At 39.3% G+C, this 144,179-nt stretch overlaps 1 protein-coding gene across 18 annotated transcripts; it reads left to right on the forward strand.

The window, feature by feature from the left end:
• Positions 1-43,456: 43,456 nt before the first annotated feature.
• CTR1 (Protein kinase superfamily protein) lies at positions 43,457-89,924 on the forward strand. 18 transcript variants are annotated; one of them, XM_026800540.3, is made up of 18 exons: positions 43,457-44,298; positions 57,372-57,670; positions 57,765-57,909; positions 58,051-58,154; positions 59,290-59,498; positions 62,395-62,844; positions 63,161-63,201; positions 73,189-73,257; positions 86,063-86,163; positions 86,288-86,491; positions 86,566-86,664; positions 87,570-87,638; positions 87,740-87,871; positions 88,286-88,380; positions 88,473-88,657; positions 89,014-89,107; positions 89,361-89,593; positions 89,686-89,924. In XM_026800540.3, exons 1-10 carry the CDS (start codon positions 43,747-43,749, stop codon positions 86,400-86,402), a joined length of 2,085 nt encoding a protein of 694 aa, XP_026656341.1. In that variant the 5' UTR covers positions 43,457-43,746; the 3' UTR covers positions 86,403-86,491; positions 86,566-86,664; positions 87,570-87,638; positions 87,740-87,871; positions 88,286-88,380; positions 88,473-88,657; positions 89,014-89,107; positions 89,361-89,593; positions 89,686-89,924. The 18 variants fall into 18 exon arrangements, with proteins under 18 accessions (XP_026656341.1, XP_088562936.1, XP_008775042.1 ...); XM_088706810.1 differs by having other exon boundaries at positions 86,288-86,372; positions 89,014-89,117; XM_008776820.4 differs by having other exon boundaries at positions 86,288-86,372.
• Positions 89,925-144,179: the final 54,255 nt, after the last annotated feature.

Here is a 144,179-nt window from a genome sequence, read left to right on the forward strand (position 1 = left end):
CCCATTCATACAGAGCCAGTACACGATGACCCTCGACCACCTCGTAGATCTAATAGGGTCTTCCATCCTCCCGATAGATACTTAGGTATATCAGAAGAGGATACCGAGGAAATGTTCCTAGTGGGAGATAGGGATCATACACAAGATCCCAAAACCTACGATGAGGCGATATCAGATATCGATTCCGAGAAATGGCTGGAAGCCATGAAGTCAGAGTTAGACTCCATGCATTCCAACCAAGTCTGGACCTTAGTAGACCCACCAGAAGGTATTGTACCTATTGGATGCAAATGGATCTACAAAAGGAAGATAGGTTCGGATGGAGAGGTAGAGACCTATGTGGCAAGGCTTGTGGCGAAAGGGTATAGTCAGCGCGAGGGCATTGACTATCAGGAGACCTTTTCACCTGTAGCCATGCTGAAATCCATCCGAACATTACTTGCCATTGCAGCATTTCATGATTATGAAATCTAGCAGATGGATGTAAAAACAGCTTTCCTGAATAGATATCTTGATGAAGACATCTATATGGAACAGCCTTTGAGTTTCACTTCCAGTGATGGAGATCCCAAGGTCTGCAAGCTGCAAAGGTCCATTTATGGACTAAAGCAAGCATCTCGGAGTTGGAACACTCGTTTCGATGACGCAATCAAAACGTTTGATTTCATCAAAAATGAAGAGGAACCGTGTGTTTACAAAAAGGTTAGTGGGAGCGCTGTCGTATTTCTCGTACTGTACGTGGACGACATCCTCCTGATAGGGAATGATATTCCCATGCTAACCTCGGTCAAGGTCTGGTTGTCAAAAGAGTTCTCCATGAAAGACCTTGGGGAAGCATTCTATATTTTGGGAATAAAGGTCTATAGAGATAGATCTAAAAGGATGCTTGGCCTATCACAGAAGATGTACATAGAGGAAATGCTGAAAAGGTTCAGCATGGAAAACTCAAAAGGGGTCTCTTACCCCTAAGGCATGGAATTAATCTCTCCAAGAAAATGTGCCCCAACACATCTGAAGAGATTCAACGCATGAGCAAGATCCCCTATGCATCAGCAATAGGGAGCCTCATGTATGCCATGCTATGTACATGACTTGATATAGTAAATGCTGTGAATGTCACAAGCATATGTCAATCAGATCCAGGCAAGAAGCACTGGATAGCTGTGAAGAACAGTCTTAAGTACTTGAGAAGAACTAAGGACATGTTCTTGGTCTTTGGAAGAAGATCAGAGTTGAAGGTAGAAGGATGCACACATATTGATGATAGAAAGTCTACATCAGAATATGTGCAATGGTGGTTCAGTAAATTGGAAGAGTTCCAAACAACCGATCATAATAGATTCTACCTTAGAAGCTGAATGTTAAGCCGTCTCTAAGGGTGCAGTGGAAATCTTTTGGTTTAAAAGGTTCATTGCATAGTTAGGTGTAATGTCATCAGATGTCATAACACTCTACTGCGATAACAAAGGTACCATAGCACTAGCTAAGGAGCCAAGGTCTCACCAGAAATCGAAGCACATAGAACGGCAGTTTAACCTAATAAGCGACTACCTCGAAAGAAAATAAGTAGAGGATCAGAGAGTAGACTCCACAGAAAATGTGGCGGACCCATTCACTAAGCAGCTAAGTCGGCAGAAAACTAAAACGCATCTTGAGAAGATGGGGCTTAGGTTTATGGCTGATTGGCTTTAGTGCAAGTGGGAGATTGTTAGATGTATGCCCTAGAAGCCAATCTGGCTGACACATTGTTAATTCTAGGGACATAATTTTGTACTTGACTATTTATTATTGAATAAATAAAAGGCATCTTTTCATTCATATTGTTTATGTGTCTATGAATCGTCCAAGAAATTAATAAGATGATGATGCATATTCTCAAGAGTTGAGAATTTGAGCCATGTATCATTGGTGATTAATTTCTAAATACTCCTGATCAATGGATCATCACGAGGACGGTGATTGATCCGATCAGTGCACAGATCACTTTCCTTCTGGATGGACGAGACTTGAGTCCACGGTGTAGGGACACTGAAGTGATAGTGCAGGTGCTTGTTACAGAACAAGGCTACTGAGCGTGACCAAGACAAGAAGTCACTTGGATGTCTATCCACTCGTCAGTGACTTGCTTGATGTTGCAGTAGTATGACTGGTCCTTTGACCTGCGGTGCTTCAGCTACTCACAGTGAGGTTATTGTAGTTTGACTACACGTATACATGGTCTCTAGTCATATGGGTCCTTGTAGTGTAGATTGGCTGTATTAAGTTCACTGTAGGAGTAGGGTATGCACTTACATGGAATCTATCGACCTTGATAGAAGAGGAGTGATCCTATGTGATTTGTTAGACTGAGTTCTAAGACCTTGGTCAGGGCAGTAATATAAAATAGAGAAAGAGTTTTCCACTAACGAACTCGAGTCGAATAAATCTTGACATATGACAGACGAAGGGGTTTGACGAGTTATCCATGACCTCCGTCCTGTAGGGATCCACGATAGTAGGACTGTATCATATGATAACTGCACCTAGAGGTTCATCATTCTATTCTACTGGGTAGCCACTACATGCTGCTAGGTGTCACTGGTGGATGGTGGGACTCACAGGGATTATCTCGATGATCGATAAACCCTAATGAGTAGAGTTGGAATCGTTCCAATCCATTGAAAGGAGTTTTCAATGATATTGTGATAGAGATCATAATATATCTCACTATCAGTCAGAGTAGAACCTATGGGGTCACACACACGAGAAGTATTGACCGATCCGATGGTTGAATCGTGATTAGGAATCACAAGTAATCAATTCGATTGATATTCAGTTGAAGAAGGAACAAAGGGAATTGATTAATTGGACTTGAAACAAGAGTCCTACTTCGAGTAGGATTCCTAGAGTCCTAATTGGATTAGGACTGGGAATCCTAGTTGGAGTAGGACTGGGATTCCTACTTGAAATAGGATTCCTACAATCCTAATTAGATTAGGAGTTTTGAATTAAAATTGGATTCCTACTTGGAATAGGATTCCTAGAAGACCTAATTGGATTAGGACTTTGAATTCAAATAAGAGTCCTAATTGGATTAGGACTAAAATTAAATATGTCCTAATTTGGATTAGAGTTTCTTAAGTCACAATTAATTATTAATCTAATGAATCAATAAGACTCCTAATTGGATTAGGATTGAAGAGTTCAATTGAGTCAAAATTGATTTAAGTTCTAATTGGATTAGGACTTACCTAGATTGGATCCAAACTGGTTCACCCTTGGGCTAAGCCTAATTGGATTAGGGCTAAACCACATTAGGGGCTCCCAATCCTCATTAGATGAGGATTAGGTTAACCAAGTAAGAGGGGCATGAGCCCCTCTCATCTACTTGGTGCGGCATGAAAGAGGGGGCCGGCGCCCCCCTCTTAGGAAACTAGTCTAGGGCTCCTAAGTTGTAGGAGCCCTAGATGCCTTTTAAAGGGAGAAAGGGGGCCGACGCCCTAGCAATTGGAATCCCTCTCCTTTCCAGCCGTGGCCTCCTCTTTTCCCTTTTGGTTTTCAGTCGCCATCAGCAAGGGAAGAAAACTCTTGGCGTCTCCCTCCTCTTGGGTTTCTTCCTTGGCTCCAACGCATGAAAAGAGAAGAATGCTGTCAAGGGCTTTGATCTTCTTCCTCTTCTTCATCCTTCTTCTTCCTCCTCTCAAGTACATTCAAGAGTTGAAAGAAAGAGAGGAGATCAGCCATCAAAAGTTATCTCTGCAAGGGAGCTAGCACCCCGGTGAGATAGAGAGCTTGGATCGGTTCCTGCTTCGTGTCGATAACAATAGAGGCCATGCACTTGAACGGCTTCAAGTGAACCTTCATCCTAAACCACGAACTTCAGTTTGCGGTGATCATCTACCCGCACAAGGTGAAGATCTGATCTTCTAATGTTTTTAAAAGTTTTTAATCCTTATCTATCTACGAACGGCTTTTGAACAACGTTCATGCGATGAACGGTTGATCCCGCGCATGCCTCTTCCGCTGCCATCAGATTTTTTTTGAATTTCAGCGGCATGAGCGGGGCTTTCTAACAGATACCATTGTTTTTTCTCTTTATTAGCTGCAAGACACCCCTGCAATAAAGATCAAGAAAGAGCTTTAGGTACCCAAACTATGTTGGGTCATTTAGGGTTAGTACTTGATGTTCCTTTTGGAACCCAAACTTTCTTGAATTTGATCTTATGATTATTACTCAATTTGTTTTGACTGGACTTTCTATAGTTATATTCATATGCTTTATGTCCTAATTTATTGCAGCAATGACAAGTAATATTTTCATTTTTAGCTTTTACAAAAATGTTCTTTAAGTATTTTTGTTTTCTATTTGTTTTATATCCTAATCCAGCCTTATCATATACAGCTTTTTGACTATTAAGAATCATATTTAATTTGGTAGAACTAAGTGTAAACTTATCTACTAAGGATTTATATTTTTCAGCATCTTCTTTTAACTTGACATTTTCAGCAATTAGATTCTTGGTTTCATTTGTAAGTTTCCTACTTAATGTTTCATAGATATGAGATAGTTTTAACTTATCTTTGACAAGAGACTGTTTTTCTTCTTTTAAAACTTTATTTTTATTGATTAGTTTTCTATGTTCTTCCATGAGTTCTAAGAATGCATCATGTAATTCATCAACAGTAAAATCACATTCAAGTTCAGAATCTACCTCATCGTCATTGGCCATATGACACATTTGGGCCGTCTCTTGATGATCTTCCTCTTCTGAACTTGACTCCTCACTTTCACTCCATTCAGCCATGAAGTTCTTCTTTTTCAGTTTTCTTGCCATCCATTTCAATTCTAGGCAATCTATCTTATAATGCCCGGGTTTGTTACACTCATGACAAATAGGAGTTTCTTTTTCCTTTTCTTTGTCCTTACCCTTTTCTTTGCTTGAGCTGCCTTTGAAGAAGAGTTTCTTTTTATGAAATCTATTCTTACCTCTCATAAACTTTCTGAATTTTCTTCCAAGCATAGCCATTCCTTCTTCATCAAATTCATCATCATCATCTGAATCTTCTGACTCAGTTTGTTGTTTAGGGGTGGTAGACTTTAGGGCAATGGGCTTTCTTCTCTTGACCTCATCTTCTGAATTTTGCCTCATGGTCAACTCATGGGTCATGAGTGATCCTAGAAGTTCCTCTAATTGCAGTATGTTGAGGTTCTTAGCTTCCTGAATTGCAGTTACCTTGGCCTCCCAAACTCTTAGTAGAGACCTGAGAATTTTTCGCACCAATTCAGAGTTAGTATAAGACTTTCCTAAACTCTTAAGCCCATTTATAATTTCAGTAAAACGAGTAAACATATCAGTTATGGACTCAGTGGATTCCATTTTAAACAATTCATACTTGTGTACTAATATGTTTATTTTTGACTCCTTAACTTGATTAGTCCCTTCATGAGTGACCTCAAGTTTGTCCCAAATTTCTTTTACAGAGATGCAAATAGATATTCTATTAAATTCACTTACATCTAATGAACAGTAAAGTACATTAATTGCTTTTGCATTTAACTGTGCTAATCTTCTATCACTTTCATTCCAATCCATTTCTGATTTGGGTATGATAGTGCCCTCTATATTAAGTGTGGGTGTGTGAGGTCCTCTAGTAATAATGTACCATAATTCATAGTCTAAAGCTTGAATGAATATTCTCATCCTAGCTTTCCAGTATGTGTAGTTTGTGCCATTAAATAGAGGAGGTTTATTTGTGGATTGCCCCTCACTCATAGAACATCCCACTTGGGTTGTCATGATCTTTAACTCTTGATTGTGAGATCAATAAGTACTATTGGAGCACCTTGCTCTGATACCACTTGTTTCCCAAGGTGACAAGCCAAGAGGGGGGGTGAATTGGTTTCTCTCAATTTTAACTATCTTACTTATGTTAATTGATGAGTTAGTGGAATTACACAAATCACAATACAAATAACAAGAAGTATAGTGGTTCGGTGCTCCCCTAAGCACCTACGTCTACTCCCCAAGCAACCCCTTGGGAATTCACTATAATTCCGCGGATTACAGTTGGATTGTTTTCCGGGCTCACAATCCAAAAACCTTTATACTTTGGTTTTTCGGGTTCACCAAAAATCTATGTTGGTTTTACGGGCTCACCAACGAACCTTTACAATTGGTTTTACGGGTTCACCAATCAACCTATTCCGTTGGTTTTGCAGGCTAACCAACTAACCTTTACAAGGAGTTTAATAAACAAAGTAAGAAGATTTAAGCTCCTAGATGAGCAAATATAACAATATAATCTACAAAGAAGAGTTTAGAGAATAGTTATCGCTTGATGTGACTTCTCTCTTCTTTGTCAAGGATGCTTCACTCTTCAAGGATGGATGGAGCTCTTAACGACTCTTGGAATCTGCTCAACCACTTTCTTTTGACTCTTGAATGAAGCACTTGGATGAAGAAGATTAGGGCACTTTGTCTTTCTTGTGTACTCTTTGATATTCTTGCAAAAGTGTTATCTCTCTGATGAATAGTGCCACTTTAAATAGTTTCCTTCATCCATTGGACAAGCCCCAATGGTTAGAATTCAAAAACTAGCCGTTACTCACTGTTGGAAGGACAAAAAGTACTTCTGCAGAACTAGCCGTTATGCTTCTGCCCGTGTTTGGGTCGGCTCAACCTGTCCTTGGGTCGACCCAACTTTCACTTGGGTCGACTCAACCTTTCCTTGGGTTGACCCTCTCGGAACCACAGAAACTTGCAATTCAGCCTTCCTTCACTTGGGTCGACTCAACATTTCTTTGGGTCGACTCAAGGTTCAGTTGGGTCGACTCAACTTCTTCTTGGGTCGACCCTCTCAGGGTTTCCATGTTAGATGTATGCCCTAGAAGCCAATTTGGCTGACACATTTTGATTCTAGGGACATAATTTTGTACTTGACTGTTTATTATTGAATAAATAAAAGGCATCTTTTTCATTCATATTATTTATGTGTCTATGAATCGTCCAAGAAATTAATAAGATGATGATACATATTCTCAAGAGTTGAGAATTTGAGCCATGTATCATTGGTGATTAATTTCTAAATGCTCCTGATCAATGGATCATCACGAGGACGGTGATCGTTCCGATCAGTGCACAGATCACTTTCCTTATGGATGGACGAGACTTGAGTCCACAGTGTAGGGACACTGAAGTGATAGTGCAGGTGCTTGTTAGAGAACAAGGGTACTGAGCGTGACCAAGACAAGAAGTCACTTAGATGTCTATCCACTCGTCAGTGACTTGCTTGATGTTGCAGTAGTGTGACTGGTCCTTTGACCTGCGGTGCTTCGGCTACTCACAGTGAGGTTATTATAGTTTGACTACACACATACATGGTCTCTAGCCATATGGGTCCATGCAGTGTAGATTGGCTGCAGTAGGTTCACTGTAGGAGTAGGGTATGCACCTATAAGGAATCTATCGACCTTGATAGAAGAGGAGTGATCCTATGTGATTTGTTAGACTGAGTTCTAAGACCTTGGCCAGGGCAGTAATATAAAGTGGAAAAAGAGTTTTCCACTATCGAACTCGAGTCGAATAAATCTTGACATATGACAGACGATGGGGTTTGACGAGTTGTCCATGACCTCCGTCCTGTAGGGATCCACGATAGTAGGACTGTATCACATGTTAACTGCACCTAGAGGTTCATCATTCCATTCTGCTGGGTAGCCACTACATGCTGCTAGGTGTCACTGGTGGATGGTGGGACTCATAGGGATTATCTTGATGATCGATAAACCCTAATGAGTTGAGTTGGAATCGTTCCAACCCATTGAAAGGAGTTTTCAATGATATTATGATAGAGATCATAATATATCTCACTACCAGTCAGAGTAGAACCTATGGGGTCACACACACTAGAAGTATTGACCGATCCAATGGTTGAAAAGTGATTATGAATCACAAGTAATCAATTCGATTGATAAGAAGCTGAAGAAGGAACAAAGGGAATTAATTAATTGGACTTAAACACAAATCCTACGATTTAAAGATTGATTTTGATGATCACAAAACCTTGAAGTATAAATACTAATGTTTGTGTTGCAAGGAAAAAGATATTTATTTTGCAAGGAACATAGCAAGTTGGAAGAACACAAGAAGGCCTCCAAAGCACTCAAGAAAAGTTGGAAGAAAGCTACAATTTATTGGCCCAAGTCTCAAGTTCAAAGGATTCAATTTAGAAGAGCAAGTTTTAAGAAAAATTCAAAGGAAAGGCACTCGAGTCGACTCCTACAGTTCCGAGTCGACTCCAAGGAGCAACAGACAGACGGACAGAAAGATTCATCTCAGAACCTGTCAACGAGTCGACTCCTGAAGAGCGCGAGTCGACTCCGATGTTCACCGAGTCGACTCCAGGGTAGTATGAGTCGACTCCTAGGAGTCACAGGCAAAAAAGTCAGAGAGCAGTTTTTGGGTCTGAGATTCAAGTCGACTTCAGTGGAACGCGAGTCGACTCCGATAGTTGGCAAGTCGACTCCAAAGAAAGTGAGAGTCGACTCTCAGAGGAACACAAGGAAAAAGACAGAAGACCAATTTACTGACTCTGAGATTCGAGTCGACTCCCGCAATACGCGAGTCGACTCCTAGACACCGCAATCCAAAGACAGAAGACGGTATTTTCGTCTCTGAGAGGCGAGTCGACTCCAAGATAGTTCGAGTCGACTCCAAGGCAGCGCGACCCCAAAAATGCAGAGGATCAGTTTTCGGGCTCTGAGAGCCGAGTCGACTCCAAGAGAATCCGAGTCGACTCGAGGAAGAAAATCAGAAAGTATGTCCTCTGGATTCATGGGATGAGCCGACTCCGAAGATGCCAAGTCAGCTCCAGATGTTGGCGAGTCGACTCCGGGTTAAGTCGAGTCGACTCCCAGTCAAGGCATGCACTTTAATTCAAATTTGGAACAGTGGCCGAGTCGTCTCCAGTAAAGCACGAGCCGACTCCTGCAACAGGCGAGTCGACTCCTGATCGCGCGAGTCGACTCCGATCCCAACGGTAATATTGTCAGGAAGTGCAGACTGTGTCCAACGGCTCTATTTTTGTCTCTAACGGCTATATTCTTGTTTCCACGCCATCTAAAGCTATAAAAACAAGAAGAGAGCTAGGGGAGAACTTATGGAAGTGGGAGAGAACATTTAGGAAAAAGATTCTAAAGAGATTACACGGAAAATCTCCCATAAGCACAAAAGGGCCATTCAAAGGAAAATAGAGAGAAGAAGAGCATCCAAGTGAATCCCAAAGCTTCCTCTCCATCCGTGTGCTGCCTCGGTGATCTTCTACTTTGGACAAAATCAGAAGAGGGTCAAGTAAAGAAGAAGCCGAGTTCCTCCATCTACAAATCTGTTTGAGGGCTTCTTCCCTTTACTTTACTTGTTTATATTTGCTATATTCGCTTATTTGAGAAGCTTGTACTTGATTTAAACTCTTGCTCTAAATATCTTGTAACTTGATTCAATCAAGGAATTGAATCAAGGGGTTAAGGTTTGTTGGTGAGCCAAAGGAAAAAACCAACGTTGTAAGGTTGTGGTTGGTGAGCCTTTGGGAAAACCAACTGGGTTGATTGTGAACCCGGAAAACAATCGTTGTAAGGTTGTGGTTGGTGAGCCTCTGGAAAAACCAACTGGGTTGGATTGTGAGCCGTGAAAACAATCGGGTGGTTCTAGTCGGTGAGCCTGGAAAAACCGACCGAGTTCGTTGTGACCTCGTAAAACAACAAGTTGGGTTGTGAGCTTGTAAAACAACCGGCTGTAATCTGTAGGATTATAGTGAAATTCCCAAGAGGTCTTGGGGAGTGGATGTAGGTGCTGGGGTGCACCGAACCACTATATGTTTGTTGTGTTTGTGATGCTTTTTGTCATTGTCTATCTTGCTCACTTACTTACCTAGATAAATTGCATGCTTAACTCTTATCCGCGCATCCTTTAGTTGCAAGCATATTAAATTTACTTAATCAAGTCTCATTCGATAAATCAACCTATTGCTAAGTTTAAATTCCACTGTGCAACTATACAACTTAGCATAATTAATTGAAAAGTGTTAGAAGTAGCTTAAAAGTTTTATAAGACCCAATTCACCCCCCCCCCCCTCTTGGGTTGTATCTACTGGGCAACAAGTGGTATCAGAGCAGGTGCTCAAATATTATTTGTAGTCTTAACCAACTAGAGCCAAAGATCATGACAACCCCACATAACGTATTACCTGCTGAGGGACTGTCCACAAACAGACCTCCACTGTTTGATGGATCTAACTATATTCAATGGAAAGCTAGAATAAAAATCTTTACTCAATCACAAAACTATGAGCTATGGAATGTCATAACAAATGGCCTACACACACCCACGAAATTAATTGAAAGTATGTTTGATAAAAATTTGGCTGAACTGAATGCTAAGGCTATGAACCTATTATATTGTGCATTAGATAGGAATGAGTTTAATTACATATCTTCTTGCATAACTGCTAAAGATATATGGAACATGCTTGAAGTTAAATATGAATGTCCTAACAAATCTGAAACATCATGTGTAGAAGAAGAGCAGTATCATATTGCAAATTCATGTTTCATGGCACATGAGGTACATGCTGAAACTGAAAGCAATTTTACATTTGATGAACTTCACTATGCCTTTTCTGATTTGTATTTAGAATATAAGAAACTTGTTTGTAAGAACAAGAACTTGAGGAAAGAAAATCAAGAACTAAATCAGAAAAACCAACTTCTCACTGAAAGCCATGATAAACTTAAGAAAAATAATGAATTGCTTTCAGAAGATAACAAAAGATTAACTAAAGAAGTTGACACATTAAAACCCGTTGTTGAAAGATTTACTTCTGAAAAGTTGAATCTAATGATAAATAATCAAAGAGCTGAATTTGATAATATTGGATTGGGATGTCAACCTTGGTACACCCAAAAATCTTTCAAGAATATGTTTGTTAAAACAGTTTCTAATCATTTTAAAATAGATTCTTATAATGCTGATAAACAGGAACAAAGGTTATGCAAAATGTCTTCTGTTCCTAAATCTGTACATTACAAATTTGATAAACCTAAAAGGCAAAAACAGAAAACTGAAGGGTTATCTACCACTCATGTTAAATCCATGTTTGTTAAATTTAATAAGAAGATGCAGAAATACACTTCTTGTAGCCCTAAAATCTGCAAGCCGATGGACAAAATAGCTATTAAGAAAATATGGGTTCCAAAAGGAACAATAATAGCTAACCTGCACGGACCCAAAAGAGCTTGGGTTCCTAAGTTGAAAATCTAAATATTTTCTGCAGGTGTGTCTAGCACTCAAGGCTCCAACAAAAGATGTTAAATTGGACATTGGGTGCTCTAGACATATATTAAAGAATGAAACTTAAAATATACTTAAGAAAAGTGACTAAAATGGAAGAAATAATGAAATTAGTAATTCTTGCATCCTCTCATACTGAAATTATTTTATTAGTTGATTAAAACACATCTTGCAAGTATTAATCATTCTTTTCTTGTGATATAAGTGATATTTCTGATATGAAAAGAAAATATATCCAAATCACTCTATCTTTCTAGATTATGCTTTACTTATAGATGGATAATTTGGTAAATCAATTCTCCTAAGAATAACTCTATGAATTCTCTATATGTTTGACTGAGAGTTTTTATCCATGGCATTATTGTTCATTGATCATAGATATGAAAATGTGTACTTGGTATATCTTTGAATATATGCATTATAAATACTATGATCAAAGAATTCTTTTTGGCATATAAAATTAACTTATGCTAGTATGGACCTAATCTCAAAAGATCTTGTCATTGGTTTACTTAGAATATCTTCTGCAAGGTCAAAGTTTACTATGCATGTTAACTAAGGAAACAAACAAGAATCAATTTCTAAATCTAAAGATGTTGTTTCCATCACTAAGTTTTCACAAGCTTACATTGGATTTGTTTTTGGCAAGTAAAATTAAAGTATTTTCTGCATTTGCTAAATCTTGTGAAAGGGATCAAATGAAAAAGGTTTGCAAACTATGAAAGTAAAAGAAGTATCATGGCATAGTGTTGAAAACCAATTTTGTATTAAGTTGTGCACAGAAAATAATATTGAATACAATTATTTCTGCACCAAAGAACACCATAAGTAAAATAGGGTTAATAGAATCCTTGAAGAAATGAAAAAGGCAATGTTGTACGATAGTCATTTAAAAGCTATCATCATTGCTTGTCATATGTATGGTTTCTATTAGGTCTATTTTTGATGAAAACTCCATTTGATCTTCTGAAAAATAGAAAATGAACTACTGCATATCTTTCATATTTTTTAGTCGTACACGTTATACTTGATATACTCTTATGAAAATAATGCCAAATCTGATAAAGATATTTCTATCCTTGGATATCATTCATCAAGCAATGCATATAGAATATTCAATGAAAAGATTCTAGTTAAAGAAATATCAATTCAGTTTATTCTTTATGAGACTAATGATTCATTATCAAGATACTAAAATCAAATTATATATGGATATGTTTAATCTTTTACATATGACAATCTGAAAACTTGTTAATAATTAGAACCAAATTAAGTTTTCAGAAATGCACTTAATGAAGAAAAATTGGTGACTACTAAAAGATTCAATCAAGAAAAGATGAATTAGATCTTGATGAAATTCTTGCATGATTAGAAGTAAAGATCACCATTATCATTTGCTTGCTTTATGAGCTTTATATTCTGTCAAATGAATGTGTAGAATATACGTCTATGTGGTTATTTCATTTAAAAAAAAATCTATATAAAATAACCACCTTATTTGAAAACACTCATTACCAATATGATAAAGCAATATGTGATTTGGAACAAGCATCAAAAGCATGATAGAATAATTATTTCATCATACACCTAATAGACCAGATTGTGTGATCATTATGTGCCCTTATGCAAGACTTCAATCTAACTCTAATGAATCATAATTTATTGATAACAAATGAATCATAATCTGAATTTTGATAGAAACAATTGTTTAAGGCAATTTGATCAAAACTTAGCTAGCATGCCTTATTGATAATTATCTTAAGCAAATAGAATCTAAGCTAAATTGATGTTGAAAATAAGAAATTAATTTGACCTTGATGAATCTTCCTATTGCTTCACATGCTTGTCCTTGAACAGTCTTGGTTAATGAAACTATCTCTTTAGTTCAAGTGACATATGTTTGCTTATGTTTAGGCAATCTCTTGAGTAAAGTGACTCAACATTCAATTATTATCATATCTTAGGTTGAGTTACCTAGTTAAGAAATATGCTATATGAATGTTTTGTATCTTGAAGAAACTAATAACTTTCTTTCAAGAAAGAAAAGAATTTTGTTAATAATGCAGGATCCTTGAGCAAGAAAATGAGAGATTTCAACTTGAAGGACACCTCCACATAAGATACAACAAACATTCAAATGCAAACAAGAGAGAGGATCTTCTTCAGCCAAAAGTTCACACGTAAGAATCTAGTTTGGCTTGAAGAATATATATAATGAATAGGTAATTTTAGATACCTTTCTCACAAATTAATTGAGCAAAGTCAATAACTTAAATCTTATGATGGCATGATTAAATTCTTTAATTATTAATTTTTGATATCATGTCTATATGTGTATTGACTGACTTATACTTTTAGAAACTGTTTCATGGTTTGCCCAAACTAAATGATTTCTTAGCCTATATCATAACCATGAAATACACAAGTATATGCTTAAAATTTTGGATGTAAAATAACTTGTGAGAAGTTATGAATCCATGAGCATAATGAAAATGTTGTTTGCATGATATACATATATATGATACATAAGATTAATTCTTTATTCTGCTCTTTCATGTAAATTACTTGAGAATAACAAAAAGAGAGAGAGATAAAGAAAAGAAAATGGATATTATTCAAGAGAAGTAAAATCTAAGTAAAGGCAAATACTTCATCTTAAGGAAAAGCAAAACAAGCATAATATATTTGACTTGTGAAAGGGATAAAATCCGTAATGAATTACACTTAAATAGAGGGAGAGTTTAAAGTAAATAGTTTAACCTTTCTATATTGCTCATCATAGGGATGGTGCCAATGGAGAGGCTAGTGGTAGTACCCGGCACTATTTGACCCAACTATTCGGTGTAGGGCATATTAGGGACGGCACAAGAGGGAGGCTAGTGGTAGTACCTCGTGCCCCTTTCCAACTCCACCGGATAGGGAGCAAGTAGAGTATAGAACATAGGAAAGTTAAAAATGAAAGACAAAGTAAATGAAAGTATATAAGAAGAATCAAGTCAAATTTTTAATCACTTGAAAACACACTTTAAGGATGAAATCAGTGCAAAATTATATTTAAATAGGGGGAGTTTATTTGAAAAGAATTGATTTTGATCCTTGATATGCTTGTTCTTATTATTTTAATGCATGACTTAACACATAATATATCTTGCATGTGGCATGATGTCTTGAATTATGGGTTCTCAATATTTTGTAATGCTTCATACTTGGACAATTTGATTGAATGTTTGAAATGCTACATAACATCTTTTGTTTGGTATTATTGAAAAGAAATTTTCAGATTTGTCGTTAACAATCATCGTTAAAACCTGAAAGTTGAATAAATTTGTAAAAAGGAGAAGAGAAGGATATCTCTATTTAGGCAAAATGAATTGAGTTGTTTTTATCCTTCATCTTGATTAACTTTGGTATATAATGTTCTAACTCATACCAAAACTCAACATAAATACAAATACTCTGAATATGCTCTTACATGTTTGAAATATGTGTTTTCAAACGTAATGATTTAAGATGAGCTACAATCTGGAAGATACATATCTCAAATTATGTTTTTGAAAGCCTCAATTGAAAATCCTATATAATTCAGAATCTGATTTTGTATAAAAGCTTGAACTCCATATGATTTCTAAATAAAATCTTAATGAAAGAAAAACAGAATTAATTTTGATGCCTTTGGTTGATTGCTCCGATATGCATCCGAAACATATCATTTCTTATCTTCAAAGTATACTAATATTGGCCTAAATGATGTGGCTTTCAATGATCTTGATTGCAAGTAAATATTTTTAAATATATGATTTTATTTTGATATTAAAAAAAAAATTTATTGGGCTTCATGTATACATTGCTGAAAAACTGTGATTAAGAAATTGAGTTCTATAAATATATATATTTCAATGATCATCTATATGTTTTTCTCTCCTACATTATTAAAGACAGAATAGAGTGAATGATCTTAAAGCAAGAAATATTTCAGCTCACTCGAATGATTCTAAAAGAAAGAAAATGTAAATGCCTTTGAAAGAAACTGAGCTTCAAATGAATCATTTTCTGATTAATATTTCTATACATTTTTCTCTAAGATTAGGAGAAAGCATAACTTGTTCTTAAAGGATTAGAAAGAGTGATTACTATAAATTTTGAATAATTCTAGATCACTCTACATTCTTGATATCATAAAGTTTCAGGTTTATTCACGTTTAACATTAAAATCTGAAATTCAACAAAAGAAAAGAATGATTAAAGAAGTATGCATCATTTGAGGGGGAGCTTTAGATATCTTATCCTAAAGTTACTTCAATTTGAAGCATACCTTGATTTTTATGGATTGATTTTGATGAACCTCCTTATAATGCAATACTTGCTTTAATTATAAGTTTATGCCTTGAGAAGAGTTCTATAAAGGTTGTCTTATCTCATACCTTGAGTCTTATGAAAATAAGCTGAAACTTATGGAAAACATATTTTTGAGATTGACAATTTTATTGAACATTATCTTCAAACTCTAAACTGTTAAATGGAATAATCAATTGAGGGGGAGAAAGAAAATTTCAGAAGGAGAGGTATTATGGAACTTAACCGCAAAAATCTTTATGATACATCTTGAGGATTGTTATTTGGTTAATATTTCTTATGCATACATCATGAACCAAATTGCAAGTCAAACAGTTGATCTTAAGAGCCTCTAACTTAATGAAAAAGGGGGAGAATAACGTGTTGAATTTTTTTTTTAGTATCTCTTAGAAAATCTATTTTGAAATTTACTAATGAGTCCAAATTGGCTTGCTCTTTAGAACTTAAATTGTGTGCCAATTCCTATTTTTATCTATCAAATTGTGCTTATTTTCTAAAGGAATAAAAGAAAGTCTTTAAGAAAGCTCTAAGATATATCAAAAATTGCATGAATCCATATTTTGGTATTTGTGCCCCAATGCTCTTATTATCATTAAAGAACTTTGAAGTCATTAAGAATTAATGATCCAACGTGATGATATGTTTTTCAAGTATATGAGTTTTGATCTTATACTCTGAAAATTAATTAAATTGCTCTCATGTTGATAAAATACTTAATATTTTGGGCAAAAGTTCTTAAATGAACAAGCTTTCATACTTATTATTGAAGAGAGGTTAGATTTCCATTCGTGTTTTCCTTGAATATCATTTGTGGGACTTCTTGAATTAACTTAAGAAAGATTCCACCTACACTTGATTAGAAAACTATCTGTGGTATCAAATTAGAAAACTTCTTGAAATCACATTCGATGTGTTCTGCTCTGAAATTATCTTAATTGTCTCTGATCTATGCTCATTAATCTGATTCTAATATTATTGCCTTGAGTTATATGATTCATATCCTTGCAATAATTTGACATGCACATCAGAGTACAATAAGAAAAAGAAATATTTGAGTATTCTTATCTTTGTGCTTAATGTTTCACTATCTTTTTGATGTTGTCAAAAAGGGGGAGAAATATCTAAGTATATGCTCAATGCTTTCTGTTTTGAATTGAATACAAATCAACTTAAATTGAAATATGTTGATTGTGTTAAGCTAATTAAATCTAAAGCATTATCATGAAGTATGTTCTTAAATATATATGTTTTTACTTCATGCAACTTAGCTATGCATTACTTCTAGAACACAATATATCTTATATTGCATATACTCCAAGTTTTGTCATCATCAAAAAGGGGGAGACTGATGACCCAAAGATTGATTTAAAGATTGATTTTGATGATCACAAAACCTTGAAGTATAAATACTAATGTTTGTGTTGCAAGGAGAAAGATATTTATTTTGCAAGGAACATAGCAAGTTGGAAGAACACAAGAAGGCCTCCAAAGCTCTCAAGAAAAGTTGGAAGAAAGCTACAATTTATTGGCCCAAGTCTCAAGTTCAAAGGATTCAATTTAGAAGAGCAAGTTTTAAGAAAAATTCAAAGGAAAGGCACTCGAGTCGACTCCTACAGTTCCGAGTCGACTCCAAGGAGCAACAGACAGACGGATAGAAAGATTCATCTCAGAACCTGTCAACGAGTCGACTCCTGAAGAGCGCGAGTCGACTCCGATGTTCACCGAGTCGACTCCAGGGTAGTATGAGTCGACTCCTAGGAGTCACAGGCAGAAAAGTCAGAGAGTAGTTTTTGGGTCTGAGATTCGAGTCGACTCCAGTGGAACGCGAGTCGACTCCGATGGTTGGCAAGTCGACTCCAAAGAAAGTGAGAGTCGACTCTCAGAGGAACACAAGGAAAAAGACAGAAGACCAATTTACTGACTCTGAGATTCGAGTCGACTCCCGCAATACGCGAGTCGACTCCTAGACACCGCAACCCAAAGACAGAAGACGGTATTTTCGTCTCTGAGAGGCGAGTCGACTCCAAGACAGTTCGAGTCGACTCCAAGGCAGCGCGACCCCAAAAATGCAGAGGATCAGTTTTCGGGCTCTGAGAGCCGAGTCGACTCCAAGAGAATCCGAGTCGACTCGAGGAAGAAAATCAGAAAGTATGTCCTCTGGATTCATGGGATGAGCCGACTCCGAAGATGCCAAGTCAGCTCCAGATGTTGGCGAGTCGACTCCGGGTTAAGTCGAGTCGACTCCGGGTTAAGTCGAGTCGACTCCCAGTCAAGGCATGCACTTTAATTCAAATTTGGAACAGTGGCCGAGTCGTCTCCAGTAAAGCACGAGCCGACTCCTGCAACAGGCGAGTCGACTCCTGATCGTGCGAGTCGACTCCGATCCCAACGGTAATATTGTCAGAAAGTGCAGACTGTGTCCAACGGCTCTATTTTTGTCTCTAACGGCTATATTCTTGTTTCCACGCCATCTAAAGCTATAAAAACAAGAAGAGAGCTAGGGGAGAACTTATGGAAGTGGGAGAGAACATTTAGGAAAAAGATTCCAAAGAGATTACACGGAAAATCTCCCATAAGCACAAAAGGGCCATTCAAAGGAAAATAGAGAGAAGAAGAGCATCCAAGTGAATCCCAAAGCTTCCTCTCCATCCGTGTGCTGCCTCGGTGATCTTCTACTTTGGGCAAAATCAGAAGAGGGTCAAGTAAAGAAGAAGCCGAGTTCCTCCATCTACAAATCTGTTTGAGGGCTTCTTCCCTTTACTTTACTTGTTTATATTTGCTATATTCGCTTATTTGAGAAGCTTGTACTTGATTTAAACTCTTGCTCTAAATATCTTGTAACTTGATTCAATCAAGGGATTGAATCAAGGGGTTAAGGTTTGTTGGTGAGCCAAAGGGAAAAACCAACGTTGTAAGGTTGTGGTTGGTGAGCCTTTGGGAAAACCAACTGGGTTGATTGTGAACCCGGAAAACAATCGTTGTAAGGTTGTGGTTGGTGAGCCTCTGGGAAAACCAACTGGGTTGGATTGTGAGCCCGTGAAAACAATCGGGTGGTTCTAGTCGGTGAGCCTGGGAAAACCGACCGAGTTCGTTGTGACCTCGTAAAACAACAAGTTGGGTTGTGAGCTTGTAAAACAACCGGCTGTAATCTGTAGGATTATAGTGAAATTCCCAAGAGGTCTTGGGGAGTGGATGTAGGTGCTGGGGTGCACCGAACCACTATATGTTTGTTGTGTTTGTGATGCTTTTTGTCATTGTCTATCTTGCTCACTTACTTACCTAGATAAATTGCATGCTTAACTCTTATCCGCGCATCCTTTAGTTGCAAGCATATTAAATTTACTTAATCAAGTCTCATTCGATAAATCAACCTATTGCTAAGTTTAAATTCCACTGTGCAACTATACAACTTAGCATAATTAATTGAAAAGTGTTAGAAGTAGCTTAAAAGTTTTATAAGACCCAATTCACCCCCCCCCCCCTCTTGGGTTGTATCTACTGGGCAACATACTTCGGGTAGGATTCCTAGAGTCCTAATTGGATTAGGACTGGGAATCCTAGTTGGAGTAGGACTGGGATTCCTACTTAGAATAGGATTCCTAAAATCCTAATGAGATTAGGAGTTTTGAATTAAAATTGGATTCCTACTTGGAGTAGGATTCCCAGAGTCCTAATCGGATTAGGACTCCGAATTTAAATTAGAGTCCTAATTGGATTAGGACTAGAATTAAACAAATCCTAATTGGATTAGAATTCCTTAAGTCCAAATTAATTATTAATCTAATGAATCAACATGACTCCTAATTGGATTAGGATTGAAGAGTTCAATTGAGTCATGGTTCATTCAAGTCCTAATTGGATTAGGACTAGCATAGATTGAACCCAATTTGGCTAATCCTAATTAGATTAGGACTAAACCATGAAAAGGGCACCTAATCCTCTTTGGAAGAGGATTAGGTTAACCAAGTAAGAGGGGCATCAGCCCCTCTCCAATTGGTTAGGGCGACAAGAAGAGAGAAGGGGCCGGCGCTCCAAAGAAAGAAAGTAGTCAAGGGCTCCTAACTTGTAGGAGCCCTTGATGCTTATAAAAGGGGACCTAGGGCCGGCGCCCTAGGGTGTGCTCTCTTCCTCCTTTTGCTGCCGCCACCAGCCCCTCTCCTCCCTTGGTTCAGCCGCAAGCAAGGGAAGAAGCTCTCCAAGTGTTGGCGGCCTCCTCCCCTTCCCTTCCTTCATCCAACGCAAGGAAGAAAAGATGGCTGCGTGGGGATTCTTCTTCTTCCTCTTCTTCATCCTTCTTCTTCCTCCTCTCAAGCACAATCAAGGGTTGATTGAAAGAGAGGCGATCATCCATCAAAAGAAGTCTTTGCAAGGGAGCTAGCACCCCGGGAAGACAAGAAAGCTTTGATCGGTCCTCTGCTTCGTGTGGATACCCGTAGAGGCCGGACGTTTGAACGGCTTCAAACGAACCTTCATCCTAAAACCACGATCATCAGTTTGCGGTGATCATCTTGAAAGAGTAGATGCCCTACAAGCCAATCGCAATATGTATTGCGAAAGGTTTTTTCTTTTGATTTGTCCAAATCATGTACATGACATTTAAATATGAATAAAGGCGTTATGTTTTATCATATGCTGTTGATTATATTTATGATAAACTCCTTAGTTTAGGGCAATGGTTTTAAGACTATGATGAGATCATACTAGTGAGACTTAAAATCCTAAAATCCTAATCTTAAATATTCCCAGTCATTGGTACATTGAGTCGGGGATCAATGATTACCGGAAAGACTGGCATGTCTTATGTATGCTCGATGCAGAGGATGATTGATCTCACAATCATTTGTGTGGAGACACTAATACAAAGATGTGGGTGCTCATTAGAGGAATGAGTTCACTGAATTGACCTACAAAGAGAAATCTTATGAAGTCTTACTTACATGTCAAAAGATGATTCTCTTAGTGGGAGTTGTGCAACTGATCCTATGACCTGAGATCACCATGGTATCTTGTGCACATGAACCCATATTTTGGTTTACACTCATTCATGACAATAAGTTATGTACGAGGTCTTCTGGATATGGTGAATTGTGTACGAAGATTATGAGTAGGTCAACAAGGAATTAATCACTTCTAGTAAGAGAAGATAGCATCCTATTTATTCTAATCATATGATAATTCAGGAAACCTTTGATCAAAGTAGAATGAAAATTAGAAAGAGTTTCTAATGTTTCATTATTTGAATTATCATTAAAAGATTGAGAAAAATATGAATATGAAATTGAGTTTGACATATATTCATACTCATATGCATATTTGGGATGCAGTTTGATTAAAGGATTGAATTGCATGGTAACTTGCCACTGAAGGGTATTTTTGGTATTTCCACCAAATTCCATATTTTCTGGGTAGACATGACACGTTGCTAGACGTCAATCTTGTTTTATAGGTTTGATCAAATTAAAGAGTTAATTCGATCACCAATTAGAAAGGATTCTAATTGTTAAGTTCGGGTTCGCGCAGTTTGGACTTAAATCGATTAGAAGAGTTCTAATCAAGTTGGGTCAACTCGCACTCACACCTATTGCTGGCTAAGTATGGAACCCAATGGGTCACACACAAGAAAACTTATCAAGGGTCTAATTGGATTAGATCATGTTTGCAAGATAAACATCCTAGCAGGTGTTGCAAACCTTAGCTCCTAATTCGAATTGGATTCGAATCTGATTCGAATTGGATTCGAATCGGATTCTTAATTGATCTAATTTGATTAGATCATATTCTAATATGGGTTAGCCAAGAGTTGGCACCTAATTGGCTTGGTTTGAGTCTAATTGGATTAGATTTAATAAATCATTCAATCTAGACCGTTAGATCTTGATCTACCGTTGGATGAAGACATAATGGAGAGTTGGTTTAACCCAATTGGATTGGGTTAGAGGATGGCTACCATAATTGACCATTGGATCTTAATCCCACCATTGGATGAAGACATAATGGGTCAAGTGAATGGCGCCTTGCATTGGAGCCCTTGGATCATCATCATGAAAGATCAAGAGGTGAGGCGTGATGGACATGTGATTAGCATGTGATGTTGACTTGGTCAAAATATGGCACCACATGAAAGGACAAATCATTTGATACACCTCTTCACTTGATCTGCACCTCCTCTTATTTGATATGGCCCTTAGATGATGTCTTTTCATGAAAGGATGTGTGGATGGGATGCATCCCTTGGAGATGCATCCCTACACCTATTATAAATAGGCTAGCACTCCATGGGTTTCATCATTCCAACTCCACCCCACTCCTCTCTTCTTTCTTTCTTACATTAGTTTCTTTCTTTCTAGCATTGCTTCTAGTGTGTCCTAAGCCAAGACAAGGTGGTCTTCTTTAGGACAAAAGGATTAGAAGTGATTTTAGAAGGTTAAAGAAAAATAGAAAGAAAGGAAAACAAGCCATTAGAGTTCTTTAAGAATTCTGCATTAAGGATCAAAGTCTTTGGAGCTTAAGACTTAAATCAAGTTTTCGTGTGGATCAACGTTGGAGGGTGAACACTTGGGCACCTAGTGAAAATTCTGCATATTGGATTAGCGTTAGAGGTATTCTTCTATTTCTGCATTTATATTATATTATTTGATTGCTTTCATTAAGGTGATCTTGGCTTATAAGGGTTTTATGTTAAGGAACTTTATCAAGAAATTTTTAAAATTTCTAACTTCCGCTGCGCATTATAACATGCTAAAATCCTTCAAGTGGTATCAGAGCCATCCTTAATTGGTTCAATCAAATAATTATGTATGATGTATGATTATTAATTTACTACGAGATAGTAATGTCATATGCTTAGAGAAATGCTGAAATGTATGATTAATATATGATATGTTATGTAATAAAATATCATGATATGAAATTTTTCATATGAAAATATGTTGAAGCATGTTAATTAATTGCTTATGATTTATACATGCTATGAGATAGCCATGATGCATAATAGTTTATTTTAGACATGTTAAATGTATGTTACAATTAAAGAATGTGCTAGAGACTAGTAAGCCCTCAATAAAAATTATATTAAGTCATAGTGTTGAAAAACTTTGAACTAACCCATTCTAGAACAATTAATCTAATTGGTGTCTAAGGAAAGCACTAAAGGTGGTTACTTAATTAGGACCTTACTCTCTGAGTAAGGGGAGCCTCCCACCTGCTTACCTGGCCAATTGTTTGATTGCCTATTATGGATAAGCTTAATATTGATATAACACTATTGATAGCCTTCCTTCATGCCTCGATATTATTATGTCAAGATCCATGCTAGTTTGTTGTGCTAACACAAGACTTGCAATGGGGACTGATGTTATACTGTCTTGGTGCATTAAGATGCTTATGGCATATTTTAATATATTGCCTTGTTGTGCAACCACAAGGGCAATATTATTCGAATATGACTATATGGAAATGAAGGGTTTGACTTAACTAAAATATTATTGTTTGTTGTGCTAACACAAGGCAATAAGTATTTTAAGAGGACAAGATAAAGTTGAGAATTGCATGAGATGCAATTGGAAAGAGTTTCCTACCTTTGAACTCATAAGAGTTTGTTGTGTAAACACAAGGCTTTTTATGATGAATTAGGATCTCAACCCTACTAAGAAAAATTATATTTTCACGTTTATCATAGGAGAGGGCTATGATATTCGATAAAAATAGTAGGAGACAAATTAGATTAAAGTCCTTATCTAGTTGCAAACATGTCATCATGATTGGTCTGCTTATATTAGTTTTGTTTTGCATATGTAGAATTATTAAATGGCTTCTTCACTTTCACTAAGAGGCATCTTAGATGCCAACAAGTTGACCGGACCAAACTATGTGGACTGGTTGAGGAATTTAAAGATAGTACTCACTCAGGAGAAAATTTCCTATATACTTGAAACCCCTGATCTTGGAGATCTAGGGGATGATGCTACAGAAGAGGAGGTTGCCACACATAAGATGTGGAAAAATGACAGTGTGACTGTCAAATGTATCATACTTGCCTCTATGAACAATGAATTACAGAGGCAACATGAAGGCATGGATACTCAATCCATACTTCTCAATTTAAAAGAGTTGTATGGAGAACAAAGCAGGACTGCTAGGTATGAGATATCTAAGCAGTTGTTCCGTGCTAGAATGAATGAAGGAACTCCAGTGCAAAACCATGTTCTTATGGTTATAGACTTGATCACCAGATTAAGTCAATTAGGTTTTGCTATGGATAGTGAGCTCAGTCAGGATTTGATCCTGCAATCACTGCCTGATTCATTCTCTCAGTTTGTTGTGAACTTTCACATGAACAAGCTGAACACCTCCCTGCCCGAGCTGTTAAATATGCTCAAAACAGCTGAAGGGCATATTAAGAAGGATAAAGGTCCACTCCTTCTTATAAATAGCACCTCTATGAGGAAATCGAGAAATAAGGGTTCTAAGAAACGATTGAACCCCAAGAGTAGTATCAAAAAGAAAAAAGGAAAGAAAAACTCCGGATCAAGTACCTGTTTTCATTGCGGCAAAGCTGGCCACTGGAAAAGGAATTGCAAGAGTTTTCTTGCAAGTATGAAGACCGATGCAAGAGTTGCATCAAAAGGTATGTTTATGTTACATGCCAACTTGTCATTAAGTTCTTCAAATTCAAATTCATGGGTATTGGATACCGGCTGTGGTTTTCACATTTGCAAATCTTTGCATGGACTACAGAAAATTAAAATTTTGAAGAAAGGTGACTTCGAGCTGTATGGCGCTGGAGGAGAGTCCATCCAGGCTGAAGCTGTTGGAACCTACAACTTGGAATTGCCTTCGGGAAAGCTCCTACAATTAGAAGATTGTTATTATATGCCCAAAATTATTAGAAATGTAATTTCCATTCCTTTGTTGTTAAAGAAAGGTTTTGAAATTAATGGAAAGGGCAATGGTTGCTCTATTTATTTTTCTAATAAGCATCTTTGCAATGGCATTATGGAAAATGGTCTTCTAGTTTTATTACTTAATGACAATGTCTTTCATATTAATAAAAGCAATAAAAGAAAGAGAGAGGAAGTGAATAATACCCTCCTTTGGCATTGCCGACTTGGTCACATAAGTGAATCAAGAATTAACAAGTTATACAAAGAAGAGTTCTTTGATCCTTATGATTATGAATCATTAGGAACTTGTGAATCTTGTCTTATGGGAAAAATGACCAAGTCTCCATTCACTGGACATGGAGAAAGGGCAAGTGAGTTATTAGGACTTATACATACAGATGTATGTGGTCCTATGACAACTCCAGCTAGAGGTGGATACTCTTACTTCATCACATTCACTGATGATTTATCAAGGTTCGGATTTGTGTATCTTATGAAACATAAATACGAAGCCTTTGATAAGTTTAAAAAGTATCAAAGTATGGTTGAAAAACAAACCGAAAAGTGTATTAAAATCCTTCGATCTGATCGAGGAGGTGAATACCTTTCTAGTGAATTTTTAAATCATCTTAAAGAAAAGGGCATTCTCTCTGAATGGACACCTCCGTATACGCCACAACTAAATGGTGTAGCTGAACGGAGGAATCGTACTCTATTAGATATGGTAAGATCCATGATGTGCTTTACAGATCTTCCTATTTCCTTCTGGGGTTATGCCTTAGAAACTGCTACATATGTGCTAAACAGGATACCTTCAAAATCTGTATCTAGTACTCCATATGAGATATGGAGAGGTAGAAAGCCCAATCTTAAATATTTTAAAATATGGGGCTGCCAAGCATATGTCAAAAGAAATTTTGGACATAAGCTAAGTGCTAGATCAGATAAATGTACATTTATAGGCTATTCCAAAGAAAGTATTGGATATCTCTTCTATCACCCTACTGAACAAAAGGTATTTGTTAGTAGGCATGCCACTTTCTTAGAAAAAGAGTTTATCTTAGAAAAGGGCAGTGAAAGAAGAATTGAACTTAATGAAGTTCAAGACCTACAAATAGAAACACAAGAAATTCTTCAACCAAATGTACCCATTGATGAAGTACAACCACAACACACATCTCCTCTCCAAAGGTCAGATAGAGTGCGAAATGCACCTAAGAGGTATGGGTTTATCATTGAGAATGATGAAGCCCACATCATCGAAAATGATGATCCTCTGACCTATTCGGAAGCTATCATGAGTAATGACTCTAACAAATGGTTAGAAGCTATGAAATCCGAAATAGACTCTATGTATACCAACCAAGTATGGACTTTGGTTGATGCACCAGAAGGTGTTAACCCTATAGGTTGCAAATGGGTCTATAAGAAGAAGATTGGAGCAGATGGCCAAGTAGAAACCTACAAGGCTAGATTGGTGGCAAAAGGTTTCAGGCAAAAGCAAGGAATTGACTATGATGAAACTTTTTCACCAGTTGCCATGCTTAAATCTATTCGGATTTTGCTTGCAATAGCTGCATACTATGATTATGAAATTTGGCAGATGGATGTCAAAACCGCCTTCCTTAATGGTTATCTTGAGGAAGAGGTTTACATGACACAGCCAGAAGGATTTGTCTCAAGTGGGAGAGCAAATCAAGTATGCAAGCTTAAGAGATCCATTTATGGATTAAAGCAAGCATCGAGGAGTTGGAACATCCGTTTTGATACAACAGTCAAAGAGTTTGGTTTTATCAAAAATGTGGATGAACCATGTGTGTACAAGAAGACTAGTGGGAGTGCCGTTGTCTTCTTAATATTGTATGTAGATGACATACTAATCATTGGAAATGATATTCCAATGTTACAATCGGTCAAGACTTGGCTATCAAAAAGCTTTTCCATGAAAGACTTGGGAGAAGCATCCTATATACTTGGTATAAAGATCTATAGGGATAGATCTAAAAGGATGCTAGGCTTGTCCCAGTCTAAGTACATAGATCGTGTGCTAAAAAGATTCAGCATGGAAGGAAGTAAAAGAGGTTACTTACCTATGAGTCATGGCATACGTCTCTCTAAGAAGATGTCTCCTAAGACATCTGAAGAGAGGAATAGAATGAATTCTATTCCCTATGCTTCGGCAGTAGGATCAATTATGTATGCTATGCTATGTACTAGGCCTGATGTTGCTTATGCCTTAGGCATAACAAGCAGATTCCAGGCTGATCCAGGAGAAAATCATTGGATAGCTGTGAAAAATATTCTTAAGTACTTAAGAAGGACTAAAGATATTTTTCTAGTTTATGGAGGATCTGAGTTGAAACTAGAAGGATTTTCTGATTCTAGTTTTCAATCAGATCCAGATGATAGCAAGTCCACTTCAGGGTATGTCTTTACCCTAAATGGTGGTGCAGTGAGCTGGAAGAGTTCCAAGCAGCAAACTGTAGCTGACTCAACTACTGAGGCAGAATACATCGCTGTAAGTGAAGCCGCTAAGGAAGCTGTCTGGATGAAGAAGTTCATCGCTGAGTTGGGAGTAGTTCCTGAGATTGCTGGACCAGTTTCAGTTTATTGTGACAACACTGGAGCTGTTGCTCAAGCAAAGGAACCAAGATCTCATCACAAATCCAAGCACATTCTAAGACGCTTCCACCTCGTTCGAGAGATCGTCGAGAGACAAGACATAGTCATTGAACGAGTAGACACAAAGAACAACTTAGCAGACCCGTTCACTAAAGCTCTACCACAACAGCAGTTCGATCGCCACCTCGATTGTATGGGGATAAAATATAAGAGCGATTGGCTTTAGTGCAAGTGGGAGATTGAAAGAGTAGATGCCCTACAAGCCAATCGCAATATGTATTGCGAAAGGTTTTTTCTTTTGATTTGTCCAAATCATGTACATGACATTTAAATATGAATAAAGGCGTTATGTTTTATCATATGCTGTTGATTATATTTATGATAAACTCCTTAGTTTAGGGCAATGGTTTTAAGACTATGATGAGATCATACTAGTGAGACTTAAAATCCTAAAATCCTAATCTTAAATATTTCCAGTCATTGGTACATTGAGTCGGGGATCAATGATTACCGGAAAGACTGGCATGTCTTATGTATGCTCGATGCAGAGGATGATTGATCTCACAATCATTTGTGTGGAGACACTAATACAAAGATGTGGGTGCTCATTAGAGGAATGAGTTCACTGAATTGACCTACAAAGAGAAATCTTATGAAGTCTTACTTACATGTCAAAAGATGATTCTCTTAGTGGGAGTTGTGCAACTGATCCTATGACCTGAGATCACCATGGTATCTTGTGCACATGAACCCATATTTTGATTTACACTCATTCATGACAATAAGTTATGTACGAGGTCTTCTGGATATGGTGAATTGTGTACGAAGATTATGAGTAGGTCAACAAGGAATTAATCACTTCTAGTAAGAGAAGATAGCATCCTATTTATTCTAATCATATGATAATTCAGGAAACCTTTGATCAAAGTAGAATGAAAATTAGAAAGAGTTTCTAATGTTTCATTATTTGAATTATCATTAAAAGATTGAGAAAAATATGAATATGAAATTGAGTTTGACATATATTCATACTCATATGCATATTTGGGATGCAGTTTGATTAAAGGATTGAATTGCATGGTAACTTGCCACTGAAGGGTATTTTTGGTATTTCCACCAAATTCCATATTTTTCGGGTAGACATGACACGTTGCTAGACGTCAATCTTGTTTTATAGGTTTGATCAAATTAAAGAGTTAATTCGATCACCAATTAGAAAGGATTCTAATTGTTAAGTTCGGGTTCGCGCAGTTTGGACTTAAATCGATTAGAAGAGTTCTAATCAAGTTGGGTCAACTCGCACTCACACCTATTGCTGGCTAAGTATGGAACCCAATGGGTCACACACAAGAAAACTTATCAAGGGTCTAATTGGATTAGATCATGTTTGCAAGATAAACATCCTAGCAGGTGTTGCAAACCTTAGCTCCTAATTCGAATTGGATTCGAATCTGATTCGAATTGGATTCGAATCGGATTCTTATTTGATCTAATTTGATTAGATCATATTCTAATATGGGTTAGCCAAGAGTTGGCACCTAATTGGCTTGGTTTGAGTCTAATTGGATTAGATTTAATAAATCATTCAATCTAGACCGTTAGATCTTGATCTACCGTTGGATGAAGACATAATGGAGAGTTGGTTTAACCCAATTGGATTGGGTTAGAGGATGGCTACCATAATTGACCATTGGATCTTAATCCCACCATTGGATGAAGACATAATGGGTCAAGTGAATGGCGCCTTGCATTGGAGCCCTTGGATCATCATCATGAAAGATCAAGAGGTGAGGCGTGATGGACATGTGATTAGCATGTGATGTTGACTTGGTCAAAATATGGCACCACATGAAAGGACATATCATTTGATACACCTCTTCACTTGATCTGCACCTCCTCTTATTTGATATGGCCCTTAGATGATGTCTTTTCATGAAAGGATGTGTGGATGGGATGCATCCCTTGGAGATGCATCCCTACACCTATTATAAATAGGCTAGCACTCCATGGGTTTCATCATTCCAACTCCACCCCACTCCTCTCTTCTTTCTTTCTTACATTAGTTTCTTTCTTTCTAGCATTGCTTCTAGTGTGTCCTAAGCCAAGACAAGGTGGTCTTCTTTAGGACAAAAGGATTAGAAGTGATTTTAGAAGGTTAAAGAAAAATAGAAAGAAAGGAAAGCAAGCCATTAGAGTTCTTTAAGAATTCTGCATTAAGGATCAAAGTCTTTGGAGCTTAAGACTTAAATCAAGTTTTCGTGTGGATCAACGTTGGAGGGTGAACACTTGGGCACCTAGTGGAAATTCTGCATATTGGATTAGCGTTAGAGGTATTCTTCTATTTCTGCATTTATATTATATTATTTGATTGCTTTCATTAAGGTGATCTTGGCTTATAAGGGTTTTATGTTAAGGAACTTTATCAAGAAATTTTTAAAATTTCTAACTTCCGCTGCGCATTATAACATGCTAAAATCCTTCACATCTACCCGCACAAGGTGAAGATCTGATCTTCTAAAGATTTTAAAAGTTTTTAATTCTTGCCTAACTACGAACGGTTCATGAAACAATGTTCATGCGATGAACGTTGATCCCGCACATGCCCCCTTTCTGCTGCCATCTGATTTTTGTTTTGAAATATCAGCGGCATGGGCAGGTTCCCAACAGTGGTATCAGAGCCTAGGCTTCGTAGATTAAGGTAAGAATTAAATATCTAAAGGCATATTAGATCTGAAAATTGAATGATCATGCATGCTGAAAAATTCTGCATGCAGATTTTTCAGGGGTGCTGATTTTTTGCATGCTGATTTTTATGTGATAAAAAGATGATTCTAAATGCATTGTTAATGGGATTACAAAGTTTAGAATCATGCTTAGCATGATCAGCGACCTATGTCATGATACAATTAGTTAATTTTCAGATCTGAAAATTATAATTGTTGCATACGGTGATGATCATAGGATTCAAACCCTTTTGGTATCAAATGTAATGACCTGCGATGTGATCTGCGATGTCATGTAATTTTTCAGATGCTTGCATGCATCTTATTTGATGTTTTGAGATGCCTGCGTGCCTCCTAAAAGGAGATGTAATTTATTTTTATTTTTATTTTACATCTGGTTGTATTTCTGTGATGTGATGTACATCAACGATCAAGTTGAAGCAAAGGCATGAGATGAAAGGTGATCTAAGCGGTTGATGGCGATGGGATCAAGAGTTGATCAAGGATCGAATCAAGGAGGCTTAGAACCAATTCAAGAGTTGAAGACCACTTGATCGATTGATGTGCATGTGCTTGTAATACGACCTAATTAGAATCTATGATCATCACCTATTTAAAGTTTAGCTTTATTTGATGCTGCGATTATAACTGCCTGTGATGTGCCGTTTGCATGTGATGTGAATGCGAGTCGGGTAGATAGGTTTACATGTGATGTAGCAAACCCAATTGAGACCTAAATCAAAACCTCCTCAATCAAGTCGAGAGTGAACCGACATGAGCGAGTCATATTAGATTAATTGATCTAATTGGTGTCTAGGAAAGCATAAAAGGTGGTTACTTAATTAGGACCTTACTCTCTGAGTAAGGGGAGCCTCCCACCTGCTTACCTGGCCAATTGTTCGATTACCTCTTATGAAGGGCTCAAGTTGCAAACACTAAGACCGGATTAACCAATATTAAGTCAATAGGTCTTCCACTGTAGTAGAGCTGCTAAGGCCTTTCTGATGTTGATTTGTCTCGGCTGGACACAGTGGTCAAGTTGCATCGGGGGGCTGGACCTCTCTATAGACATGAGATGTTGTAGGGTAAAGGTGGGGTTGGGCACCAATAACTGTTAGGTGAGGACCCAATGACGACTTTATTCCTACGGTTATACGGTGGGTCTGACTTAACTAAGAAATGGGACCAATAACTGTTAGGTGAGGTCTTCATGGCTTAGAGACCAAGTTGCACTGCAACATGCTTGAGAAGCATTGTACAAGAGTTGTACACTCATCCATCTATGTGTCACCAATAACTGTTAGGTGAGGTGGCATGTAAATCGGTGGGATCGTAGTACCCACTAGAAACCCTAGTCGTGTGGGATTTCCGTTTCCCTACCAGGGAAGTGTGAGGGATTCGAGAAAATAGTGGGAGTTACATTTGTTCTAAAAGACCTTAGAACAGATTAGGATCAAGTACAAAAGTCTAACTAGAATCTTTGGTAACTGCTGAGGGAGCCTTGAAAGGTTCAAGGGGCAATGTCCTTGCTGCTGAGTTGACTTCTGGTTCCAAGAGAAAGTCTACTTGGAAGAAAAAGAAGCCTGCAAAGAAGCAGAAGAAAGACAAGAAGCCAAAGAAGGAAGTTCAAAAGAAAAAGGCTAACGACAAAGGAAAATGTTTCCACTGCAATGTCGAAGGCCACTGGAAGAGAAACTGTCCTTCATACCTCGAGAGCCTGAAGAACAAGAAAGGTGACACACCTTCGGAAGGTATAGACTTGCTCATAATTGAAACTAATCTAACGGTTTCTTCTACTTCTAGTTGGGTTATAGATTCTGGTTCTAGTGCTCATTTGTGCACTACCATGCAGGGTCTAAAAGAAAGTAGAAGGCTGGCGGAAGGTGCGGTAACCCTTCGGGTTGGCAACGGGGCAAAAGTTGCTGCTGTGGCTGTGGGCACCTACCATCTGCGACTACCGTCTGGATTTAGTTTAATACTTAGAGACTGCTATTATGTACCTGTTGCTAGCAGAAATTTGATTTCTGTTTCATGTCTAGCACAGGAAGGTCATGTTTTTACATTTGACAAAGACTGCTGTTCTATTTATTTAAGAAATAAAATAGTTGCACGCGGTTTCATGATTGACAGTCTCTATCATTTACATATGGATGTATCTGTGAATGTTACCGAGCAAGATGTGAGTGCCAAAGGATCCAAAAGATCCAGAGATGAGATAAACCAAAGATATTTGTGACACCTCAGGCTTGGCCATATAGGAGAGGACAGAATGAACAAAATGGATAAAGATGGGCTTTTAGGCTCATTGACTTCCGAGTCATATCCAGTTTGCGAGTCCTGTCTTCAAGGAAAAATGGCAAGACTGCCCTTTGTAGGACATGGGGAAAGGACCACTGAATTACTTGCCCTAGTACATACAGATGTATGTGGCCCATTCGATGTGCTAGCCAGGGGACGTTATTCTTACTTCATTACCTTTACCGATGATTATTCGCGGTATGGGTATGTGTATCTTATGAGACACAAGTCTGAGTCTTTTGAAAAGTTCAAAGAGTTCAAGAATGAAGTAGAAAAACAAACTGGAAAACCTCTTAAGGCTCTTCGATCAGATCGAGGAGGAGAATACCTTAGTGGAGAATTCCGAGACTATCTCAAAGAAAACGGCATAGTCTCACAATGGACACCTCCGGGTACACCTCAACTCAACGGGGTGTCAGAGAGGAGGAATCGGACCCTATTGGATATGGTCAGGTCCATGATGAGCTTCACTGATCTACCTATGTTCCTTTGGGGAGATGCCTTACTCACAGCGATTTATTTATTGAATAGAGTTCCCTCTAAATCCGTTCCTACCACACCGTATGAGATATGGCATGGTAAGAAACCAAGTCTGGGTCATCTCAAGATTTGGGGATGTCCGGCCCACGTCAAGAGACTACAGGCGGACAAGTTAGAGGCTAGGACCATAAGTGCTCGTTTTATAGGATATCCTAAAGAGTCATTAGGATACAATTTTTACGTCTCAAAGGATCACAATGTGTTTGTGAGCCGTCATGCCATCTTCTTGGAAAATCAGTTTATCCTTGATAGAGGCAGTGGGAGGAAAATTGAGCTTGAAGAGAAAGTTTCTGAAAAGCAACGAGTCATGGATCCTATTGAACCCATTCATAAAGAACCAGTACACGATGTCCCTCGACCACCTCGTAGATCTAGTAGGGTCTCCCATCCTCCTGATAGATACTTAGGTATACTAGAAGAGGATACCGAGGAAATGTTCCTAGTGGGAGATAGGGATCACATACAGGATCCCAAAACCTACAACGAGGCGATATCTGATATCGATTCCGAGAAATGGCTGGAAGCTATGAAGTCAGAGTTAGACTCCATGCATTCCAACCAAGTCTGGACCTTAGTAGATCCACCAGAAGGTATTGTACCTATTGGATGCAAATGGATCTACAAAAGGAAGATAGGTTCGGATGGAGAGGTAGAGACCTATAAGGCAAGGCTTGTGGCGAAAGGGTATAGTCAGCGCGAAGGCATTGACTATCAGGAGACCTTTTCACCTGTAGCCATGCTAAAATCCATCCGAACATTGCTTGCCATTGCAGCATTTCATGATTATGAAATCTGGCAGATGGATGTGAAAACTGCTTTCCTGAATGGATATCTTGATGAAGATATCTATATGGAACAGCCTTTGGGTTTCACTTCCAGTGATGGAGATCACAAGGTCTGCAAGCTGCAAAGGTCCATCTATGGACTAAAGCAAGCATCTCGGAGTTGGAACACTCGTTTCGATGACGCAATCAAAACGTTTGATTTCATCAAAAACGAAGAGGAACCGTGTGTTTACAAAAAGGTTAGTGGGAGTGCTGTCGTTTTTCTCGTACTGTACGTAGATGACATTCTCCTGATAGGGAATGATATTCCCATGCTAACCTCGGTCAAGGTCTGGTTGTCAAAAGAATTCTCCATGAAAGACCTTGGGGAAGCATCCTATATTTTGAGAATAAAGGTCTATAGAGATAGATCTAGAAGGATGCTTGGCCTTTCACAGAAGATGTACATAAAGGAGGTGCTGAAGAGGTTCAGCATGGAAAACTCCAAAAGGGGTCTCTTACCCCTTAGGCATGGAATTCATCTCTCCAAGAAGATGTGCGCCAACACATCTGAAGAGATTCAACGCATGAGCAAGATTTCCTATGCATAGGCAATAGGAAGCCTCATGTATGCCATGCTATGTACACGACCTGATATAGTTCTTGCTGTGAGTGTCACAAGCAGATATCAGTCGAATCCAGGTGAAGAACACTGGACAGCTGTGAAGAATATTCTTAAGTGCTTGAGAAGAACTAAAGATTTATTCTTGGTCTTTGGGAGAAGATCAGTGTTGAAGGTAGAAGGATGCACACATATTGATGATAGAAAGTCTACATCAGAATATGTGCGATGATGGTTCAGTAAATTGGAAGAATTCCAAACAACCGATCATTATAAATTCTACCTTAGAAGCTGAATGTTAAGCCATATCTAAGGGTGCATTGGAAACCTTCTGGTAAAAGTTAATTGCAAAGTTAGGTGTAATGTCATTAGATGTCATAACACTTTACTGCGATAACATTGGCACCATAGCACTAGCTATGGAGCCATGGTCTCATCAGAAGTCCAAGCACATAGAGCGGCGCTTCCATTTCTTACGCGACTATGTTGAGAAGAAATATGTAGAGGTGCAGAGAGTAGACTCTGCGGATAACGTGGCAGACCCGTTCACTAAGCAGCTAAGTCAGTAAAAGACTGAAGCCCACCTTGAGAAGATGGGCCTAAGATATATGACCAATTGGCTTTAGTGCAAGTGGGAGATTGTTAGATGTATGCCCTAGAAGCCAATTTGGCTGACACATTGTTGATTCTAGGGACATAATTTTGTACTTGACTGTTTATTATTGAATAAATAAAAGGCATCTTTTTCATTCATATTATTTATGTGTCTATGAATCGTCCAAGAAATTAATAAGATGATGATACATATTCTCAAGAGTTGAGAATTTGAGCCATGTATCATTGGTGATTAATTTCTAAATGCTCCTGATCAATGGATCATCACGAGGACGGTGATCGATCCGATCAGTGCACAGATCACTTTCCTTATGGATGGACGAGACTTGAGTCCACAGTGTAGGGACACTGAAGTGATAGTGCAGGTGCTTGTTAGAGAACAAGGGTACTGAGTGTGACCAAGACAAGAAGTCACTTGGATGTCTATCCACTCGTCAGTGACTTGCTTGATGTTGCAGTAGTGTGACTGGTCCTTTGACCTGCGGTGCTTCGGCTACTCACAGTGAGGTTATTGTAGTTTGACTGCACACATACATGGTCTCTAGCCATATGGGTCCATGCAGTGTAGATTGGCTGCAGTAGGTTCACTATAGGAGTAGGGTATGCACCTATAAGGAATCTATCGACCTTGATAGAAGAGGAGTGATCCTATGTGATTTGTTAGACTGAGTTCTAAGACCTTGGCCAGGGCAGTAATATAAAGTGGAAAAAGAGTTTTCCACTATCGAACTCGAGTCGAATAAATCTTGACATATGACAGACGATGGGGTTTGACGAGTTGTCCATGACCTCCGTCCTGTAGGGATCCACGATAGTAGGACTGTATCACATGTTAACTGCACCTAGAGGTTCATCATTCCATTCTGCTGGGTAGCCACTACATGCTGCTAGGTGTCACTGGTGGATGGTGGGACTCATAGGGATTATCTTGATGATCGATAAACCCTAATGAGTTGAGTTAGAATCGTTCCAACCCATTGAAAGGAGTTTTCAATGATATTATGATAGAGATCATAATATATCTCACTACCAGTCAGAGTAGAACCTATGGGGTCACACACACTAGAAGTATTGACCGATCCGATGGTTGAAAAGTGATTATGAATCACAAGTAATCAATTCGATTGATAAGAAGCTGAAGAAGGAACAAAGGGAATTAATTAATTGGACTTAAACACAAATCCTACTTCGGGTAGGATTCGTAGAGTCCTAATTGGATTAGGACTGGGAATCCTAGTTGGAGTAGGACTGAGATTCCTACTTGGAATAGGATTCCTAAAATCCTAATGAGATTAGGAGTTTTGAATTAAAATTGGATTCCTATTTGGAGTAGGATTCCTAGAGTCCTAATCGGATTAGGACTCCGAATTTAAATTAGAGTCCTAATTGGATTAGGACTAGAATTAAACAAATCCTAATTGGATTAGAATTCCTTAAGTCCAAATTAATTATTAATCTAATGAATCAACATGACTCCTAATTGGATTAGGATTGAAGAGTTCAATTGAGTCATGGTTCATTCAAGTCCTAATTGGATTAGGACTAGCATAGATTGAACCCAATTTGGCTAATCCTAATTAGATTAGGACTAAACCATGAAAAGGGCACCTAATCCTCTTTGGAAGAGGATTAGGTTAACCAAGTAAGAGGGGCATCAGCCCCTCTCCAATTGGTTAGGGCGACAAGAAGAGAGAAGGGGCCGGCGCTCCAAAGAAAGAAAGTAGTCAAGGGCTCCTAACTTGTAGGAGCCCTTGATGCTTATAAAAGGGAACCTAGGGCCGGCGCCCTAGGGTGTGCTCTCTTCCTCCTTTTGCTGCCGCCACCAGCCCCTCTCCTCCCTTGGTTCAGCCGCAAGCAAGGGAAGAAGCTCTCCAAGTGTTGGCGGCCTCCTCCCCTTCCCTTCCTTCATCCAACGCAAGGAAGAAAAAAAGGCTGCGTGGGGATTCTTCTTCTTCCTCTTCTTCATCCTTCTTCTTCCTCCTCTCAAGCACAATCAAGGGTTGATTGAAAGAGAGGAGATCAGCCATCAAAAGAAGTCTTTGCAAGGGAGCTAGCACCTCGGGAAGACAAGAAAGCTTTGATCGGTCCTCTGCTTCGTGTGGATACCCGTAGAGGCCGGATGTTTGAACGGCTTCAAACGAACCTTCATCCTAAAACCATGATCATCAGTTTGCGGTGATCATCTACCCGCACAAGGTGAAGATCTGATCTTCTTGCCTAACTACGAACGGTTCATGAAACAATGTTCATGCGATGAACGTTGATCCCGCACATGCCCCCTTTTCGCTGCCATCTGATTTTTGTTTTGAAATATCAGCGGCATGGGCGGGTTCCCAACATTCCAGAGAATCTTTTCTGTTATCTGTTCTGCCATTACCTTTGGGTCGACCCTCTCAGGGTTTGGGTCGACTCAAGCTTGGGTCGACTCAACTTCATCTTGGGTCGACCCTCTCAGTATTTCTAGAGAACCATTTTTCTGAGTTGTTGAGAAGCTTGAAGTTTGGGTCGACTCATGCTTTCCTTGGGTTGACCCAACTTACTGTTCATCTGTGCCATTTTTGCAGAAGTGTGCCAAATGCTTTCTTGATGTGCCGGGGTCGACCCAATCATCCTTGGGGTCGACTCAATCCACACTTTGCTGCAACTCAAGGTTAGATTCATTCATATAAACAATGAAATGCATATTTATCTTGTTATACAAATATACTGAGAGTAACAGACTTATAAATGAAGTATCGAATTAGCTTATAGCATACTCTCGATTATTGCTTGTTAATCATCAAAATAACACTATCATCCTCAATGAGCTTCATTGACTTCTTATTCAATTATTAATGCTTTATTCACCATAGTTGTATAGGTAGTTAAGTAATATGGTGCCACTTCTTTCCTAATTTTAGCCTTTAGTCCCATTTTAAATTACTCAGTCATGCTCATCCCCAACCTCAGAACTAATTTGGCCAGCTCTATAAATTTAGCTTCGTATTTTGCAACTGTCATACTTCTTTATTTTAAATGAATAAAATTTTTCTCTTTCTGCATCGTCATACTTTGTGGGAAGTACTTGGCATAAAATGCTCCTCGCAATCTTGCCCAAGTGAGTAGCTCTCTATCTTGTTCATATTTTCACTCTAGCATCCGCCACCAGTTAAATGCATCACTTTACAATATGTAGGATACATAAAGGAATATCTTCTTGTCATCACAGCATGTTTGAATAGCAAATGCTTTCTCTATCTCTATGAGCCCATTTTCAACTTCTAAATGTTCTGTAGGCCCCTTGAAAGCTAGTGGAGCCAACTTCTTGAACTCTGCAATGTTACTTCGCTACTCCTGCTACTCCCACATCCTTGCTATTGCTATGTTTGCTGCTGCTGCTGTGTCTCTTATTATTGTTGTATATGCTGCTGTTGGAGCAACAATTGCTGCATCTGCATCATCCCAACTAAGTATCTTGTTGTTCTATCTGAGTATACCTCATAGGATTAATGACTCCCTTCTGCTGAAAAGTACCATCGACTTGCTGGAGAGTGCTTCCAACCTACTAGTTTGATGCCTATCTAGTAGCATCTTTGGTAGCCCTATTCATCTAATGTGGAGGTATCTTAACCTATATCCATCAAATGCCAGCAAAATCCTTATTAAGATTATTAATTAAGTAGAAGAATTATTAAGATAACTTATGTTGAATTTATCAAAAAGTAACACCCCAATGCCCTTAGTGTCTAATCACGTACACTCATCCAATATCTGAGTCTGTGTTATGTCTTATCCACTTATACTCTTATACCATATTAATTGCCGCATCCTTGACCTGAAATTATGAGTTGGGGATAACTGCCGCACACTCATAGAAAACTCTTTTCATAAGCAGACAGGGTATCTTATCATAATATCATAAAACAAATCGTGGAATTAAATAATCTGTTAAATAAGTCTAAAATTTGAATAGATAGAAAAATCCAAACTTTAATGTCTTAAAAAATCCAACAATATTTAAAGTTCTTACATCTGAGTTTAAGAAAATACTACTCTAAAATAAAGATACTAGACCTTGCTTCTAAAAGCTCTCCCTAGAGGCATATTCCCATGCTATCTTAGATCTTAGGATCTATAAAAATAGTAAAATATTAAAAATCAGCTAGAGAGCCCAACAAGAAATAATCACATTAACTAGATAAATCAAGTAATAAGATAATTAATAACTTAATAAAGGTAAGTATATGGAATACAATATGTTCAAGAAACTAGATCTAGATATACAACATCATCAAATTATCATTCGTACGAATCAAATCTTTCTCAAAATCCCATTTTTGTTCATAAATCTAATTTCTTTCAATATATCAAGTTTCTCTCGTCAGCCATAAACTGTGATCATATTTTTTTTTTTGTATAGTAGGATTATTATACTGCGCATCTTCTTGCGGTGTGCTGTGTATCTTCTAGCAGTGAAGTCCTTTGGGATTGGGCATCTTCTTGTGGCATAACCCTTAAGGACTAATAAAGTACCAACTTATAACCCCTACTAGCAAGGTCTTTAACATAGTTAGACTAAAAGTCCAAAACAATCATGCATTTCCATATTCCTATTCAGCAAAAATGTATGTAATCATACAATATCAAAATTAATCGAGCATAATCCATAACAAGATCAATGCTTTTGATTATGCATCATCATAATAATAAAACATATTCAATGATAAAGTATCATTTATGAAATTCATGCATCATGAATAGTATGATTCAAAGTTTATTAATGTAATACTTTATAATTTACTGATAAATCTAGAAAAAATGAAATGTTACTTACCTTGCAAGTGGAATCAACTGACAAATCTAGTTAACCCCAAAAATCTTCCTTAGAGCCTAGTATTCAAAAATTATTTTTTTATTAAAAATTTAGTACTGATTATTTTAAGAATAAAAACTTTAAGTCTTAGCACCCTCATAGTGTTGGACAAATAAGAATGCCTGACATCTCGATCGGTGCAATCAAAGTAATTTTATCTAGTCATATCAAACTAGGATACAAGTGGCTCAACAAAAATTGAGAATGACCAAATCTAGTAATATCGTATAAGGACTAAAGTGGAGGTTGGTATGACGTCCGGTAGCATAGGTCAGGATCCTCTTCACTAGGATCGATCAGGGTCATTAAGGAGAGGCCCTTCTCTAGGATCCAACAAAACCCTAGAGAAATAGTACATAGTGAACCATGTAAAGAAAGAAACAAGATAGAGAAAGTAGGGAAGAGTAAGAAAAGAGAGAGAAAGAAAGAAAATGGAGCCTCTCTCTCCAATAGAGTAAAGGGAAGCTTGAGGGTGGTGACTATCGCCCTAAAGATCAATGGTCGGCTACCATAAATGACGACCGGTGTTGATTGATGGCTAGCAAGGAGTCAAATGCAAAAATCAACCAATGTAGGAGCTTCGGTCCCAAATCCTGAGATCCATGGCACCCCAACAACTAAGACTTCGGCCATGGCCTCGAACTGATGCAACAAATTAGACAAAGGCTCCGATGATGGGTGCTAATTGATGAAGATGGCCGAAAAAGTGAGAAATAGGGTCGGAGGTTCAAATATAGGGAAAACATGGCATCTTCTATTAAAACAAAACTGGAATCCAAGTTTCATAGGCTGAGGAAGAGGTGGAGGGTTAATCGAAATATTCTGGGCTCTTACCTGGCTTCTGGTGGTACTTAGGCTATGCCAGTCACGGAAATCAATCAAAGGCTGACGAACTCTACTCAAGGCCGAGGTATCCAATTAGGGATCAAAGGGGAGGTGGGAGGGGCTTTAAATAAAGCAGAGGGAAGCATCGGAATCCATGTTGGCATCAGATTCCCTCGGATGAATTGGAAAGTAGGATGCTCCAATCGGGAGTCTGCCTCCCTCACTACACATGCACTTTCCCAGCATGTGCCAAGCTTGTGCCGATCCTTTTTTCTTTTCTTTTCTTTCAATTTTGGGCAAATTCATCTATTTGAGCCAGTCAAGTGGACAAGGCCTAGTTTCCCATTATGGTGAAATGGGCTGGGTATTATAGAAATAGTGGAAACACCTTTTGAGGTTTCTACAGATTGCTTGGAGGTAATCCCAGCTTCTAGATGTGAAAGCAGACTCTCCTTTTAAAATGCATGGCCTAAAACAAATGAGGGGCATAGTTGCTAGTGGGTAAGGATGGGGAGGGGTTGCTTGTTTGGTTCAGACATTGTAGTGGGGCTCACTTTAGTATAGTTCTCATGATAGGTTCATGTGGGGAGGAGGAATGGGGTGTCTGCTTGTTTTCTGACTCGAGGTTATGGATGTCTTTTCTTTCTATCAGCGTCAACACAGCTTCTTTGAACTTGTCTCATATTTTTTCATATGTATCCCAATCCATTTTCAAATACTTCAATTTCCAAAGCTAGATACCCCCACTAACTCATCATTATGTTGGAGATATTGCACCATTTGTCACTAGCGATTTATGTCATTTGCCGCATCCAATGACTATAGTCTAAGCTCCTCTAGTGTTTTGTCCTGCCTCGCTAGCACGAGCGACCACATAGCAGATGGCCACATGCCTTGTAGGGTTTGACCTATAGGACATGCAAGGCCTAAGGAAGATTTCAGATAGTATCAATCCAGGTAAACTAGGATGCTTAAAATTTCTTAAAATGATAAATATCCATAATACAAATTTCAACATTATTTTCAAACTCCAACAACGTTGGCTACATAGCATTTAGTAAATAAAAGGGATAACTCCTAGGCCCTAGTTCTTTCGCTCATAGAGAGCATGAAAATCCATTATAAGAGTATTGTAACGTGCTTCACTCTCGATGGCATAAAGTTGTTCGAGAGCAAGGCAAACATCTCATGCATGTGGCAACCTGATGACATGAACTATCATCTGATCGGATATGTTGTTGAGAAGCCATGCCAGAGCGATCTGATTACGAAGAAGCCATGACTTATATGCTGGATTAGAGACTGGCTTCTCTGTTCTTCCATCATCTAAAGTTGTGACAATCGTTGGAGGTAAAGGTGAGGTCGTGCCATCTATAAGATTCCATAGTCGGTTGGCTGTTAAGAGGGGTAAAATACGTGCCTTCCGGATAATAAAATTATTTCGGTTAAGTTGAACAACAATTGAAGGCACAGTGGTAGATATAAACATGTAGTTAGAGAAGGATGCCATAGAGATAGCTAAGGTTGAAGGCTCTAATGCCACGTAGAAAAGAAGAGCATGTGGGAAAGAAATATTATGGGAGTCGTTTCCTACCTCAATCTTATGAGGTGATAAGTATGTATATTTGTAGTTGAGAATATATAAGATATTACAACTAGGACAATACAAAGATAGAAAAAAAAATAACAAGTGGATCCATAGGATAAATCCAAAATTTATACTATTCAAAATTCAAAATTTAAAATTCAAAATTTCTCAAATTATGGATTCTTGATATATGGTTTGATATGGGGCTAAGATAAAAATACCGCAAACAAACGAAATAGATAAAAACCTGGTTGACGATTCTCAATATAGAGTATAAATAGGTGGAAGGCGCTGCAACATACAGTGCACTTCTGCATATAATAGTTGCGCCGAAGTGACTGCGCTATTGCTACAATTGATATGGATCCAACACTTTTTTTTTTCTCCTCTGAATATTCAGCGATTAAGACGGAACGGAAAAAAGGTAGTCATTCTTTTTTACAACTTACCTTCGCCCGTCAGCACATGAGGTACACTTTATTGCAATAACTTTTTCATTTTGGCCGCAGGAGCGGCTCAACCCTTAGGTAACTAAGGCCTAAGACCTGGACCTAAAGACTCTTAGCTATAAATGCATTAAGGCTTCTAAAAGATTCTTAGCTATAAATGCATTGAGGCCTCCAAGTCTAAAGACTCTTAGCTCTATAAATATAACACTGAGCGCCCAAGCTTAAAGACTCTAAGCTATAAATATAGCATTAAGGCCTCCAAGCCTAAAGATTCTTAGTTATAAATGCATTGAGACCTCTACAAGATTCTTAGCCATTGAAGCTTTCAAATAATTTTTAAATATATTTATTATTATTATTATTAGTGAGTTCGGCCTTCCAAATTTATCATGCTGCTCTTGATTTTAGATATGTTTTGCAGCTTTCCTTCGGCGGTCAGGAGGTCAGGTGCACCCTAACATCAATAATTTTTTTAATTTGAGACACTTATTGTATATATATATATATTATATATTATATATATTATATTATTTTAGGACACTTATTATAATTACTATTTTCATTTTTTTTCCAATCTAACTGGTTAGTGTGTCGCTGCCAGAGAATAGGCACCATTGCCTTTTAATTTTCAGCCAATCAAAGCCAGGTACATTCTACGATTAATAATTTTTTTATTTTGGACACTAATTGGATATATAATATTTTTTTAGAAAAATAGGCGCCTTTGCGGCACCCTGACAGGAATGCGGCCGCGAGCAAATCTGACACGCGTGGCTTGCAGATTTTTTATGGATCGCTCTTTACTGAAAAACGATAGATATGGATGAGACATAGCAACAGTTGATCGTGGAAAGTCTCGATCGCACACGTGCACGATCGTCTGTAGCCTTCCGTGTCAAAAAAAAAAAAAAAAAAAAAAAAAAAAAAGAGGCACGATTGCCTGCACGAGTAAACAAAAAGAGAATTAAAAAAAGTGGATGATGGGTCTGATTTCTAGTTTCTTTTGTCGGTGCATGCAAGATTCTGTTTAGCTTCGCGAATATCTCGGGTGCTGCCCCCAAAATATCCAGAGAGGCTGGCTGGCTCGTCCAAACGAGCCCGAATGAGACGGAGAGTTCCAGAGACGAAGAGTTGAAAAGCAAGCAGCGGACTCGGAGCAACGCTCTTGTCGGTGGTCTCCGTCGAAGACATCATCCACCACCGCCGTCGTCAAAAAAAAAAAAAAAAAACTGAAAAATTAGCTCCTCCCTAGGGTTTCGATATTGCCCTTTTCTTCCCTAACCAGTTCCATGGAAATGCCCGGGAGGAGATCCAGCTACTCCCTCCTCAGCCAATTTCCGGACGACCCGCCGCCCCCCAAATTCGAGTCGCCGCCGTCCGACAAGAGCCGCGGCCGATCCCCCTTCGATTGGCCATTACCATCGGACTCCATCGTTGCCGGCGACCACCGCGCTGTGAGGATCGGGCCGTCGGCGTTTCCTTCGGTGGGGCTACAAAGGCAATCCAGCGGAAGCAGCTACGGGGAGAGCTCGCTGTCAGGGGATTATTACCTCCCCACTACGCTCTCATCGATCACGGCCACCATCGACGAGGATGCCTTCAATCGGATCGCGACCGCTGGAGAGGCACGGGCGAAGGAGGGGGCGGAGGTGACCGGGTCGTCATCATCATCCAAAAGCTGGGCGCAGCAGGCCGAGGAGACGTACCAGCTCCAGCTCGCTCTGGCTCTTCGGCTCTGCTCGGAGTCAGCCTGCGCCAGCTATCCGAATTTCTTGGATGCTGGTGATCAGATGGTCCCAGCAGAGCGTGCCTCGGCGGAGTCCATGTCCCATCGTTTCTGGGTAGGCATATAGACATTACTTAATATTATTTCTGAATTAATCTATGAAGATGAGGAATTGTGGGTAGATATATCTAGATAATGGATCCAGTTTTTTGAATTCATTCTGGTAGTGTTTGCACTAAAAATAAGAAATATCGATGGACCAAATAAATCAACCAAAATTCAGTTAATTATTCATGCATGACACAATCAAGGCTCATGGTTGACCACTTGTCACTTGTCTACGGGTCTATGAAATTGACTTTCTAAAGAAAGTTATTTGGATAAAGGAGTACCAAGGGAAGTTATTGCTGAAAAAAACTTCCTCTTTCATGATAAAAGAAAACGAGAAGACTTCTTGAACTCTCTGATATCCTTATGCAAGACTATGATGGATCTACTACAGTGTCTATACTGAATGGGCTATTTCAACCTCTTATCTTAGAACGAGGATTCTTTTATATAGTGGAAGTGTGACCTTCTCTAGAATGCATCTTAGTGTTTTTGTATAAAGATGCTTGAAATTAGATTGAATGAAAGTCGAATGTTCTCTCTCTTTCTAATCTAACTTGCCTGTTTGGTGCTTATCTTGCTTTGTTCAATCATATGTATGAAATGGATCAGTATTGTATAAGTTCAGATTAAATGAAGATTGATTAAATCCCTGTCTTTTTATCTTATTCATGTTTTGGTGCATCTTTTACCTTATTCTTCATTCCAATCTCTTAGAAATATTTGGTCCTCTTACTTAAGGCGTGAAAAGAATATGCGCTCCTTTAATCAATCTAAACCAAAGATGATTATGAGAGGAAATTTAAAATATGCAAACATTTTTTTGGTTTGATTGCTAGGATGATGAGTGATTAATTTATAATGCTAACTATGGCTACACTTCCATAAGTGATTTGGCATCTACGAGTGAATGAAGCTGAGTATGACTATTTAGTAAAAGACTATTAGGATTCAACTGCTAAAACAATAAAAAGTTTCAAATCAGACATGATGTATAATGGCTAGATTATCTCAGATTGCGCAAAATTACTTTTAGACCAACACGATTATTCACCTAATGATTAGTCTCATATAAATGGGAAGATTGGAAATGGTCAGTTTCTTGAGAATACCAGATTTGTGGTCGTTATCAAAATACACCATCTAATCCTAAATTCGGGGTGGCATGGCCATTCAAAATATATGGTTGATTTACCTAAAAATTGACTCTATGAATATAGGACTTGTAGTCCTAAATTTGGAAGGCATGGTTATTCCAAACATATGGTCAGTTCACCCAAATATAAAAATCAAGATGTTTGTTACAATCTTGAACAAAGTATGCTGAACCGATCGGAACCAGTCCGTTTAGCCTGTACCGGACCGGTACCGACAGGCACCGGTCCGGTACAGCCCTTGAAATCGGTTTCGACCCCAGCATCGGTCTGATATAGCCCTTGAAATCGGTTCCAAGCCCGTATTGGTGCGAATCGGGTCGGTTCGCACTGGTACGGGTTACAAAAAAGAATTTTGCCGTGCGCCATGGCCTTTTTGAGCATAGCGTGCAGCCTTCTCCGCTACCATGTGGCCACGCGTTGTCTTCGCTGTGGCCGAAAGTGGCACAGGTCCACGCATTTTTTCGACAACGCGTGGCTGTCCAATCACTTCGAATTTGGCCTCTCCTCCGCTCAGCTATAAAAGCTGAATGAGGAGCACATTTCAGATGCGAGGCAAGGGAAGGAAATGGATTAGCCAAAAAATTGAGGAAGGAAAGGAAATGGTAGGAATTAGCCCAAAAAATATTGAGGAAGGGAAGGGAAGGGTAGGGATTAGCCAAAAAAGACGGAGGAAGGAAAAAAAGGCATCCAGCAGAGGAAGGGAAAGCAGATCGAGCAGGGATCTTGTAGAGGCCGCGTGAAAAATATTGAGGTGAGAGAGCTTCATTTTTTTTAAAAAAAGGCAGATAATATGTATTACAAGTTTGTCATTTTCGCCATATAAGCTGCCGGTTCCGGTGTTGATCCTTCAGATTCGAAGGACATCTACGGTGAGCTACTTGACAACAATAAGAAGTTAGAGAAACGGATTGCCTCCTACAAGAGCAAGTGGCCTACATATGGGCTTACTTTGATATGTGATGGTTGGACCGGTCCAATAAGGCTGAGCATCATCAACTTTCTGACATATTATGATGCGAAGATCTTTTTCCACAAGTTAGTTGATGCTTTGGATAAGGTGCACGATGCCTCATACATCCTTAGACTTATGGAGGAGGTAATTGATCAGGTAGGAGAGGAGAATATCGTGCAGGTTGTCACTGATAATGGTCTGCAATATGAGTTGGCCGGAGAGATCTTGATGGAGCGGCGACTACATATTTTCTGGATTCCATGTGCTGCATATTGTATCGACCTCATGCGGATATTGGAAAGATCTGTAGGGTGCAGTATACGGTGGAGATAGCCTAGCGCATCACCAAGTATATTTATAACCATACATAGGTTCTTTTGCTGATGAGAAAATTTGTAGGAAAAGAGATTCTGAGACTAAGTGTCACACGATTTGCTACGAACTATATTGCACTTGATAGCCTTATTGAGAAGAATGGAGCCCTATGTCGGATGTTTGTTAGTCCGGAGTGGCAACAAAGTAGATATGCCCAGGCTGGCACTGAAGGAAGCAAGATGGAAGACTTGGTTACAAAACAGTTATTTTGACAGCGGGCTACTGCGATAGTCAAGGTTATCAAACCATTATATGAAGTGCTGCGGGCCGTGGATAGCGAGAGATATTCCAGATGGGCTTTCTGTATCACATGATGGAGAAGGCAAAGGCTCAGATTATGGAGGTAGATCCAGCCCATGTCTAGGAGTACATCAACATCATTGAGCTGCGGTATGAAGCCCAAATGGGTAGAAAATTGCATTTAGTAGGTAAGCGATAACATTGATAATTCCTGATGGATGTATTTGTATAATTATTCTAAGACGGTCTTGTCTATGTGTAGTATACTACCTGAATCCTCGGTTCCAGTACGAGAGTCGAATTGGTATGGATGATAAACTTTTAGATGTTTTGCGTAATGTTATTTACAAGATGGAGCTTGATCCAGAAGTCGCTGCATCATGTATAGAAGAGGTAACTATGATTTAGTAGCATGTGTAAGTTATCGGATATTCTATTATTAATATAGTATAGCACGCTTCTTTTTCACAGACCAAATTATTTAGAGAGGGTAGCTACAGCTTTGGACAACAAGCAGCTGTCGTGAGTAAGACAACTATAAATCCAGGTATAATACAAATCAGCAAGATATTTTTACAGCTGAATTGTCTTCAACTATAAGGCCATCATATATGTAATTATCTTCAATATTTTTACAGCTAAATGGTGGATTCATTTTGGCGGATCTGCAAAAAATTTCAAGTAGATAGCTATCCAGATTCTTTTTCAAACGGTGTCCTCGAGTGGCTGTGAGCACAATTGGTCCACCTTCGCCCTCATTTATAGCAAACAGAGGAACCGTTTGACACAAAAGTGCCTCAATGATCTTGTTTATATGTACTATAATCTACGGTTGAGGCTAAAATAGATTCGGAAGGAAGTGAAGCTCAAGTATGCAGATCCCATTTATAAGACTTTCACAGATGATAACGATGATCCTATGCTCGGCTGGCTTGTGGGTCATCAGCAGGAGTCTGAGCTTGACGAGCTAGGATCGCTTCCACGACCAGCCGGCTTCATAGCCAGTGAGGCTAGGGTCGATCTAGAGTAATGGGCTGAGCGCAACATTCCACGCACTTCCACATATGATCAGCCACAGCCAGAGGGGAGCTAGTCACCACATGACTAGTACTACACACCTTCTCGGTAGATGATCGAGAGATGCTCAGACGAGGATGCTCTGATACCTAGTGGACTCGGTCAAGAGGGCGTCAATCCCAAGCAGAGAGGGGCACGAAGTGTAAGAAGGCACCTGGCCAGCAAACGAGAAAAGAAAAGGAAAGAGCCTCAATGGAGAGTGTCGAGAAGGAGACCTGGACCAACAACGATGAAGGTTTTGGTGGTGATGGGCCCCTCCATAGCCATGTTATCAACAACAAGACACCTCTCAAAGCTAGAGCTTCAACGAGAGATCCAAGAGTTCTTATGACCCGATGCACATTCCTCAGGAATTGAGCATACAAGACTACAACACCGCTTGGTTTGAGGGATGGGTTGATCTGCCTCCTTATTATGCTGATGATGCAGATATCGACGAGAAGCATCGCCACTCGACCCGAATTTAGATATCCGAGAGTGCTTTAAATGTATGTAATTGATTGTATCTTAATTTGAAGATATTTTATGTTCTTCATCTCATGATTTGAATCATTTGGAAGTAATAAGATGCATCATCTAGTTTTAAACCTTAAACCTAAACATAGAAACATCAAAAAAAAAGATCCAAAAGGGAAAGAACTTCCCCCCCCAAAAAAAAGACGCCCGAACTAGCCGAACCGGTACGTCGGTACGGTGCCCACTAGTACGTCGGTACGGTCGGTACAGCGGACCTTACTGTCTTGAATTTAGAAGGTATCATTTAAACTTGATCGAAAAGGCCAATTAACAAATGGCAGAAATATTTTAGGAATGTATATTGAATTTGATTGGAAAAAAAATCAATTGAGAATTGTTGTTCCACCAAATTCAAAATAAATACATCAGCCAAGTATGGTCAAATGACCAAGACCAATAAAGGCCAATTAACCAACAATGACAGATCAACTAAGGCCAAGAAAGACTGATCAACCAATAATTGTGGATCGACCAAGGCCAAGATGGGTCAATCAACAAAAAAATAGTTGATTGATTAAGGCCAAAAGGGCCAACCAATCAAAAATATTAAATAGATTGAGATGAAGAAAGGTCAATAAATCTAAAATAGTTAATACATCGAAAAAGAAAAAAAAAACTATTCAGCCAAAACATTTCTTCATGCCAGCCACATGTAATAGCATGAATCATAGCAATCATCCATATACAATCGTTTTTCATGCTATTAGTAATTTAAACTATTCGGCTATTTGGAGCCTATTTACTAAGAATTAAAGGTAGGTGGTTGGTATTCATAGCACATATATTTGGTACTGAATAAAATAGTATATGCTTTTCTAATCAGCCCAGACCATGGTCGATAGATATGAATATAGTTGATTGACCATAAGTAGTGGCCTATCACTTTGCATGACTTACCATATACTTTAGCTGGTTGATAAACATGATCAGTAGATGTTGGTTAGTATTTCTTATAGTTGATCGATCAAGTATTGGCTTATGTTTATCTAGCTTAACAAAACTATTCATTTTCATTGAGCGGTGGGGGCATTTGTTTATACTAAAACTAAAAAATATTGATCAAGCAACAAGATTCAATTAATTATTTATGCATGACACATGGAAGCCTCATGGTTGGTCACTTATCACTTATATATGAGACCATCTTTGTGTAATTTTTCTTTCCTAGAATTAACTTCCTAAAGGAAGTTCTTTGGACAAAGGAGAAGTTAGTCATGCAAGGAACTGCCAACGATCACCAAGAGAGTTACCAAGACAAGAAGCAATCATCCAAGGGAAGTTAATGCTGGAAATATCTTCCTCTTTCGTGTTAAAAGATAAATTGAAGATTTCATTTGGATTCTCTCAAATTCTTACACAAGACTATGACAGATCTACTAGTGTCCATATTGAATAAGCTTTGTCAACTTCTTATCTTAGAACTAGGATTCTTCTTTTGAGTGAAGGTGCAACCTAGTCTAGAGTGCATCTTGATAGTGGTGTATTAAAGATGCTTGTAATCAGAATGAATGAAGGACAAGTGTTCTCCCTCTTTATAATCTAATTTCCCTTTTTGGTTCCCATCTTATGTTGTCTTGCTTTCCTCAATAATATACATTAGATGTATCAATATTGTATGAATTTTCTAATCTAACTTCCCTCTTTGGTGCTCATCTTATATTTCTTGCTTTTCTCAAATATATGTATTAGATGTGTCAATATTGTATAAATTCAGATTGAATAAAGGTTGTTTTGATCCCTTCTATTTATCTTGTTCGTGTTGTTGGTGCATCTTTTACTTTTCTTTTCATTCAAGAACTGAACAATATTAAGTCCTCTTACTTGAGGTGTGAAAAGAATCCGCATACGTCTAAGGGCGACAAATTAGTGAAACAAATTATTTCTCTTTTTAAGTGAAATTGTAGATAGATATATCTGGATAATGGATCCAGTTTTTGATTCCTTTTTAGGGCAACAAATTAATGAGTACAATTTGATCAACTAATGCTACCTAAATGCTGAATTATGCTGAATTCACACTAAAGATTGTAATGGAAATTCCATATTTCTCGATATGCAATATAAGGATGAAGGATAAAGCATTATGAAGTTGGTGTAAACAAACTAGATTAAACCAAAAGAAATTAATAAAACCATGGAATAATTTACAAGTTCTACAGAAAAGAAAGAAATGGCAGCACATGAAGATGAAGAATTAAAGGAACACATATTCAGCATGATTTTTATACCTCAACTTGACATGTAATTATAAAGTTCAAAGCTGATTTGAAGAATGTAGTATACATTGGAGTGCAAATGCAATATTAGGTACAAAAATCATTAGATTTGTTGATGATCAGAATAAGTTTGTTGATGGAGTTTGTTAAGAAACAAGGTCTCTAAGAAAGTATGGTAGTGGTTGTTAAAGAATTGGATTTTTTTTTTTTTAATATTTAGACTATATGGTACTATAACATTTTTGTACAAAGTCAGATGTTCGCCGAGTTGGTACTGGAACTCGTACCGGTCGGCAGGCGGGTCTGTACGGTCCTGGTTCGGTACTGTATTGAGTACCAACACATGGTATACTTGGGGAACCTGCATGCCTAATTTTTTTTAAGCTTTTCAAGTTTGATTAATTGGTAATCAATTTTTATTTAACTTTTTCAATAATTTTAAGTATAATTTGATGTTTTTTAATATTTTTATGATCTCGGTATAAGCTAAATGATACAAAATATAAAATGGATAGTGAGATGTTGCTTGCTACAAGAAGCAATATGAAATATTTTAAAATCAACTAGTGAGATGAAAAATATAATATCATATTATCAATTATATGTTTTAAAGTACAATATATATATTGATATTTAAAATCTCATCGAGTAGCAATGCCTCTCGTAGATATCTGGATCATTAGTATAGTTAGAAAACATATTAGCCCACCCCTCTAACCAAGCAGCATTGTAGTCCTGCATATTCATCTCCTAAGGAACGCGCTCTGGGTTATAAGCATTCTTGGATCTCTTGTTGAAATTCTAGCTCTGAGAGGTGTCCTCTAGCTGATAATACTGATGTGGAGGAGCTCATTTGAATATGCCGGTAGCAAAATTCGATCTGTAAGATGCTCCGAGTTGCGTAGGATAGTAGCCATCGAAAGACGATGCCTCAAATATACCGTATTCATATCTATATCCGTATGGATCGTAGTCTGCCTATGGCTGCGGGTAATAGGATCTAGTATATGACTCAAAATTTGATACGTCTATGGATTTTACTTCACGTCTGAGGTCATCTACAACTGCATCGTATCTTTTTGAATGACCTTGAGGAGTCCATCTTCTATATGCAATCGTATCCTCGTGGGTTATACTAGATTGTGCACTGTAGTCCCTATTCTGTATAGCATGCGTAAACTAGGACTCACTGGTAAATAGAAGACCACCCTCCGGCTGTCTCATAAATGGTGGTCGTATATCATCCACTCCCTAACTAGCAGATCTATGACCACTAGAATTGTCATTGATGCTGCCCGTGGTCTCTAAATCTAAGTAAACTGGTTCCTCCACACTCTCTATAGAGCATGCAGGTGCCTTTTTTTTCTTTTTTGGTACACTGAGCAGCTACCTATTTACCCTTCATGCCTCTCTCTGCCTGGATATGCTAGAAGGATGGATGTTGCCCTTTTGACCGAGTTGATCGAGTAACGTGGTGGCTTCGCCTAAGCAACGTTCGATCATATCTCTGAGAGGATATCTCGGACAAAGAGTCATGTTATGATCGGTTTTTTAGTGATTTCTGTGGCTGTGGCTGATTAGCTGGAAGGATACGTGGAATGTTGCAATCTGCCCATTGTCTTGCATTGATCCTAGTCTCGCTTGCTATGAAATTGGCTAGTCGGATCACTCATCAAGCTCTGATTTCTATTGTTGGCCCACAAGCCATCTGATTATAGGATCATCCTCATTGTCAACGAAAGCATTATGGATCGGATTTGTGTACTTTAGCTCAATTTTCTTTTGAGTGCACTTCAGCCTTAACCTCAGATTGTAGTGAATATATAGAAGATCGTTGAGGCGCTTCTGTGTCAGACGATTCCTCTGTTTGCCGTGGATGAGGGAAAAAGTGGACTAGTTGCGCTCACAGCTACTCGAGGAGACCATCTGGGCAAAGATTTGGATAACTAGCCACTTAAAATTTTTCGTGGACAAACTAAAATGAATCCACGATTCAGCTACAAAAATATTGAAGAAAATTACATATAAGATAGTATTATATTAGTAACATCTAACGCTAAGTAATAGTTATCGTTGATGTGTAATATACCTGAATTCATACTTTTCTTACTTACGACAGCTGCCAAGACTCCAAAGCTATGCCCTCTCTAAATATTTTGATTTGTGAAAAAGAATCCTGCTGTAATATATTAATAATTGAAGAAATCAGTTAACTTACGTATGTCTCTTTTAGACATTGTGCTGCAACTTCTAGAATAGGCTTCATCTTGTAAATCACATTACGCAGAGCGACTAGAAGTTCTTCATCCATATCGATTTTAGGTACGGTGTACTGAAATCTTGGGTTCAGATAGTATGCTGCAGGTAGAGTTCGTAATTGTTTTAGTAAAATTGTACAAGTACAGGAGCAGTCTAAATTTCAATGTTCTTGTTTATCTGCTAGATGCATATTTCTACCTATCTGATAGTCCCATCGTCGCTTAATGATGTCGATGTACTCCTAGACATACGTCGGATCTGCCTTTCTGATTTGAATCTTTGCTCTCTCCATCATGTGATACAAGAAGCCCATTTGGAGGTATCTCTCACTGTCCACGATCCAAAACACTTCGTATAATGGCTTGATAGCTTTCATTATCTTCTCAGTCTATTGTCAAAATGTCTATCTCGTCCCCAAGTCCTCGACAATACTTTCTTCAGTGCCGACTCTTGCAAATCTATTTTTTTGTCACTTGAGACTGACAAACATTTGACGTAGGGTTGTTTTTTCTTTGAAGAAGGCTATCAAGTGCAATGTAGGGTCTTATGTTGTGGCCTATTATCAATGATGACCAGTATAACATTTTTCTCTCCTACTTGATCAATCACCTCCTCCATCAATCCGAGGATGTACATGGCGTTGTGCATCTGATCGGAAGCATTAACCGACTTATGGAAGAAAGTCTTCGTATCGCAGTATATCAAGAAGTTGATCATGCTCTGCCAGGTAGGATCGGTCCAACCATCACACATTATCGTCAGTCCATATGTGGGCCATTTGCTTTTGTATGAGGCAATCTACTTCTCTACCTCCTTATTGTTGTCAAGAAGCTCACCGTAGATGTCCTTCGGTCTTGAAGGATCTACACCGGAACCGGCAACCTGTATGACATAAATGACAGATCTATAATATGTATTGTTTACCGTATTTGTTGGGATGTAGCTAAAGTAAAACTAGGATTCAATAGCTCGCGATATATATTTCTTCTTATCCTTCTTTTGATTGTATCAACCTTTTGCTGCTTTGAATTCTTGTTCGAAAAGACATGCATCTAAATCATTGGTGACAGCTCCTGGTGGAATCTTTCTGGAGGACTTTTTTCTGCTACTAAAAGCTCCCGCGTAGATGTAATACGGACACCCTCTGGTGACGGCCTCTCTAGTTGAGGAAGTCCTCTTGAACTTTAGATCTGCTTTGTTGCTCGTAGAATCGGAGCTTGACTTGTAGTATGAGGGCCCAAATTGAGCCATATGCCTGGCCACTTTATTCTGCTGCCATTAATCATCCGAGTTCGCCTGAATGACAGCCTTGATCTATGCCTTCTTGTCGTCTGGAGCGGACGCATCTTCAGCCTTCTTGGAGTGTTAGGAAGGTGCTTTTGCCGTTTGACGGTCCACCTCTGCCTTCTTCTTGGCAATCCTCTCCTTTGCTGATATGAAATCAGCGAAGTACTTCTTCATTAGCTGCCGAACTTTCTATAGACTTTTTCAATACATAGATATGCCGGTGTAACCATTAGCTAAGTGCTGCTTCAACTTGGTTACCTCTTCTCTTTTGAACTTTGTATTGCATTAGTTGTACTTCCAGCGGTGCCGACTTGAGAGCATTTACCCATGATCTCAATCAATATCATGCTCTGGCTCTTTTTTTCTTAATGATTTCATTCGTGTAGGTTTATCAAGTACGTAGTTTATCAATTATTTAAAAATAGCAAAATTTTGTTACGATTAAGATAATATTTTTTACTTCAGAAAATACCTCTGATTTATCTAATATATACTACTAATTTTTCATATTTTTTATTCATTTATATATTTTTAATATTTTTTAAATTAAGAAATATGTTTAAATATCATAAATTCAAAATATATATTTTTTACTTCAAAAAATACTTCTAAAATATGTATTGCGTATTACTAATTTTTTATAATTTTTTATTAATTATGTATTTTTAATAATTTTTAAATTTAAAAATAATTTTTAAATATAAATATTAAAAAATTAATTTGATTTTAGATTCATGTAGAACTCTATCATGGATGCTATATATATTTTTCTAGGTCCGAGAGCATGCATCAAAAGCTATTTATTTTTTAATTTTTTTAAAATTTAGGTCTAGGCCACTATACTCATGATCCTATTAAAATTTGAATAAGTGGACACCAAATTTAGCTGGAGAGTAGCTTGCATGCTCCTAAATACGCTTCTGATTTTACATTTTTTTGAATTTTATTTTATTTTTTATTTTTTAGTCCAAAAATATTTTAAATTTTAAAAGGTATATATAATTCAAAAATTAAAAATTTTTATGTGATTGTATAGATCATCCATAGATCTACAATATACCATGAAATCACGTGAAAGTCAAAAATTTTGGTATGATCTCTTCTTGTTTTGCAAATTTCAAGATATTTTTGGCGTCCGAAAAGGGAGAAAATGAGAGGAGAGATGAAGTACACCTTATTTAGGATTGAATTCTTCTTTAATCGTGCTGAATCAGCATATTTTTTGCCGTGGGGCAGGGGGTTATTCGGATAGATTGGGAAGGCCCGAGAAACTCTTTAGGCAATTTATATTTAAAATTAAAGGAAGAGAGAGGGGAGGGGGACTATTTCTGAACCGGTCTGACTCGGTGCGAAATAGGCTGGTTTGGACCGAGTCTGTGTGTATCGCGACTGATCCCAACCTGTTCCAGCCGGTTCCGATCGGTTCGGGACCGGTTTCGGCCAATTCGGGGTCGACTTCGAAAAAGTTAGGTGAATCAACCCAGCCCCCCACCGAGTCGGCTCGGTAATGGTTCGACAAACCTTAGTATAAACAATGTTTCATTTGAAAAAAAATAAATGGAAGTTTTGGTCCAAAAATGATATGCCTACAGACTCAACATTGCTCTTACTAACATCATACATATTTAAGGAGCCAAGAGCTAGACAAAGATAGCTCCATACCAAGAAGACAGGCGATATACATTTTGTAGCTCCTTTAATTAATAATAGTAATTTTCATCCAATTTTGAATTTGAAAAGTGCAATTCTTTCACTTCTTTTTCTCTGAAAACTGGTAATCGTAATATACCAAAATCAAGTGAAAGCAACAAGCAAAGGAAAGGAAGCAAAGAACCTTTGATTCATTACTTAGATGATTACTATGTCTTTCCATCTAGAAAGAAGTTATTAAATGAGTGGTATAGTGGGACATATACTTTCTTGGGGAGAACCAAAGTAAAAATTGCAATGACTAGTAAAATCTGAAGCTTCTCAATTTAATGTTTCAAATTAATATAAAATGTTTTAGCAACAATCTGCCGGACCTCACCTGTCAGGTAACTTCTCCTTATCCAGTTTAGTTTCTCCCGTTCTTTACCGCCCACCATACAAATGCAGCAAAGTTTTTTGCGTATGAATACTTCTTTAGTAATGAAAGGATAATTGCAACTCATGAATGATGAATTCTTCAATATAATTTTTGTTAGGAAAAAAGAGTTAATTATGAGATTTTGACACCAAGTGTTTCAATTTACTTAGACATGTTTTAGCTATTTTTATGTGATATTATGATATGACTGCATTGACAAAGAGGCTAGTGTTTAAAAGGAAATAAATGGTATAGTTGGATTAATGGTAACATTCCATCACTTTCGAGCTCACTAAGCATATACAATCTCTATGCACAGCGTTGCCCCTTTTGCCTCTCAATTAAAATTTCCTCCACCCTTCGCTTTTTCCGCAACTTGGATGACCTTCCTTTCTACCCTTTGTAGAGTTCCAAACCTCAAATCTTCTAGGAATTCTTGCACCTTTTTGTATCCTTGTGTAACTACTTATTTGATATTTTTCATTACTTACTCCTTTAGTGCGACTATTGATCTTTTCCAGATATACTCATCCCCAACTATGTACTTGTTTTACTTTTTCCATATTAGCATTCCCCTCCACCTAACACTTATCTTATTTGCTTTCAAGTTTCCACTTCCTTTCAATTCAAAAAGAACAGAGGATATACCTGTTAATTAGCCAGTGTGTCATTTGGTTCCTTGCTAATGGTGTAAACTGGATATTTGTCATAATGGGCATTAGCTAATCCATTTGATGGAATGACAATGTTTCCTTAGCATCGCGTATTACTTTCATTTGTGAAAGTATTTCTTGCATTTGTAGCATTTTGTAGCTCATTTTTTCTATTTATTTTGAAAATTTTTCTTACTTTGTATTCCAGTTTTGCTTGCGTATTTTATTCTGCTTGTACTGTTATCTTACATCATAATTCATTGTTTTTATTCTCTACCAGGTAAATGGCTGTCTGTCGTATCATGATAAGATTCCAGATGGCTTCTACCTGATTCAGGGAATGGATCCATTTGTATGGATTCTATGCACTGATGTGCAAGAAGAGAGTCGGATTCCATCACTTGAATCGCTAAAAACTGTCCACCCCAGTGATTTATCTATTGAGGTGGTTCTCATAGATAGAAAAAGTGATTTGGATCTATGCAAGTTACGGAATTTGATAGCTGACCTTTCATGTAATTGTTCAACCGAAAAAGATATGGCGGAACAGCTTGCAGAGCTTGTATGCATGCAGATGGGGTGAGTTATGCTTAGTAGTCTGCATGTGAATGTGTGGAAATCATAATTTTCCTACCTGTTGCTTCCGTAATTAACTATCCATTTGTCTCACAAGGGGTGCAGCTTTTGACGAGGAAGAGAGTCTGATCCCTCGCTGGAAAGAATTCAGTGAGGTTCTCAAGGCTAGTTCCTGTTCGGTTGTGCTCCCGATAGGAAAGCTATCTGTTGGTCTTTGTCGGCATCGAGCCTTGCTGTTCAAAGTAAAGTGGTGATCTCTTTTTTTCAGATTCAATTTAGGAGAGTTTTGTAGGACATATACCCTTTCCTTTTTTATTCTGTTTGCTACGGATGGTTACTTACTTTGCATACAGTTCTAACCTCTTTTTCATCATGTGTTGAAGATGTTAGCTGACATGATAAATCTTCCATGCCGAGTTGCCAAGGGCTGCGCTTACTGTAGAAGTGATGATGCTTCCTCATGTTTGGTGCGCATTGGTCTTGACAGGTGCATGGTTTTCTTCCTCCATCCAACACATTAGAGAAGAAGGGAAAAAACAATGCCAATTTAATGCTTTGATCAGCATTTAGGGACTATAAAGCAAGTGTGCAGTGTACAGTGACTTGGAATAAGAAAAAGTAGCTGTAACTTCAGGTGCATTGGGCATTTTGTTGAGTGGTGGAATAGACCTGCTCACCTATGCATGCATGCATGCATGCATGCATGTAGCGTAATATACTAAAATGCTTTGTTGACCTAGACTTGCATCCTATAATATTAGGATGGCTAGTGTGGATGGGGTATCACCGAATCAATGCCCATCCATCCCAATTCCGAAGGTTCCGCCAATTGGCTGTTCCCCCTGTTGCTCATAGCATAATCTTTTATCTATTTTTCCAACTTGTTTGCTTCATGGGGGGTTTTAATATGTTAAAGAAATTTAGTCCTAGACAAAATGTGATCAATGACATTACATCCATCTACCACCTGTATGCTATTCAGCCTACCTCAGCATATGTAGCCTTCTTCTAGCTTCAGCCTCTATAGGCTAAACAACAGATTAAGAGCCTCCCTTCCCCTCCCCATTCCCCATCTTCTGCTCTCTTTAAGAGAACAAGTTGGAGATGTATTCTCAAGTCCTCAACATAGAATACCTAAACCAGAGATACTGCAAAATGATGGAATGGTGTCTCTTCCATTAATAATCCACAATGGGCACTGCCACATATGTATACCTATGTTCTTTTTGCCAGTCTTCCTTGAACTGATAAGCTTTCCACGAAGTGAAAGGAATTAGGTCCAAATTAAACAGTATATATGAATTTTTATCTTTGCCGGACACTTCTGTGTATTTGGTTTTCACATTTAGTTCTCTTTTCTTTGGAAACTTTCTTCATGAAACAAAGATTTTGATTTTTGAGGGAGTTAAACATTCGTGTCTATGTTTGTAGGAATCAGAGCAGTCTGTATCATGACATGTCTGTGCATGATTTGCCCTATGTTTACATTGGTAGCTGCATACTTGTCTTAGTTCAAATGTCAAAACCAAGTGCAGAATTTTTTCTAAACTTTGATATACTTTTTTAGCTGATTATTGAAAAGCATAAAACTTCTCTGATTTCACAAATTTCAATTGTGGCAGGGAATATTTGGTTGATTTGATTGGAAAGCCAGGCCAACTCTGTGAGCCTGATTCTTTGCTTAATGGTCCTTATTGTATTTCAATTTCTTCACCAATGCGTCCTCCGAAATTTAAATCAGTTGAAATCTCTGGTAACTTTAGATCTTTGGCCAAGCAATACTTTTCAGATTGTCGATCTCTCAATCTCATCTTCAGCAATGCTTCAGCAGGTGACTCCATCTATGCCTTATTTATTAATCGTTGAACACACCATTATATGATCCTATTTATGCTTGTCATTTTATGTTGGTCAATATGTTAGTCTTTACTTGTTGAAATGTGAAATTCTTTTGAATGTGATTACTAGTATAATTCTTGGCTTTACACGATATAAAATTGATCTTTCCAGAGCAGATCAATTAAAGTTCAATTTTAGAATTGCCGTTGACAACTCTTTAACCTTAAGAACAAATGTTAAATGCAAGGTTTTAAGTGTTGGCCCTGTTAGTCTTGATTCACATTGTTGACCCTTTCCTAATCAGCTTAAGCTTTAGAACTGTAGTGGTAAGTTAACATGATATCATTGCTTAGGTTTGCTAGAGGTCATGAGTTCGAATTCTCGAGTTCAGTTATTTATTTAATTATCCCTGGTTATCTATTAGTCTAATTTTGTCCTGTTTTGACTCAGTTACCCTCCACGTGCGTTGTCCAGGCCACATGTGGAGGGATGGTGTTAAGCCTGATATGCATTATTGACCCTTCCTTATTAGCTTAAGCTTTGGGGTCTAGTGGTAAGTTAACATGCCCATGCTGGTCCATATTGGGCCAATACAGACACCATTACATGATTAGTATGGCACATGAATTTATTTTTACAATTTTTAACCATAATAAAGTTTTTCTTAAAATTTTTATCTTTTTTCACATTTTTTGTTTCAGCATGGCTGCAGCATGTATAATGGCATGGCAAGGTATGGGCCATGCCAGCCAATGACTGACACTCCCATCTGGTACCAATACTTATTTGTTAAATGCATATAATGCTAAGTAATCATGTTCTTTTGTAAGTATTGAATTTACTTTTGGTTTAGGAGTTTGCAGCTGTAAGGACCAAACATTGCTTAATGAGGTTCCTGAATAGCAGACAAAGGCTAGAAACCTAGAACTGTAAAGCAGATTATTTTCTGGCTATCAGGTTATTGCTGATGGGGTTTGATTGGATGTCTAGGGCCTCTAGGCTAACAAATCCTTATATTTTGGTTTAGTATTCGTTTTCTGAATGTTGGCTAATGGAAAAGCTTTAGTATCTGTTCTGTTTGTGCTTTCATTTGCTTTAAAATTAATTGAATCTTTTTCTGTTCTAGAAAAAGCTTGTGTCGTAAAATAAGGAACTTTCTTTTCTTTTGAGATGAATTTAATGTTTGATGGAGATAAATCCTACTTAAATTCATTGTTTTGGAACTACAAGTCCTATTATTTCTGTTATCTCATCTTTTTTATCTTTCTTTTTCTTTTCTTGAATACAAATAGGAACTTCAAATCATTGTTATTTTCTTTAGATGCAGTCCTTAATAATATTCATTTTTCTTGTTTGAAGCCTGATTTGAAATTGGCTACCTGAGTTTCTATACCACATAGGCTGTAATCTCTGAAATTTCAGACTTGGAAGAGGTGTCATGATACAATTTACTTTAGTCCTCATAAGATCTGCTTGAAGCAAGTGATGCCCTTTAAGAAGACAAAGGCTCAACGTGCTAATTCCTATTGTCCCATGATGGAAAATTGTAATAGACTTAAAGAAGCCATGCAAGGGACCAAATTGCCAAATGTCATGTCAATGGTTCGCTGAAGGGATGGATACTACAATCTTTCACATGTATCAAGTCAAAACTCTGACAAATGAAGTCCTCTTTATTACTACGAGAAAATGTCAGGGAAATGTGTTTCAAGTAGTACTTCAAAGTAACATGTTTCTCCAAGATCTGGCCAGATACCTAAACACTTCTTAAGCCTTCTATCTATCATAAAGACCGACCCTTTGAGGCCTCTCTTTTAAAGGGCTGGTGTGGAGTTTAGTGATATGACTTGTATTCTTAGTTCCCTGTCTCCATTAAGTTATTCTGAATACAAATTTTATCAATAGTTTTGTGTATGAGGTAAAGTACTGGATGGTTGTCCTATGTCTACTGCAAAGATACTGTTATGCTCATTTATTGGAAATTAGTCTGGTAACTGTGCCCATCCTTTTGTTTACTGGTTCTCGATATCCTTTTTTGCTTGATAAAAGTTCTGGACATCCATTTTAACGTTGCAAAATTACTGTATTTGTTCACTGTGGATATCTCAAATTGTGCAACTGATTCATTTGGAACTGCTGCCTTGAGGAGGAAGTCCGCAAGTCTGTAGGTGAAGAATTTACCTCAGTGAACTCCAAAATCCAACAAGCATTTGCTTCTTGATGACATTTTTGCATTGGCTATCTCATGTTATGCATATTCTCCTTTCCCATAAATTCTAAAGGCAGCAATTTTCTCTCTTGATTTTTCTAATAAAATTTTTTGCCATCCTTCCTGCAGCTTGTGTTATAAAATCTCCTATTACCTGCCCATTAAGGTTTCATGTTAACAATTCTATATGCTGTTTGTCAGGTTGACTGCGAGAACTGCATTTACTCTCTTTACCTTATCTCATACTTGATAAAGTTTTGTATGATACCTGCAGATTGGGTTTAGGAAGCTATTTGTTTGGAAGCAAGTTGGTTAGTCATAACTACTGTAGTTGATGCAGTTGTTGATAGTTTATTCAATAATAGTTTAATCTGTTTTTACAGATTTTGATTTGACTTTGGTTATATATAGATTAAAGAGTACATTTAAATCTGTTAATTTTCAACATCTGAACATATATTCAAACCTACAAGAAGATTATTTATATTAATTTTTTTAAGAAGTGCACTGTCTGTGCCTCTATGGTGTTGGTAACTTCCTTTGGTTACATCTTATACGAAGTTATTGATTTCGAATGAGGGAACAAATCACACGTTTCAAATTTTAGCAGTACTTCCAATGAGTAAAATGTATATCCAGTACAAAGCTTTAACAAGAATTGCATGTTGCATGGTTACAGGTACCATAGTCGGTCAGGAAGATGCTGTGGAGCCATCTTCCTCTAAGCATTCTGATGAGAAGTATGGAGATGTGAAACCCTTTTCACCAGTAACAAGCAGTAAAATGAAACTCCCTGAGACACAGCCTCATGTCCAAATTACTGCTCGGCCAAATGGCCAAGAAGGGATTTCTCAGTTACAAAAGATGCACAATCTTCACCAGAATGTAAGAGGCTCAGAACCTATGAGACAAGAAGCAGCACAACAAAGACTCATCCCACAAGATGCACGTAGAGATGTTTTACCATTTATTGCCTTCTCTGATTCAAAATCTGAAAAAAGGAAAGATTTCTGGTTCATGGAGGAACATCAGCAAGGGCGAAATAAACCCAGCAGTGATATAACTCTTGCTATGGATGATCTGACCATTCCATGGGGTGATCTCGTTCTAAAGGAGAGGATTGGAGCAGGTAAATGTGTATATATTTTGAGTTTGGATCCTATCCAGTCACTGGAGAGGCCCAGTTCAGTCACCGGCCATGTGCGATACAGGGACTGAGGGTGATGTGGAACTGGACCTCCCCAGTTCAACTGTGAATTGGAGACAGTCTGGATTCATAATTTTTATCTAGCAGTATGTTGGTTCATCAACAAGCCATTTATATAGTTAAGACCTAGATGGTATAGAATCTATAGATAATGTTTGTCTCTCATGCTTGTCATAGAGTTCTGTCCTTGATTTTGTAAGCAGCTCTCCTTGAAAATGCTTAGTGTGTTCATTTTCAGGTTCTTTTGGAACAGTTCATCGTGCTGATTGGCATGGTTCGGTATGTAGCCAACTTCTTTTTCCCCAAGTTCAGAATGTTGTTTTTGCACTTTATATTCTAAAAATATCACCATAATATGTTATTGCTTCAAAAACTGCTATGCAGATTCAAGATGTTCTTTCTTTGCACTTTTATTGACCAAAATGTTTCCAAACATTACAATCAGCAGAAATGATTTGATAAAATGTGTTTTCCATTGGCCATGTGATTTGCATATAAGGTGGCTTAACGAGTTTTCTTACTTTGATGAAAGCATTTGAATGTGGATCAGAAGATTGTGTAACTATTACAATTTTGTTACTCCATGGAACTTTTTTCCTTTTTTCTCATGGGCAAGCTGGATTGCAGCCAGAACTCAGGCAAGTTCAGCTTCGTGAACCTTAATCTTGATCCTCAACCCTTGACATTTTAGGGTTGGCTTTGTGGACTTATTTTATCCAATCCTTCCTATTCTAGGTTATCTCTGATGTTCCTGTAAGCTTTTCCAAATTTTTCCTTACAATTTTCATCCTTGTGCTAGCAATGATACAGTTCATAACAAGATCTGTGGAACCATCCCGAACGCTTGGTTTGGGGCGTTCTGGGCCGTACCAGCGGCGGACCGGGACAGTTCCGCCATTGATATCGAGATGGCTCGCCGGAGGGGAAGAAGGAGAAGAGGAAAAGAGAGAGAGAGCGGGGAAGGGAGGGAGAGGGAGAGGAAGCAAGAGATGCCGACCGGCGGAGGCTGGGGAGACAGAGGCAGGGCTCTGCCGCCGGGCCCTGTTTCGAACGAAATGTTCAAAATAGTAGCCCGGAGGGGGCTCTTTTTATTTTTGCTTTTTTAAGTGAAGTCGGCAATGGGTTTGCCCTCTCCGTGTCTCCCCAGCCTCCACCTCCTCTGTGCGGAGTCGCCCTAGCTTCCGCCGGCCGGCCCCGGCCACCCTCTCTCTTCCCTTCTCTCCCTCTCCCTCCCTCCTCCGCTCTCTTTTCCTCTCTCGTTCTTCCTCTCTCCCACCGTAGAAGATGTGTCGATACAGATCCGGCACGGCACGACGCGGGCCCGTACCGGCTCGTCCCGCCGGGCAACCGGTACGGTGTCTGATATCGGTTCCACTGTCCTTGGTTCATAGTATTATATTTTGTTGTCACTTTTAGATTCAATTATTTTTCCTATTACCATCATACTCCTTTTTTGTTGTTATTAAAGTCTGATGTCCTTAGAGTTAGTGGTGAATGGCCTATGGATATTGAAAGTTGTACCAAAATGTGATTTCTGATATAGATAAAGTAATTAGAGATTTATTAGGAGAACATAAAGCTGTGGGATTTATGTGAAGTATGAATCCAAAAAGTAATGATGTTAATAGTTACAAAACAATGACAACATAGATTGCTTAAAGGATGCATAAATGAAAAGATGGATACTAGATAGTTAACAATAATGATGTGCAGTTGGTGAATAGTAGTGTATTCGGCTTAGTGATTACCGAACCGACCCGAATTGGATGGTCCAGCCCAAGGTATGCCCTAGGTATCGGGTTCCATATAGTTGCCACTCTGTTACTATGTTGGTAGCTTGGTACGGAGGCCAATTCGGTGTATCGGTATGCCCCTCATACTGCATTACTGCTATCGAGCCGGTGCGGTATGGTACGCTCTATACCGTCCGGTTAGGTACAATATGCCTTAGTTCAGTTTGTACCGAACTGAATCGATGCTAAGTCGGAACGGTTTAGTTGGTCGGTTCGGTTCGGTTATGAAACCTTTCCTACACCCCTTATTCGGTTATAAAACCCCTCCCCCACTAGTTCGGTTATAAACTCCCCTCCCCTATGTTGGTGTTCGAGAGCACCTCTCCCCTCTCTCTTTCTCTCTCTCACTTCACTAGGGTTAAGGTTAGGGTTAGGGTTAGGGTTCAGCCCTCCCCCTTCCTCCCCCTCTCTCTTCACTAGGGTTAGGATTTAGTCCTCAGCCCTCAACCTCTCTCCTTCCCTCCCCCTCTCATCTTGACTACTTGTAATTATTTCAATATACCCTCTATGTTCACATTTGTTCATTGATGCCCAGTAAATTACCTATAATGGCACTCAATTGTACGCTGCTTCCAGGCCAAGAAAGACCGAATGTAGATTCTCTCCTTTTTTATATCATTTTGCTAATTGTTTTAGTAAGAAAAAGAGAACTTTATTTTGTTTACCTAGAGTAAATCTCAATTGTTCTCTAAAGTTTTCATTTTTCTCATTTTTATTCCATTACAGATATCATTATATGAAATATCCAGGCCCTTTTGGGCCAGATATTGAACTTGGCTTAGTCCACTTGACCTGCCTAGTAAGTGCACCATAGCCCAAATGGTTCCCCAAAGGAAAATTCTAAACTCAACACATGCGCGACATGTGCTTTGGTTGGGGGGGGATATTTAACTGCACGTGCTTGAGGAGGGATGGACTCTCGAGTCATCTCCTTCAATCCGAGTGGGAGTTTGACATTGAGAAGGTCTCGAGCGCTTGAATTTGCCTCTATTTAAGTCCTTCGGCATCCGTCTGACGACCACCATCGATCACAGGTTCTCAAAGTCAAACATCGTTGGGGTTTCTTCATTTTCTTCTAGATGGCCGCCCACCCCCATCACTATGGTCGCAGCCTAACGTCGCGGGAATCAAAGTTTGATTCCTTAAATCTTCTAATTGATTCTCTTCCCTATATTCTTTAGCCCTAGAATCATGGTTTCTGGCAGGATTAGTCATTGGATTTAGCTGAGAAAGGGGTGCTCTGTTTCCCTTGTATTTTTTGGATTTATGATTTACTTCTTGCTTTTTTCGATCGTCTTTGTTGCTGGCGCTAGACATCGAGGCCTTGTCTGGTCCCTCGTGGTGACTTGTAGCTATCGTCAGTGCCTTAGCCGCCGAATACCACGGATTTCTTGGGTTTTGAGACTGAAATCCTTGTTCGAATGGACCCTTTTTTGGTTGTTTCCTTGCTGCCGACCATCTGCTATGATCAACTGTTGCTCACGGTGGTCAACCGTTGGTCCTCCAGCCAATAGTCACCACATCCCCTTCAAGGTTCGCCGGTACTCGTACCACTTATTATAGTGTGGGTATGCGATACGGTACAGTAAGGTTCAGCATACCGAGTGTTGGTACGGTATAGTTCCACATACTTATTCGGTACCGGTATGGTATGGTACTCGGTATGGTCTGGTACTCGGTATGATACAATACTGACTCGTACGACAAACCTTATTCTTCTTTCTCTGTTGGAGAGAGATTTTGTTCTCTTCTCTCTTTCCCACTACTGTTTTTCTCTCTTCCTCACTATTGTTTTTCTCTACATGGTTTCTCTCTACTCTCTCTGTGGTTTTGTTGGATCCTAGAGAAGGGCCTCTTCTGAATGACTTTGATTGACCTTGGTGAAGAGGTCTTGATCTATGGCTGTCGGGCAGCATATGCTAGCCTCTACCTTGGCCGTTGCCGGACACCATTGGTCACCCTTGCTCTCTATTGAGCCACCCATATGCTAGTCCAACCTTGATCAGAAGAAATTATCTTGATCGGACCAACCCAAGCTGTCGAGCACTGTTGCCGGGCCAGCCCCTGTTCCTCCAAATTTTTCTTATACTTTTCCATCATTATTATGCATTTCCATGAATGTTCTCTAATTGTTAGAATTGAATCTATGTAGGGGTAAAATTGTCTAGACAAAAAGATGTCCAGCGAGGGGATACTATGATATGGTCTCTAAATTAAGAATTTTGAGAATAAGTATTTGGAATTATTTGAATATATTAGTGTAATTGTGAGGTAAGTGATATAACTCTTTTTCTAGATTTATTGGTAAATTATTAATATTTTTTGAGTCGAATTATTCATGATTTATGAATTATTGCATAGGATTTTATTATTAGATATGCTATAGTCTAGAATATTATATGATGCATGGTCAACAAATTTGAGTTTGCTTTATTGATTTTGATGCCACATGGTTTTATGTATTTTTGTTACTTTGAAATATGAAATGTGTTTTCTAAAGAAGTCTTGATTCTAGATGGCTTTGAATTCTCAGCATGTCTGTAGAGAAGATCTCGCCAATAGGGGTTGTATGTTGGCTCTTGATTAATCTTGAAGAATTTACGCCGTAAAAGAGACGGCAAAAGTGGCACGACACAAGGACCCTGCCAATGGTGGTTAGACACTAGCAAAGGACTTAGCCAATGAGGGTTAAACATTGCCATGTATTTTATCTAGAGGGATTATACCGCAAGAAGATGCATGGTATCATGACCCTGCCATCGGAAAAATATGGTCATAGATCATGGTTGATGAGATAAATTTGATGTTTTGAAAAAAAAATTGAATTTATGAATGGAAAGTTGAATTTTGAGAAAGATTGGATTTGCATATATGATGACTTGATAATGCTGCATATCTCGTTTTGGTTTTGAATTGATGTATTTTGCATGTTTATTTTTAGTAAATTTTTATTTATTTTAATGCTTGATTAATCTAATTAAAGTGTTCATTACTTACTGAGCTATCTAGCTCATTACTCGATAACTTATTGTTTTTACAGATCCTGAGAACTAAGATGGCATGGGGATTTTTTTGGGAGTCTTTAGAAGCGGAGCTCTAGTTTTTTATTTTGGATTAGAATTTTATTAAAGTCTACATTAAGACTATTGGATACTATTGGAATTTTGTAATACATTAAGTTTGGATTGTAGTTATTTAAATTTTGGATTTACTTGATTGATTATTTATTTTGTTGTTTGCTTTATGATATCGTGATGAGATGCCTTTCATGCTTGTAGGAAAAATTTTCTATTATTACGTGGCGGCTGTCGTGACCTTAGCTCACAATTTTGGATTAGGGGCATGACAGTTTGTATGGGATTAGAGCATAAGTAGATAAATCGTAAGACAGAGAATCGGATATAGGATGAGTGTAGGCGGGTAGACACTAAGAACATTGGGATGCGAATCTGTGTCGATTGCACTATAAATTATATTAGTGTTTTTTCTATTAAGCTTTTTTGATTATGAATGAAAAGATCCAATATGCATAGGGAGCCACTCAGTGGTGATAGATTCTGTGGAGTCTGTTATGATAAATACCTCCCTCGAGGTGCAAGGACTTAAAAAAAAAGAGCTTGGTGTAAGATCACTAGGATATTTTGGCAAAATTGTTTCATACATTTTTGATATATGAGGATGGAAAGCTAGACAATCTTTGTCAAATTATGACTAGTTGAAGTGACCTAAATTAAGTACAAGAGGATTAGCCATGGAACACTAACGTGTTGTGATTATTTGTTCAAGTGAATTTGGAAGCTCAAATTTGATATGAGGGTTTACTGTGATATCACTTCTAGTTTTGAAGTTAATTATTGGCAATTAGTATCCATTCATAAGAAGTTGTTTGAGGCTTGGGCTAAGAAAAATTGTTATGATATCTGAGTAGAATATTTTTTGAAGTTTAAACTGGTATGTATATCATGTGTGGAACCGGTATGGAAGAAAAATGTATTTGGGGATATTGCAAGTAGGTTTATTTTCTTGTTGAAGTAATTAATTTTATTTTAATATTGTGGAGTATTTTCTCTGGTGGAATTTTTGATAATTTTAATTACCATCTTTGGATATATATTTTTGTCGGAGACTATGATGTGTGTGTGAAATCTAGTACTATATGGAGAATTTGATTTTCAGAGAGGCTTACATGATTATCATGGAAGGTGTTTGATGGATGCTAAAGATCCTGATGAAGGAAACTTTGAGGGAAATAACTGAGTTGATTTTCACTCATCTATATAGAGTTAGGGCTTTCTAACTCGGTGGAGCATCAAGAAAATTCTTCTAATTAATTTTGCTTATAGAAATTGATTTGGAAACATCTAATTGAATTGACAGGAAACTCAAGATTTAACTCATGTTTAGGTTGTAGTAATTGGCTCATATGACTGTTTGCAATGTGGCAATTGGCTCAAGGGTTAATCAAGATGGATGTGCTTAATGTAAATTGGGGATGAGACTCAAATGCTCTTCTTTGGGTTTACCTGGAATTTCAAATTTTGGATCTTATTAGTTTACAATATAGAGTAGTATTTTAATTGAAAGTCATTTAGTGAATCCAAAGAATTTTGGTGGTCTAAATTAGAGTGCGCAACCGAACTGTGGTGATCTGAATTATTTTTTTATGCTAATTAGAAATATTAACTATCTGATTTGAAAAGTTCTATTATAGGTGCCTTTATTTGATTTTTATTGTAAAGGAGGATTTCATTGATAAAGGAAGGGACAATGTTTTTGGTTCTTGGCTGTCTGGATGTCACTGTGCCCATTTCATTAGTAGGTTCTCCTATCTTATGTTGTGCTAAAGCAATTTTTGGTATAAAAAATCTAGGGTTAGTGGATCGTTGGTTCTTGGGTTAGTTGTCCTCGGACCTAGAATGTTTTGGTGTGGATATCTTTTCTCCTAGTTTTGAAACTTATACTCTGCAATCAATATTGTCCTTTTATCTATTTGAAAGAGTTTGTAGCTATCTATCGAGAGATTAGGATAGTGTACCCTAAAGTTTGAAAATCATAGATGCGGAAATTTTGGGGATGAAATTTTTTTAAAGGGGGAGAAAATAATACCCAGGCTTTTTAGGCCCTGATACTGAACTAGGCTTGGTCCACTTGACCGGCCTAGTAGGCACATTATAGCCAAAATAGCCCCCCTCCCCCGCCCCCTAATTAAAAAAAAAATCTAAACACGACACGTCATAGCACGTGCTTTGGGGGCGCGGGGGTATTGAATTGCACGTGCATTGCATGTGCTTAAGGCACGGACTCGTGATGGGAGTTGTCTCCTCCGACTCCGAGTGGGAGTCTAACATTGGGAAGGCTCGAATTCCTGATGGGAGTCGTCTCCTTCTTTGACTTCGAGTGGGAATTTGATATCAGGAAGGGCTTGGGCGCTCGAATCTGCCTCTATTTAAGTCCTCCGGCATCCCTCTGACGACCACCATTGATCACAGGTCTCCAAGTCAAACATCGTCAGGGTTTCTTCTTTTTCTTCCTTATGGCTGACCGCCACCATGAAGCACAACCTAACATTGCTGGAATCAAGGTTTGATCCCTCAATCTTCTAATTAATCCTCTTCCCTATCTTCTCTAGCCCAAGAATCATGGTTTTTGATGGGATTAGTCGCGAGATTTAGCCAAGAAAGGGGTGCTTTGATTCCCTTGTATTTTTTGTATTTTCTGGTTTTCTTCCTTTTTTCAGCTGTCTTCACTGTCGACGCACGTTGCCGAGGCTTTTGTCTGGTCCCTCACAATGGCTTGTAGCCATGGTTGAGCCCCAACCATCGGATGCCATGGATTTCTTAGATTTTGAGACTAAAACCCTTGTTCAGACGAACCTTTTTCGGTTGATTTCCTCGCCGTCGGCTATTTGCTATCACTTGTCACCGCTCCCGATGGCCAACCATCGATCCTCTAGCCAACAGTCACCACCTAGGAGCTTCCCATTTTTTTGTTAGGGAAAGGTTTCGTTCACTTACTGTTTTCTCTCTTTGCCACTCTTGTTTTTCTCTAGATGACTTCTCTCTCTACTTTAGTGTTTTGTTGGATCCCAAAGAAGGGCCTCTTCTTAATGACTTTGATTGACCTTGGTGAAGGGGGTCCTGACCCATGGCTGTTAGGCAGTATGCCGGCCTCCACCTTAGCTTTTGTCTAATACAATTATATTTGGTCACCCCCGATCTCTATTGCCACTTGTATCCTAGTCCGACCTTGATCAGATGAAATTATTTTGATTTGACCAACCCGGGCTGTCGGGCACCGTCGTCGGGCTAACCCCTGTTCCTCCAACTTTTTCTCATATTTTTCTATCATTGTTATGATTTTCCATCAATTTCTCTCTAATTATTAGAATTGAATCTATATAGGGATAAAATTGTTTATACAAAAAGATGTCCATCGAGGGTATACTATGATATGGTTTGTAAATTGAGGATCTTGAGAAGGAATTTTAGAAATTATTTGGATTTATCATTATACTTGTGAGATGAGTAATGTCATCCTTTTTTCTAGATTTATCAGTAAATTATTAATATGTTCCAAGTCGAGTTATTCATGATCTATGAATTGATGCATAGTATTTTATTATTATGTGTGCTATAGTCTTGAATATTATATGATGCATGATCGACAAAATTGAGTTTGCTTGATTGATTTTGATATTGCATGATTTTATGTATTTTTGTCGATCTGAAATATGAAACATATTTTGTAAAAGAGTTTTGATTCGAGATGGTTTGAACTCTTAGCTTGACTATGTAAAGGATACTGCCAATGGGAGTTGTACATTAGCACTTTATTAGTTTTGAAGGGGCGGTTTGCCGCAAAAGTAGCATGACACAATGACTCTGCCTATGAGGGTTAAATGTTGGGATATATTTTATCCTGAAGGATTGTACCGTAAGAAGTTGCACGATATCGTGAACTTGCCATATGGAAAATATGGTCATATCTCATAGCCGATGAGATGAATTTGATGTTTTGAAAGAAAATTGGATTCATGAATGGAAAATTGAATTTTAAAGATTGGATTGTATCTATGATGCCTTGGTAATGTACATATTTGGTTTTGGTTTTAAATTGATGTATTCCGCATGTTTATTTTTAGTAAATTATTATCTATTATATTGCTTGATTAATTTAGTTAAAGTGTTCATTGTTTACTGGGTTGTCTAGTTCATTTCTTGATATCTTACTATTTTTATAGATCCTAAGAGCTAAGATGGCATGGGGATTCTTTTGAGAGAGTGGTTAGAAGCAGAGTTCTGATCTTTTTATTTTAGATTAGAGTTTTATTAAAGTGTAACATAAGACTATTGGATACTATTGGAATTTTGTAATATATTAAGCTTGGATTTTAGTTATTTAAATTTTGGATTTACTTAATTGATTATTTATTTTGCTGCTTGCTTTATGATATCATGATGAGATGCCTTGTATGCTTGTGGGGAGAGTTTCCTATAAGTATGCAATGGTTGCCATGACCTGGCATGTGATTTTGGGTTAGTGAGGTGACATTATGCTTCTCACTTTGCAGTTTTATTAATTCTCAGGAACTCGGTAAATTAACTAGTTTAACCAAATTAAGTTTCCTCCATGATTTTCTTTTCGAACTTTCCCTAGATTCAGTGGTGGGTGTATGATTGACATCTAGCAACCAGAGGGAAAGGTGCAAGGGAGCGAATCACAGTGAGATAGAGACTAGATCTTGTATGAAGCCAGGGGATACAGGAGAGGAAGGAGGAGCCATATATGGATAAAGAGATCAGTGAGATTTGGTTGGAAAGATGGAATCTCTCACTATTTGCCAGTTTTTTCTGGGTTTTTTTGATGGCATTGTAAAACTAATGTAGAGGGCAGTACCTATAACTTTTGGGAGCCAATAAAGTACCCAGGGGAGGGAGGGGGTGGTGGGTGACAGAACACTTATTGGGGATCCACAGGAGATGTCCATTAAGGTATTAAGGGATGTTTCAGGACTGGCGGAGGAGAGGGGGGAGGGGGTGTTTAACCGACCCTCATTCTCATGTGGCTCTGCTGCTATGATTGGGCTTGCTGGGGAAGGCCTATCCTTTGTTCTGTAGCCCCCTAGAAGCTGGCAAGCTGATCTAGTCTAGCGCACAAAAATGTAAAATGGTTCCATGACATAGGGTTGATACATGTTTGTGTCAAACCATTGCCAGTACCACTCCCAAGCCCTAATGGAGTTGGTGGACTGGCATTTAGTTGACATCTAGTTGTTAAGGAAGACTTGTAGCTCTGAACTGCATCCTCATTTGCTTATCCATACTTCCGAATTTAACTGTAGTACCCCTAAAACTAAGAATTAATATTTTTCATCAATACCTGGTCATTTATGGTTTAGGATAATTTTCATTTATAAAGCTGGATATGTGAAATTTGTTTTTTTTATTATCTATAAAATGAATATAAACTGCAGGATGTTGCTGTGAAGATACTCATGGAACAAGATTTCCATCCAGAGCGTTTTAAGGAGTTTCTGAGAGAGGTATGCTCAAGATAATCTTTCTGCAGGTTATTTTAGATACTTCCCCTGGCCTTCTTCTATTAAGCTGGTCAGGTTCAACCTCCTGTGGTCTTTTTGGTTTACCAGGCCCTTGTTAACAAAATATGCATGCATTGAACTTGGAGCAAGTTGATGAACTTAAGTTATTAAGTACATTAGTTGTTTCAAATAATTTAGCTGGTTCCAGCATGTACATAAGCTTTTTGCTGATTAACAGCCTTGGCAGTGTTGTAATTATTGAACTTGTTAATGTTCTGCCTGGCTCGTGTTTATGGCCATCTCTAGTATGGTCATACTGCTGCAGTTCCTTAGCATCTCAATTTCAAAACATTGTGTTTGTTTATTCAAGTTCTTAGGTAAGCAGAGTGCTGTAACTGGCTGAGTTAAGTTTATATTATTCTTTGGATATCCAAGTGTACATCTAATACTTACAGTCAGACTTTTGTTGGTTCTAATTGCTCTTCATACAGAAAATTGTCAATGCAATCTTCTTAATGATTTGTTTTTCTGATATTCAAATATTATTGTATAAACCATATTTTACAGACATTGAAGACTACATGCTAGAAATTCAAATACTACTTAGGATAGACAAGTATGTACCTGGAAGCTGGAGCATGAAATCAATTTATTATAGATATCTCAAACCGTCTGATGTGCCCCTACTAGGGCTTATCAAGTGACTCTAGCAGATTCAGTTTGGGTCAAATATAAGCTCAATCAGGCTGCCACACCAAGTTAATTAAGCAGAAGTTGAAGCTGGTTGCTCGAAATTATTTTTGAAGAGCCTAAGAGAAACCCAATTTGATAAAAGCTTGGCTTGACAAGGCATGGAAATGTATGTCTAATATACTTTTGATAAAGTCATGATATATAAAAACATCGATTGATGGCTTAATTAGAATATAATGCTCCATAAAGTGATGATATAGTTGATCAGTTATTTATTTATTTTTGAATTTATGATTTATGATTAAGGGTCTAATTAGTAGATTATTTGAATTTTGAACTCATAGGATCAGGTTAAACTTTAATACAGCTTAAATCGATCTCAAACCGAGCTTGGTTCGAGCTTAACGTAAGCTTGAGCGGATATTGGCTCTGTTTAAGGTTATGAACCAACCAAAACAGGCGTGTTAGCTCAGCTTGAAATTGAGCTCAACTAGGCTCAGTCAAATAATTAGTGAGCTAATCTTGATCTTAAACTTCACGCTCAAAATAAATTTCAAGCTGATCTTGATCAAACCAAGACCAAATCAAGCTTGGTTCCCCCAACTTCATAAATGTAGATCATGGCTGTATGCACAGTGAACTTCTAGGATGGGGATTAATTTAAACTAGAGCAAAAATTTGTGATTTATCAGAAAAAGGGAAGGCATCATAGGCTCGAGCATATCGATATATGCAAGCATTGTGTTTAACATTGTATTGGGATAACTTAAGTAGAAAGCTTTTACCAAAGTGTCATGACCTGGAACCTAGCTTTGCCAAGTCCCTGGGATGAACATGTTGAATACATGAGAGCATTGCTTTTAACATTGCATTGGGATGAATTAAGCAGAAAGTTTTTACCAGAAGTATCGTTACTTGGAACCTGGCTTTTCCAAGTCCCTAGGGTGACTACAATCTTGATAAATCAATAGCCTGAATTCTATATTTGTTGATGCAGAAGCACAAAATTATCAGTTGAAACCTTGAGGCTAAAGGCCATTTGTTCAAACAAAGTAGAGATAAATCTCATCCATTTTTTTTTTTTTACAACACATAACTTTGAAGTCAAACCAAGATTCACTACATTCCATCATCTCGTAATGCACGAACTAGTGCAGCTAAAGACACATTTCATTTCCTTTAAAAGCCCCTCCACACTTTACTAAAACGACCACTTCTATGATTACAAGCCTTACCTTAAAAGGCTCAAAAGGTTCAAAGTCTTTCTAGTGGCAGCTTCATTATATAAGCTAAGAACACTCCAACAAGCTGCCAGCAGCCTAACATCGATAATAAATAAGTTGGTGAGCTAGACATCTTTGTAGGTAGTCAGGCATAGCAAAGAGTATAGTATTAGTAAAAAAATATGAGTATGGTAGGGGTAAGGGATTCACACTTCTTAAAAGTTAAAACTAAATATTTAGTAAACAAATCATATAAGAGATATCAATTGGGTATATTTACCACTGCCACTTTGTTTGAAAACACCTAAATGCTTTTAACATGATTACATCACTAAGATAAATGCCTTTTTATATAAAATTATTGAAAACATTCATTTGGGGAAACACTGAAATACCCTTAGAAACAGTTGAAGACACTGGGATACACTTAAAGGCACTTGAATACACTGAAACTTTAAAACACTTATTACAATAATTCTTATAATAACCGGTCAGTAAGCAGCTATTATATCTGTTGATCAAGGATTTCACTGAAACCAACTATTATATCCACTGCAGGGGTTTCATTGGTCAATAGTGATCATAGCTAAGAGTTCCCTCAGACCAACTACTATACCCACTGGTCAATGGTTCACTGATACCAACAATTGTACCTGCTGGTAGGATTCACTGAAACCAACTATTTTACCTGTTGTTTGGGGGTCCACCGACTGGTCAGAAGTTTTTATTTCAATAAGGTCACTTTTAGCTTGTAGGCAGTACAATTACTGAGGAACATTTTGAATGACTCTAGTCAAAAGCAATCTCTTTGATACATTATCATGATAACTTAACAGTTGATAAATTCGTATGCCACACAGTCATTCAAAACATATATATTTCAAAATTCACTTGCTACTAAACATTTGGGAAAAGATCAGAAAATCATCAAAACTTTGTTCATTTACAAATAGCATACAATATAATATATAATAATATTAATGTAACTGAACACATCTCAAAAGCCCTCCTTTACTAATACAACCGCTCCTCTGATTACAAGCCTTATCTTAAAGTACACACAAGGATCAAAGTCTTTGTAATTGTAGCTTCAATTATATACACGAACAACACTTCGAGCTTGCTACTAGCCTATTGTCGATCCCTCTTACACTCTGAAATATAATAAATAAGTGGGTGAGCTACATAACTCAGTAAGTAGTCAAACATAGCTAATAATATAGCATTAGAAAAACTAGAAACTAGAAGTGGTCTAGGATTCACACTTGTTAAAACTCAAAAAGTCAAACAATATCATATGAGAGAGATTGGTTAAGTACATTTACCAATGCCATTATGTTTAGAAAATCATCGAATGATTTTGAAATGATACATCACTAAGATGTATACCCCTTATGTAGAATTATTAAGAATACTTCTTTGGAGAAACACTAAAATACACTTAGAAATACTCAAATACACTAGGACATGCTTGAAGACACTTGCTTCATATGATCATTTCAATACCAACTGGTCAGTAACCAACTATTATACTCACTAGTTAGGGATTGACTAAAACCATCATACTTGCTGGTCAGGGGTTCAGTTATCAATAGGCCCAATAGCTAACGCTTCACTGAGACCAAGTATTAAACTTGCTGGTCAAGGGTTCAATGATACCAACAATTAAAATGGATGGTTAGTGGTTCACTGGCTCGCCACAAGTTTTCATTTCAATCCATAGCAAAAGAAACTTTTAAGTTTTCGGTGATATAATGATTAATGAACATTTTGAAAGACTCGAGTCAAAAGCAATCACTTTAATACATTTACATAAATTTTAAATCATGATAGCTCAACACTTGATAAATTTGGATGCAAATAGTCATTAAAAATCATACTTTCAAAATTCACCTACTATAAAACATTAATGAAAAAAATCAGAAAATCATGAAACTTTGATCTTTTACATATAACATATATGGATAATGATACGCCTCATAACCGACCATAGTTAATATAGAAGCCCGACCCATGAGAGCTTGCCACATGGCCGAAATCCTAGGATCAAAGATGACCTAGAGTTCTCGATCGAGCCGCCATTTGCATAGAAGATCATGGAGGAGCCTCTTCCACCGTGATTCAAAATGCCGTAGTTGGAGACTTATGATAGGACCTTGGATCCCCTAGACTACTTGGAGAGCTTCAAAGCTCTTATGATGCTTTTGGGGACCACCAACATAGTATCATGCGCTTGCCTGGACACACTTCAAAAAATGGCTTGGCTTTGGTATATCGGTCTTCGGCCAGGTTCCATCCACTCTGCCGAGCAGCTTGTCTGGCAGTTGCAGCCCACTTCATTTGCTGCTGAAGGCAAAGCAAGGGCTCGGAGTGTTTGTTCACCATGAAGCAGTAAGGGCGATTTCTTCAAAGACTACATTTCAACACGGCGACCTAAGAGCTCCGTAACTTGAATCCCTTGATCGCGATGACTGCTCTGAAGAGTGGATTGAGGCGTGCTTGGTTTCTCCTAGTTATAGATGTACGAGGTCAGGTGGTTTCTTGAGCCTCTGCGGGTACTTCTGGATTCAAAGGCACAAGAAGAGGTACACCCTATGCTGGTCAAGCCGCAGCGGTAAATGCTATTCGTACAGTAGTTGATCAGGGTATGCAACGAGCATTTGGAGAAGTTTTTAAGGGATTTCGTTGTGCTTCTCGCCTGAGTCAAGAAGTACATGAATGTCGAGGAGGCAACGACTAGCAGGATTAAGAGGATGCTAGGTGGGACCGATGCACTCTTGAGCAGTAGATCAACAACCGACCTACAACAAGGGTTATCAACACGATTTCTGACGGACCTATGGCTGAAGGGACTAGCTCGTTGGCTCGGAATTATGCTTGGGCTGCTCAAGCAGGAGACACGACACTAAAAAGCCAAACGACCGGAGACATTCTCGGATGCCGACCTTGGGGGAGTGCAAACTCCCCACAATGATGCTGTTGTAATCTCCCTCAATAGTGAACTATGATGTAAAAAGAATCCTTCTAGATAATGGAAGCTCGATAGATATGATTTTATGATGCTTTTTGTGAATGGATCTACTAGTAGATCAGCTAAAGAGGATCAATTCTCCTCTGATTGGATTCTTGGGAGATCTTGTTTTCGTGGAAGGCACCATCACTCTTCTGGTCAGTGTCATAGATGGTTGAGAGCCTCGGCTGATGGTTGTAATGTTGGACTTTTTGGTTGTAAAGGTCCCTTCGACGTATAATGCCATCCTAGGTTGGCCCAGCTTGAACACGTTGCAAGCTGTGGTGTCGACCTATCACCTCCTGTTGTGGTTCCCAACTGAGTGTGGAGTAGAAGTTTGAGGTGACCAGATACTAACTCGGCAGTGTTGACCACGCTCTGAGGAAAGAATTCAATCGAGATCCTGCCCATTAAAGGCTTTGATGCTCTAGACGAGCAGAAGTAGCAACAAGAAGAATTGACTGAGCTGATTCTCCTCAACGACTGAGATGTGAGTAGAATGGTGCAAATTGGCTCCCTAATGGACAAAGCAACCTAAGCTCGGCTCTTCGACTTCCTTTGAACTCATGGACATCTTCGCTTGGTCGGGCTCGGATATTAGTTCTAATGTTATTGTTTATAGGCTAAATGTGGACTTGATGTACTGACCAGTGCAGTAGAAGAAGAGGAGCTTCGCCTGGAGAGGTAGTAGGCCATTGACGACGAGGTGGACAAGCTCTTGAAAGCTGGATTCATCCATGAAGTCAACTACCCCAATTGGCAAATGAAGGGTTTGCATCAACTATGCCAACCTCAATAAGGCCTACCTAAGGATAGCTTCTCGCTGCCGAGGATTGACTAGCTCGTGGATCAACTTCAAGGTACTAGTTGCTGAGCTTCATGGATGCATTCTTGCGTTACAACCAGATCCAAATGGTCTCCGAGGATGAGGAGAATCTCTTTTATAACTAACAAAGGTCTATACTGTTATAGGATTACACCCTTCGGCCTAAAGAACGCAGGAGCGACATATCAATGGTTGGTCAACAAAATTTTCAAGAAGCAAATTGGCCGCAATATGGAGGTCTATGTCGATGACAAGCTAATGAAGAGCATAGAAGCCGAATAGCATGTGGCCGATTTGGAGGCCTTCACTACCTTGAGGAGATACCACATGAAGCTCAATTTGAGCAAGTGCATGTTTGGGGTCAGGAAGATTCCTAGGGTTTATGGTGACCTGGCATAGAAGAGAGGCCAACTTGGAAAAGATCTGAGCTATGCTAGAGATGTCACCGCCGAAGATGATGAAGGTGCAACACTTGGTGGGTTGGATCGCAGCGCTGAGCAGATTTGTGTCGAGGTCAGCGAATATGTGCCTTCCCTTCTTCAAGGCACTTAGATGAATTTTTAATGGATTGAGGAATGTTAGATTGCCTTTGACCCGCTTATAGAGTATTGGTTCGCCACCTTTCCTCACCAAGCCAAGCTTTAGAGAGATGCTTTACCTTTACCTCGTAGTATCTCCCACAACTCTAATCTCGGTCCTGGTCTAAGAAGGAATCTAGAAGCCGATCTACTATGCAAGCAGAGGCCTTCGAGATGTTGTGGTACTTGAAGTTTGAAAAGATGGCCTACGCTTTTATCATCTTGGCTTGAAGATTGCGACCCTACTTTCAAGTGTACTCCATCTTGGTGCTGACCGACCAACTGATAAGGCAGATTTTGTAGAAGCTAGACATGCCAGGGAGATTGACCAAGTGGGCGGTTGAGCTTGGGGACTTCAATATTCATTATTGACCTCGGCCCGCCATCGAAGCTCAGGCATTAGCGGATTTCCTTGTGGAATGCATTCTTGTTGAGGCAGGGGCCGAGGATAAGCAAGAGGAGGATGACTTGGAGGACTTTTGGATCCTTCACGTTGATGGATCCTCCAGCTCAGGCAGAAGTGGGCCAGGCTAACCTCATAAGCCTGGATGGAATCTTGGCAGAATATGCTCTGGAGCTCAGCTTCAAAGCTTCCAACAATGAAGCGGAGTATGAGGCTCTCATCACCCATCTCAAACTTGCTAGGGAGCTTGAAATTCATCATCGGAGGGCTTTTAGTGAGTCACAGCTTGTTGTTGGCCAAGTTCGAGGAGAGTACAAAGCAAAGGGCCCTACTTAGCAAATTCTCCAAAAGGTGAAGGATGTCTCGGTTTTTAGCAAATTTGATATTCCGTAGATCCCAAGGTCCGAGAATGCTTGGGCTGACTTACTATCAAAGTTAGCCACCTTGGAGTGTGTCGACCTGAAGAAGATGGCCTACTTCGAAGTGCTCGAGAACCTAGAATCAAGGAGTACTTTGAAGTGCTCGAGAAACCTAGCTTCACAGAGGAATCAAGCTTGGTGTTGTAAGTGGATTTCGAATTAGATCCTCTTGTCAACTACCTCTAGGGAAGAAGCTCTCCGAGGACAAAGGAAGCTCGAAGACTCAAGTACCAAGTAACTCGTTACATCCTCCTAGATGGAAAGTTGTACAAAAGATCCTTTTCCTTACCTCTTCTCAGGTGTCTTCGGCCATCTAAGGCGAACTTCGCTCTTCGAGAGATTCATGAGGGGTTTTGTGGCAATCACCTGGGGAAGAGCACTGGCCTACAAAGTATTATGACAAGACTATTGCTGGCCGACCTTACAAAAGGTTGCAGCCGACTTTGTGAAGAGATGTGACTAATACTAGCGATCTGCGAGCATCCAATGACAGCTAGCGGTGTTGCTGAAGTCGATCACCAACCCTTGGCCATTTGCCCAGTGGACGATGGATATCCTCAGGCCCTTTCCGCCAACAATCGGGCAAAGAAGATTTTTGATATTTGCCATTGACTACTTCAGCAAGTCGGTTGAGACCGAGCCCTTAGCTCGGATACCCCTATGTTGACTTCCCTGGATTGCTCTTGAGATTACCCCTTGCATGTCAAGACTCGAGCAATGTCCGGGATTTCATTTGGAAGGCAATCGTATGCAAATTCAGGCTTCGACGATCATCATGCACAACGGCCGGCTATTTGACAATGTCCGCTTTAAGGAGTTATACATCGAGCTTCACATCGACCATCGGTTTACCTTGATTGGTCATTTACAGATCAACGGAGATGCTGAGGTCACTAACAAAACAAATTTGTAAGGCTTGTAGATGAGGTTGGACTGAGCAAAGGGACTCTAGGCGGAAGAACTGCACAATATCTTTTGGGCATACCGAACTACATATCGGATCCTTATAGGAGAGATACCTTTCAGCCTCGCTTTCGGCATGGAAGTAGTGATCCCGATAAAAATCAGCCTACCATCTCTTCGAATGGACACCTTTGACGAGCAGAGGAAACCACACGACCTTTGAGCAAATCCGAACTTGCTTGAATAGACAAGAAAGCGAGCTCAAATACGTATAGCGGCCTACAAGTGAAGAGAAAAGGTCAAAGGGAATCGAGACCTAATACTTAGAAATGCTGAGATGGCACAGTCAGGAGAACAAGGAAAACTTGCTCCAAATTGGGAAGGGCCGTATAAGTGACCAAGCTCGTCTGTCTGGGAACTTATTGCCTGGAGCATCTTCATGGGGTGCTTGTACCTCGGACATGGTATTCTGCTAATCTTCGAGCATATCACCAATAAGATGTACAGTTATATCTTGTAGACCTGACTATTAATGAAAAAAGCATCTTTTCTCCAAATTTTGTCTTAGTGTTTCAGGTCGGGCACCCTACTCTTAAGTGACTCAACATGCCAAACGTCATTGGTCGATGCATCTTGTAAAGACCACCAACCTCCAAGAGAGAGGACAACCTAGAAATGCATGGGACCTTCGACTTATGAGCCCATGAGGCTAGAGAGAAACCTTTGGGTACTCCATGGAGATACCCTAGAATTGGCTAGGACCTCCGTTCTACAAGCGTACATGGCTAGGGAGGTAAACCTCCAGGTACTCTCGTGGAGACGATCCAGAAGCAACTGGGACTATTGTTATACTGGCCAAGAGTTGATAAAAAGACCTCGTAAAAAGCTAGGCTCGGATGGGAGGAAGCACCCTTGGCCTAATCACGATGTTAGCTCTCCAAAAAAACCCAATTGAATAGAAGATCCGATAGACTAAATTCCTAATGCCCACGTCTTCAGTTTAGGAACCGAGACCCTGGGACAAGGAGCTGATCTCCAAGCGATGAGTTGAAGGCCATGATGACCTAGGGAGGAACAAAGTCTGAGCTAACTGCAAATGCTCAGCCTCATGCGTAGTTGCTATGGCTCGCCACCTTGACCAGCAATTATATGATTTTTGATCTCCATAGCTTGGGAGTTAAACCTTCGGGTACTTCCAACCTACATGGTCATGCTAATGAGGATCCAAGTCCTCTACGTTGGCCTGGAAATGGTGGGGAAAATCCCCGACAACCTCCCGAAAAGATCTCTTACCTCGGCCTTAGGGAGAGCCGACTTGAATGACCACCGAGGCAACTGCACCTAAGCCTTCTGAGGCACTCCAGCATAAGCTCGATTGATCAAACATCTGCTAGATGACCTATGCTACTTAGCAAGAGAATAATTATTCATTACAGGCAAATCTGACAAAAATGAAGTACAGACAAAAATACTTTCATTCATAACTTCGATTGCAAGACAAAGTTAGCTCAACAACTAAGCTATTTTACAAAATTGGTACAAGGAGACTAGGCTTAGGAAGACACCTTCCATCTCGTCTAGCGCCTCATCTTCACTGGAAAGTAGCTCAAGGATGGACAAACCCTCGTTGATTACAAAAAGGGTCTACTTTGTTTGTTCTGATGAAGGCTTGTTCACTGAGCTTCACCCCCTGGCTTCGTTCTCGTTGGGGATGAAGTGGATAAGCTTAGGATGGAGCTTCGCTGCTCCTTTCTAGCACTTCCAGAAGCCCTGGAGGAAGGACTTGGTGATCTCCCACTCGAACTCATTCTATGACCTGTATTCCTTCGCTACTCAGAGAGCTCTTCCTTCATCCTCGATGACTTGCCACTTGCCCACCTGCAGCTTCTTTTCGATCTATGAAGCCCGGGCTTAGCTTCCTTTGTCCTATCCTCATCGCCTTAGCTCGGGTTCCATCTCTGACATCCTCTGATCAATGCCCATGGGAACCATTTCGGCCCCAGCCTACTCCGGAGGAGGCCTAACTCGGCCTCAACCTCAGCCACCTTCTTCATGGCCCTTTGTAGAGCTAGTTGAAGAACTTCAATGCGGTGATGAAGCCCTCTTTCTAGCGAAGAATCCAAGGAAGTTTACCTTGAAGCCGAGAAGGAGAAAGGAACAGGAGGGACATTCAGAAGCTCTCCAAGAATGGATGAAGAATGTCTAATGTGGGGGGAATATGCTCCTTTCTATTTATAGGGCTTTGGACAGCCTGGATCGCCTCGTCCGCACAGATCGGCGGACACTTGTCACGACCTCTTTGCTCCAAATGGTTGGCATCCCTTTGAAACTAAAAAAGTCAACCTGAGGTCAAGACTCATCAAAGTTCAAAGTTTTGTCCTCGGAGGGACAACCCTCTTTAAGGCAACACAGAAACTGACAAAAATATGTTAATTCAGCCATTGAGTGATCAGAGTCAAAGTTCGTCTGTCGAGGGACCATCGTTCGAGGAAGGCACCTTGGAATGATCAAAGTGACATAATGTGATGAAGTTCGTCAAACCCACTATCCATGTGGTATCCATTATGAAGATGCTCCAGAAAGGTTAGTGGATGCCTCAAGGCAATAAATGCAGACTCTAGAATCTTCCGAAAAGCTCCCAAAATGTCAACTTCAGCTGGTTGGCCTTGTGGTTCACCCCGACTGGTCAGCTCGGCTATTATGACAACTATTTCCTTCGCTCGAGCCAAGAAAGCTAGCTCGGCCTCGAAAGTAGGAGGCAAGTGTTATGCCTCAGAACTGACCATAGTGGCCGTGACAACCTGATCCATGAGCTCGCCATGTGGCCGGAATAAAAGCGCACGGAGGTATTTAAATTTCGAATTCTCTCTAGCTGGTTTGTTATAGCTTGCCCCAGGATCGCGAATGGTTAATCTGTGGCGGTGAGGTGCACGGCTTAACACATGGGCGAGGTGAACAGGGTAACGCATGGGTGAGGTGCACAGCGTAACGCATGGGCGGGGCGTGTTGGCATAACTTGTAAGCGTGATGCTCAGGCGAGATGCGTGGGTCGTTACCAAACCATTAGCATGTATGCTCGTTTTGCTTAACGATGGGTGCCGACCCTCACCCATATAAACCACATCCGGAGGACCTCCAAATATGTTCTCTTGACTCCATTGTTACCTCGAACTCTGCCACTCCAAACCTCCTCTGTTTTTTTGAGATCACCACTTGATTTAGGCATCAGAGGGTCCCCCACCGGACACAATCCGACAACTTGACTTCTTTTTTCCTATTTCATGTTAGATTCGATGTAGGAGTTGTTGTCCGAGTATAATCACCGCCATCCAACCCTTCTTCCTCAGCTCGGAGACCTACAACAAGCCCCAAGACGACTTTTCCAAATCTAAAAACCCTTGCCAACCTGTCCAGCAACCTTAATGGTTCGGTGCCTAAGGTCGGGCCATATTTCAGTGGCAATAGATAACATATAAAAATTTTCATATAACCAAATGCATTGCTGAAGTTAGAATCGATAAGCTACATAACTTTAGTTGGAAATAGTTAACAAGGTTCACCGTCTCGGTACCAAATCTCGTACTACTGCCACACTAGCATTGTGTCAATATGGTATGGTATAGAGTCTTTTCGACGTATCGAGGGTCAATACACTTCTTGTACTGGATGCCGGTACCGAACTGATATGGTATGGTACACTACATTCTGTACTGCCCGGTTTGGGCTGGTGCAACGAACCCTAGAAATAAAGATTCTGGATAGTTCAGTAGATAGTGAAGAAAAGAAAATAAATCTGAATCCATATAAAATCTGTCAATTTTTTGCCAAAATATAGGTCATCAACTATGTAAGGACACTTACGAGAATATATTCCAAAGCTTCACACTGCAGCTTCTCTTTTTCCTGTAGCTTGCTGCTATTCTCTACTGTATTTCTTTTCCTCACTAGCTACTTGCTACAGTTGGCTGGGGTTTCTATAGTTGCAAAACAGTAGAAGGGGGCACCACCATTCTATTTATAGATGGCTTCTAAGCATGAGGTTTCTAGCTTTCCCAATTTAGTAGCTAGGTGTCAAGTCCAGGTTGAGCTAGTTGGCTGAATATCTAGCATGAGGTTGCTTCTTTACCATGATGTGTAACAAACATGAGATGGCAGCTTAAAGGAAATTAGCACGAGGTGGCTGTTCCTAAGAAAGATGAGGTAGCAGCTCAAGCACAAGATGATACAAGCAGGAGGTGGTAATTTTATGGTATACATAAGATGGTACCTCAGTAAAGAGAGCAGACGTGCCAGCCACTAGACAAGAATGAGGTGGTCATAAGCATGTGGTGGCATTAAGCACAAGGTGGTCATTAATATATTGGGAATTTAGTCCTTAAACCTTTTTAATTCATGCTTAGGGTCTTATCAATCATTAAATTCAAGTCTTTGCTATTAAAATTTCCATATGAAGGATTTGTTTTGATGATCTCATTTACAAATGATCATATAATAGGCACTAATATTTTTGGGTATTACAAGCAGAGTCAAGATTAGTTGGAGTGTTTCAGTTGGTAAGTTGAAGAACTTGGTCTCTAGGTTTATTTCTTGGCTTCTCATATTAAGTGATTTCAGAATAAAATGTCTTGTGCTGCAGGAAGCCACAGAAACAATGATTCTCATTTGGCTTCTATAAGCATTAAATAACACTGACTGAAATTTGTACTTTTGTTCTTTTCTGTTTTGATTTTAATGCTATGACGTTATATGTCAGGTTGCGATAATGAAAAGCCTGCGGCATCCTAATATTGTTCTCTTCATGGGAGCTGTTACTCAGCCTCCAAATCTCTCAATTGTCACTGAATATTTATCTAGGTATTTTTTTAATCTAATCTTCTTATGCTTCATTTCTTTATACTACACTTTTTTTCAGCACTGGAGCAAGTCCATTCTGCCTCTGGAGATTTTTACGTGTAGTTTGCTTCTCTACAAATTGCAGAGGCAGCTTGTATAGGCTTTTACATAAACCTGATGCCAAGGAAATTCTAGATGAGAGGCGTCGATTGAATATGGCATTTGATGTGGTATATCTTTCTATGAATAATATATCTTGATACTGTTTATTTTAAGAAATTTCTAATTTATATAATGTGCAGAATGCTTTGTCCAAAATTTGGACAATTTAAACAGTCATCCAAACTTGGTAACGGCTTACATCTTATGAGATCATAATGAAGTTACTTGATATATGTATATGTAAATAATTTCCTTTTACAGGCAAAGGGAATGAACTATCTTCACAAGCGTAATCCCCCAATTGTTCATCGAGATTTGAAATCTCCAAATCTTCTTGTGGACAAAAAATACACAGTGAAGGTAAGACTTGTAAACTGCTTCCACTTGCGATATTGGAACTGTACTTGCATCTGTTTATTTTTTGCTTTGATTTGTTATGCTTTCTCATAATCATGATGCCTCTGCACCCTTTAAATAACTTCTGGCGATGAAGTTTAAGTATCCAATAATTCTAAATGTAATTTTAAGGAGTAGCCTGATTTTCCTGTCTTAGATGGGCTTTATATCATTTATGAGTGATATAAAGAACTTAACAAATTATTATTCAGGTTTCTATTGTTCAACTGGTTCAGTGAACGGTCTAGTATATATATGAATAACAAGCCTCATCCTGTCAATTTGGGCTCAGAATTAATGATCTTAATTTGCATTTAGTGTTCTTCTAAGGTGATTTTAAGGATTAATTTTGATTCTGGATTAACTATTTCAAGGTCCGTGTTTTACTACATGGAGAAAAAGGGAAAAGGTCTGTGGTTTTAGTTACATCTTTCTTCCCCCCTTCTCTTTTTTTTATAGAGAGAGACGAGGGGACCCATCTAGAGTATAATCACCCAATGTCCAGATTCTTTGAGGCTGCACCACCAAAAAAATCAAACCCAGAACCTTGGGGTGTGACCAGTAGAGCAAGCCCCCGTTCACTTTCCCTTCTATATTATGAAAGCACTTTTAGCTAAGCTGTAGGGTCTTTTAAATTCCCGTATGTCTCCTATATGCTGTTAGCCTTCTATATCTTTGGAATTAGTGTTATCATTTGGTAGCCTTAGGGAAAAATTTGATGGTTTGTGTATCAAAGTAGATTTGCTTCTTGTAGTGTCTTAGAATTTCAGTGCCATTTTTTTATTGAACTTCGTTTATCATCGTTTGCTTGTGTGAGCAAGCTGGGGTTTTTATCAGTTTTAATTAGAAATTAATTTCTGATAATTAAGGTATGCGATTTTGGTTTATCACGATTGAAGGCAAACACATATCTATCCTCTAAATCTCTGGCGGGGACTGTAAGTTATTTCAAACTAATTGTCGTTATATCTTTTTCCTTTATTTTATATGTTTATGCGTTATTGAATTTTAAAGTTACCTATTATTTTATGAATGTTAGCCTGAGTGGATGGCCCCAGAAGTTCTACGTGATGAACCATCGAATGAGAAATCAGACGTTTACAGCTTTGGTGTGATCTTATGGGAGCTTATGACGCTTCAACAACCATGGAGTAATTTAAATCAAGCTCAGGTTATAAATCCAAAGTTGGAGTTCATTAGTTTATGTATAATGTATGATATTTGAGACATATAGGTGATTGATGGCATATAGTTATACATCAGAAAAAATGCTGGTTTATTGGAAAATTATAATTCATAATGGCAATGCCCAGTGCTTTTTCTTGATATGAGATTGCTAATAGCATGCCATTTGGATTGCTAGTGGACTTCTTTGCAAAGTTTATATAAACCTGGACTATCAGTGAGCTGCTTTGAATGACCAGTATGGTAATCAATAATAGTATCACATTTAATCCATTGACTTACTGACAATGGCTCTGATTGTGGTTACTAGGATGCAGCCCATGCAATTTTGTGTTTTTTATATGCAACTTGCAATGTTGAATCATCTTGTCAGTTTAACTGTCTTGGTATCCTCTTGCAGGTGGTGGCTGCTGTTGGTTTCAAGGGCAGAAGGCTTGAGATTCCGAATGATGTAAATCCACAGGTGGCTGCCATAATTGAGTCTTGCTGGGCCAAGTATGTAGGAATTCATTTATTTTAACAGTTCTGCTTCAAAATGTTCCCCTCATTGTGCTTTCCTTAATGTGAGATAACCCATCAATCTGCAGTGATTCATGGAAAAGACCTTCTTTTGCCAGTATCATGGAATGCTTGAAGCCTCTGATTAAGCTTCCGCCAACTCAACCAGTACGTGCTGAAATGTCACGGTTTACCTGAAAGAGCATATGTTGCAAGATTGTGCATTCTGTAATGATATAATTTGGAGGCAGAGTTTGTAGTGCTATCATCTAAGGTGCTGGTCTCTGATCTTGCTGCTTAGTCCTATTCTTTCTAATTATCAATATTCAGTTGATGGCACTAATGTATACTAAAAGTCTAAATATGCTTTAAGTTTAAGTTAAGTTTATAATTCAAATTTTTTTTTATCGTTCAGTATGGTTAAATAAGGAAAAAAAGTACATGAACCTGGAACATCCTTGCGATATAACTTCAGACTTTACTGCTGTAAAATCAATAATAGTTAATTTTTGATGAGCTATGATGACTGTAGGGAATAACACTCTTGATTTGGTAATACTTTTCAATCATGAATCCAAATATGCATGTATTCACAAGTTTACTTCATACTGATGTGCTTCTATGTGGCAGGTACTTCACACTGTATGATGATGATCATCATTCCTCTAGTCTGCTCCATGGGCTGGATATGAAACCAAATGATGAAAAGCTCATATGGCTGAATGTGTGTTATTGTACTGGTTTTGACTCTTGTTAAGGACCAGTTTGCTTTGATTCATAAGACTCAATCTCTATCTGTGGATGCTTAATTAAAAAAATGCATAGTTTGATCTATTAACTTAACAACTGAATATGCAAAGATTTCCTTTTTCAGTTAATAAGTTGGTTTGATGCCATTATCCGAATAGCTATTAAAGCCAATGCTATCATCCCACAATGGTGGTGATATTAATTAAAGGCATGTTAAATTATTTCAGGAAATGCTGGTCAAGACTGAATCAATTGATTAATAGATCCATATCCTTGAAGGCCAAAGTACAAGTTAAATTGCAGCACTCTTAAAATACATTACATCTCAATTTATTGGCAGGATCATCAGCTTGCTGTCGTTTCATGCTAAGATTGAGAAGACAGATTTCCAATGCAATGGGAAGCTACCAATGGTTATTGTGCTGCTGGACTGGTCCCCCACCAATCTTATGTTGATCAAGTAAATTCTAATGTTTATCTATTTGTGGTGCATTCACGTACATTATCTTGTAGTTAAATGCAAGTCATTGTAGAGAATGAGCTTATTTGCAGGAATCTGACTGTTTGAGCTTCAAAGCAGTTAAGGGTATGGGCATGTTTGTACGTTGTCTGCACACCCACCAGTCTTCTTTAATTTATATTTGTAAGCGGTTCCTCATTCAGCTTTATGTGTAATGATAATTTGCTCACTGGTATAGCACATCAGCATTGTAGAACACATTTGTATGGTAAAAACGACTGCATCATGCTAAAATCACTGGACATTTGATGTTCATTGGGCATGATTACTATTTATGGGTGTTAGAGAGTTATTTTTGATGTTTTTATTTTTGAAGTTTCACATTTTATACTAAAATCTTGTTTTTCGTTTCTTGTTTTCATCTCGGCTAAGATCTCAATTTGTATCGGTGTTAAGCACGTCGTGATATGAAAAATCTCAAGTTCTGTTATCTTGGCTTATAGGAACAGATAGCTTCCAAGGTAACCTATTCCAGTCATTCTTTTTTGTATTTATATGAGATTAATATTCATTTCAGTAAATTATAAATGGTAAATTTGAAGTTCTTTTTTTGATAAAAATAATTTTGAAGTTTTTAATATTATGAAACAAGATTGTGAGTGATCGATACATTCTGATATAGAACTTTAGATTGACCTCTAATTGAATATTGACACTTTATTATAAATAGTAGGGTCATTACTTTCAACCATGCTTGAGAAGCACTTATGGTCGAGGCCCAAAAGAAATTGCAAAGTCAATGCCTAAAGTAAGTTGCTAATCTTGGCATTACCATGTGAGTCGAAATTTTGACTCGGTTCAAAAATATTGGTCGAGCTGCGAGAGATTGGGCTTTCAAAAGATTCCATACTTTCTATCTCAGCTAAGGTGGATGGAGGTCTGGGTTCATCTGTGGTTTTAAGGAACTCGTATTTCTCTACCTGACAAGGACGTATGTCTTTGTGAATGCAGGAATTAGAGCTGCATTTGGTTGGGGTTAACAGAGGGTTAAGTGGAATAATGCTCGTTTAGGATGCTTATTCCGTTTTAAGCTATCAAATACTAAAGAAGTGACTAACTTATTTCGAGAGAAAACGAGACATTTTAAAAGGATAGTTAGAGTAAAGTTCAAGGGAATCAAGGTTCCTTTAACTGATTTATTCCACTTTGATTAACCAAAACTAGAAAAGCATCAAAGTGAATGTTTTTAGAAGTTAGAAAAATATTGATCCAAAATAAACTATTGGTCTTATAAAGTGAAGTTGTTTATTCCGAATTAAAATGCCTTAACAGTGTGTTTACATATTGAATTTGGATAAACTTGTTTGGCAACCAAATGTCAAGCTGGTGCTCAAGATATTATTTTGTCAGTGACAAGTACTTTTTAACATGTCTCGGTTTCAAAAATTAAAATTCAGATGTAAGTTTGAGGGGAAACTAGAGAGTTAATCTATTCCACAATTCATATATGTAAATTATTTTTGAAATGGGGATAGACTAGTTAGAGAAAATGTACAGCATTTATTGTATACCAAATTTTGGGAAATATCTATTATGTCTTCTTGAACAAGTAATTTAGGCCCTCTTTGAGAGAGTTGTTGGCCGTAAAACTGTTGGAAGTAGAGCTTTCTGAAGTAGAACTTTTATAAAAAGCTATTTGTTGTTTTGTAACTATAGTCTAAAATGCTGTAGCACTTTAACATGTGCTTGGAAAACAAATTAAGAAAGCACTTTTGTATGACAAAATTACTATAAACGACATTGCATAGTATTATACCATAAAACATAATAAAATATAACATATATTTTACATAAATATATGATATAGTATAATAATACTGTACTGTAATTTAACATTATTATAATATAGTAATATAACATTGTATACTATAGTATAATAATTTAATATAATATTAAATTATTTAGCATAACATATCAATGTATTATGATAAAGTAATATAATATTATATTTATAGTATAATACAATAATAGAAAACAAAAATACCTTTTCTTGCATGGAAGGGAGTCTGATCTACAGTTAGGGTTATTTGTTAGAGCTCTAGCAGATTTTTAGGTTTATAAAGGAACAAAGTATGTAATTGTTATATTTTATTATGGATATTTTGGTTAAAAAAACAGCTTTCCGATAAAGCTCAAAACAGTTTTTTTGGAAAGCTCCAAAATGGAGCTCTCCCCCAAAAGTTGTTTTTAACTTTCTGAAAAAGCTAAAATAGCTTTCCGAAATTTTTACCAAACACTTTTTTTTATCTAAAAATATTTTTGGAGGGCCAGAAAGTGCTTTTTGGCTCTCCAAAAGCTTCCCAAATGGGGTCTTAATTTAAGAGCTTAATGCTGGAATAGGCGGAAAGGATGCCCCCTAAATGGGGGGATATCCTGCCTAACATCCTAAAACCCACTTGAATAATTTATCTGATCAAGAGAGAAGAAATGATGTCAGACAAGATAAAGATATTAGACCTTCTCAGTCGAATCGTTTTATTATGTGGAATTGGTGAGCAATTATCTCATCCAATCACCATTTTACCTTAGCCTTTTTAATACATAATAAAGGGCAATTTGTCAATTACCTATAAAACAAGAATTTATCCTCCCAACCAAATAGCATTAACTTTATTTTCAATGGAATAACCTGTGCACAACCAAACACACAACATCCTATCCCACAGAATATTTCTACAATTATCCGAATAAAATCAAATTTATTTGAATCAAATTCTATTATGTTGTCCCCTCAGTCTATTCTTTGATGAAACACAATCTAAACCAGTGTTTGGCTGAAAATGGAATAAAGGGTTCAAAGGCTTTTACTTCTTTCTGTTCTCCAGCCAAACACGCTGAGAGTCTAGCGAGAAAACTAGCCACTAGTAATGAAAGTGAAATTGCAGGTGTCTTGCCAAGCATATGCAAGTGTGATAGCTTTGGTATGTGAAACTATACTAATAGTGAAAGTTTCATTACTTAATCAAGTAGATCTCTTATTCCAAGTCATTTCACCTGTATAAGACTCCCACAAATACCATGTATCTAGCACCTCATTAAAAGCATGTCAGGAAAATCCGATCTGGTCTGCAGGATCCAGCAGGAGAGGCTGAAGAGAGGGAAGGGAGAGGATGGATCATGGAGCCTAATCCCCATGGAATGATAAAAATGTTTTGAGAGTTTTTTTAAAAAAATTTGTATTTTTTAATGTTGTTGGAATGCGCCCTCCCTTTCTTTATAGGACCGAAAATAGATCATATATGGAATGAATATTAGGATATCCATATTTGTATCCATTATTTTCATCATATATGGATCTAGATATAGATATTAAATGGATATCAAAATTAATATCTATATTTGTTATAAATATATATCTGAATCAGAAATTAATTATATTCATTTTTGTTCTAAACCGATATGGATACAAATATGAGATTAAGCATATTGATATTTTTCTATCTGGATACGAATATAAATCAAATATTATTTCAATTATTAATCAGATTTTTAAGCAGAATTTAATAATGAAACTATAATACCTGAACCCTTTTAGTGCTTGATTATGAATTGGGCCAGGTCCATTTGATTGGCCCAAAAGTATGCTTCGGCCCAAAAAGGAAACCGAAAAAAAAGGGTCGCATGTGCTCAGCATGTGCGACAAAAGAAGAAGACTCCCAATCCTCCTAACCTCATCGGAAGGAATCTGACCAAGGGCCGGATTCCAGCCTTCCTTAACCTTTTTTAGAGCTCCTTGGATCCTCTCTTTGATCTCACCGAAAAGATTGGGTCCCCTAATCGAAGTCATTGCCAAAATCTCCATTTTCTCCTCTCTAAATGCTAGCTGCCTTTTGCACTATGTGACAGCCAACGTCGTCGGAAACCAGTTAAGGGCCCGACCCCTTCGATTTACTGCTCTCCACTTTCTTTCGACCCCTTAAACTCTTGATGCTGGTGCTGGATGGAAGCCACGGCCGAAATACCGGCCACCAGGATGCCATGGATTCATGATTTAGGTGGAATTGAAACCTTTGTTTTTGTGAGTTTTATCACCGTTGACCGCTCGCCACCACCGGCCGTGGTTCTCCGGGCCTCCTGTCTTCCCCCAGCAGCAGCCACCTCTCCTCGTCTTGGTTAGAGAGAGAGTTTTGTTCTCTTCCCTCTCTCATTCCATCCTTTCTCTCTCTTATTTCTCCCTCTACAAAGTTTCTCTCTCTATCGGACTTTCATTTTCTAGAGTTGATTGGATTCCGTAAGTACGACTATTAGTGATTTTTGCATCAACTTAGGTGAAGGGTCTTGATCTAAGGTCGTCATGCAGCATGTCAGCCCCCACCCTAGCCCCAGCCAAACACTATTATATTTGATCGCCTTATTCTTTGTTGAACTATTTGTGTCCTAGTTCGAGCATGATTCGATGAATTTTATTTTGATTGGACTGGTCGGGATGTCGGGCATTCCCACTTGGTCAACCCTACGAGGGTATTAGAATTTAATATTTTTATTTTTTAAAAATATTTATGATAAAAATTTAATAAAAAATATAATTTTTAGATATTAAGCTCAGAAGAATTTTTGGGATTAATTAGATTTGTTATTTTTTTTGGTAAAAAACTGTCACTCACGATAATTTGGCGTGAGTACAACCAATTGAGTCAAGATACAAAACGTGGCCTAAAAAAGGGGTACAATATCAGCCCATATCCATGGGACCTATTCGGACTGATGGGCAACAAAGGGTGCCACCCAGTTAGCCGCCCTATTTATTAGATTTGTTAGTTGGATAGCATTCGCAAGATAAGTAATCTTTCATTTTTTTTTCAAATTTATCTGCGATCATTAAATTATTATATTCATAACTTTTGAATGGTATTTGTCATGCTCCGGATCCGGATCCGTGACACGGTCTTGCTATTGCCGACTACCGTGCACAATAGCACGAAGCCTCATACAAGGGTAATAGGCAGCCAAAAGTAGTCAAACTTTTATGTATTAAAATATTTGCAATACAACCTTTAAGGCTGATACAAAATGTAGAACTTCCATACTATTTATGTATATAAAAGTATGTATGTTTCACCCAAAAATAAAGAAGCCCTGCTGCAAAAGAAAAGTACTTCTGATGGCAATCACTAGTGATGATCTGAAAGAAAATGTAAACAAACGGGTATGAGCTACACGGCTCAGTAAGTAATCCTGCATAATCTTATCGGATCAACTAAAATGCTAAACAAGTTTAAACAAGGTTTGAGAAGCTGACATGTATATTATCTAACAATTTATCATGACAAAATATTTATACTGAGTAAACAAATCAGTATTTTATGTTGTTGTCGAATTCCTGTTTATCTGAAAATGCACTAAACAGATCGTTGTTAGAACCGACAAACAAAGTTTTAAATTAATTATACTCTTACTTTTTCTACTCGAAGAATAGTGGTCGTAAGAGGTCGATCCACAGGAAGGCGATTGGAGTTGCATAAAGATCAAAACATTCACTCGGATTCAATGCCTATTTTTGAATAATAAGAAAAAAATATTACTTCGGGGATGTTGAATGATTCTCTAGTCTACCAGAGAATGTTTTCAATTTGAAAATAACGAAAAGACAGATACTTGGAATCGAAGTCTAATGCAGAGTAGCGGTCAAACAACAAAAAAAAATATTTAAATAAGATTTCCAGTACACATAAAATAAATTGCAGAAACTGAAACTTATAATATAGATTGCATAAAAAGAGATTTATGGATTGCATAAAAGGACAAGTACAAAAATAAAGTGAAGATTGGAAGCCTAATGCTTCCTCCTTCTACAAAATAAAATATAAAAACAAAGGAAGAAAGAAAAAAAAATTAGAAAACTCCTCCTGTGGCATGCTCGGTGGGCTTTTTTTTTAATATTTCTCTTTCTGTCAAAAATAGAGCATGGCTCTGTTTTCCTTTTTCTTTCGGATCTCCTCCCCTCTTTGGACCAGCCGGGCACTCCACCCTCCCCCCTTAGCCCCTGCCGATGGCCCTCTTTATATAGCCAACTCTCACTCGGTGATGGATCCCATGGGAGCGTGCTGGTGGATGGATGCGAATCCAGAAGCGGGGGATGGCTAGATGCTTGGGCTCATGCCTGATCTCAAGGGATGCTGGAAGCGTTGATCACGGAAGAGATTTGGTTGCGGTTGGAACGGCTCCAGAAGCTTCATCGATTTCCCTCTTTGGACCACGGAAGGGGCGCTCTGGGAAGGAGGCTAATCCGGAAGAGAGCTGGCTGCGGGATGCTGGGAGGAACGGGATCCGGATGAAGTCGAAATGGAAGGAGTGGTTGGATGCTGGGCAGATCGCTCCGGACGACTTCCTTCTTTGGACCACGGGAGGAGCGAACGTGGGATCGTTGGAATCACAGAATCTTGGGCACCGTGGGATGCTGAAACAGGAGGCTTGATTGCGAGCTGGCCGCGGGATGCTGGGAATGGAATGCCCGGAACGGCTGCGGGAGGCTGGGAGGAGGACGTGGATCCACTAAGGAGGATGGCTTGGAGGTGGCTGGAATGGGGAGGCTGATTTGGAAGCCTGGATGCGGTGAGATGTTATGTCAAGATGGGTTGATATGGAAGGGTGTGGATGCCGGTCCATGGAGATGCGGGCGCATGGAATGCACGTGGGAGGACTCCGAAAGGTTGTGATGAACTTGTTCAATTGGACACACGGGATGCTGGATCAAGGGTGCTTCGTGGAAGATAGACGGCTCGGCTTGGGTTGGCATCCTTCTGAAGTCAATTTGTACTCAATGTGCATTCCATCTCTAATTTATGATAATCTGTGCCAAACATAAATATAATATTAATCCAGTGAGTTTATCATGATATGTTAGCAGTAATACTAATTTAAGCAGCGTGTAGATCGTACTTTTGTGCTCTCATCACACCCCCCCAACTAGCTTATTGCTAGTCTCTAGCAATTAACAAGCAAATGATAAAATGAGAGTACAAAAGATGTAGTCTAACCCATGACTTTTTATTGAAGCTAAGTACAAAAAAAACTAAGATTTGTACCTACTTTCGTAGAGCATCACGATTGTACTTAGCACGTGCAACAAGCCTTTAAACCCCTACGTTATCCTAGTGGACGAGTGTTGTCTTGTGAGGGTTTGCAGTGAAGTTACCCACAAACTTCATCAGTCAGGAATTTCCAATTTTTGACTCGAAATTTGAACAAGTATTATTGTATGAACCTAAAATTGCAAGGACAATAGAAACTTATTGCTATCATATTTAGGTAGATTCTAACTCAAGTTTTATTACAACCCATCTATCTGCTAACAAATCAGAAATGTAGTGAGGTGCAAGATGGTATCATATGAATGAGTAGCTTTCACCTACTTCCAACATGATCACTCTAATTTTCAAGACTTTCTAGAGTTAAATGGTAATGAACGCCCGAGATTTAACTTTTAATCAGACTGAATGCTAAGAAGAATGACTTGTGCAATATCTAGCCTCATTAAGCTTTCTAGCTGACCCATGTAGCGAGTGTTAGGCCAATGACTCCCGATCCAGATAGCTTAGGGCACTAGGTGCAGAAACACCTTAACAGGCTTGATAACTCAAGTCAACTAAGCTCCAAGGCCGAATTAGTCACTCGGAGTTTAATCTAAGTCATCTTCACCTTTTTACGCGAACACTCGCTGCTTGCCAGGCAAGAGGCCCGGTTACTCAGTGAGAAGACTTAAAATAAACCTTTTTTTTAGGGTGTTCATCACACATAACTTTAAATTATTCAGAAGATTAAAAGTATTCATATTAGTTGCAAGTTTATATACCCCACTATTCATGTGCTTACATGTAGGTGCTAAATCATCTTCTATCATGTTAGCATAAGATAGGTAGGACGAAAACTCAAGCTAGAATTGTTATCATATTCCTTAACTCAAAGCTATTGTTAAAATAATTCCTAGTTTATACAGCCAAAAAGATTAGATTTTGAGTTAAAAATTTGAAATCTCCTTTTTTTTCTCTTTTTTTTGAAATCTTTTTAGGTAGAAAAATCAAAAATGTTCTCACCCCCATACCTAAATTCAGCATTGTCCTCAATGTTGAGAAAATTAAAACAGTAATAGGATAGAGGAGACATTACCTGATTTTAGACCTTGATATGGCAGGATAACTTGAAGATTGGGGAAAATACCCCCAAACCTATATATTAGTAAAATTTTATAATTTATATAAATTGGGTTGCCTCCCAAGAGCGCTAAGTTTTATGTCTTCAGCCAGACAATCTTAACTTAATTAGTATAAACAGGATCTACCAGAAGTGTTTCTTCAACTTTTGGATTCAGATAATCGAGGTATGGTTTGAGGCGATGTCCATTAACTTGAAAAGATCTGCCATCCTTGGTATTGCCACAGTTTTTTCAAGGATGGTCTTGATTTCTCGATTGGAAATTTCGACTTATCCACTTATTTGTGGATGATATGGTGTACTGACCTTGTGATTAATGTTGTACTTTCTCATAAGGGCTTTAAAGATTTTATTACAAAAATATTTTCTCCCATCACTAATGATAGCAAGAGGGGTGCCAAAACGAGTAAAGATAGATTCTTTAAGGAACTTGATCACCACTTTGTTATCATTGGTCTTACATGCGATAGCCTCAATCCATTTTGATACATAGTCAATTGCCACAAGAATGTACTGGTGCCCAAACGACATAGAAAAAGGACCCATAAAATCAATACTCCAAACATCGAAGATTTCTATAATTAAGATAGGGTTCAGGGGCATCTCATTCTTTCTCGAAAGTTTTCCTAATCGTTGACATCGATTGCAAGATTTACAATAGTCATGCGCATCTCGAAAAAGTGTGGGCCAATAAAATCCGCACTGCAAAACTTTTGTAGCAGTTTTCTTCCCACTAAAATGACCACCACAAGCATGGTCATGACAAAAGAAAAGGACATTCCTTTGATCGTGTTCAGGGATGCATCGTTTGATGATTTGATCAGGACAATATTTGAACAAGTATGGTTCATCTCAAAAATACCATTTTACATGAGCTAGGAAGCAGAATTTCTCTTGTTTGGTCCATTAACTGGGCATTCGTTCAGTAACTAGATAGTTGACTACATCAGCATACCATGGAACATTGGTATGGAAAATCATCATTAATTATTCATCAGGGAAGGTCTCGGACACAGGCATGGATTCTCCAGATGATTCAACAATTAATCTGGACAAGTGGTTAGCTACAATATTTTCAGATCCCTTTTTATCTCATATTTCAAGATCAAATTTCTGGAGCGATAGGATCCAATGAATGAGTCTTGCCTTGGCATCCTTCTTTGTGAGAAGGTACTTAAGGGCAGCATGATCAGAATAAATAAGGACCTTGGATCCTATCAGATAGGGACGAAATTTGTCAAGAGCAAAGACAACAGCCAACAACACTTTTTCAGTGGTAGAATAGTTGAGTTGGGCGTCATTCAGAGTTTTGCTCGCATAATGAATCACAAGGGGAAGCTTCCCTACTAGCTGACCTAGGACGGCATTGTTGCCCAGATAGACAACCCAAGAGGGGGGGGGGGGTGAATTGGGTTTTAAAATAATTTGAATAATTAAAACGATGTGGTTGACTAATTAAAAACTATTGCAAGTTATTTAATTAATGCTAAGTGCTGTGAGTGATGTGAGGGGAAGAAGAAGAGAGACAATCCAACGCAAACACAAGGTTTTATAGTGGTTCGGAGCTAACCCTTGCTCCTACGTCCACTTCCCAAGTCTCACTTGGGAATTCACTATAACCCCCTTGGATTACAGCCGGTTGTTTTCCAAGCTCACAACCAAACTTGTTGTTTTACGAGCTCACAACGAACTCGGTCGGTTTTCCCAGGCTCACCGACTAGAACCGCCCCGATTGTTTTTCCGGGATCACAATCAAACCCTTACACACGTTGGTTTTAACTCGGCTCACCAACCAACCTCAATCCCCTTGATTCAATCCCCGATTGAACCAAGTAAATACAAGTTGTAGAAAGAAACAGAAAATGAGCTTCTCAAAAAGCAGATGAAAACAATATGAACAATAAATGAAGTTAAGAAGCCTCAAACGCTTTTAGATTGGAGATGAGGAATGGCTTCTTAAACTTCTGGTCTCCTCTTGAAAGAGTAGTCGACTTGAATGCAGGAGAAGGAGGCTTTAATTGCTGGGAAGATGTAGTTGGAAGCAGTAAATGCAGATCTTCCTCTTTTTCGTTGAAGAGCACGTTGCAGAGCTTGAATGCTTGATTAGTTGGAGTGGAATGGTTGTTCTCTGCCTTGCTACAGTCCTCTGTGGCTATTTAAGCCAACCCCCACGGAAACTAGCTGTTAGAGTGCTTTTTCTGCCCATTCTGAACACTCTGCGCAGCCTGACAATATGACCGTTGGTGGGTTGGAGTCGACTCGCGCGATCAGGAGTCGACTCGGCTGTAGCGGGAGTCGACTCAAGCTTTTCCGGAGTCGACTCGGCAACTGTTCCAAATTTGAATTAAAGTTGCCTTCACGACTGGGAGTCGACTCGTCTTGACCTGGAGTCGACTCGCCAACTTCTGGAGCTGACTTGGCAATTTTGGAGTCGGCTCATCCACTGAAGTCCGTGGATCCAATTTTGAATTTTGTCCACTCGAGTCGACTCGACTGTCCTGGGAGTCGACTCGAATCTCAGAGCCCGAACTCCCGATCCTCTGTCTTTTGGCTCGTCCAGTCTTGGAGTCGACTCGAACTTCCTTGGAGTCGACTCGGCTCTCAGTTTCCGAAAGATGGTCTTCTGCCTTTTGACGTGAAGCTGTCTTGGAGTCGACTCGAGCTGTCTGGGAGTCGACTCGAATCTCAGAGGCAGTAACTTGGTTTTCTGTCTGTCTTGGGGTCGCGGTGTCTTGGAGTCGACTCGCGTATTGCGGGAGTCGACTCGAATCTCAGAGTCCATAAAATGCTCTCTGACTTTTTCTTTGTGTACCGCTGAGAGTCGACTCTTGCTTTCTCTGGAGTCGACTTGCCACCTATCGGAGTCGACTCACGTTCCACTGGAGTCGACTCGAATCTCAGACCCGAAAACTGTTCTCTGACTTTTCTGCCTGTGACTGCTTGGAGTCGAGTCTTACTTCCTTGGAGTCGACTCGGTGAACATCGGAGTCGACTCGCGCACTTCGGGAGTCGACTCGCTGACAGGTTCTGAGTTGAAGCTTTCTGTCCTTCTGTCTGTTCTTAGTCGGAGTCGACTCGTACTTATCTGGAGTCGACTCAAGCTCGTGCCAGTGAACTTGATACGCTTGGAGTCGACTCGTGATACTCGGGAGTTGACTCGAGTCTCAGACATTGGTTCAAACAGACTCCTTAACTTATCCAAAAATTATGAACCAAGTCTTGGGACACTTAGACAGGATTTTCACTGAAACACTTAATTGAATTCATTAGTAATCAAAAGATATACTCAAATGCTTTGAGCTCATCAAAATCAAATGGGGTTTTAATCAATCACTCCACAATCTCCCCCTTTTTGATGATGACAAAACTTTGAGTATATGTAAAATGAATTGCTCAATAAATAATGAAATAAAATCCATAAATGAATTCAAATGTCTGGTAATTCAATTTATCCAAGCTTGAAAGGAGTGAAACAATAAATTTCGGAGTTAAAGCTCCCCCTTTCATTTGGAATTATACAAGCCTTCATATTATGCAATCAATTGTTTGGCTTATATGTCATTAATGATTTAGTTTGATTAAAATTCAGATTCTCTCCCTCAACATATGCATTCAACTATGTTTTGATTCTCTGAATTTCCTTTTAATGCTTTGAAGTTTTTGAACTGAATTTTTTGTATTTAGAGGGAAAATCTGTCAATTTGTTCTTGTGTAGGATTCAGCTAATCTCCGAATATCCCTTGAATAGATTCTGGAGATTACTCCATTAGGAGCCCCAAAAGAGAGATAATGAGCCTCGAGGTACCGAATCCATTTAGAACAAATTTGTGTGTTTTTAAGAGTTTTATGTTTTTATTGATTTCCATTGATTTCTTTTACATATTTCGCCCCTTTTACATACTTTATACATATTTTATTTCTCCCCCTTTTTGTCATCATATCAAAAAGGAGGTAATCACACACAATCAATGGCACAACCAATCATCAAATGGCACATAATTGAAGATAAAATGTCTACTCATTGTATTGATATGAATGTGAATACATGTGAGAATACAATAAGTAAAGTAAAACAAGACAAAACACAAAAACATCTATGGCCTCCTCGAGGATGAGGCACCTCCTCTCGAGGATGTGGGTCCTCCTCTCGTGGATGTGGCTCCTCCTCTCAATCGGCTCTGCTCCATGAGGAGGGTGACTGCATCTGTAACATGGCCAAGCTGCGTGATAATAGACGTAGTGGCTCTGCTATGTGTAGTGGAGAGCTCAGTCACCGACGTCTGAAGCCCAGTCACCGACGTCTGAAGTGCGTCCAGCTTGTCGATGAGTACATTCGACAAGCGCTCGGCCCCCTCGGTGGTGGTGTGCATGTCACGACCTATGTCCTCTCGCATCTGTCGAGTGGTGCTCGTGACCTCACTCATGCTGTGGAACTGGGCCTGGACCAAACTCCGGACATTGTAGATCTCTTCCCGTACATGAGCCGTCATGTCAGTCATGGCTGTCAAGGAAGGGATCAACTGAGAAGATACGGGTGCAGGAGTGGGAGCAGGCACCGCACCTCGGAGCTCCCGAAGCAGCTCATCCCTCACATCTCTGACTATCTCCTGTCGCAGCTCCTGGAGCTGCTCAGGATCAATCCGGACTTCCATGGATGGTGGAGCCGAGGAGGAAGGTCCGGCGGAGGTGGTAGGAGCAGGAGGAGTGGATGGAAGGTCTGGATGGTCTGGAAGGTCTGGGTAGTCTGAATCGGGCTCAGGACTGGGTGAAGGTCTGGTGGTCTGAGCGGTGAGGGTAGACTTCCTAACCCATACCCCCTCTCTCTTCCGAAACCCCATCCTGTGTAGGGTCCCCGCACGCGTGCGATCAGTCCATCGCAAAGTGCGAAAGGGCTCCCCCTCAGGAATGGGAACCTCGTACTCCCTAAAAAGAAGGGTGAAAATCATGCCGAATGGGAGGGTGAGCCTAGGTCTATCTAGGGGCTCACACATATACCTATAGATGAGCTTAGGGAAGTTGATTGGGGTGTCCTGAAGGATATAGTGTTGTCGGCGCCCGCACCGGAACCCACTCACACCAGCGCCGCCACCAACGTCGGACAAGCAAGAGAGATACAAACGGATAAGCACTCTCTCGCTCCCTCGACTCCGGACTCAAGGATCACCTCTTCGCTCCGCCTACGAAGGGCAAAAGATTACCCCGTGGTATCAGTAGGGTAAAACACTTGAGCACCGCAACGGATTATCAAAGATCAAAGGAAGAAGAAGGAAGAAAATAGCAAAGCAAACACAAAGATGTAACGAGGTTCGGCTACAAATAGCCTACGTCCTCCACCGCTCCAAATCTCAATAAGGATGAACTGATTATAGAGATAGCACACACCCGAACGATCACAAGCGATCGATCTACAAGAGATTCACACAGAATTTCCTTTGCATAAGAAGTAGGATCCCAATCCTCTTCTTCTCTAGAACCCTAGCCTCACAAATAAGAGTCTCTCTCAAATATACGGCCAATCACCCTATCCTAGGGCTCTCATGAGTCCTATATATAGTCTCAAGACCTTCAGATGATCATAGCCGTCGAAACGCCACCAAAAACACCAAAAGAAAATCGTCCGTACGATTTTTCGCGAGCCCGAGTCGACTCGGCTGTGGTTCGAGTCGACTCTGGCACGTCTGGACAAAACTGGCACGATCTAGAGTCGACTCGACTGTAGCTCGAGTCGACTCGACGATGCTTCGAGTCGACTCGACTGTAGCTCGAGTCGACTCTGACAGTCTAGACAGAAACATGGTTTTTCGGCCTTTCTTCTTCCGGGTCGACTCGACGGACCTCGAGTCGACTCGACTGTTCCCGAGTCGACTCGACTGAAGCTCGAGTCGACTCCGACAGTCCGCCAGACAGAAAACTATGCAGAATTGATTTTCCTTCAATTCTCTTCATCACCAAAGGTCTCCACATACCCCAACAATCTCCCACTTGGAGACCTTGGGTATATCCTCTTGTTACTTGGCTCTCCTCTGTGCTCCCACTGAAACTAAATCATCCTAGTGAAATAGGTACGATGCCTCCTCAACGTCTTCAAGCATGAAGACCAGCAGAAGCTGAACAACTCCTCAGCTTCTCCACCGTGACGACCTTCGTCAACATATCTGCAGGATTCTGACTTGTATGAATCTTCTCCAACTTGACGAGTCCCTGCTCGAGCAATGACCTCACGAAGTGGTACCGTATGTCAATATGCTTCGTCCTTGAATGGAAAACTGAATTCTTTGCCAGATGAATTGTACTTTGACTATCTGAATATAACATGCAATCCTTCTGCTCCTTCCCAAGCTCCTTCATCAAGCCCTGAAGCCATATTAGTTCCTTGCACGCCTCTGTGGCTGCCACATACTCCGCCTCCGTAGTCGACAATGCAACAACTGGTTGCAACCTAGAAATCCAACTGACGGCTCCACTGCCCAAGGTGAACAAGTACCCTGTCGTGCTTCTCCTGCCGTCCAAGTCCCCTGCCATGTCTGAGTCCACATAGCCCTGTAACCGGATCTCAGAACCTCCATAGCACAATAACATGTGCTCAGTGCCTTTCAGATACCTCAGTATCCATTTGACCGCGCGCCAATGCTCCAAGCCTGGGCAGCTCATGAAGCGACTCACAACTCCCACTGCTTGAGCAATGTCTGGTCTCGTACACACCATAGCGTACATCAAGCTCCCCACTGCCGATGCATACGGAATTTTTGACATATTGAGCTCCTCCACCCGCGTCTTCGGACTTTGCCCTTTTGAGAGCTTAAAATGGGCACCCAGCGGTGTGCCAACAGGTTTGGCACCCTCCATGCAGAATCTCCTGAGTACTCGGCTGATGTACTCCGCCTGAGATAGTTTGAGGATATGTTTAGACCTATCTCTACTAATCCGCATCCCAAGGATCTATTTTGCTGCTCCTAGATCCTTCATTGCAAATTTTTTTGACAGCTTCAGCTTCAATTTTGCAATCTCATGCATGCTAGCTCCTGCAACTAACATGTCATCAACATACAATAGCAAGATAATGTAAGATGTACCGAAGTCCCGGAAGTAGCAACAGTGATCCTCCTGACATCTCCTGTATCCTATCTCAAGCATGTAACTATCGAACTTGAGATACCATTGTCTGGGTGCCTGTTTCAAACCATAGAGGCTTTTCTTTAGTTTGCAGACTAAGTCACCCGTGCCAGCTGCAATGTATCCCTCCGGCTGCTGCATATATATCTCCTCATCGAGATCTCCGTGGAGAAAGGCCGTCTTCACATCAAGCTGCTCTAAGTGAAGATCCTCTACTGCCACCATGCTCAGCACCGCTCGAATAGTACTCATCTTGACTACAGGAGAAAAGATTTCTGTGAAGTCGATACCTGCTCTCTGCTGAAATCCTTTTACAACCAGCCTGGCCTTGTATCGCTTCTTCCCGCCTTGCTCTTCCTTCAGCCTGTAAACCCATTTGTTTGACAGTGCTTTCTTCCCCTTGGGCAGATCCACCAAATCCCACGTTTGATTCTGCTCCAATGACTTCATCTCATCATCCATGGCCAACACCCACTCCTTCCTGGTATCAACCTCCAATGCCTCCGTGAAGCATTCAGGTTCGCCATTATCTGTGAGCAGCAAATAACTAAGAGTCCCATCATACCTTTGAGGAGGCTTCCCATGAGTACTACGAGTGGACCTTCTTAGTTGTGGAGGGGGTGCCAATGCTTCAGGTTCTTGCTCTGACTGAGTCTTCTGACCAGAATTTGTAGACTCCTCTTCAGGATCCACAAAACACGGCTCAACAGGTTTTGTTTCTGATTCAGTGCTCTGCTGCATTTTCTCATTGAATACCACATCATTACTACGAATGATCTTCTTGTGTTCGGGATCCCAAAGCCGGTACCCAAACTGTTGACCTCCGTATCCAACGAAAATACACTTCTTTGATTTGGCGTCTAGTTTGCTTCTTTGACTGGAATCAACATGGACATAACTGGTACAACCGAATACTCGTAAGTGCGCCAAATCAATCTTCTTCGCTGTCCATGCTTCCTCAGGAATCCCAAATTCAAGTTTCTTTGATGGCCCTCTGTTGATCAAGTAGGCAGCAGTGTTAACTGCTTCCGCCCAAAACTGCTGTGGCAATCCAGCATGTATCCTCATACTCCTGGCACGCTCATTAATTGTTCTGTTCATCCTTTCAGCAACTCCATTTTGTTGTGGTGTTCCTGGAACTGTCCTTTGCCTGACGATCCCAGCATCTGCACAGTAGTCCTCAAACTCCCTGCTACAATACTCACCACCGTTGTCCGATCTCAGGCATTTCAACCTCTTTCCTGTCTCGAGTTCTACCATCGCCTGCCATCTCCTGAAGACCCCAAATACCTCTGACTTGTGCTTCAAGAAGAACACCCAAAGCTTCCTGGTAGCATCATCAATAAAAGTAACATAGTACTGAGATCCACCAATGGAAGAAACTGGTGCAGGCCCCCACACGTCCGTGTGCACGAGATCTAGCTTTTCTTGCTTCCGAAGTTTACCTTCTTTGTTGAATGAAACACGCTTCTGCTTTCCGAGAACACAATCCTCACAGGAGTCCATCTCAACACTCCTGAGACCCTGCAGCTTTTCTAACTGGTGCATCACCTCCAGTCCCTGATAACTCATGTGCCCAAGTCTACAATGCCATAACTTGGTGTCCACATCTGCTGCAACAACTCCAATAGAGTTCTCCGTGCCGTTGGTGACATAAAGTGTCCCAACCTTCTTGCCACTAGCCACCGTCAACGAACCTCTGGATATCTTCCACTGATCAGCTGTGAAAGTAGCCTTGTACCCCTGGCTCGCCAACTGTCCAACAGAAATCAGATTCCTCTGCAGTTGAGGTACGTGCCGTACGTCCTCAAGCTCAAGTGAAGATCCAGAAACCAACTTCACTTCCGCGCTTCCCCTTCCTTGTATGGTGCAAGGCTCTCCATCCCCTAGGTAGACTTTGCCAAAGTCTCCCTTCTCATATCCTTCAAGAAGCTTCCGTTGGGATGTAGCATGAAAAGACGCGCCCGAGTCTATCACCCAAGACTCGTCACAGGTAGACAAAGATAGAACGAGAGCATCCATATCACCGTCTTCAGCAAGATTTGCCAGATCCTTGCTGACTCCTTCGGTGTGGTCGCCTTGCTTCCCTTTAGGAGATTTGCAATCCCTCCTAAAGTGCCCCGTCTTCCCGCAGTTCCAGCACTTCGCTCCCTTGTTCTGAGGTGCTCGAGACCTGCTGGATCTCGACTTCGAGTCGCTTCGAAATCGACCGTCCTTCTTTTGTCTTCCCCGGTCAGAGGTGTTTAGTGCACTTCCAGACGACTCCGTAGCTCCAGAAGATTTCCTTCTTGCTTCTTCACTCAGAAGCACTCCCACAACGTCATCAAAAATCAACTTCCCCGTTGCCGAAGAGTTGCTCACCGCCATCACCAGGCCCTCCCAGCTATCAGGCAATCCGGAGAGGATTAGCAATGCCCGAATCTCATCGTCAAAACTAATCTCCACTGACTCCAACTGGGCCGTGAGTCCATTGAACTCGTTGAGGTATTCTGCTATGCTGCCGCCATTTTTCATACGAAGATTAAACAACCTCTTCATGAGAAATACCTTGTTTGATGCTGAGGGTTTCTCGTACATCCGCGATAATGTTGCCATCAACTCCATCATCGTCTTCTCGTTTTTGATGTTGAATGCCACTTGGGATGCAAGTGACAATCTGATGGTGCCGAGCGTCTTCCGATCGAGGACCTCCCAGTCTTCATCGGACATCTTCTCTGGTTTCTTTGCTCTACCTCCAAGAGGTAAATAGAGATCCTTCTGGTAAAGGTAATCTTCTATTTGCATCTTCCAAAATCCGAAGTTCGTGCCATTGAACTTCTCAATTCGCAACTTCCCTTCATCCGCCATTGCAGAATAACCAATAGCTCTGATACCAATTGTTGTCGGCGCCCGCACCGGAACCCACTCACACCAGCGCCGCCACCGACGTCGGACAAGCAAGAGAGATACAAACGGATAAGCACTCTCTCGCTCCCTCGACTCCGGACTCAAGGATCACCTCTTCGCTCCGCCTACGAAGGGCAAAAGATTACCCCGTGGTATCAGTAGGGTAAAACACTTGAGCACCGCAACGGATTATCAAAGATCAAAGGAAGAAGAAGGAAGAAAATAGCAAAGCAAACACAAAGATGTAACGAGGTTCGGCTACAAATAGCCTACGTCCTCCACCGCTCCAAATCTCAATAAGGATGAACTGATTACAGAGATAGCACACACCCGAACGATCACAAGCGATCGATCTACAAGAGATTCACACAGAATTCCCTTTGCATAAGAAGTAGGATCCCAATCCTCTTCTTCTCTAGAACCCTAGCCTCACAAACAAGAGTCTCTCTCAAATATACGGCCAATCACCCTACTCTAGGGCTCTCATGAGTCCTATATATAGTCTCAAGACCTTCAGATGATCATAGCCGTCGAAACGCCACCAAAAACACCAAAAGAAAATCGTCCGTACGATTTTTCGCGAGCCCGAGTCGACTCGGCTGTGGTTCGAGTCGACTCTGGCACGTCTGGACAAAACTGGCACGATCTAGAGTCGACTCGACTGTAGCTCGAGTCGACTCGACGATGCTTCGAGTCGACTCGACTGTAGCTCGAGTCGACTCTGACAGTCTAGACAGAAACATGGTTTTTCGGCCTTTCTTCTCCCGGGTCGACTCGACGGACCTCGAGTCGACTCGACTGTTCCCGAGTCGACTCGACTGAAGCTCGAGTCGACTCCGACAGTCCGCCAGACAGAAAACTATGCAGAATTGATTTTCCTTCAATTCTCTTCATCACCAAAGGTCTCCACATACCCCAACATATAGAACATAAGAGCTAGGTCTCTCTCATTTACAAAATCAAATCTCCCTGTCTTAGGGAAGATGGACCTAGACAAAATACTCAAGAGGATCCGCACCTCAATCGGTAGTGAGCTCGCGGATACCTCGTCTAGAGGTGACTGGGGTGGATGTCCTAGAACGGCCGTAAGGGCCTCAACCCTATCCTCAGGGTGTGCGGGAGCCACCCCTGCTAATGGAAGGTGGAGGATGTGGGCAATAAGATCCTCCGTGACACGCAAAGGGACACCGGCTACTGTGCCCTCGATACCTCCATCTCCCCGATGGACGGTACCATAGAACTCTCTAATAAGGCCCGGATAAGTGGGGAGGTCCAGTGTAAGGAAGTACTCTAGGCCCTGGGCCCTAAGTCTATCACCTATGGTGAACCCTTCCCGGGAGAGGAAGTCGAAATCGACATACCTCCCGGTGGAGACGACCTTCCCGGCCAATGGCCTCACGGGAACCGCCCTAGGCGGGGAACGAGCCGGAGGTGGTTGCCTCGCGGGATCGTGCCGCGCCTTGGAGCGCCGCTCGGGACCGGCCTCGGGTCGGGACCTCTTCCTAACTACGGTCTTACGCGGCATTTTGACCTAAACTGAGAAGAAAAACCTAGAGGACGGTGAAGGACCGACGGAAAAGACTCGGAACCGACCGGGAATGACCTAGGAAGGGAGGAGAACTCAATGTCCGGCGAAGAATCGACGGAAAAATGGCTTGGAGACGATCGGGGACGACCTAGGAGTCGGCTCTAGGGCTTTTTGAACAGTGGCGGCTTGAAAGAAAAGTGTTTTCGAAACGACAAATCTAGGGTTAAAAAGTCGGATCCCGACTGCGAGTCGACTCGACCTCGAGTCGACTCCAGAATATGCGCGAGTCGACTCTCCTTATGCGCCTGTGGACCTCGAGTCGACTCCCGACAGTATGCGAGTCGACTCCCCCTCTGCTGCCATCTTTGCGAGTCGACTCCCGCCAATGCGTGAGTCGACTCCCCCTTAGGAGCCGGCTCTGAAACTTACTCGAGTCGTCTCTAACCTTGGCACGCACCTAAAAATCATGCTATAATCGTGCCAAATGAGGGAAAATCACCTAATTAAGATCTGATTTGATGATCATTGAAAAGGAACTCTATTTTAACCACATTGTAATCATCAAAATCAATGAATCTAGTGGAAACTACCACTAGGATGGATCAATCACTCCTAATCCCCTCCTAAGCACACTAAACCTCTCTTCACTTAGGGGTTTTGTAAAAATATCTGCTAATTGATTATCAGTACAAACAAATTGGAGTGTCACATCACCATTCAATACATGATCTCTTATGAAGTGATGTCTTATCTCAATGTGTTTAGTTCTTGAATGTTGAATTGGATTTTTAGTTAGGTTTATGGCACTTGTATTATCACAATTAATGGAAATTTTATCTTGTTTAATGCCATAATCTTCTAATTGTTGTTTAATCCATAAGATTTGAGCACAACAACTCCCGGCTGCAACATATTCAGCTTCTGCAGTGGATAATGCAACCGAGTTTTGTTTCTTGCTAAACCATGAGATAAGGTTTTCTCCTAGAAATTGACACGACCCGCTGGTACTTTTTCTATCAAGCTTACATCCAGCGAAGTCTGAATCTGTGTACCCTATTAAGTTTAGGCTAGATTCTTTAGAGTACCATAGCCCTATGTTCTTAGTTCCTATTAAGTATTTAAAAATTCTCTTAACTGCAACTAGATGTGATTCTTTAGGATTAGCCTGATATCTAGCACACATGCACACACTAAACATAATATCAGGTCTACTTGCAGTAAGATACAGTAAAGATCCTATCATACCTCTATAAAGTTTTTGATCTACAGATTTACCTGATTCATCTTGGTCTAACTTGCATGATGAGCTCATGGGGGTGCTGATTGACTTGTTTCCCTCCATGTCAAACTTCTTGAGCATCTCCTTGATATATTTGGCTTGATTGATGAAGATGCCTCCTTCAGACTGTTTGATTTGAAGCCCGAGAAAGTAGTTCAGCTCTCCCATCATGCTCATCTCAAACTCACTCTGCATCAAATCAGCAAACTCTTCGCAGAGGCGATTGTTAGTAGCACCGAAAATAATATCATCAACGTAAATCTGCACTAATAACATATCTTTGTTTTGCTTTTTCAGAAATAGTGTTTTATCTACATTACCCCTAGAGAACTCATGTTCTAATAGAAATTTGCTAAGCCTCTCATACCATGCTCTAGGTGCTTGTTTCAAACCATAAAGTGCTTTGTTCAATTTATATACATGATTAGGGTATTGATGATTTTCAAAACTAGGAGGTTGTTCTACATATACCTCCTCATTAATATACCCATTTAAAAATGCACTTTTTACATCCATTTGAAATAGTTTGAAGTCCTTAGAGCATGCATATGCTAATAATAATCTAATAGCCTCAAGTCTAGCTACAGGAGCAAAGGTTTCATCAAAATCTATACCTTCTTCTTGATTATACCCCTTTGCTACTAGTCTAGCCTTATTCCTTATAACAATTCCATTTTCATCAAGTTTATTTTTATAAATCCATTTAGTACCAATAATTGGATATTCAGAAGGTCTCTCTACTAGATTCCACACTTTGTTTCTAGTAAATTGGTTTAGTTCTTCTTGCATTGCATTTATCCAATTTACATCATTTTCGGCTTCTTCTATATGTTTGGGCTCAAAGTGTGAAACAAAAGCTAGATGGTTATTCAAATTCCTAAGGGATGCTCTAGTCCTAACGGGTTGAGATGGATCATCTAGAATTAGTTTTTTAGGATGCCCATGAGCATACCTCCAAGCTTTAGTTAGCCCATGATCCATAATAGCCTCTTGGCTTGATGATTCTCCTTCAATCAACTTTTGATTATTATCTTGTAATCCCATCTTATCTATCTTTTCTTCAAGTATTTCAACATCATCATCAAAATTAACCTTCTTACTAGACGAGATGTCACTAGAGTCATCAAAAATAACATGTATAGATTCTTCTATAACTAAGGTTCTTTTATTAAAGACTCTATAGGCTTTACTAGTTGTAGAATAACCTAAGAATATTCCTTCATCAGATTTAGGGTCAAATTTTCCTAGATTATCTTTCCCATTATTATGCACAAAACACCTACATCCAAAAACATGAAAATAATTAACCTTTGGTTTTCTGTTTTTCCACAATTCATAAGGTGTTTTCTTTATAATGGGTCTCAATAGAACTCTATTTAGTATGTGACAAGAGGTATTAATGGCTTCTCCCCAAAAGTACTTAGGGAGGTTACTTTCACATAACATAGTTCTAGCCATTTCCTCTAGTGTTCTATTCTTCCTTTCCACCACTCCATTTTGTTGTGGTGTCCTAGGTGCTGAGAAATTATGGGTTATCCCTTTCTTACTACAAAATTCATTAAATGACTGATTTTCGAATTCGGTACCATGGTCACTTCTAATGGCTATGATTGAAGACTCTCTAGCATTTGTTACTTCCTTATGGAACTTCTTAAACATAGAAAATGCTTGATCCTTATGCACTAGGAACATGACCCATGTGTACCTAGAGTAATCATCTACTATAACTAGACCATATTTATTTCCACCTAGGCTTGTTGTTCTAGTTGGACCAAATAGGTCCATGTGTAATAATTCTAGAGGCCTAGAGGTAGAGACACATTTTATGGATTTAAAAGAGTTCCTAGATTGTTTGCCAAATTGACATGCTTCACATATTTTGTTCTTTTCAAATTTTAATTTTGGCAAACCTATCACGGAGTCTCTTTTAACTAGTTTAGTTATTGTGTCCATGCTTGCATGACCTAACTTACGGTGCCATAACCAACTAGCATCATTATCTTTAGTTTCATTTACAACTAAACATTGGTTATGTTTTGCAAGATCTTCTAGGTCTACAACATATACCTTTCCACGTCTAATCCCTTTAAAAACTAAACTATTATCATTAGGGTTTGTTATAATGCATAGTGATGGCTTAAACATAACATCATACCCTTTATCACATAATTGACTAATGCTTAATAAGTTATGCTTAAGACCATCAACATATCTAACATTATCAATAAAAGTAGAAGGGGTGATTTGAACTTTACCAATACCAATGATGTGACCTTGGTTGTTGTCTCCAAAAGTCACAGCACCTCCCTTCTTAGCTTCAAGGGTGAAAAATTGATCTTTGTCACCCGTCATGTGCCTTGAGCAGCCACTATCCAAGTACCAGCAGTTTTTGTTGACCTTGGCTGCAAGACACTCCTACACAAGCAAATCATGTTGTTGCCCAAGGTGACAAGCCAAGAGGGGGGGGGGGGTGAATTGGTTTCTTCTAAATTTTGGTGCTTTAAACGTTTTCTTAATTAAGTGCGGTGGATGCTTCCTTAAACTATTTGAATGATTTAAACTAGTGCAAAGATAGAAGATGATGCAAGAATAAACGTAAGCACAAGCACAACACAAACACAACAATATATAGTGGTTCGGTGCTCTCCTTAGCACCTACGTCCACTCCCCAAGCGTCCCCTTGGGAATTCACTATAATCCCGCGGATTACAGTTGGATTGTTTTTCGGGCTCACAATCCAAAAACCTTTGTTGGTTTTACGGGCTCACCAACGAACCTATACACTTGGTTTTCTGGGTTCACCAAAAACCTTTGTTGGTTTTGCGGGATCACCAACGAACCTATACACTTGGTTTTCCGGGTTCACCAAAAATCTTTGTTGGTTTTGCGGGCTCACCAACGAACCTTTACAAAGTGTTTAACAAATAAAAAGAAAAGATTCAAACTCCTAAATGAGCATATAAAACAATATGAACTACAAAGAAGAGTTAGAAAGTATTTATCGCTTTGAAGTCGCTTTGCTCTTCTTTGTCAAGGATGCTTCACTCTTCAAGGGAGGATGGAGCTCTTGATGACTCTTTGAATCTGCTCAACCCCTTTCTTTTGACTCTTGAATGAAGCACTTGGATGAAGCTTGCCTTGCTAGGGTTCTCTCTTGAATGCACTTGATGTATTTTCCCAAAAGCTTGCTTCCTCTGATGAATACTCCCTCTTAAATACTTCTCCAACCTCCAAATAGTCCTTTCTGACCGTTGGATTGAAGAAACTAGCCGTTTATAGCCGTTGGGAGTCCAAAAAGCATTTCTGCACAACTAGCCGTTATGTTCAGCCCGTGTTTGGGTCGGCTCAACCTGTCCTTGGGTCGACCCAACCTTTACTTGGGTCGACTCAAACATTCCTTGGGTCGACCCTCTCAGAAACCACAGAAACCTCAATTTCAGCCTTCCTTCCCATGGGTCGACCCAACCATTCTTTGGGTCGACTCAAAGTTCACTTGGGTCGACTCAACTTCTTCTTGGGTCGACCCTCTCAGTAATTCCAGAGAACCATTTTCTGTCTGTCTTTCTGTCTTGTCTTTGGGTCGACCCTCTCAGGATTTGGGTCGACTCAAGATTGGGTCGACTCAACCACTGTGTGGGTCGACCCTCTTAGTAAATCCAGAGAGCATTCTTCTGTTGTGTTTTGAGGTTCTTTGGAGGTTGGGTCGACTCATGCTTACCTTGGGTCGACCCAACTCACTGTTCATTTGTGCCATTTTTGCAGGAGTGTGCCAGATGACTTCTTGATGTGCCGGGGTCGACCCAATCAACCTATGGGTCGACTCAAACCACACTTTGCTGCATTCTCAAGGTTAGATTCATCCAAATGAACAAGGCCATTTATCCATTTTCAATTAAACAAATATACTGAGAGTAATGAACTTATAAATGAAGTATCAATTTAACTTATAGCATGCTCTAGATAATTGCTTGTTAATCATCAAAATAACACTATCATCCTCAATCTCCCCCTTTTTGATGATTACAAAATAAAGAGTATAAGCCTATTGATACTTGTCTTTAAAATCAGTTTATAAAAGGGATTAAACTGCTGAATTTCAGCTTTTCATATATACTTGTGAAATCTCCCCCTATATCATTTAAATGTTGCCAATTTGACTCTTTGAATTGCTCCCCCTTTCATTTATAATTCATTAGCGATGAAACTTCAAAAATTTGAGATAATATGAGTTTCAGGCTATGTATCGGGGTGCGAGAGGTGCGTGCCAAATTCTGAATTTATGTGTGCCAAATTCTGAAATTTGATATAAATTTTTGAGTTGATCATTTTCATTGTTGCAAATTGCTCCCCCTTGGATGTATATGCTTTCCTATATGATTTTCAATTTGTTTTACAAATTATTTCTCTTTCTTTCTTTACTTCTCCTCTTATTACTCTTTCTTTACTTCTCCCCCTTTTTGTTACTCTATTTACTCTAAAGATATCTTTACTTCTTCCTTTACTTCTCCTAAGATACTCTTTCTTTACTTCTCCCCCAAGATGATCTTTGCTTCTCCTAAAGTACTCTTTCATTACTTCTCCCCCTTTTTGTTATCATCAAAAAGATACATGGGAAAAAATGCAATAAATGATAAACTTCAAACTTCATTGATCAAAGCAGATACAATGTTCCTTAATCAAAGTTTAAAGATGCATGATAAACACAAAATACATATGAGAACTAGATACATATCCTAGGCTCTAAACAAGATCATGAGACTCTCCCGGATCGCTTGGCTACGACTCTCTTGGGTCCCATTTCTCCAAGATCTTGAAGTAATCTACTGTGTGGAGATGATTGGAGAAGATTTGAGAGTGGGGAATAGGGTTTTCAGAAGAGGACAAGGGCAAACAGTGCCCTAGATAGCTCACGGGTCCCCCTTTTAACAGTGGGATCCCGACGTTGGGTCGACTCAAGAAACTTCTTGGGTCGACTCAACGTTGGGTCGACCCTATTCTGGGTTGGGTTGACCCAAGTGCAGTATTTTTCTTTTCTCTTCCTTTTTGCTTCTAAAAATTTTCCTGGCTTCCAATCCTTATAAATTCTTTCTGGGACAATGATACATGAGTAAGGAATCTATAGATAACAAGTTTGACTCATGTTTCATGGATTTTTAGAAATTGGAGGAATGTATCATGAGACTACTGGCTCCCTTTTATATTTCTTCAATAAAAAGGATCACATATACCCAATTCTCTCCTTAGCGTGCAGAATCTATCTTTACTCAAGGGTTTTGTGAATATGTCGGCTAATTGTTTTTCAGTACATATATGCTCAATACATATGTTTCCATTTTGCACATGATCCCTAATAAAATGATATCTTATTTCTATGTGTTTGGCTTTAGGAATGAGATATTAAGGATGTAAGCCAGAAGTGATCTCTAAATGTAGATTCCAAAGATATTTTTCAAATCAAGTGTAGATGGAATCTTTTTCAAGTTATTTCAAGGAGTATCAAGAATAATATTCAAAGAAGGCACGAATGAAAACTCAACATCTTTATATATATATATATATATTAAGTATATAACAAGATGAGAGCAATCTAATTAATTTTCAGAGTATAGTATAAGAGCAAATAAAGATCAAAACTTATATACTCGAAAAACATAAGATTATGTTGAATCCTTAATTCTTAATGACTTCAAAGTTCTTTCATGATATAAAAGTATTGGAGCATAGATACCAAAATATGAATTTATGCAATGTAGGATACATAAAATTCAGGGCTTTGAAAGTTCTTTGAAAGCTCTCTTAAAGACTTTCTTTTACTCCTTTAAAGATCATATCATCAAAATCAATTAAAATGAATTGGCTCATGATTGAAACACTAAAGTGCAAGCCAATAAGAGCTCATTAGTAGATTCCAAAGTAAATTTCCAATACTAAGACAAATGGAATCCTTTTCACTTAGTTTTCAAAACAAGTGATTTACCAGTTAAGTACAGATGAAAATCCAACTTTCAAAAGATATTCAATGAGGCACAAAGTTTAATACCACTTTACATTTAGTATTCTTTCTCTCATCTTTAGTTGTGAATTTACATGATTAAGTTCTATATGATCTCTCCCTCTGAAATTTTCTTTCTCCCCCTTAATTAATCATTCCATTTGAGAGTTTAGAGTTTGAAGATAATTTTCAATAAAGAGATTGAGTATTTAAAGCTCCCCCTCAAAAGATGCATTCTTCTTTAATTATTCTTATCTTTTGTTGAATTTCAGATTTTAATGATAAATGTGAATAAAACTGAAACTTTATGATATCAAGAATGTAGAGTGATATAGAATTATTCAAAATTTATAGCAATCACTCTTTTTAATCTTTTAAGAACAAGTTATGCTTCCTCTTAATCTTTGAGAAAATGTACTAAAATATTAATCAGAAAATAATTCATTTGAAGCTCAAATTCTTTCAAAAGCATTTACATTTTCTTTCTTTTAAGAATCATTTGAGTGAGCTGAAATATTTCTAAACTTAAGATCATTCACTCTTTTAATAATATATATATACATATATATTTTGATAGAAGTCTTTAATAAGAGAGGAAAAAAAAAATTAATTTCTTAGTCATAGTTTTTCAGCAATGTATATATGAAGCACCATAAATCTTTTTAATATCAAAATAATATCATATGTTTAGAACCATTTATTTGCAATCAAGATCATTGAAAAACACATCATTTAGACCAATTTCAGTACACTTATAAGATAAAAAATGATATGTTTCATATGCGTATCGGAGCAACCAACCAAGGTATCCAAAGTAATTCTATTTTTCTTAAACCGTAGATTTCATCTAGAAATCATATTGAGTTATTCCCCAAAATGATGCAATCATTGAAGTACATAATGAAAGTTACAAAAACGCAACGATAGAAGCATTTTTAAATTAAATTTAAGCTTTTATCCTTAAGGTGTGTTTTCAAGTGATCGAAACTTCATTTGGCTTTTCACAAGCTTTTTATATACTTTCATTTATCTTGTCATTCATTTCCTCATTTTTGAATTTCTTCCTTTAACCACTCAGTGAATATTCTAATCTTCATTTCTTTTGATTTTACTTTTCTATGCTCTATACTCTATTTGCTCCCTATCCGGTGGAGTTGGAAGGGGCACGAGGTACTACCACTAGCCTCCCTCTTGTGCTGTCCCTAATATGCCCTACACCGAATAGTTGGGTCAAATAGTGCCGGGTACTACCACTAGCCTCCCCATTAGCACCATCCCTATGATGAGCAATATAGAAGGGTTAAAATGTTCACTTCAAACTTTTTATGTAATTAATTACAGATTTTATCTCTTCCAAAAGGAATGTTCATATTAGTCTCACAAATGTGCCAAATATATTATGCTTGTTTTGCTTTTCCTAAAGATTGGAGTATTCCCTTGAATAATTGTTCATTTTCTTTTCTTTATCTCTCTTTCTTTTTATTATTTCAAGTAATTACATGAAAGAGCAGAATAAAAAATTAATCTAATATGCTGCATATAAATATATACCATGCAAACAGCATTTTCATTATGCCCAATGATTCATAGCTTATCACAAGTTATTTTGAATTAGAGGTTTGAGGCATAAGCTTGTGTATTTCATGGTTATGCATTATATAGAAAAAGGTAGTTTAATCACACCATGAAACAATTATTACTAGCATGAGAATGAAGCATGATATCAAGATGATCAACAATTAAAGGTTTAATCATGCAACCATATAATTTCACACTATTGATTTTGCTCAACTAACTCGCAAGAGAAGAGTTTAGATTACCAGTGCATTTAGCATTCTTCAAGCCAAATACCTTTTAGATTCTTTACACCCTTGGCTGAAGAAAATCTCTCTCTTTTTTTTGTTTGCAAGGGAATGTTTATTGTATCTTTCATCGATGTATCCTTCAAGTTGAAATTTCTTGCTCATAAATCCTGTATTATTAATAAAATCTTTTTCTTTCTTGAAGGAAAGTCATTAGTTTCTTCAAGATACAAAACATTCATACAATATATTTCTTAGCTAGATGACTCAACATAAGATATGACAATAATTGAATATTAAGTCACTTTACTCAAGAGATTGTCTAAATATAAGCAAGCACAAGTCACTTGAACTAAAGAGATAACTTCATTAAGTAAAATGGTTTAAGGACAAGCATGTGAGGCAATAGAAGGATTCATCAAGGTCAAATCAATTTTTTTTTTTATTTTCAGAATTAATTTAGCTTAGATTCTATTTGCTTAAGATAATTATCAATAAGATATACAAGTTGAGTTTTAATCAAATTATCTTAAACAATTGTTTCTATCAAAATTCAGATTTTTACATAGAATCAAAGTGATAAACTATATTCTCAATAAAAGATCTAGTTTTAATAAGAATAATATAAATTGATCTTTCTACAACTAGTATCTTTTCATTGAATATTCTATATGCATTGCTTAAAGAGTAATATCCAAAGAAATACTTGTTTTATCAGATTTGGCATATATTTCATTCTTGAGAACATAATGTGTATAACTGAAAAACATGAAGGTATGCAACATTTGATTTTCTGTTTTTCAAGAGTTCACATGGGGTTTTCTTTAAAAATAGATTTAATAGAAACCTTATAATATGACAAGCTATGATGATAGTATTAATCAACTGCAATCACAAAGCATTGTCCTTACACAACAAAGGTTCTATTTTTATATTTTTATAACCCCTATATGCAATAGTGTTCTTGGTGCAAGCACAATTGTATTCAATACCATTTTCTGTACAAAACTTATCAACAAATTGGTTTTCAAAGCTGTGCCATGAATTTTCACAGTTTGCAAACCTTTTTCATTTGAAACCTTTTGTAAGTTTGTGCCAAAGCAGAAAATATTTCAATTTAAGTGCCAAGAATAAAACCAACATTAGCTTTGAGAAATCATCCATAATTACAAAATTAAAGAGCTTATCTCCTAGGTTCACAATCCTAGAGATCCAAATAAGTTCTTATGGAGAATTTCCAACGGCTAAAAGGTGGAAACAATGTTTTCAAATTTAGAAATGATTCTAGTTTATTTTTCTAGATGACATACATAGCAAACTTTGACCTTGCAAAAATTAATCTAAGTGAACCAATGACAAGGTCTTTTGAGATTAAGTCCATACTAGTATGAGTTGATTTTATATGCCAAAACTAGACTCTTTAATCTTGGTATTCTTAATACATATATTTAAAAAAAAATATACCAAGTAGACATTCTTATGTTTATGATCAATAAAGGATAATGCCATGGATAAGAACTCTCAATCAAGCATATAGATAATTCAAAGAGTTATTCTAAGAGTATTGATTAAGCAAATTATCCATCAATAACTGAAGCATAATATAGGAAGATGGAGTGATTTGGATATATTTTCATTTCATACCAAAAGTATCACCTATATCACAGAAATGATTAATACTAGCTACAATTTCAATATGAGAGGATGCAAGGATTACTAATTTCATTATTTCTTCCATTTTGGTCACTCTTCTTAATTATATTTTAAGTTCTATTCTTTAACACGTGTCTAGAGAACCCATTGTCCAGATAACTTGGAATCTTGGGTAGCTAGGCACATTTGCTAACAATGATCATGTTTTCAACTTAGAAACCCAAGCTCTTTTGGGTCCTTGCAGGTTAGCTATAATTGTTCCTTTTGGAACCCATATTCTCTTAATTACCATTTTGTCTATTAGTTTGCAGGTTTTAGGAGTACAAGTAATATACTTCTGCATACTCTTGCTAAATTTAAACAACATAGATTTAGCAAAAATAGATAATGAATTTTCAGTTTTCTGTTTTTGTTTATTAGTTTTACCAGATTTGTGAAAAATCGTTTTAGGATGAATAGTGGAGGATTTAAGAAATATATTCTCGAAAGATTTTTGAGTGTACCAAGGTTGATATCCCAATCCAGCTTTGTCATATACAGCTCTTGAGTTTTCTATCATTAAATTCAGTTTTTCAGAGCTGGGAGTGAATCTTTCAACAGTAGGTTTCAAATTATCAACTTCTTTAGTTAATTTTTCATTATCTTCTGAAGGCAATTCATTGTTTTTCTTAAGTTTATCATGGCTTTCAGTGAGAAGTTGATTTCTCTGATTTAGTTCTTTATTTTCTTTAATCAAGATTTCATTTTTATTATTTAGTTTTAGTTTTTCATCTATTAGAATTTGATTTTCATTCTTCAAGTTCTTGTTCCTACAAATAAGTTTCTTATGTTCTAAATACAAATCAGAAAAAGCATCATGAAGTTCATCGAATGTAAAATCAGATTGAGCTTCAGTATGTACTTGATTTTTGAATGAGAAATCACTTTGTGTTCGAGTACATACCTCATCTTCATGTGCTCCAAAGCATAGATTTTCAGTTTCAGTTTGATGCTCTTCTTCTTCGGAACTAGTTTCAAATTCACTAGAAACGTTAGTGCATTCATATTTAACTTCAAGCATATTCCATATTTCCTTAGCAGTTATGCAAAAAGATATGCTATTAAGTTCACTATCATCCAATGCACAATATAGAATATTCATGGCTTTTGCATTTTGCTGAGCCCTTTCTTTATCATGATTAGTGTTTGTGTGTAGCCCATTGACTATGATACTCCATAAATCGTAGTCATGTGCTTGAATGAAAATGCGCATGCGTGCTTTCCAATATGTGTAGTTTATACCATCAAATAGTGGAGGTCTATCAATTAATTATCCCTCACTCATAGAATATCCCACTTGGGTTGTCATGATCTTTAACTTTTGATTGTGAGATCAATGAGTACTATTAGAGAACCTGGCTCTGATACCACTTGTTGCCCAAGGTGACAAGCCAAGAGGGGGGGGGGGGGTGAATTGGTTTCTTCTAAATTTTGGTGCTTTAAACGTTTTCTTAATTAAGTGCGGTGGATGCTTCCTTAAACTATTTGAATGATTTAAACTAGTGCAAAGATAGAAGATGATGCAAGAATAAACGTAAGCACAAGCACAACACAAACACAACAATATATAGTGGTTCGGTGCTCTCCTTAGCACCTACGTCCACTCCCCAAGCGTCCCCTTGGGAATTCACTATAATCCCGCGGATTACAGTTGGATTGTTTTTCGGGCTCACAATTCAAAAACCTTTGTTGGTTTTACGGGCTCACCAATGAACCTATACACTTGGTTTTCCGGGTTCACCAAAAACCTTTGTTGGTTTTGCGGGATCACCAACGAACCTATACACTTGGTTTTTCGGGTTCACCAAAAACCTTTGTTGGTTTTGCGGGCTCACCAACGAACCTTTACAAAGTGTTTAACAAATAAAAAGAAAAGATTCAAACTCCTAAATGAGCATATAAAACAATATGAACTACAAAGAAGAGTTAGAAAGTATTTATCGCTTTGAAGTCGCTTTGCTCTTCTTTGTCAAGGATGCTTCACTCTTCAAGGGAGGATGGAGCTCTTGATGACTCTTTGAATCTGCTCAACCCCTTTCTTTTGACTCTTGAATGAAGCACTTGGATGAAGCTTGCCTTGCTAGGGTTCTCTCTTGAATGTACTTGATGTATTTTCCCAAAAGCTTGCTTCCTCTGATGAATACTCCCTCTTAAATACTTCTCCAACCTCCAAATAGTCCTTTCTGACCGTTGGATTGAAGAAACTAGCCGTTTATAGCCGTTGGGAGTCCAAAAAGCATTTCTGCACAACTAGCCGTTATGTTCAGCCCGTGTTTGGGTCGGCTCAACCTGTCCTTGGGTCGACCCAACCTTTACTTGGGTCGACTCAAACATTCCTTGGGTCGACCCTCTCAGAAACCACAGAAACCTCAATTTCAGCCTTCCTTCCCATGGGTCGACCCAACCATTCTTTGGGTCGACTCAAAGTTCACTTGGGTCGACTCAACTTCTTCTTGGGTCGACCCTCTCAGTAATTCCAGAGAACCATTTTCTGTCTGTCTTTCTGTCTTGCCTTTGGGTCGACCCTCTCAGGATTTGGGTCGACTCAAGATTGGGTCGACTCAACCACTGTGTGGGTCGACCCTCTCAGTAAATCCAGAGAGCATTCTTCTGTTGTGTTTTGAGGTTCTTTGGAGGTTGGGTCGACTCATGCTTACCTTGGGTCGACCCAACTCACTGTTCATTTGTGCCATTTTTGCAGGAGTGTGCCAGATGACTTCTTGATGTGCCGGGGTCGACCCAATCAACCTATGGGTCGACTCAAACCACACTTTGCTGCATTCTCAAGGTTAGATTCATCCAAATGAACAAGGCCATTTATCCATTTTCAATTAAACAAATATACTGAGAGTAATGAACTTATAAATGAAGTATCAATTTAACTTATAGCATGCTCTAGATAATTGCTTGTTAATCATCAAAATAATACTATCATCCTCACATGTCATCTTAGGTACCCAAGTTTTCTTGGGTCCTTCATGGTTAGTCAAGTTGGTTCCTTTTGGAACCCATACCCTTTTAATTTTCTTTTTTATTTTATTTTTCCTAAAATTACACACATTTGCTTTATGACCTATAGTACCACAGCAAAAGCAAGTTATTTTCTTAGTTTTAGTTTTCCCAGCTTTAACAAAGAAGTTACTAAGAAGTTTTTGTTTATTTCTTGGTTTATACCCTAAACCCGCTTTATTAAATACGGCTCGTTGACTATTAAGTATCATGTTTAATTTTTCAGAACTATATGTAAATTTTTCAACTAAGGGTTTGTATTTGTTAAGTTCTTTAATTAGAGTTTGATTTTCTGCTTTTAGGTCATTAAGTTCTTTTGTGAGATCCTTATTTAAGATTTGTTTATGATTTTTAAGTTCTGAAAGTTCCTTAGTTAGTTTTTCATTATCTTTAGTTAAGGTACTATTCTTTTGAGTTAAAAGTTGGTTGCTTGTCTTAAGTTCTATATTTTTTTTGATGATTAAATCCTTATCCTTAGCTAATTTATCGTATTTATGTAGGTATGATTGATTAGCTATTTTTAGTTCTTTATTCTTAAGATTTATGGCCTTATATTCTACCATTAATTCATTAAATGCATCATAAAGTTCATCAAAAGAAAAATCAAGATGCGTATCGGAAGTTACCTCGTTTTCGTTGGCCATGAAGCAGAAATTGGCCTTCTCTTCTTGTTCATCATCTGATGAGGAGGATGATGAGTCGGAGTCGGATAGTGTAGTGACAAGAGCCTTCTTCTTCTTGTACTTACTCCCCTTCTTCAGTAAGGGGCACTTTGCTCTTATGTGACCCGGCTTCTTGCACTCGTAACACCCAATCCCCTCATTTTCCCTTTCCTTACCTTTGTCCTTGCGGTAGGAATTTGAGGGGCCTCTCCTTTGATGATACGCCTTCTTGTGGTTGATAAATTTCTTGAACTTGCGCACAAGAAGTGCCTCACCATCATCTTCCTCATCTTCTTCTTTTTCACTGCTGCTGCTGCAAGATAAGTCCTTGTTAGATGAAGTAGATTTTAGTGCTAATACCTTTTTCTTATGAGAGGACTCTTCCTCGTTGTGTTGCTTGGTTAGCTCGTGCGTCATCAAGGATCCAAGGAGCTCCTCGAGTGGTAAATTTGTTCAAGTCCTTAGCTTCTTGGATTGCCGTCACTTTAGCTTCCCAAGACCTTGGTAGACACCGAAGGTTTTTTCTGACAAGCTCACTGTTAGTATAGTTCTTGCCAAGGCTTTTTAGGCCATTGACAATATCAGTAAACCTAGTGAACATGCATGTAATTGTTTCATTAGAATCCATTTTAAATAGTTCATATTTATGAACCAATATATTAGTTTTGGATTCTTTAACTTGATTTGTGCCCTCATGGGTCACTTCAAGTCTATCCCAGATCTCTTTTGCAGAGTTGCAAGTAGAGACCCTATTAAATTCATTTCTATCTAAGGCACAATAAAGTACATTCATAGCTTTAGAATTAAGTTGTGCCTTCCTCATGTCATGTTCATCCCAATCCTTTTCTAGTTTGGGTACCTTGACACCCTCTACATATATGGATGGGATGTATGGGCCATTTACTACAATGGTCCACATCTCATAGTCTTGGGCTTGGATGAATATTCTCATCCTAGCCTTCCAGTATGAGTAGTCGGATCCATTAAAGAAAGGGGGTCTTTGGGTGGACTGACCCTCAATGTGGGAAGATCCAAATGGGGTTGTCATTTTGATCTTTTAACTCTTGGGTGGAAGAGTTTTAGGCTCTGATACCACTTGTTGCCCAGATAGACAACCCAAGAGGGGGGGGGGGTGAATTGGGTTTTAAAATAATTTGAATAATTAAAACGATGTGGTTGACTAATTAAAAACTATTGCAAGTTATTTAATTAATGCTAAGTGCTGTGAGTGATGTGAGGGGAAGAAGAAGAGAGACAATCCAACGCAAACACAAGGTTTTATAGTGGTTCGGAGCTAACCCTTGCTCCTACGTCCACTCCCCAAGTCTCACTTGAGAATTCACTATAACCCCCTTGGATTACAGCCGGTTGTTTTCCAAGCTCACAACCAAACTTGTTGTTTTATGAGCTCACAACGAACTCGGTCGGTTTTTCCAGGCTCACCGACTAGAACCGCCCCGATTGTTTTCCCGGGATCACAATCAAACCCTTACATACGTTGGTTTTAACTCGGCTCACCAACCAACCTCAATCCCCTTGATTCAATCCCCGATTGAACCAAGTAAATACAAGTTGTAGAAAGAAACAGAAAATGAGCTTCTCAAAAAGCAGATGAAAACAATATGAACAATAAATGAAGTTAAGAAGCCTCAAACGCTTTTAGATTGGAGATGAGGAATGGCTTCTTAAACTTCTGGTCTCCTCTTGAAAGAGTAGTCGACTTGAATGCAGGAGAAGGAGGCTTTAATTGCTGGGAAGATGTAGTTGGAAGCAGTAAATGCAGATCTTCCTCTTTTTCGTTGAAGAGCACGTTGCAGAGCTTGAATGCTTGATTAGTTGGAGTGGAATGGTTGTTCTCTGCCTTGCTACAGTCCTCTGTGGCTATTTAAGCCAACCCCCACGGAAACTAGCCGTTAGAGTGCTTTTTCTGCCCGTTCTGAACACTCTGCGCAGCCTGACAATATGACCGTTGGTGGGTTGGAGTCGACTCGCGCGATCAGGAGTCGACTCGGCTGTAGCGGGAGTCGACTCAAGCTTTTCCGGAGTCGACTCGGCAACTGTTCCAAATTTGAATTAAAGTTGCCTTCACAACTGGGAGTCGACTCGTCTTGACCTGGAGTCGACTCGCCAACTTCTGGAGCTGACTTGGCAATTTTGGAGTCGGCTCATCCACTGAAGTCCGTGGATCCAATTTTGAATTTTGTCCACTCGAGTCGACTCGACTGTCCTGGGAGTCGACTCGAATCTCAGAGCCCGAACTCCCGATCCTCTGTCTTTTGGCTCGTCCAGTCTTGGAGTCGACTCGAACTTCCTTGGAGTCGACTCGGCTCTCAGTTTCCGAAAGATGGTCTTCTGCCTTTTGACGTGAAGCTGTCTTGGAGTCGACTCGAGCTGTCTGGGAGTCGACTCGAATCTCAGAGGCAGTAACTTGGTTTTCTGTCTGTCTTGGGGTCGCGGTGTCTTGGAGTCGACTCGCGTATTGCGGGAGTCGACTCGAATCTCAGAGTCCATAAAATGCTCTCTGACTTTTTCTTTGTGTACCGCTGAGAGTCGACTCTTGCTTTCTCTGGAGTCGACTTGCCACCTATCGGAGTCGACTCGCGTTCCACTGGAGTCGACTCGAATCTTAGACCCGAAAACTGTTCTCTGACTTTTCTGCCTGTGACTGCTTGGAGTCGACTCTTACTTCCTTGGAGTCGACTCGGTGAACATCGGAGTCGACTCGCGCACTTCGGGAGTCGACTCGCTGACAGGTTCTGAGTTGAAGCTTTCTGTCCTTCTGTCTGTTCTCAGTCGGAGTCGACTCGTACTTATCTGGAGTCGACTCGAGCTCGTGCCAGTGAACTTGATACGCTTGGAGTCGACTCGTGATACTCGGGAGTTGACTCGAGTCTCAGACATTGGTTAAAACAGACTCCTTAACTTATCCAAAAATTATGAACCAAGTCTTGGGACACTTAGACAGGATTTTCACTGAAACACTCAATTGAATTCATTAGTAATCAAAAGATATACTCAAATGCTTTGAGCTCATCAAAATCAAATGGGGTTTTAATCAATCACTCCACAGGCATGTTAGATGTATGCCCTAGAAGCCAATTTTGGCTGACACATTATTAATTCTAGGGACATAATTTTGTACTTGACTATTTATTATTGAATAAATAAAGGCATCTTTTTATTCATATTGTTTATGTGTCTATGAATCGTCCAAGAATTAATAAGATGATGCGTATTCTTAAGAGTTAAGAATTTGAGCCATGCATCATTGATTAATTTTTGAATGCTCCTGATCAATGGATCATCACAAGGACGGTGATCGATCCGATCATCACAAGGACCACAGTGTGGCGACACTGAAGTAATAGTGCAGGTGCTTGTTAAGAACAAGGGTACTGAGCGTGACCAAGACAAGAAGTCACTTGGACGTCTATCCACTCGTCAGTGACTTGCTTGATGTTGCAGTAGTGTGACTAGTCCTTTGACCTGCGATGCTTCGGCTACTCACAGTAAGGTTATTGTAGTTTGACTGCACATATACATGGTCTCTAGCCATATGGGTCCATGCAGTGTAGATTGGCTGCAGTAGGTTCACTGTAGGAGTAGGGTATGCACCTATAAGGAATCTATTGACCTTGACAGAAAAGGAGAGATCCTATGTGATTTATAAGACTGAGTTCGTAAGACCTCGGTCGGGGCAGATTGCATAGTGGAGAAAGAGTTTTCCACTCTCGAACTTAAGTCGAATAAATCTTGACATATGACAGACGAAGGGGTTTGACGAGTTATCCATGACCTCCGTCTTGTAGGGATCCACGATAGAAGGACTGTATCACATGATAACTGCACCTAGAGGTTCATCATTCTATTCTGCAGGGTAGCCACTACATGCTGCTAGGTGTCACTAGTGGATGGTGGGACTCATAGGGATTATCTTGATGATCGATAAACCCTAATTAGTAGAGTTGGAATCGTTCCGACCCATTGAAAGGAGTTTTCAATGATATTGTGATAGAGATCACAATATATCTCACTACTAGTCAGAGTAGAACCTATGGGGTCACACACACTAGAGGCATTGACCGATCCGATGGTTGAATCGTGATTAGGAATCACAAGTAATCAATTCGATTGATAATAAGTTGAAGAAGGAACAAAGGAAATTGATTAATTGGACTTAAAACAAGAGTCCTACTTGGAGTAGGATTCGTAGAGTCCTAATTGGATTAGGACTAGGAATCCTACTTGGACTGGGATTCCTACTTGGATTGGGAATCCTATTTGGAGTAGGACTAGGATTCCTACTTGGAGTAGGATTTCTATAATCCTAATTAGATTAGAAGTTTTGAATTAAATTTGGATTCCTACTTGGAGTAGGATTCCTAGAGTCCTAATCGGATTAGGACTTCGAATTCAAATTAGAGTCCTAATTGGATTAGGACTAGAATTAAACAAGTCCTAATTGGATTAGGATTTCTTAAGTCCCAATTAATTATTAATCGAATGAATCAAGATGACTCCTAATTAGATTAGGATTGAAGAGTTCAACTGAGTCATGGTTCATTCAAGTTCTAATTGGATTAGGACTAGCATAGATTGAACCCAATTGATTCATGATTTGGACTAAACCAAATAGGAGCCCTAGATGCCTTTAAAAGGCTTTGAAAGGAGGTGCCCTAATGATAGGTGAAGCCCTCCTCCTCTCCAACTCGTGGCCACCCTTCTCCCCTCTTGGTTTCAGCCGCCATCAGCAAAAAGGTGAGAAGAACAAAGCTTGGCGGTAGCCTCCTCCCTCCTCCTTTGCTTCATCCAACGCAGGGGAAAGAAAAGGGCTGCAAGGTGCTTTGATTCTTCTTCAAGATCCCTCCTTCTTCTTCCTCCTCCCAAGCACAATCAAGAGTTGATTGAAAGGGAGGTGATCAGCCATCAAAAACATATCTCTGCAAGGAAGCTAGCACCCCGGGGAGATTGAAACGTTTGAATCGGTTTCTGCTTCGTGTGGATACCCGTAGAGGCCGGGCACTTGAACGGCTTCAAGCGAACCTTCATCCAAAAACCACGATCATCAGTTTGCGGTGATCATCTACCCGCACAAGGTGATGATCTGATCTTCTAATGTTATTTAAAATTTTTTAATCCTTATCTATCTACGAACGATTTTTAAACAACGTTCATGCGATGAACGGTTGATCCCGCGCATGCCTCTTCCGTTGCATCTGAAATTTTTTTTTAAATTTTCTGCGGCATGGGCGGGTTTTCAACAGTGGTATCAGAGCCTAGGCATCGTAGATTAAGGTAAGGATTAATTATTAATAGGCTTATTAGATATGAAATTTAAATGGTTATGCATGCTGAAAATTTTCTGCATGCAGATTTTTTCTAGGGTGCTGATTTTTGCATGCTGATTTTTATGTGATAAAAAGATGATTCTAATTGCATTGTTAATGGAATTACAAAGTTTAGAATCATGATTAGCATGATCAGCAACCTATGTCATGAAATAATCAATTAGATTTCAGATCTGAAAATTATAATTGCTGCATGTGGTGATGATCATAAGATCAAACCCTTTTGGTATCAAATGTAATGACCTGCGATGTGATCTGTAATGTCATGTAATTTTTCAGATGCTTGCATGCATCTTATTTGATGTTTTGAGAGGCCTGCGTGCCTCCTAAAAGGGGATGTAATTTATTATTATTTTTATTTTACATCTGGTTGTATTTCTGTGATGTGATGTACGTCAACGATCAAGTTGAAGACAACGCATGAGATGAACGGCGATCTAAGCGGTTGATGGCGATGGGATCAAGAGTTGATCAAGGATCGAATCAAGGAGGCTTGGAACCAATTCAAGAGTTGAAGACCAATTGATCGATTGACGTGCATGTGCTTGTAATACGACCTAATTAGAATCCATGATCATCACCTATTTAAAGTTTAGCTTTATTTGATGCTGCGATTATAACTGCCTGTGATGTGCCGTTTGCATGTGATATGAATGAGAGCGGGGTAGATAGGTTTACATGTGATGTAGCAAACCCAATTGAGACCTAAATTAAAACCTCCTCAATCAAGTCGAGAGTGAACCAACATGAGCGAGTCATATTAGATTAATTGATCTAATTGGTGTCTAGGAAAGTATGAAAGGTGGTTACTTAATTAGGACCTTACTTTCTGAGTAAGGGGAGCCTCCCACCTGCTTACCTGGCCAATTGTTCGATTACCTCTTATGAAGAGCTCAAGTTGCAAACACGAAGACCTGATTAACCAATATTAAGTCAATAGGTCTTCCACTATAGTAAAGCTGCTAAGGTCTTTCTGATGTTGATTTGTCTCGGCGGGATACAGTGGGCAAGTTGCATCGGGGGGCTGGACCTCTCTATAGATATGAGATGTTGTAGGGTAAAGATGGGGTTGGGCACCAATAACTGTTAGGTGAGGACCCAATGACGACTTTATTTCTATAGTTATACGGTGGGTCTGACTTAACTAAGAAATGGGACCAATAACTGTTAGGTGAGGTCTTCATGGCTTAGAGACCAAGTTGCACTGCAACATGCTTGAGAAATATTGTACAAGAGTTGTACACTCATCCATCTATGTGTCACCAATAACTGTTAGGTGAGGTGTCATGTAGATTGGTGAGACCGCAGTACCTAATAGAAACCCTAGTCGCGTAGGACTTCCGTTTTCTTACTAGGGGAGTGTAAGGGATTCGAGAAAATAGTGGGAGGTACATTTGTTCTAAAAGGCCTTAGAACATGTTGACCCCCTAATGGATTTTGATGAATACAAAACACTAGAGTATAATTCCATTTTGTTAGATGTATGCCCTAGAAGCCAATTTGGCTGACACATTGTTGATTCTAGGGACATAATTTTGTACTTGACTATTTATTATTGAATAAATAAAAGGCATCTTTTCATTCATATTATTTATGTGTCTATGAATCGTCCAAGGAATTAATAAGATGATGATACATATTCTCAAGAGTTGAGAATTTAAGGCATGTATCATTGGTGATTAATTTCTAAATGCTCCTGATCAATGGATCATCACGAGGACGGTGATCGATCCGATCAGTGCACAGATTACTTTTCTTCTGGATGGACGAGACTTGAGTCCACAGTGTAGGGACACTGAAGTGATAGTGTAGGTGCTTGTTAGAGAACAAGGGTACTGAGCGTGACCAAGACAAGAAGTCACTTGGATGTCTATCCACTCGTCAGTGACTTGCTTGATGTTGCAGTAGTGTGACTGGTCCTTTGACCTGCGGTGCTTCGGCTACTCACAGTGAGGTTATTGTAGTTTGACTGCACACATACATGGTCTCTAGCCATATGGGTCCATGCAGTGTAGATTGGCTGCAGTAAGTTCACTGTAGGAGTAGGGTATGCACCTATAAGGAATCTATCGACCTTGATAGAAGAGGAGTGATCCTATGTGATTTGTTAGACTGAGTTCTAAGACCTTGGCCAGGGCAGTAATATAAAGTGGAAAAAGAGTTTTCCACTATCGAACTCGAGTCGAATAAATCTTGACATATGACAGACGATGGGGTTTGACGAGTTGTCCATGACCTCCGTCCTGTAGGGATCCACGATAGTAGGACTGTATCACACGTTAACTGCACCTAGAGGTTCATCATTCCATTCTGCTGGGTAGCCACTACATGCTGCTAGGTGTCACTGGTGGATGGTGGAACTCATAGGGATTATCTTGATGATCGATAAATCCTAATAAGTTGAGTTGGAATCGTTCCAACCCATTGAAAGGAGTTTTCAATGATATTGAGATAGAGATCACAATATATCTCACTACCAGTCAGAATAGAACCTATGGGGTCACACACACTAGAAGTATTGACCGATCCGATGGTTGAAATCGTGATTAGGAATCACAAGTAATCAATTTAATTGATAAGAAGTTGAAGAAGGAACAAGGGAAATTAATTAATTGGACTTGAAACAAGAGTCCTACTTCGAGTAGGATACCTAGAGTCCTAATTGGATTAGGACTGGGATTCCTACTTGGAATAGGATTCCTACAATCCTAATGAGATTAGGAATTTTGAATTAAAATTGGATTCCTACTTGGAGTAGGATTCCTAGAAATCCTAATTGGATTAGGACTTCGGATTCAAATAGAGTCCTAATTGGATTAGGACTAAAATTAAATACATCCTAATTGGATTAGGATTCCTTAAGTCTAAATTAATTATTAATCTAATGAATCAACATGACTCCTAATTGGATTAGGATTGAAGAGTTCAATTGAGTCATGGTTCATTCAAGTCCTAATTGGATTAGGACTAGCCTAGATTGGATCCAAATTGGTTCACCCTTGGGCTAAGCCTAATTGGATTAAGGCTAAACCACATTAGGGCCTCCCAATCCTCATTAGATGAGGATTAGGGCAACATGAGAGGGAGGGGCTCACGCCCCTCCTCCTTGGATCTCTTGGTGCGGCAACAAGAGGGGCCGGCGCTCCTCTTGGTAATACATCAAGGGCTCCTAACTTGTAGGAGCCCTAGATGTTATAAAAGGAGGACTCTTGGGGGCTGACCTAATGGATATAGGAATCCCCCTCCTCTCCATCACGTGGCCACCCTCTCCCTCCCTTGGTTCAGCCGCCAGCAAGAAGAAGGGAAAAAGAAGCCATGGCGCCCTCCTCTTCCTCCTTTCCTCCTTCCAACGCAGGAAAAAGAAAGTAGGCTGCAGGGGCCTTGCTTCTTCCTCTTCTTCTTCCTTCTTCTTCCTCCTCTCAAGTACATTCATGAGTTGAAAGAAAGAGAGGAGATCATCCATCAAAAGTTATCTCTGCAAGGGAGCTAGCACCCCGGTGAGATAGAAAGCTTGGATCGGATCCTGCTTCGTGTGGATACCCGTAGAGGCCGGACGTTTGAACGGCTTCAAGCGAACCCTCTTCCAAAAACCACGAATTCAGATTTGCGGTGATCATCTACCCGCGCAAGGTGAAGATCTGATCTTCCTAATAGTTTTAAAAGTTTTAATTCTTACCTAATTACGAAAGGTCTCGAAACAACGTTTATGCGATGAACGTCGAACCCGCGCATGCCGATTCCGCTGCCATCTGATTTTTGTTTTGAAATATCAGCGGCATGTTCGGGTTCCCAACAGTGGTATCAGAGCCTAGGCTTCGTAGATTAAGGTAAGAATTAAATATCTAAAGGCATATTAGATCTGAAAATTAAATGATCATGCATGCTGAAAAATTCTGCATGCAGATTTTTTCAGGGGTGCTGATTTTTACATGCTGATTTTTATGTGATAAAAAGATGATTCTTATTGCATTGTTAATGGGATTACAAAGTTTAGAATCATGATTAGCATGATCAGCGACCTATGTCATGATATAATCAGTTAGTTTTCAGATCTGAAAATTATAATTGTTGCATACGGTGATGATCATAGGATTCAAACCCTTTTGGTATCAAATGTAATGACCTGCAATGTGATCTGCGATGTCATGTAATTTTTCAGATGCTTGCATGCATCTTGTTTGATGTTTTGAGAGGCCTGCGTGCCTCCTAAAAGGAGATGTAATTTATTTTTATTTTTATTTTACATCTGGTTGTATTTCTGTGATGTGATGTACATCAACGATCAAGTTGAAGCAAAGGCATAAGATGAAAGGTGATCTAAGCGGTTGATGGCGATGGGATCAAGAGTTGATCAAGGATCGAATCAAGGAGGCTTGGAACCAATTCAAGAGTTGAAGACCACTTGATCGATTGATGTGCATGTGCTTGTAATACAACCTAATTAGAATCCATGATCATCACCTAGTTAAAGTTTAGCTTTAATTTGATGCTGCGATTATAACTGCCTGTGATGTGCCGTTTGCATGTGATGTGAATGCGAGTCGGGTAGATAGGTTTACATGTGATGTAGCAAACCCAATTGAGACCTAAAACAAAACCTCCTCAATCAAGTCGAGAGTGAACCGACATAAGCAAGTCATATTAGATTAATTGATCTAATTGGTGTCTAGGAAAGCATGAAAGGTGGTTACTTAATTAGGACCTTACTCTCTGAGTAAGAGGAGCCTCCCACCTGCTTACCTGGCCAATTGTTCGATTACCTCTTATGAAGGGCTCAAGTTGCAAACACTAAGACCTGATTAACCAATATTAAGTCAATAGGTCTTCCACTGTAGTAGAGCTGCTAAGGCCTTTCTGATGTTGATTTGTCTCGGCTGGACACAGTGGTCAAGTTGCATCGGGGGGCTGGACCTCTCTATAGACATGAGATGTTGTAGGGTAAAGGTGGGGTTGGGCACCAATAACTGTTAGGTGAGGACCCAATGACGACTTTATTCCTACGGTTATACGGTGGGTCTGACTTAACTAAGAAATGGGACCAATAACTGTTAGGTGAGGTCTTCATGGCTTAGAGACCATGTTACACTGCACCATGCTTGAGAAGCATTGTACAAGAGTTGTACACCCATCCATCTATGTGTCACCAATAACTGTTAGGTGAGGTGGCATGTAAATCGGTGGGACCGCAGTACCCACTAGAAACCCTAGTCGTGTGGGATTTCCGTTTCCCTACCAGGGGAGTGTGAGGGATTCGAGAAAATAGTGGGAGTCATATTTGTTCTAAAAGACCTTAGGACATATTAGGATCAAGTACAAAAGTCTAACTAGAATCTTTACTCTCTGCAGATACAATGTCGGCTTCAAACCCTTTGACCCGTATTCTTGAGACCAACTGACTGACCGGAACCAATTACAAGGACTGGCTTAGAAATCTCAAAATAGTTTTGGACTGTGAGAAGATAGGCTACATACTCGATTCAGATATCCCCACATTACCAGCACGTCCCACTGATGTTCAGCGTGAGATGCATAAAAAGTGGTTGGACGATGACATTAGAGTAAAATGCTATATGATGGCATCTATGTCTAATGAACTCCAATGCCAGCATGAAAATATAAAGACTGCTGGGGACATACTGGCACACCTGCAAGAGTTGTATGGTGAGCAGAGTCGCACAGCTCGTTTTGAAGTGTCCAAGAGGCTCTTCAAAGCGAAGATGCGCGAGGGGCAGTCTGTCCATGATCACGGTCTGACCATGATCAAGGACCTTGAGGAGCTTGAGAAGCTCGGTATGGACATGCACAAGGAATTACAAGTGGATTTGATCCTACAGTCACTTCCTGATTCATTTGGTCAGTTTATAGTAAACTACCACATGAATAAGATTGAATGCACTAAGACTGAACTAATCAACATGTTGGTAACTGCTGAGGGAGCCTTGAAAGGTTCAAGGGGCAATGTCCTCGCTGCTGAGTTGACTTCTGTTTCCAAGAGAAAGTCTACTTGGAAGAAAAAGAAGCTTGCAAAGAAGCAGAAGAAAGACAAGAAGCCAAAGAAGGAAGTTCAAAAGAAAAAGGCTAACGACAAAGGAAAATGTTTCCACTGCAATGTCGAAGGCCACTGGAAGAGAAACTGTCCTTCATACCTCGAGAGCCTGAAGAACAAGAAAGGTGACACACCTTCGGAAAGTATAGACTTGCTCATAATTGAAACTAATCTAACGGTTTCTTCTACTTCTAGTTGGGTTATAGATTCTGGTTCTAGTGCTCATTTGTGCACTACCATGCAGGGTCTAAAGGAAAGTAGAAGGCTGGCGGAAGGTGCGGTAACCCTTCGGATTGGCAACGGGGCAAAAGTTGCTGCTGTGGCTGTGGGCACCTACCATCTGCGACTACCGTCTGGATTTAGTTTAATACTTAGAGACTGCTATAATGTACCTGCTGCTAGCAGAAATTTGATTTCTGTCTCTTGTCTAGCACAGGAAGGTCATGTTTTTACATTTGACAAAGACTGCTGTTCTATTTATTTGAGAAATAAAATAGTCGCACGTGGTTTTATGATTGACAGTCTCTATCATTTACATATGGATGTATCTGTGAATGTTACCGAGCAAGATGTGAGTGCCAAAGGATCCAAAAGATCCAGAGATGAGATAAACCAAAGATATTTGTGGCACCTCAGGCTTGGCCATATTGGAGAGGACAGAATGAACAAAATGGATAAAGATGGGCTTTTAGGCTCATTGACTTCCGAGTCATATCCAGTTTGCGAGTCCTGCCTTCAAGGAAAAATGGCTAGACTGCCCTTTGTAGGACATGGGGAGAGGACCACTGAAATACTTATCCTAGTACATACAGATGTATGTGGCCCATTCGATGTGCTAGCCAGGGGACGTTATTCTTACTTCATTACCTTTACCGATGATTACTCACGGTATGGGTATGTGTATCTTATGAGACACAAGTCTGAATCTTTTGAAAAGTTCAAAGAGTTCAAGAATGAAGTAGAAAAACAAACTGGAAAACCTCTTAAGGCTCTTCGATCAGATCGAGGAGGAGAATACCTTAGTAGGGAATTCCGGGACTATCTCAAAGAAAACGGCATAGTCTCACAATGGACACCTCTGGGTACACCTCAACTCAACGGGGTGTCAGAGAGGAGGAATCGGACCCTATTGGATATGGTCAGGTCCATAATGAGCTTCACTGATTTACCTATGTTCCTTTGGGGAGATGCCTTACTCACAGCGATTTATTTATTGAATAGAGTTCCCTCTAAATCCGTTCCTACCACACCGTATGAGATATGGCATGGTAAGAAACCAAGTCTGGGTCATCTCAAGATTTGGGGATGTCCGGCCCACGTCAAAAGACTACAGGCGGACAAGTTAGAGGCTAGGACCATAAGTGCTCGTTTTATAGGATATCCTAAAGAGTCATTAGGATACAATTTTTACGTCTCAGAGGATCACAATGTGTTTGTGACCCGTCATGCCATCTTCTTGGAAAATCAGTTTATCCTTGATAGAGGCAGTGGGAGGAAAATTGAGCTTGAAGAGAAAGTCTCTGAAAAGCAACGAGTCATGGATCCTATTGAACCCATTCATACAGAGCCAGTACACAATGTCCCTCGACCACCTCGTAGACTAGTAGGGTCTCCCATCCTCCCGATAGATACTTAGGTATACTAGAAGAGGATACCGAGGAAATGTTCCTGGTGGGAGATAGGGATCACATACAGGATCCCAAAACCTACGACGAGGCGATATCTGATATCGATTCCGAGAAATGGCTGGAAGCTATGAAGTCAGAGTTAGACTCCATGCGTTCCAACCAAGTCTGGACCTTAGTAGATCCACCAGAAGGTATTGTACCTATTGGATGCAAATGGATCTACAAAAGGAAGATAAGTTCGGATGGACAGGTAGAGACCTATAAGGCAAGGCTTGTGGCAAAAGGGTATAGTCAGCGCGAAGGCATTGACTATCAGGAGACCTTTTCACCTGTTGCCATGCTAAAATCCATCCGAACATTGCTTGCCATTGCAGCATTTCATGATTATGAAATTTGGCAGATGGATGTGAAAACTGCTTTCCTGAATGGATATCTTGATGAAGATATCTATATGGAACAGCCTTTGGGTTTCACTTCCAGTGATGGAGATCACAAGGTCTGCAAGCTGCAAAGGTCCATCTATGGACTAAAGCAAGCATCTCGGAGTTGGAACACTCGTTTCGATGACGCAATCAAAACGTTTGATTTCATCAAAAACGAAGAGGAACCGTGTGTTTACAAAAAGGTTAGTGGGAGTGCTGTCGTTTTTCTCGTACTGTACGTAGATGACATTCTCCTGATTGGGAATGATATTCCCATGCTAACCTCGGTCAAGGTCTGGTTGTCAAAAGAATTCTCCATGAAAGACCTTGGGGAAGCATCCTATATTTTGGGAATAAAGGTCTATAGAGATAGATCTAAAAGGATGCTTAGCATGTCACAGAAAATGTACATAGAGGGGGTGCTGAAGAAGTTCAGCATGGAAAACTCCAAGAGGGGTTTCTTACCCCTTAGGCATGGAATTCATCTCTCCAAGAAGATGTGCCCCAACACATCTGAAGAGATTCAATGCATGAGCAAGATTTCCTATGCATCGACAATAGGAAGCCTCATGTATGCCATGCTGTGTACACGACCTGATATAGCTCTTGCTGTGAGTGTCACAAGCAGATAACAGTCGGATCCAGGCAAGAAGCACTGGATAGCTGTGAAAGAACAGTCTTAAGTACTTGAGAAGAACTAAGGACATGTTCTTGATCTTTGGGAGAAGATCAGAGTTGAAGGTAGAAGGATGCACACATATTGATGATAGAAAGTCTACATCAGAATATGTGCAATTGTGGTTCAGTAAATTGGAAGAGTTCCAAACAACCGATCATTATAGATTCTACCTTAGAAGCTGAATGTTAAACCGTATCTAAGGGTGCAGTGGAAACCTTCTGATTAAAAGTTAATTGCAGAGTTAGGTGTAATGTCATTAGATGCCATAACACTTTACTGCGATAACATTGGCACCATAGCACTAGCTATGGAGCCATGGTCTCATCAGAAGTCCAAGCACATAGAGCGGCGCTTCCATTTCATACGCGACTATGATGTAGAGGTGCAGAGAGTAGACTCCGCGGATAACGTGGCAGACCCGTTCACTAAGCAGCTGAGTCAGCAAAAGACTGAAGCCCACCTTGAGAAGATGGGCCTAAGATATATGACCAATTGGCTTTAGTGCAAGTGGGAGATTGTTAGATGTATGCCCTAGAAGCCAATTTGGCTGACACATTGTTGATTCTAGGGACATAATTTTGTACTTGACTATTTATTATTGAATAAATAAAAGGCATCTTTTCATTCATATTATTTATGTGTCTATGAATCGTCCAAGGAATTAATAAGATGATGATACATATTCTCAAGAGTTGAGAATTTAAGGCATGTATCATTGGTGATTAATTTCTAAATGCTCCTGATCAATGGATCATCACGAGGACGGTGATCGATCCGATCAGTGCACAGATTACTTTTCTTCTGGATGGACGAGACTTGAGTCCACAGTGTAGGGACACTGAAGTGATAGTGTAGGTGCTTGTTAGAGAACAAGGGTACTGAGCGTGACCAAGACAAGAAGTCACTTGGATGTCTATCCACTCGTCAGTGACTTGCTTGATGTTGCAGTAGTGTGACTGGTCCTTTGACCTGCGGTGCTTCGGCTACTCACAGTGAGGTTATTGTAGTTTGACTGCACACATACATGGTCTCTAGCCATATGGGTCCATGCAGTGTAGATTGGCTGCAGTAAGTTCACTGTAGGAGTAGGGTATGCACCTATAAGGAATCTATCGACCTTGATAGAAGAGGAGTGATCCTATGTGATTTGTTAGACTGAGTTCTAAGACCTTGGCCAGGGCAGTAATATAAAGTGGAAAAAGAGTTTTCCACTATCGAACTCGAGTCGAATAAATCTTGACATATGACAGACGATGGGGTTTGACGAGTTGTCCATGACCTCCGTCCTGTAGGGATCCACGATAGTAGGACTGTATCACACGTTAACTGCACCTAGAGGTTCATCATTCCATTCTGCTGGGTAGCCACTACATGCTGCTAGGTGTCACTGGTGGATGGTGGGACTCATAGGGATTATCTTGATGATCGATAAATCCTAATAAGTTGAGTTGGAATCGTTCCAACCCATTGAAAGGAGTTTTCAATGATATTGAGATAGAGATCACAATATATCTCACTACCAGTCAGAATAGAACCTATGGGGTCACACACACTAGAAGTATTGACCGATCCGATGGTTGAAATCGTGATTAGGAATCACAAGTAATCAATTTGATTGATAAGAAGTTGAAGAAGGAACAAAGGGAATTAATTAATTGGACTTGAAACAAGAGTCCTACTTCGAGTAGGATACCTAGAGTCCTAATTGGATTCGGACTGGGATTCCTACTTGGAATAGGATTCCTACAATCCTAATGAGATTAGGAATTTTGAATTAAAATTGGATTCCTACTTGGAGTAGGATTCCTAGAAATCCTAATTGGATTAGGACTTCGGATTCAAATAGAGTCCTAATTGGATTAGGACTAAAATTAAATACATCCTAATTGGATTAGGATTCCTTAAGTCTAAATTAATTATTAATCTAATGAATCAACATGACTCCTAATTGGATTAGGATTGAAGAGTTCAATTGAGTCATGGTTCATTCAAGTCCTAATTGGATTAGGACTAGCCTAGATTGGATCCAAATTGGTTCACCCTTGGGCTAAGCCTAATTGGATTAAGGCTAAACCATATTAGGGCCTCCCAATCCTCATTAGATGAGGATTAGGGCAACATGAGAGGGAGGGGCTCACGCCCCTCCTCCTTGGATCTCTTGGTGCGGCAACAAGAGGGGCCGGCGCCCCTCTTGGTAATACATCAAGGGCTCCTAACTTGTAGGAGCCCTAGATGTTATAAAAGGAGGACTCTTGGGGGCTGACCTAATGGATATAGGAATCCCCCTCCTCTCCATCACGTGGCCACCCTCTCCCTCCCTTGGTTCAGCCGCCAGCAAGAAGAAGGGAAAAAGAAGCCATGGCGCCCTCCTCTTCCTCCTTTCCTCCTTCCAATGCAGGAAAAAGAAAGTAGGCTGCAGGGGCCTTGCTTCTTCCTCTTCTTCTTCCTTCTTCTTCCTCCTCTTAAGTACATTCATGAGTTGAAAGAAAGAGAGGAGATCAGCCATCAAAAGTTATCTCTGCAAGGGAGCTAGCACCCCGGTGAGATAGAAAGCTTGGATCGGATCCTGCTTCGTGTGGATACCCGTAGAGGCCGGACGTTTGAACGGCTTCAAGCGAACCCTCTTCCAAAAACCACGAATTCAGATTTGCGGTGATCATCTACCCGCGCAAGGTGAAGATCTGATCTTCCTAATAGTTTTAAAAGTTTTAATTCTTACCTAATTACGAAAGGTCTCGAAACAACGTTCATGCGATGAACGTCGAACCCGCGCATGCCGATTCCGCTGCCATCTGATTTTTGTTTTGAAATATCAGCGGCATGTTCGGGTTCCCAACACATTTATCTTAACAATTTACTTGAGGATTTCATGTGTTTAATTAAGAATATTGTTAAGAAATGTCTAGGCAAGTTCCCATAATTTTTATGAATTTATTGAAGAATTTTTGAGCTGAAGAAAACAGATCAGGGACAGCCGAGACGTCTCCGGGTTGTCTCAGAGACATCTCTGGCACAAACAGGAAGAACTGGCACGACTGGAGACGTCCCCGGCACCTACCAAGTCGTCCCCGCGATAGCGGAGTCGACTCTCTCAGTAGCGGAGTCGACTCTCTCAGAGGCGGCAGAAAGGCCGATTTCAAGTGATATGCGCGAGTCGTCTCCACAGTAAGCGGAGTCGTCCCCGCAAGTAAAAAGTAAACCTCCCGAGTCGTCCCCGAGGTAGCGGAGTCGGCTCTCTCAGAGTTTTTCAGAGGATGTCTTTTTCGGTGATAAGGCAGCGGAGACGTCCCCTGAAAGAGCGGAGTCGACTCTCTCAGAGAATTCCAGAAGACATGTTTTTCGGAGATATAACGGCGGAGTCGTCCCCAAGGTAGCGGAGTCATCCCCATGCAAAAAGCGCAAACAAGCCGAGACGTCCCCGCAAAGTGCCGAGGCGACCCTCTCAAAAAACAGAAAAACAAGGATTCAAACCGTTCATCATCAGAGTCGTCCCCGTAAAGCGCCGAGTCGACCCCAAACAACGTCAAAAGTAAAATCTTACAGCCGAGATGTCTCGCGTTGAAGCGGAGACGTCTCCGGAGCGCTTGGGACGCGACTGACACCTTTTTGCAGGATGTTTTGAATTTCAAATCTCTTTAACTTTATCTCTAACGGCTATATTTGCTTTTTGGGCTATAAAAGGGACCTCTTAAGTGCTTCTCAATAACTTCTCACCAACCCAACACAAGATCATTCAAGAGAGAAGCAAGAGAGAGAGGTTCAAGGGAGTTAGTGCATTCAAGTGAAGAAATCAAGTGCCTTCAAGCTTCCCAACTGATTTCAAGCTCAACTACTCTCTTCCGCTCGGGATTCAAAGCTCACACTCAAGCCAACGCGATCCACATCGGAAGAACCATCATCTCCCACGCTTCCAACGGCTAAAAGGGTTCTTCCGGGTTCTATTGCTTATCATTGTTATATTTGCTTATTTAGAGCTTTTAAATCCTTGTAAAACTTTTTCAATATTGTGCTTGTTCCAGTCAAGGGACTTGAAACAAGGGAAAGGCGTCCCAAGCCTAGGTTAAATTGGGGGTTATAGGGTTCGTTGTTAGCCCGGTGTAAAACAACGAGTTGGGTAGTGCACTCGCAAAACTACCGAACTGTAATCTTGGATTATAGTGGAAATTCCCAAAGGTGCTTTGGGGAGTGGATGTAGGAGCAGTGGAAGCTCCGAACCACTATAAAACCTCGTGTTTGCGATTGACTGTTCTCATCCCTCCATCTTTACTTTAGTTCATACATCTGCGTGTTTTATTTTTTAAATAGTCAAAAAGTTTTAAAACACCCAATTCACCCTCCTCTTGGGTGACCATCTCTGGGCAACAAGTGGTATCAGAGCAGGTGCTCTGTGTATTTCTTGAAAGTCCTAACCGTCTTAGCCAAAGATCTAGATGGCAACACCCTTTAACAATGTTCCTGCTGAGGGGCAGGCAACCAATAGACCTCCACTCTTCAATGGGACAAATTATACCTATTGGAAGACTAGAATGAGGATCTTTATTCAAGTACAAGATTATGCCTTGTGGAGGGTTATAGTCAAGGGACCACAAGAACCATCACACATGGTGAATGGCATTCAAGTTCCCAAACCTGAGGAGGATTGGGATGAGAATGATAATAGGATGGTTCAACTCAATTCTAGAGCCATGAACTCATTATTTTGTGCTCTAGATGTAAATGAGTTTAATAGAGTCTCCACATGTAATTCCGCTAAAGAAATATGGGATAGGCTTGAAGTTACCCACGAGGGTACAAATCAAGTCAAAGAGTCTAAAGTGAATATTCTTGTTCACAAATATGAGTTGTTTAAGATGGAACCCAATGAAACCATCACATGCATGTTTACACGCTTCACTGATATAATTAATGGTCTAAAGAGTTTGGGTAAATCTTATACTAATCCGGAACTTGTGAGTAAAATTCTCAGGTCTTTGCTGAAAGCATGGGAAGCAAAGGTCACGGCAATCGTAGAAGCCAAAGACCTCAACACCTTGGGACTAGAACAACTATTGGGCTCATTGATGACGCATGAGCTCACAATGAAGCAACATGAAGAAGAGTTGCCAAAGAAGAAGACAATCGCACTCAAGGCTACCTCGAGTGTGTGTGAAGAAGAAAGTAGTGAGAGTGAAGAGGAAAGCGAAGATGAGGATTTGGGTTTAATAGTAAGGAAGTTTAAGAAATTTATGAGAAGAAAGAAACCCTTCCCAAGAAAGAAATTTGGAGGGAGAAATGATTGGGAAAAAGAAAAGGAAAAAGAAAGAGACCCAATCATATGCTATGATTGCAAGAGACCGGGACACATTCGTTCCGAATGCCCTCAACAAAAGAAGTACTTTGGGAAGAAGAAGAAGAAGGCATTAAAGGCAACTTGGGACGATAGTGACACATCCTCCTCCGAGGAAGAGAAGGAAGAGACCGCCAATTTGTGCTTCATGGCGTTCGAAGACGACGAGGTATGTCAAAACTCAACTATAAACTTTACTTTAGAAGAATTGTATGAAGCTTTTCAAGAACTTATGAGTGATTGTAGTATGTTAGGAGCAAAGAATAAAGAATTAAAAGCCTCCAATCTAAAACTAAAGGAAGATATTAAAAATCTATTGATTGAGAAAGAGAGCGTTGAAAATGTTAACACCATTGATCTAGAAAACAAAAATTCAAAACTTAGCATTGAAAATGAAACGGCAAAAACACTAATTAAGGAATTGAATCTAAAAGTTAAATCTCTACTCAATAATAATACCTCACTTGCACAAAATGTTGAATCCCTTAAAAAGGACAAGGAAGAACTAGTTAAAGAAAATTTGAATCTTAAGAATGAGATACATAAGTACAAACCAATTGTTGAAAAATTTACACAAAGCTCTGAAAAATTAAATCTTATTCTTTTAAATCAAAGAGCTGTTTTTAATAAAGCCGGATTAGGATATAAAACTAACAAGCAACAAAAGTATCTAAAGAATTTCTTTGTGAAAGCAAAAGATGTCAAAACTGAAAAACCTACATGCTTTCATTGTAAAAAAGGTGGACATAAAGCCTACTCTTGTATTCAAAGAAAGATCCAGACTAACAAGAGTACATTTGTAAAAGCTAAAAACATAACTAAAGTATGGGTGCCTAAGGGAACCAACTACACTAACCACGAAGGACCCAAGAAGACTTGGGTACCTAAGAGCCTCACATAATCATTTTGCAGGTATGCCTTGCAACCGGGAATAAAAAGAGAATGTGGTATCTTGATAGTGGT

The sequence above is a fragment of the Phoenix dactylifera genome, chromosome 11, assembly GCF_051530095.1.
Source record: "Phoenix dactylifera cultivar Ajwa chromosome 11, Ajwa_hap1_PhDact_Kaust_v1.1, whole genome shotgun sequence".
Lineage (NCBI taxonomy): Eukaryota > Viridiplantae > Streptophyta > Magnoliopsida > Arecales > Arecaceae > Phoenix > Phoenix dactylifera.

Coding starts and splice junctions, on each gene's coding strand:
- CTR1 (XM_088706801.1), top strand. CDS start 43,747: ATGGAAATGCCCGGGAGGAGATCCAGCTACTCCCTCCTCAGCCAATTT. Junction 44,299..57,371: donor CCATGTCCCATCGTTTCTGG/GTAGGCATATAG, acceptor ATTCTCTACCAG/GTAAATGGCTGTCTGTCGTA. Junction 62,845..63,145: donor AAAGGAGAGGATTGGAGCAG/GTAAATGTGTAT, acceptor GAAAATGCTTAG/TGTGTTCATTTTCAGGTTCT.